Here is a 136,425-nt window from a genome sequence, read left to right on the forward strand (position 1 = left end):
TACAGTGAGCTGGTTAGATGATGAGCTGCAGGCGAAAGGCGCTGACATATGATTGAGGCAGATAACATCTTTTATTGTGAAGTCCTGTTATAAAAGTACTTGTATGATGTCTAATCTCAGTTCTCATGCCATGGCTCAACATCCGATCTCAGTCTGAGAGTCACAGGTTGCTGTCTGTGACCTATATTGCTGCACTTGCTACATATTTAATCAAAATAAAAAAAAGATGTCATTCTCCATTGTAATCCAGCTTTCCCTCCAGCAGAAGGATACCATAGTCCAGACGGTTTCACAGACACTGTTTGGGTGTCTGTAGGTGACACAGGGAAGACACAGAAGACAGGGGGCATAACAGACTGCATGTTCATGCAGTGTCATTTATCTCCAGTACCCTACAACATAGACGCACAGACAGTTCACGCGCAGGTCTCTGGACAGCCTTGACTGTCTGAGTGTCCCTATAATATAATGGCTTTATTGACCCCAGGCACAAGGACGCTGCAGCACTCCCCACCTGACCAAATGGTTGGTTAGTGGACAATTCTCCCCCTACTGCTCGTTTCAGCCACAGTCACGCACGCACATGATCTCCTCCCGTCTCAGCAACTCCTCCTCTTCCTGATCCGTCCTCCTCATCTTAATCTCCTGGGTCTCTCTCTAATCTCCAACTTTTCTCCAAGTCCTCCAAAAGTGAACAGGAAAGAGGAGATGAATGAAAGTCACATAGCTGTAACATGACTCCCCAGAGCACACTCTCTCTGATACACACTTGCACTTTTGCCTTTGTGTAGTCATTGTCCAGCGACATGTTGCTTCACCTATGACATCTGCAGCAATGCCACTGTCTGTGTGATGCCGTATTTAGGTCAGACTTAATAGGACTATGAAGAAAAACGACAGCCTCAAGTTTTCTCAGCAAGTGTCACAATGACATATGTCTCTGTTCAAGTGACAAAGCTCTCTAGAGCCTGTGGTAATTATGATGACAGTAAAAGAAGTCAAGAAATGGTAGCCCGTTTACTTAAACTTAATAACATTGTCAACTCATGAGATGAATTTATTTGCCAACAATAACTTGTCATGGTTTCACAGTTTTTAATGAAATGTTGACTCGATGGTGAGTCTAAATAAAAAGTCAATTTCCAGTTCATCATGTGGTTAAATTTCATGGAAATCCAATGGTAATTATTAGACTGAGAATAATCACTGTGAACTGTCAATATCTGAGATTAAAAAATACCTACAAAATTTTCTAAACTATATAAATTTATATCTGGAGTGTGTATATTGCATATATGTATGCGCACCTATATGCGCCTGTATACTCTTTAATCACCTAAAGTCTGTGTGATCTCACTTCACAAAGTCCTCAGTCCACCATCAGCATCTAGGTACTGCACCACCAGGGGAAAATACTCATCTGCTTCTCCACAGGTTGTTAATTAATTTCAGGATGGAGCCTAATCACCAAAGTCTCATGTGTCAATTCTTTACTCTTTTGTAATTTTAGTTGCACAGTAAAACTTTAAAATCTGACACCTTGTAGGTGTAAAAGAAATCTCAGGTGAGCTATTTTTGTGTGTGTGTGTGTGTGTGTGTGGTGTGTGCATTTCTGCAGCTTTAGTGTCAAAAACACTGCAGGTCAACAACATTTGTCACATCCAGTGTAACTTCCCATCACACACCAGAACACACAGATCGATGATCTCTGAAATGATAATCGTGTTTGATATTTGAATGATTATGGAGATTTGCCAGATGAGAGTGTGAAGCAATAACTGTACAGTGGTACCAAGTGTCTTTGTTCTGATAAATAAAAACAACTTACAATAAAGTTAAAAAATGATTTGTTCAAAAATCCATCACAACCAGAAGCAGACATGACGTGGAGCAAGAGGAATTTAAAAGCGGGCCGTTCTTTAACACTGATCAGTATCCATAGATTCACCAAGAATAGTCAAACCCACCACAGAGCAGCATGTCATCATCTGTTCTACTTAATTAACAGTGATGAGACTTAAATAAACATGGCTGCACTCGCTGCACAGCAGCTATGACAGGTATGGAAATAAAGATGTGCCTGTGGCAAAGAGTGTTGGTAATAAACTCAACAGGAAAAACTGTTTTAAATCAGTGAGCTGCTGTTTTAGTCAGCAGAGGTTTGGCCCAACTTGTCTTTACCCCTTGAGGTTTAGGCAGAAGTCTGGTGTGTTGATTGAAATAGTTTGGAGGAAGATTGAAAACAACATTCATGCTGCATTCCCTGCCCTGCAGTGGTAACAACAGCCCTCCCTTTTTCTCTTCTTTGAAAAAAGCATATTGTATGAATTCCTTGCCTTTTTTTTTGCACTGTATGCTGCGGACAGGTTCGTGGTGAATGAGCTGACCACATGAGTATGACCACAGATCAACCTCTGGTCTGGCCTTCTGTCATTACCCTTGTTTTGTTCTTTGCTTACCTGTAGGATCCGTTTTCCAGGCTTATTTACCTGCATGTGCTGACTGCTTACCTGTCTCTCATCCTGTTCTGAATCAAAAGCTGAGAACATTTTTGCATTGCTTAACTCATAAACATTCATATTGGTCATACTGCTCGAGCTCTTAGGGCACATCTTCAAATCAGTGATATGATCAATACCAGTGTGCAAGTCCTGAAAGAGCATATGATCAATAATGGCTTTCTTTGGCCAGCTCCTCCCACTTGCTTATTGCTAAGTCTAAACGTGCCTTGACCCTATTGATACTTAACTGATATTGATCTGTTCATTCAACTGTGGGATTGACGTCAAAACAAGCGTGAATGTCTTGTTACTGTGACAACACCTGTCAGATGAAAATGACTTATGTCCATTACCCTGCCAATAACGGTTTACAGACTGGACTTGTCGGCTCTTAGCGGACTCTTTAAAACTTATTCACATAGTTGTTAACAGTAACAAGCCCATCACTTAACAGTTTTTTTTTTTTTTTTATTTCTTCGACACTGCAGCTGATCACTGTAAATTACGCCACGTGAACCTGGATTTGTCTTCAATTCGTGCTTCACGCTGAGCATTGATTTGACTGTAATAGTTTATCGACCATGATGATGTGTTACTGGCTTGGCGTACAAGCTCCAGGACCTCATGCTGCATTAGAGAAGATGGATTGCCAGGTGTGAAATCGCCCGACGCAGTGAACACATTGCACTGTGAGTTTCAAGGACGTTGTGGGCTGAGGAAACCAAAGTGTTTTCCTCTCAGAAAATTAGGAAATGGGGGGAATGGGGGATATACCAGCCACCTGATAGAGGAGAGGAGATTGTCATTCAGCAGGCGTCCGATGGCTGTCAGGCAGTTCTCCTCCACTGCAGATGTGACGCAAACATACGGTGCTCTTTCTCTTCTCTCTGTTGTCATCCTGCTCCCCCTCGTCCTCTCATGTCTACTTTCCTTTCCCCCCATCTTCCTCTTTTCCTTTCCCTTCCTATCCTTTCCTGCTGTTCTCTCTCTGCATCGCTCGGCTCACTGTGGACATCCCCACGTTCTCCTCTGCCCTCCTACCTCTGTGTTTTTCTCCTTTTTTTTCTTCTTCTCTCTATCATCTCAGCAGAGATGAGTGGGTGGAGTAAAGCATTGTGCCCTGGAGATTGTTGAGCCATCCGCTTTTCAGATGGCCCAGACCTTGTGTGTGTGTACGTGCATGTGTGTATACGTCCAGATCCCTAACACAACAAGAGAAGTGGACGTTTCCTTTTACTTTGGCTTAAATAAATGATCTGAGTTTTTGGTTCATTGTTTTTGTCTTATAAATATATAAATCTTACTTAGAACATGACAGCTTATTTTCTGTTTCTCCAGCTTTTATTCCAATTTTGTGTTCAGCCATTTTTTTTTCTGATTTACTTTCTTTTCCTTTCCTCATTTCTCTTTCCCTCATGACTTGTTCTCCTCTCCTCTTATTCCTTTTCATCTCAGCTCAGAAAGAAATATCCCCCCTCCCCTCTCTCTCTCTCTCCAGTTCCATGTATCTTCTCACTCACCCTCCCCTCGTCTTCCTCTGCCTGCTCCCTCTTTGGCCATTTTTAGACAGTAAATCCCATCCTCTCCTACAGTACATCTCTGTGAGTGCCTGAATGTGTGTGTTTTAGGGACAGACACACACACACACAAAAACTGAACAATATGCCACCACCCACCTTCTCAAGCCTGAACACGCTGATTGTTAGCAAATATGATGCGTTTATCTATGCAGCGTTGTAGACCACTAAATAATATGCACGTTATTAGCTCATCGGCAGGAAAAATAAGGATAAGGATTCAATAAAGTAAATAATCATAAGACAAATTTCTCACAAGGGACAGCAATCATACTGAATTTGAGTTGTTTCATACTGCTGGGCAGCTTGTGAATTTCCTACTGAGGACCAATAAAATCTTGTTTTATCTAGTAACTAAAGTTGTCCTCAGATCTCTCTGTCTTTATTACTGATTGTGAAGAACTTCTGCCCTTAAAAGGTGCAATGTGAATCAACTTAAAAGTAATCCAAGCCATCTAAAAAAAATAATCTGAAAATGTCAATGGTAAATGTTAATATCAGCTTTAACATGTTGATGATTCCTCTTTCTTTACCACAATGGGTAGTTAATGGATTCTGAGCCAGACACAGCTGTGTTAGATATATTTTAATTTACTTGCATAAAAAAGTAAGTCAAGGAGATTTCCTGGTGAGTGGTGGATTGTAAGTATTTCTTAATTATTTGTTCCATAGAAGAAAAAAAAAGATTTTTAGATGTTTCATGTAATAATAGCAAAAGCTGAGCTGTGTCTGCAGTAATCGCAGTGTTTTCAGAAGTGCTAATTTTTTCCATACACAGCCTATTGGCCAGGTGGACTTTGTGTGCATGTGTGTGTGTGTCCTTTCATCCACCCCTCCATCAGGAGTCTTGACAAGGTCCATGTATCACTTAGCCCTGGGCTGTCAGGCCCTTTCTATAAGCCACTGCAGCCTGGAAGATTAATGGCAATCTTTAACTCGCATTTAAAGACTGCTAATAGCTGGACCTACAGACCTTCTTTCTGGCAACACACTGAACCATCATCTGTTTTGGAGGCAGTGGGTGGTGCCAACAGAAGAAGCTCAGAAAGATATTATTACTGTATCTTTAAAAAAAGATTGTTTTCATTTCAGAAATACAATTTACCAACAAAAACCAAGCTTTTACTCTGGTTATCATTTCTTCTGAGTATCAGGCTAATTTTCATCCATCCGTCCATCATCTAAACCCGCTTATTCATATTTAGGGTCACGAGGGATGTGCTGGAACCTAATTTTCAAATATCTCTGGACTAAAAACAACAAACACTCTGTTCTAGTGGTGATGAATACGTGATGCTTCAAATTTAAATTTGTCCAAAACTCTAATGACCTTCCTATCACCCTTTGCTATTCTGTTTCGAATTATAAAAAAGCAGAATTCATGTGAGTGGAAGTATACCTTCAGATTTATTATTATTGTTTTTGTATTCATCTATAGAAGAGGACCAGTTTTTGAGATATAAATATGACGTGATGATTTTGGTAATCGGTTACTGCCCCTTCGGAGTAAGTCGGTAGTAGTCGTAACACAAGTGATGAAATAACAAGGCTATAGAGATTTGAACAGGAGTGAATGGTTCAGGACTGTTAATGCAGGTAAAAAAAAAATTAGTGACTGTGTACAACCAGGTCCCTGCTAGATGATGCCATGAAGAATAATGTCTTCCCAATGATCATATTAGCCACTTCTTACTTTAGGAGTGTTCATGCAGTGAGTTTGTTAAATTGCCCATAAGGAATTCACAGAATAAGAGCTGCCAATTAATGGTTAAATAAGGACTTATTAAGGGTGTTTATAATGCTTTGTGGATTATGCTCATTGTTGTAAAGTATAATCTGTCCAACAAATATGAGCATCAATTACCATACCACACACAAATGAGGATGATCATTTTGTCATTTCAGGTTGCACTAGCTCTCTGTTTTCTGCTTGAGTGAGCTTCGATGACAGTCAATTAAAGTGCAGACACGCTGTATTGTGTGTGCCCTCGTGTTACAAAGAGGCAGCACCTCATTCTCCTCATTGTGTCGGATACTTATTCTAACAAGAAGGCATATACGTGATGTTTCTCCCTCCGCCTGCCATTCAAAAGCAGCTTGATGAGTCTTACTTTTTTTTTTTTTTTGTTTTGTTTTGTTTTGATCTTTGGCTGTGATTCTCGTGGCTTTGTCATGTTGGCGCAGCTGCCTAATCAATTGTCTCAATAACGTTTTTCTGTAAGACATGTCGCGTGAAAAAAGAGCTTCTCTGTTTCATTTGACATGTTCCCAGCTTCAGTTTATGAATATTTTTAGTGGGATGCAGAGGAGAGGAATTCATTTATAATTCTCAGGATAGTGTATTTTCTTTTTCAAAATATGACCAGTTCTCTGAATCTACAGTATGGTGTCCCTTGCTGTCTACAGCTCACTATGAATGCAAGCCAAGAGCAACCAAAAAGAAAACACATCCTTCAGGTTTAGTAGGATGCAGTATATTCTACACAATTATGGCTCAGTAAAATATAAGCATAAACATATCATAAAAGTCAAAATGAAAAAGAGTATTTTTTTCCTTCTAATGGGTTTATGTTAATGGTGCACATACGTTTGCAGAAATCTGCTTTTGTTTATAATATTTATCAAGAGTTTTGTTTTTGTTGCTGTTTAAGCTGTAATATCTGCAGTATTTTTTGAAAATTATCTATACGCATGTTTGTATGTAGGTTTAAAATGAAATTTTTTTTAAAAAACATCAACTGCCAGCATCACTTAAAACTCTTTGGTTAGTCATTACAGCCTTTTCATTTGTAACGGTTAAACCTTAGTATAGTTTTATACATGAGAGCTGTACGTTATTCTGCTGTAGTAGATGGGAATTAGTAAGAGAAACCCCAGGAACACACTTTATTCCTTCAGAAAGACTGGAACAAATTCTAAATGAGCGTGTTTGCTTTGGTTAAGTTAACATAATGTAATTTTAATATAATACTATCGGAGCATTCTGGGTGTCAGGGGTGAGATACTTCATAGTAACTGGACGAAAAGTGTTATTCAATGACAGGAGAAATGCTAGTGCCCAAGTAAATATGTGTTTGTGCATGTGTCTGTGAGTTTCAGTGATGGAAAGTTCAAACTGTGCTCGAGGCTCGCTGTCTCATGCAGTGTCATCAGACTGACAGTTTCTCACTCACACACAGTGTAAAGGCCGGAGAGCAAGAGTGGCACAATGATATGTTTATTGAGAGGCTTTGGATAATAGAAAAGGTGGTGGCTGCTGGAATGTCACAACCATCGACAAAAAACATAGACATGAGCTCCCTTATCTAGGCACACACACACACACACACACGCTCACACTCACACACACACACACGCTCACACTCACACACTCACACATGCACACTCCAATCCCATTGCTCCAAAGAGAAGAAAAAACTTACAGCAATGCACAGGACAAGACGGTATCACAGTTTGTACAAGCTCATTTCTACATGGAAAATTCACAGTTACACGTATACGGGGGAGATTTTCTTTGTAGGCACAGCAAAAGCAATAAGATGTGTATCTCAACAACAACAAAATAATGATAAAAATAAAACATTCTGCAGATTTCATAAACCCTCGGGGCCCAGATGGACTGAATGTTTACATTGGCTTTGACGTGGGAACATCTTTTTGCAAACTGTGGGGACACAAGTGAGAGGCTGCACTCACACTAAAGGATGAAATGACATACAGGTATAGGCATTAAAGGTGAAAAGACAGAAATGTCATAGCATTTGTTTTCTCTTAACTGGTCCTCCCACCAGTGTAAGGATTCGGTTCATCTGGTTACCCCCCTCCCCCTTATACATCTTTATATTATCTCTTGCTATACATACAGTATACACATTTAGGATTTGCAGAACATGGGACCAGAACATTTAATATAAATGCAATCCCAGGTCAGTCAGAAGAATGGCTATTAGAGCATTTTCAGTCTACATAGTCCATGTCCAGCAGTGACAGTGCTTTGAAAATATTATATATGAATAATCACATACAGTACAGACAATATCACAGACGGTTACTTCAGCTGTTGTAGCTCTTTTTCTGTATTTGCAATTCAAGTTCACTGCATTGTCCTGTCTATGTAGAATGCTTTAGGAGTACGTTCAATATATAACAAGGTAATCATCGATAATTTAGCAGCCCTCTCTGCACACTGACACATGAAGAAGGCCAAGACAGACCCTCACACTACTCCTGACATCATCTTTGGAAAACCTTGTGCTCAGATAAGAAAGACAGTGATGTTCTCCCTCTCTATACATTGACTGTACAGCTGGATGAAAAAGACACTAGCTTTTTGATAGGATGTACAACAGCACACACCGTAGCCTTGCACTTTTTAATTTAGCCCAGCAGAGTACTAAGCTGGTGTTTTCATTTGTGTGCGGGGAAATGAGCGCATTGGGACCAGGTTTGGACTTGGCTGCTTGTTATTCTGTTATTTAGTCAATACCTTTCAGTAGCCTTGGGGAACCACACAGCCAAACAAGCAATCACTGAAGCAATAAACAGTTTGTTTCAAAGCAGTTTGACAGCACAGAAAAAAGTGAAGCAGAGAATACTGTATTACTTACTGTATTACTGGCACTGGAAAAAAAAATCCATCAAACTCATAATTTGTCTCAATTTATTCAGTTGGATGTCCTTTTCAAATACACTACAACTCTGGATTGTGATATTTTGCACAATAATTCAGTAAATCAGTAGATTTTTTATGTTGATATATTTACATTGGTGCTATATTGTCAATTATTATTTCTACAAATAGGACAAGCTGTCTGGAGATGTCAGATAATGTGAATGTGAAGTTGTAAACATGGGATTTTTTTTCCCTCGTCCCAATCTGTCTCATTTGACAAGACCGCAGAATTAGATTAAAAACTGAACCACAGGCTGCATTTTATCATGACAAAGTCCAGGATAAAGCCTCCTTGTTTTGCTCAAAATTTAAAGGACTAGCTGTTTAATGGAGCATTTATGCAGTCTTTGTCACTTCATAAATTGAGACGATCATGTCATATTTGCCAGGTGCATGTGCTACAATGAGCTATTATCATATCACATGGATCAAACCAACAACAGGTTGTAAATAAAACAAGCCAGATATGAACTCCACTCTTTGCAGCCAGAACACAAACAAATCCAAACAATATGGATATACCATTGATCTGTTTAATTATTGGCCTGCTACTAACTGTAGCATAACTGTGCGTGTTGTTAAAAGCCACATCTCGTACTGCACACTTTAACAATTGCAACATTCTGTCACAGACTTGCACATATTTGACTTTATAAGTTGACAAGAAGTGCCCAAACACATCCCTAGCTGTTTATCGCTGTGAGTCTAGATGGAGGTCTCGTTTAGGGGAGAGCAGCAGGTTCAACCTGACCTTCAGATCCTCTGAGAAACTGAATTTTCTGAATGGCATCTTTGAGAAGATCCAGCCCCTGAACTGGGACACACTATCAAACTGCTTGAAAATACAACTTTAAATGCAAGCATTTCAATCGATGCACATAAACAACAACTTAATGTACTGTATGTAGACACACTTGATATATTAGTCACGTCAACCTGGTACTGTACATTTTATATTTTTATACACTTTCACACTCTTGGCCTCTTCTCATTCTGAATGTCTGGCGCTGTGTTAGCAGTTAAATAAGCTGCTACAGTGATACTATTGCTCCACATACGACTGATAATAAAAGCTGGATGCTCAATGCAGGCTTTCAAAGCAATGACACATGTACAGCAGTGTGATGGCATGTGGGGAAGCATTTTTAGCCAAAACTTGTTAATTTGAGATAAAACTTTTTATCTTCACAGCTAAGATGGTTACTCACAGTGGAGATGGCATTATAGAGCAGTGTGTGTGTGTGTGTGTGTGTGTGTGTGTGTGTGTACATGTGAGTATTTTCTTGCACGACAGACAGATGTGTTTGTTTTCTATGTGCTTGTTTAGATAAGCCTGTGCCTGGATGTACTGCTTCCAATGTTTCTGAGTTAGTGTCTGTGTGTGTGTGTGTGTGTCAACTCAGCAGATGGAGTTTGATTTTCACTACTGGGAAATCTCAATCCCACAATGCACTGGGAGCTGTGCCAAATGAGGAAGCAGCAGCAATGAGCAACCAATCACAGCTTGAATACTGAAAAAAAGCAAATTCTCTCTCTCTCTCTCTCTCTTTTCCATCACTGTTCCTACAGGACTGGCCATTCTTGTGCTATCTATCAACATGAATTGACTCTATAGCAGAAGTTAATTCTCAGCTCATGTGCATCAAACACACACACACACACATATCACAGACAGTAAAAACGATTAACACAGATCACAAAGGAAAGCTGTAACAGATTGAAGAGGACGTTCGTTCTGCATCCTTCTTTTTGTTTCTGAGCAAATAAAAGAAAACAAACATCTGGAAATCCTGGCTTTGGAAAATGACAACAGCAAGAAAATTCCCCAGAACAAAATTAAATGTCTCTCACTCAAGTCTATAGGGAGAATTATTTCAAATTTAGGCCTACTTTTGCATCAGATTGGTTCCTTTTTTCAGTGTTTTTCCAAATCCTGCCTTCAGTCCATAGGAATGTTTTTTTTGCTGGAGTGGTAGACAGAGAGACGAAAGAGGAGTTGATGTTTTCTCATTGTCTTCAGGAGAATAGCAGAATTTGCTTTTTTTTTTTTTTTTTTCTTAAACACAGATTAACATACAGTACAACTAGTGCCAGCAGTTAACTTGAATATTCGGTAGTAACCAGTTGAAGCACATGAATGCACCAAAGAACAAAGTGCTCCCAGTTAGACAGGTGGGATGGCACGACGATCTGAGAAATCACTGTCAGTAAACGGATGACATCATATTGCCCCTGCACCAGCAAGCAGGTTCAGATTTGAAAAATCAGATTGTAGTGCATGAATGTGCGTGTGTGCTAGGGTTTGACCGACGATTTTACAGCCTATTCAGCTTCTGAATGGCCAAAAAGCATTATAATCTTTGACTGGAATTTGATTTTTGCATGAAAAAGCCTCTGAAGCAGCATTTAGTTTATTTTGGACATTGCCACTCATTACTGAAAGCCAGACTAATGACATTAAGGCAGAGTGGAGCAGGTATCATAGTAGGTCTTTGAATATGAAACCGTGCAACAATTTCTCTGGCCAGACATGTGATGTGATGTTAGCTACGATCAGGAGCTCAACATCATCATGTCGGAGACGTGATGTCGACACCTAAATCATATGTCAGTATAACCCTAGGGTGTGTTTGTACTTGTGCGTATGTTTGCTTGCTCATTCACAGTGGAAAAAAAAATGTCTTCCATCCCCTGTAGCCCTTCTTTGGCGGGTCTGGAACAAAAAGTCCTTAAATCACTAAGCAATCACAGTCCAGCAGTGAACTGTGTGATTGTCAAAATAAATTGCTACAAACACCTCAATGTGCGGTATGCACAGAGAAAAAAAGACAGAAAAAAGGGGCAAGGAGAAGTCAGCCGCTTGTCCCAAGATAAGGGTCTATATCTGATGTTTTCTACAAGGTTTTAGTCTTGCTGGTTGTCCTCTAGTGCCATACTACTGCAGTTCCAGTAACTGCAGGCTGGTCTCCCATAGGCTCAGCTGCAGTTTGGGGTCAAAGGTCGGCGGTGTTGTCATTTCCCTGCACCCATTAGCCCAGTAGCCTCCTTCAAGGTCCCCCTCCAAGGCCGGTGACAGAGCAGCGTACAGCACTGTGGCAGCGCCCTCTGCTGGAGCCTGGGAAAGACGCACAAACACGAACACACACACACAAACACACACACACACACACACACAGCATTTCTAAATGAAAAAAATCATTGCATACTAAAAATAAACATCAAAAGGAACCAGAGTGACAGCAGGATGACAAGTTCAACAACAAGTTATCGCTGCAAAAACAAAGAAAGTGTCTGAGTTTGTGTGTGTGTGTGTGTGTGTGTGTTTGTTTACGTGTGTGAATGCCAGAGGAGGGCTGATGTCACAGTATGTTAGCGTCAGTGAAAAGAAGGCTAAGGGTACGTGTCTGTGTGTGTGTGTGTGTCCGCATGCATAAGTGTGCGTGAGGGTGTTAGTGTTAATGCATTTTAACAATGATCTCAGTGTCAGCTGTGAGACCAGGAGCAGGTTTCAGAGCAGAGAGGGGAATCACATCCTGCAAACAATGCACTTGCATAGTTTCCGTGCGGAAGAGTGTATGTGTTTGTCAGCGTGTACTCCACAATATTTCCAAACATGAATTTTAATTGTTCTGAATGAATTATTGTTCCACTTGCATGGCTAAATTTTTCAGCATGGACGACGATACAGGCAAACACAAGTTGTATTTCATTATTCATTTTGCTGTCTTCAGTTTAAAGGTCTGTATATAAATGGAGGCTTTATAGCTCAGAAAAACACTTCCTAGAATGCTTTTTGTGGGTGTGGTGGGGGGGACTTGTTTCCATGACAACAGGCTGTTCATTGTAGCTTACCTGTTGCTCTGTTGTGTTTTCCTTTACCACTGTGCTCTCCAAGGACACAATTTATCTATTTTTTTTTGAGCACCAATAACAGTGACTACTTTCTCTGAATACTGAGTGCATCAGGCTTCTATAGTGTTCTGCTGGTTGCATTGACTTGGATCTATTTATTTTCAGATTTATTTTTTGGTCAAAATCCACTAGTGTCTCTTCAGATACAAATCCTTTATTTGAACACACCACATTCAGGTAAATTCAACAAAATAGAACACAAAACCTCACTTTCACTCATTAATTATTGTTAGAATTACTCTCCACGGTTATTTAGTGTTTCATTCATGTTAATATTACACCTTGAGATGTAAAGGTGTTGTACAAGGTGATAGTCACAGTTGTGAGTTTGAGGTAGAATCATCGCCAAAGGATGTTCTTGGAAGCAAATGCCTGTGACAATTTGCAATTTCAAACACACAAATCTCATACAATTAAATCCCAAGGACATTAACAGCAGCCTGCAGCCAGCACATTAAGCTTTGCAAAAAATGTTTTAAATTATAACTCCGAGAGAAGAGCCTGTCTTGAATTTTAGTAGCAATTCCATTTTTAGCAGTGCGGCGATATTGTGTGTTTGCATGAATGAGGGTCTGTGTTTCACTTTTCTATAATAAAATCTCTGCTCCTCGAGGGTCACTGCCATGCTTGTTTTCCAAATACCCCTGCCCTACCCAATGCTGATTACCTGGATTAGGTGTGCTCAATCCATCAGAAACCAGAAGAGGGATAGCTATTACAGGAATAGTTTGATAACAAGCAGCAACATCGGTTGTCCGCCCCTGGTATAGGCTGCAATGTTACTGATAGTTATTGACAATAAAGCCAAGGAAAGTCAGAATAGTCTCTTACCTTGAAAAGCAGGCGAGCAATGGCGCTCTGTGCCAGACGGAAGGGTGTCCAGAGGTGGCGGTAGAGTTCAGTGTCCACCATGCCAGGATCCACAGCACATGAGCTCACTGGAAAACCTCCACGCTGTAGCTCCTGGTGGAGGTGGGAGCTAAATAGCAGCAGTGCCAATTTACTTTGACAATAAGCAGCATGGGCAGAATAACAATAGCTGAAAATAGAGAAAGCAGGAATGAATGTGAAATTTTAACATTTAACCATGAAATATGCCTCTGTTAAAATAAACAGTTTTTGTTCAAGTCACTTTAATCAACTGTTGCTATATCAGATACAATTTTCCCATGTAAGTGGAACTACTTTACACCGAACATTTAAGACTTTTCTGAATCCTGAAGCGCAAAGAGAAAACTGGAAAATAAGGAAGCCAATGGTGTGAAACATCTAAAAACAGGCTGATACGATATCATTCAATAACAGATCTGCAGTGCCAGCTAATTACTCCTACCGAATAGAACGTGCAGTTCAAATGCAACTCCTACCACTTTCTTGCCAAAAAAGAATGAGCAGACGCATTTTAGATCTAAAGATTTGCAGTGCACATCACAATGTGTGCCGTCTACAGGAAAGGAAAGTATTTGCACTTTTCAACACCTTCTAAGTGAAAGATATATTGTATTTTCTCTCTTTAATAGCTGCTCTGTAAGGTTGTGAATGCCAAGCAGAGGATTTATAGCTTATATTTTAATTTTAATATCACTTGGGTGTTATTCTTTAAATTTTGAAAAATGACATCTTCTTCTTGTCTGATGGTCACGTGATAAGAAATGGGAAAATGGCAGTACTGTGGCACTGTGTGTGTGTGTGTGTCCCAGTCTTAACTGAAAGCATGCTGCTCTACACTGAAGCACGTCTCACTGGTACATACGTGTGAAACTCGACTGTATTTACTATTAACTTAAATTTAATGAGGCGTCATTTTATTTATTTTACCTAAATGATGGCAGACACCCCACATCTACATGTCTAAGCTGCTGCTGCTGTTGATCTTTGATGTGAATCCCCCTGATCATCAATGATCCAGAGAAACAAACGCAAGTGTGACAACAGGATGGCAGTAAAATTATTCAGTAAAAAAACTGAATTGTTTCTTCAGTCCTCTTCCAGAAATCCCTGAGGGAATCCCTACAGCCATGCCAGCATTTCAATCTGAAAGAATTCTCTTACTGAATCAGAATAATTAAGGCTACTTAAAGATTTTATAACATGTTCTGATAAATGTGTTGTTCTAAGCATCCTGCTATAGTTCACAGCCCACTGCCATGGAAATTAAACACCACAATGAAGAGGTTTAGGCTGCTAATACTTCTGGACAGCAGTGGTGCTAGTAGGAACGATACTGAGCCAACTGGAACCAACACTTCACACCAATGCCAGCAGAAACAGAGACACTTGTGCTGATGGTGCCAGCATAGAGACATTGTAATTGAGTATGACAACTCTGGCCTTAAAATGTTCTTCCAAATGAAGCAACACAGTAAAAGACTGAATATATGTGCTTCTTTGACACAGTTTGTAATGGACATGGCCAGAAATATAACACATCATTAGATGTTGTTGTGACTGTCAAAAAAGCTAATAGCCAGTAAGCATTAGAGTGATGTGTGAGTTTACTGTAATGTTAATTTCTATGACCGTTTGCACATCTAGCAAGAAGTTTGGTACATTAGTGTAAATATTTATTTGCATGTAACAATTCTCTCAATATCTGGGTGTAATGTGTGCTTATGTCTGAATGTGTGTGAACCTACCAATTATTTAAATCATTGAGTCTGATCTTGCCAATGCAGTGGGCAGAGGAGGAGACATTGATCACGCGGGAGAAGTGACCACATTTCCCAGAATCTTTTAGTGTGTCCAGGAGTAGCCAGGTCAACAGAAAGTGACCCAGGTAGTTCACCCCAAAGTGCTGCTCAAATCCATCCTCAGTACAGCCCTCAGGGACCAGCATGACACCAGCTTGACACGCAAACACACATGTATGCATTTCATGTACACGAAAATACATTTCAGCTTTTGGTGTTTGTGAATTTATGGCTAAATTACACTGCTGTGTGCAGGATTTCTTATGGAATACTTTGCATATAGTGTGTCACTCACCATTATTGACCAAAATGTTGAGCGGCAGGTCGCGCTCCTTGAAGCTTTGGACAAATTGACGGACAGACTGCAAAGAGGCTAGGTCCAGTTTCTTGAACTCCACTGCAATAGGCACACAACATCAGAGCCATTGTAAAAGAATTATGTCTGCTAGTCATTTTGGTGGTAAGACATCAAAGAGTGTATTAATCTCATCTCTTACATCAGGCTCGTTGGGTTACTATGATACTGGCAGTGATACACTTCTGTTACGTCAGCACATTATTTCAAACCTATTACATCTTCCTGTTCTCCATCAAAGCTTAAAGCCCCATTATATCAGGTCTAATGTATGATAAGACACAGTTAGGAAAGCAAGGCCCAGGAGCTGGTATTATCAGAGTGTGAAAGTGACTCTCTGTGGCTGCGTTTAAGTCTGTATATATGCTTGGAAAAAAACTTTGGGGACACTAACTGTACTAAAAACCTTGGCAGTCACAGAGTTCTTGTGAGGACATTTACAATAAGCGTCTAAATATCATCATGAAACATAATGAAATGTAGGCATCATTTAGAACTTGTTTATAGGATTCTTTTGTTTAATCTGCTCCAAAACCTTATAATCAGACATAAATTCAGCCAAGTCATGATGCTAACATTACCTTAATAAGTTAAATACAGTTAATAAAATATGCTCATAACATCCTGACAAAATTGCTGTCACATTGTTGACTCTGCCTCAGTCATTGTAAACTGCATATGTGCCGTGCAAGATTGGAAACCTTGACAAGTGGAGCATAGTAATGAAAGGATCTCCATAATAACACAGCTTAATGCAGATCAATTTCACTTACTCCTCTTTGATAGTATGAGTTTCAATCTTGATGGATTTTTCTCTGGCATAGACATTTAGGCCTTTTGGTTAAATAAGTGGTGGATGTTCAGAATATAAAGCACAAATTCTGCTTCTATATATATATGGGATATAGTATTCAGATGTATTACAGATGTGTTGGAGTGTCAACTTTTTATATTAAAATCTAAAATGCTGCTGATTTTTTTCAGATGGCTCTAACGCTCTGTATTTGGGCCCAGTTTTATTCTCTCCCTGCTTTGTTGTGTCCTCTCTTTAATTTATGGTTGCAATAAATAAGAGCAAGACTGTTCATTTCTCTTTTAGTTAGAGGCTCTCTGTTGGTGCAGTGACCTTCCCAATCCACACAGGACTGCAGAGTCAATTCTAATTTTAAGCTGTAAATTGAAATCCCATCTCTTCAAGAATTGTTTTAAATTGTACTTCCACCCTCTTCTGTGCACACTAGATGCTTTAATTTCATTTTCTCGTACTTCTAGCCCAGAAATGTCCCATAAAAGCAAAAATATTGCAAGACTAAGTTTGTAATTTTTGGTTTCTCATAATGTTCAAATTGAATAACACGCATTAGTTTGTACCCAAACATATAAATCAATGCAACTGAGGAAAAAAAAAATCCATGGACAGTACAATATACAAATCTGAATAATACACTTAATGACTGATGCTGACTTTTGTTTTATTCTTTTTCTATTTTATTTTTTTCAAAGTTTTTCTGAAAATGGCAGCAGCTAGAGACATACTAAAACAAAACCTGGTCTGCATAAGCAGGTAATCTATATATCTTGAGCAGTAAGCCTAAGATCAGCAAGCTCGTGAGGGAGAATATAAATGATGAGCATGTAAAATGAGGAAAACCAGGAGATTTTTAGTGGACAGATGTGCGTTGATCTGTATCAATTCTGTTTGAGACTGATATCTCAGTCGTTAATTTCTGTTTGAAATGTTTGCTTTACTTCTATTATGTACTGTACTGAGTATATTCTACCACAACCAACCTCATCCAGAAAATATGTTTAGCTGTTTAAAGCCAGTTCCTCCCTACCTATTTTAGTACTTACATTCAAGATAGAAAGTCAGATTCTGTTATTTTAAAGTTTCCCCTGACACACAAATGTACACTTTAATCACTATCATTTTAATATTGACAATAATGCTTAAAAGTATAATTTAATGTTTAACAATATAATTTTTTAGGACCAATTCCAACCCCAACCCTCAGAATAAATGACACATGGTCACAGTGTAAATATTTTTGATTCCTAGAAGACACTGCCTTTCAAACATGAAGAAAATAACATATTGTTGTTCTCTAGTGAGCCTGTAAGGGGTCAAATACAATGGAGAAAGAAGGGAAGAGGACTGAGTGCAAGCAGGGGAAAGGAGAGTTGATGGAGCTGATAGAGAAAAGGGCCACTGTGACGGATGAGAGTGCAGCTGTCTGATGATGGTCTGATAGCAGCTTTATCTCCAAGCCATGCCACTCTCCTCCTGCTGTGTATGTGTGTCTGTTTGTATCTAACCACAGGTCTGAGTACACGTATGTGCATTCAAACTGTACATGTGCAAGCATATGTGTGTATGTCTGCACATGTGCCTCAGTCTGAAAATACCTCCATGTGTATGGTATGTTATTACTCTGCTGTTGAGGCCAAGCCCTTTCAGCCAGGCCAGTCATATCTACAAAGACCAGTGGGAGTGAAATAGTGCCATTCTATCTGGCTTGCAACTTCTCTGTCCTCTGCATGTTGGTGTCTGTTCAGACTCCTTTTGGTTCCACGTGTCAGGTCATCCTTGTCTATGATTGCATAACATGTCTTAGGATTCAGGATTCTTTGGACCATTTGCCAGACCTTGCTCCAGTTTGGTTTCCACCTCAAGTCTGTCGTTCAGCAAGAGAGGAGGGTTATTAGTGAAACTGAAGGCTTATTTGGCCATGGTTCATCCCATGGTTCCTATCCTTGATTCTCTCATCCCATTTTGGGTAGCAGATTTTATCTATCAATTCTTCCTCTGAATCATGTCTGTCGGTAGCTTTTCAACACCACTTCCATGTTCGCACTCTCTGAGGAGTGTCAGGCGCTGCAAGGTATCTGCAAATCTCCAGCCCTTGGATTGGACATCCAGAATGTTTTCTACTCATGATCTAGATTTTCTATTAATAACTGAAACCTGACTGCAAGTACGTGATAATGGTGTCTTCTCTGAGCTTCTTCCTACAGCTTGTTGAATTTTTTTTTAACTCCCCCTGGAAATATAGAAGACACTGTGATTTGGCATTTATTTTTAAAGACGATTTAGGTTGACTCTTATCCCCAGTTACATGTTAGGAGTTGCGTGTAGAGCTGGAGCTGGTGCACTCTGTGCACTGATTCCCTGTTCATTTTAGGATTGATTTTTAAACTCTTACTGTTTGTTTTTAAGGCCTCATGTGGCATTGCCCCTGCTTATTTAGCTGATCTTTTATCCTACTGGAGATCCAGCGGGGCCCTAAGATCCTCTGCTTAGGATTGTGTGGAGATCCACATGACACGTTGCAGGATGTACTTTCTTTAGTTGTTTTATGTAAACACAGTACTCTTTCATGTATATACACTGTACACTCAGCCCGAGCTACAACCTACAATGACTCTAGTGTCAGTTTAATGACAATGGTACACTTATCTAAAGTGACAAACAGACACAGAAATGGTCATACAGTTGGTCACTGGGTCCAACAAGAAGTCCATTTGCCATTACTCAGCTTGTAGATAACTTCACTGAGACTAAAAATCTTCACAGACTCACTGGGTCCAAGTTTGCAAAATGTAAATCTGACAAACTGAAAGTATTGACAATAGCCTGTGTTGCGACACATTTCTTTTAAAGCAACAGTTGGGGGCCAGGTTGACTGCTCAAAAGCTGCGAAATGCAAAAGTTATGGTACCATGATTTTAAAATTTCTTTGTACCTCTATTCCCAAACAACCCATAACAAAACCTGTGACGGAAAAGTCTGAAACGGATCCAGTCTTAAGTAGTTTTATACTGAATTTAAATTTGATAAAACAATAGCAAGTTAAATGGTCTGCAGGTGAAAGGTTAAGATGCCATATTTGTTGTTGTTTGCCCAAACGACTTTACTATTGAATGCAGAACAGAATTTTGTTACAGTGTGCCTGTTTGTTTTACTTCCAAAGACACTTGAATGCATCATGTCACATTTATGACTTGTGAAGTCTTGAAGGGAGCAAAAGTCAAAGGATGGTTTCATGGTTGATTAGTGATTGCTAACTCTGCTTCAGAGCTTGTGTCTTTCCTTTTCCCCTTTTCTAATTCCTTTGCTACAGAAACAGCTTTGTCTTTACATCTTAACCAGCTTCCCTTTGTGTCCTGTGTGGATAAAAAAAACAGACACAAGAGCATTACACAATTGGGTCTGCAATTTGGACCACAAAATGTGATTATAAATGGTTCCTGCTACATTAGTGTGCAATCAGTCTCACTACAGTACCAAAGGCCCACTGAAAAACATAAAAGCCTGTTCTGACTGAAAATCTTTTTATACTGGGCTTCTAGACTTTGTCCAGATTTCGGCTAAAAGATTTACTAAGTTCATATGGGTTACTTACTAACTAAAAATAAGATGCAGACATAGGAATAATAAATAATACAAATAAAACTTATCAGTCTAGTTTTGAAAATAGGCTCAAAAACTTCATTATGAATTTTTCCCTGTGAGTGACAATGTCACTGAACAGTTTTTCAAGATGAGATAAGATGAACTGTTTGTCCCACAACAAGGAAATTCAGAATGTTACAGCAGCAAATAAATAAGTATATATGTCAACTAGATAAGTGGCATTTTTTTCACATACATAATATCACAGCGACTGAAATTATCTTTGTCATTTCAGATGTGTTAGTCCTAGTATAATTAGAATTTGTAAAGAAATACGAATCTAATGTGGAGCTCTCTTTTTCCCGGCATGCAACAGAAACATCCAATAAAATCTCACTTTTTCATGCTCAGCTGCACTAGCAGGCTTTCAACACAACCTATCTGGAATAAGCAAACCCAAACTAGCACAGTCTACATCCTGAACAGCAGGTGATTAATATGTAACTTGGCCACAGCCCATCCCTTATTAATCACAACTCATGTTGGAAGATTTCAGTTTCTGGCCTTCAAACTGTACCATCTTCTGCTCTATTTGGTGTTATTTAAAAAAAAAAAAAATGAAACTTTGAAAGAGCAATACAATGAAACATTATGAGGGCGGACTGCCTGCTTCTCTTACCATAAATCCCCTCTTTCCACCTGGCTTTAATGTGTGCATCTTGTGACTGCAGTGGATATGATTAAGCTGGATTACGCCTAAATGTGATATTAAAATGCAACGCTGGTAAATACTGGGTTTCTCTTCTGCTTGCCAACAGGTCAGAGATACTGCATTACTTAGATGTTTTAAAACTGACAGTAAACACCTTGAAATGCAATTCATTTTTGGAAAATGTTTTACTGTCAGATCTCCCTGACTGTCCCCAAGTAGAAATAAAAGGTTTTAAAATGTTTAAACTATCTTTAGAAGTGTCTGGATGATCACTTTCATTAACTTGTTATTGTGAAGGTATACATTTTCTTGAATCCCTCCCTTCTCTCTCTCCCATTAGACAATACTGTTTAAATATAGAGTGAAAATATAAAAGGATAAATGGTCTGTTGTCTCTGAAACCACCTCTTATGAGACTCAGGCAAGAAAGGGTATATAGGTTCACACTGAGTTGTCTGCTAAACAACACAGTGATATCCAAGAATATGAGTTCTGGGCATTGTGCCAGTGTGAGCTCCTCCACAGACTTTTTTATTTAGCTGATGTGGGCGAGAAGAGACTGGTTGGTGACCTGCTCAACTCCAGCTTGAAGTGTTAATGGGATGATACTCTTCCAAGTCAAGACAGCTGTAAATCTAAAGCCATCTTACAGGCACAAATAATATAGCACTAATGCAAATAAACATTCACATAAATGCTTTATACACAAGTTGCTTACACAAAGCATTTACAACACAGCAGGTTTTCAGACATGCACACAATGATATGCCTGTAATTACATATTTATGGAGAGATAAAAAATCTAACAAGGCCAGTTTTGTATCTGTTTTCAACCTTGAAGTGGCTGGTTTGATTTGTGACTGAACTAAATAAAAATAAAGGGGACAAGAAGTTATGTTAATTGGAGTGAAAGAGCTTTGGTAAAATAATAGCAGTTTTTGTGAAAAGGGAGCAGCTGGCTTACCTAAGCTGAGAGAAAAATTAATGTGTGTTAAGCAGACAACACAATAACACACACAGGTTTCCTTGCTTCACACTGTTAATCTAGGACTATGGTTTGAGGCAGAAAGTGTTACTTTCAAGTGCACCGTGACTAAAGTTAGTGGACAGACAGCCTGCCTGTGGCAAAAATACTGAAACACCCTATATCTGCGTGCATGTGTGTGTGTGTTTAGAAATGAAAGTAAAATGCTTTAAGCCTCATTGACTAAAGCCCACTTGCAGTCTAAAGTCATTAGCATATTTCCACAGGATGTGTCTGGGGTTTTCTAGGGACAATATTTCTGTTATACACTTATAATACACTTATGAGACCAAACACACAAATATACAACAAATACATGTATATGGCTGTGCACTGAACCTCACGTCTTGCATCAAACGGACTTTATCTAGAAAACTGCCAGCATAGCCAGACTCAGAATGGTCAGAATCAGTTGTTCTTCAAAGACTAGTCATAATAAAGAGTTTCACTGAAAAACATGCTCCTAAAATCAATAGCAGAATTGTTCAAAGCAAGGTATTGAACAGTGTTCTATTGGTATCAGTACCAAAAACTCGGGAATTATACCATTCACAAGTCCCCAGTTTGACAACCTCCTCTACAGCCTACAGTGGATGTACATTATGAGCTTTCTCCCATTTCTCATAAGAGACAAATGTGCAAACACTAGGAGGGATGCCAAAGGGCGTTTGGACAGAGATGTTTAAAGCTTCTGTCTCACATACTAATGAGAATCCATTACCGTCTCATTCAAACGCAGGCATAAATAAACACATTCACATTCAGTGCATAAGCATCTGGCTACAGGCAGCCCCCTTGTCCCTTATGCCTCAGTGCCCGTCAATTACAAAAGAAGTAATCAATTCCACCACGGCCCCGTCCGGGGAAATCGACTTCAATGACACCGGCTACATGGCCGATGTCTCTGTGTACCTGAAAGCCACTTACACACAAGCAGCAACCCAGCCAACTGGCTTTCAGCTGCTTTGCAATGCAACACTAAGCAAGACGAACCACAGCTTGCTTCCCACCTGGCAGCGCACTGCATTTAATATCACTGACAGTCTGTGTTCAGCTCCACCCCTGAGAACTTACGATGTGCTACCAAACAGGATTGTTACGGGTTTGTTCTTGTTATAAACTCTAGTGTCACTGGAGGTGTGTATTCAAACAATGTATTAAATAAACAGTAGGACCTCATCAGTTAGTAAGCAAAGTCCAGTTTTTTGTTCACACAAGGCAGTGAAATTAGCTGGAATGACCTGTTTGAAGATTAGGATTTCACTTTCATTTAAGGAAGGTCAAATTTAAAGGGTCAACTAATGAAATTAACCCATTTCCTGAGTGATAAAACAGCTAACTCACTTTCAGTTACAAAAATAGGAAATTTTATATTTAGGAGAAAAGGAATAGATTGTAAACACAATATGGGACTAAAATAAATATGCTTCAACAAGCTCTCTCTCTCTCTCTCTCTCTCTCTCTCTCTCTCTCTCTCTCAGATAACAGCATATTTGTACATAAATTAACTTTCATTTTAAAATTTTATTAAAACATTATTGTAATTAACCAAACCAATTTTTGCTCTACGTATACTTAATTATTGTAATTAAGTATACGTAGAGCAAAAATTGGTTTAATAAAAAATCTCTTTGGTGTCACCATCACAATCGACCCATGAAAAAAGACATTAGCTTAAAATACGTAAATACAAAGTTACCGTATTTTCGGGACTATGAGCCACACTTTGATTTACTCCTCTGGCATGTGCTGCGACTTATGTGTATATTTACAGTAATTTTGTCGAGTGAGTCGCTAGTGTTAGATGGCACTCTTGATTCAGTTAAAGATAATATTGTACCACTGAAATGTAAAAACATTTATGTTCACACTAAACTACAGCTCCTAGTGTAACACAAGTGAAAATGCCACCCAAAAGAAATCGTTATACAGCAGACCTCAAATTGCAGGTAATAAAGTCTGCAGCTGAAACAAAGTTTGGAGTGAGTGTCAGCATTCAGGAAACCTGAGAGAGGAGGAAGAGATGCTCTTTCATCTCTCCCCACTCTGATGTTGGCGCAGTTGTTTAATGTTACTTGACACGGATGAATGAATTTCATTATGCACTTCTGCTTGTTGTTATGCCTAGCCTGTTATTCACAGTAATTAGAAATGTGATTTATACACTGAAGCGACTTATATGTGGTTTTTTTCTGTTCAACAAGGCTGTTTTTGCTAAAAACGACTTATACTCCGGTGCAACTTATAGCCCGGAAAACACTATAAGTATTTTGCTTATGAGGACTACTCCCAAGGCTGGCATGCTAGCTTCTACCGTACCAGTGGAATACAAAAGCAGCAACACAATAGTGAGTTGTTTTTGGCCTAATATTGTAATGGGACAGAACCATTGTCACTTAATTGAAAAAATGGAAAGCTACCAAGATTATGTTTGGACTCCACTGACTGAAACTCTACAAAAAAGAACTTTAAAGCCTCCTATGTGCATAATCCACTGTTGCAACAGTCCCATTTTTATTTTATAGGTGTACAATGTCCTGACAGCCTGCAATCTGATTTAAAAAAAAAATATATATATCATCAGAGAAAATATTATTTTTGTTAATTCAAGACTAAAAATATACTGAATTTGGAGCTTAATTGTTATTTTTAAAGGCATGCAGATATGCATAATTTATATTTCCTTACATAACAATGAAGCCAACACAAATTTAAGTTTGACTTTAGAATCTGATTCATGACTTGCTGAACTGCCACTGATTTTTGCCTTAAGACAAATCTCTAAACAGCCCCTGAGGTAACCAGCTAACACATCCTACAGGGTAGTTAAGACACAAGGTAGAGAGGGATAATGTATAATGCTTTTTGGTCATGAGACTATGGTGGAATTTATGGTGCTGTGAAGGTCAGCTGAAACAATTTCTCAACATGGGAACACTGTAAGTTTTCGTCAGTGAAGTCATAAATCTTTTTGTTGCTATCATTCGTCTCGTCCTATCTCCATCACCTTCTCTATATCTCCATTTTTCCTCCACCTCCTCTTTTGTTTTTTCCATGTTTCATTTTCCTATATTTGCCCATTTGTCATGTTCTCTGCCCCCCCACCTCCTTCAATGTCTGTGTCTCACCCCCTTCCCTCTCACATTTCAGTTGACTCATCTCCCCATCTCCTAGTCTTCTTCTCATAGCCTTTTCCTTTTCTCGCTCTTACCCACAGTGCATCAACACTCCTGACATTGTACATACGGCATGAAAGCTTTGTGCGTGTGTGTGTGTGTACCTGCAAGTGTGTAGTTATATGTGTGTGCCTTTTAAAGACTGTAAAGTCAAGCCTGAGGGACTTGCTGCTGCAGCCCTGCCCTTTATCTTCAAATATTGGCACACTAAAACACGTGCATTTGTATGCTTGTGTGTGGTTGTGCATGTCTTCATAGACATGTTCACAATGTTACCTTTGGCCTCTTTGTACTCTTCACGGATCTTTCTAACAGCTGCCAGACACTCCTGCTCATCCCTTCCACCTGAAGGAGAAGGGGACACACACAAAAATTCACAGATTAACACAATCTCTGTCAAGCTTGTACACAGTAATACGTTTCCTTTTTTGTGAGTTACATGTTTCTTCGTCTTATTTTCAAGAAGTTTTTTTTTTTTTCAAATGAAGAGAGATGAGTGCTTGTATCCAACCCTGGTTTCAAAGAATGCACACTACTTTAAAGTACAATGCATTGTGAAAGTTAATAAGGTTTTAATATGTTAAATAGTTAGCAGGTTATGATGCCAGTAATCCAAGAGTGAGAGCAGCATCTTCACACTATTGTGTCTTGTACTGACCTGGCATCCAAAGATAAACTGGTGGAAAAAGTGTAAAATTATCTTTACACTGAGATACAGTACGTTAGACATTTTAATATTTTAACACACAGGTGCCCTGATGAAAGACACTCACTGACTCTGATTCAGGATGGATTTTCTGTTTCCAGAGGTGTGTGCATACAAATGAACTCTGCTCGTACAAGGGTGAGACAAGATAATTGGCAACAGAACGTGACAACTTAAAGACACACGGAGGAGAAAGACACAAAGAGCTGACATCTAATTTACAGCCCCTCATATTCAAAAGGACAATTCCAAAGCACAGCTGCATCCATACAAACACACATGGAGATAGAGATAAACTCACATTCTCACTGCCTATGAATTAGCACCGACAGTCAATTAAGAGATTCGTCAATCAACTGAAAACTGATCAGCAAAACAATAGTCTTACATTGCCTGCTTCCCACTTCTGAACGCAAGGAATTGCGGCATACACACTAAAAATACACGCAAACCCTCTTTGGAAACTCATACACAGCAAAAACCCGCATGCACACTTTCATTTTTACTGAGCACACACACATACAGACACACTAATCTTGGATTATCACACAGACCCTTTCAAGGGCACAACATCATTTACCCTGGGGCACGACGATTCAGGCTGGGCTGAAGGATGCGGCTCTTCAGATCACACAAACACACACTCATGAGGCACACACCTATTTCACACATATACAGTTTTTTTTAATGCAAATAGTTGTTGTTCAACAGGCCTTTCTACATAACACCTGTCACTAAGAACACTGTGTATCATTAAATACACATTTCTGCACAACCACTTTCGGTCAAAGCTCTCCATTAAAATAGCTACTGATTAAAAATATGCCCCGAGGAAATAATTTGCCTACTAAATATTTTGGGTTGGATGTTGAAAATGTAACCTAATTAATTCATCTGAATAATCGTGCTGCAGTAGTACAAGCGAATAAACTTAGGGTGACACGGAGTTAGAAAGGTCTGAGATTTTAGACTTTAGTTCTAAGACTTCGGTATTTTTGGAAATATAATTTCATGCTTTATTTGGAAGAATGGGACAATGTTTAAGATGTATAGGCATGATGATACGAAACCTGGCATCTTCAAGATGTTCAGATGGTGTACACAGTTGGTGCACCTAGACGTTTTAGCTAAAAGACAAAGGTATCTAATAACAACCACAGTAAATGACTTATAGCTGTGCTTTGGTTTGCTGTCCTCTCTAAGTCGAATCCAAAATGCTATGGCTTGTTTTGCCTGGAGGAAGATGAAGATAGACTAGCTATGGGGAAACAGGTCTTGTGTACATTGTGCCTGGTGTCATTTTTCAGGCCATATTATCAATCCTTTGCTTATAATTAAGTGTATGATTTGGCCTTGTAGATCAGAGTGCAACTTGAAATTGTCAACTATTCATAACTTGGGTTTTGCCAAGCAGATATGTGGCAGAGTTATTCTAAAGTGTGCCGTAAAGTTTAAGTGAATTAAAACAAATTAAATCCATCCACACACAAAAGGGTTTATCCAATACATGTTGCAGATAGCTAATAATATGAGATTTTGTACCCAACATTCAGTACTGTAAATGTATTTTCTGATGTAGATTTCATACAGACTAACATAATAGTAAGAGCTGTGTGTGCTCTGCTGCAAGTTCTTGGTGTGGGACAGTATCCTCAGCAGGTAATTTCTCACCACTTATAAGACTTGGCTTATTAGTGTAAATGGATAAACACATTTCCCTAGGTAAATCTGGTGAACCTGCACACCTCCTGGTTAAAGGGAATAGAAAACAATCAGAACAGCAGCATGACTGACTGTTCACTGATAAATTTCATCACGTCTTATGTAAGCAGTTTGGCCTCCAGAGACATTTTCTTCCTCTGTTGTAAATGTAATAATATAGATTTTTCAGAGGACAAAGATGATTTCCTTTATGTGACCAATGTATCAGTCCCACATATCTCATTGTGTTATTTAATGGCTAACCTAATTTAATGGCTCTTTTCAGAACAAAGTAATAGAGCAGTGTATTCAGCTTTTATTCTGCAGATTTGCAAGACTAATAAACTGTTCCTGCCATTGGCATTGGTCTTCATTTATACTTTTCAAAATGTAGGAGCTTAGCACTGATTAGGAAACTGAAGGGCAAAGGAAATCTGTAAATACTGAATTCTTTAAGATATCAGAATTACAAATTATCTTCCCTGAAAATTCAGCACAACCACATTTGTTTTATTTATTTTTTCCTGTCTAAAACATAGTTTCTGATTGTATATGTAGAGACTATGTTTTCTAACATGGATTAATTTGGGCTTCATTATCCTTTCTTAAAAATACTCAAAAAATTATTATAAAATAAAACCTGATTAAAAAAAATCTCAAAAACAAACATAGCACACTACTTAATATCCAACTCAGACACTGCAAAAGCTCCAACCATAAACTCTCCTCACGCAGGCACTATGCTACCACTCCACCTGAAATATGCATCCACTTCAATACCAGGATCCACTTCACCATAAATATTCTCACTTCATGAATTATCTCAAGAGGTGTGGAGATGTGCAATCGAGAGACATCTGAAGTCCTGTAGAATTAACCTGAACATACAGTCTACAGCAGATACTTAAAAGTTCTCCATATATTGATTTTGTTTGTGTAGTGTATGTAGTGCTCAAATCTCACAACTATCTCCATGGCTACCCTAACACTGACCTGGTGGTATACACACACAATGAATAAAACAGTGTTCAATGTTTTGAAGCTTGTGAAATGAATTGAAAATGCAGCCTTGCCCTGGAAGGCAAGATTCTGAAAACAGGTTGCTGTTCTGTGTATAGCATCTTAGAGGTATAAGGTTCTGCACATGAAAAGTGGTTTTATGATATAATCTGAATAAATGATGGCCCACTACATAGAAATAATCAGATCTGACACTGCACACTGTCATTCGATACAGCAATGAAGTGTCGCTGAGCATTTATTACTTTAAGAAAAAACAAAAATATCACAATAATCTGCTCTACTCCTTTGCAGGAAAATGCCATGGAATTAAATCCATGTTATTTTGACCTGCACATTTTCCACACCTGGTCTGGAGGAAAGTTTCTATTTCATACTAAAATAAGATTTTGGTTTAGGGAAAAACTGAATCCAGACGTTACAGACAATAGTCTTGGCTTTAGAGGTAATAAGGGAAATATCTCGACCAGTTTTATTATCACCATATTGATATTTTGGGATTAAACTGCAGACTCTCTCTCCATGCCTGCTCAGTAGTTACTATAATTAACAAAGTACAAAAATTGTCAGCAAAGAACATGCTCTCTCCAACCAAGGTGCTGACTCTAGAAATCAAACAAGTGTCACTAGTCACTGTCTGACCCACTTTTGCAGGGTTTTACAGGTTTTTAATACATACAATTCAAAGTAATTTATAAATGAGAGGTTTGCCTACCACTGTGTCTGTGCATTATGCATTAAGGCACAGTGAAAGTACTGCATGATTGTGATTTAGATCATATTTATTTACTCTTACATTAGAATAAAAGCTTTAATAAAAATATATAATGCAGTCATAGCAAACATAGATTATGATGTCATACATGGGCATCTTAACCTACAGTTCTGTGTTTCATGTAAACACATGGCAATTATCTTTTGCCTTAACGGCAAATACGATCTTTCTGTAATTTCTGTAACTAAGGTAATCCAGTTCCAGTAACTATGTACTGCAGTCAACAAGTGAAACGCTCCTCATGACAGTCCGCGGTGGTGTTTATTCCCATGACCTGACGATTAAGTGAAGTTGAAACCAAACCCAGTAACTATAGGCTACAAGCAGGGAACACAGTAAAACTTGCTCATTTTAGTTCAATGGGCACAGGAGGAATGACATCAACCCACATGGGAGCATACAATTGAGGAGATGCTAATGGCAGTTAGCTCAGCTGCCAATTCTGTAGTGCTGCTGGGAGAAATGTTAGATGAAACGGAAAATGTACATCTTCAAAATATAAATCCCAAGCAGACCCCTCCAGACAAAACAACAAAGAGCAACAATACAAACAATTAAACAGAATGCTATCTCACCACCCTTGTGTCTTCACCACAGAGAAAACTACAGATGTGATGGAGCAGGCTATAAACATCTCGTCTGATACTGTCAGGCAGTTTCTAATTAGCAATTTCACTGTAACAGATCAGTTAAATTGTTGTTTACTTGTTTTTCCCAAGCTTTGGTTAAAGATCGGGTGTGACTATAATTATTTTTTCATATTTACATTTATGCAAAAACATACACTTGGACTCTTTGGCATTATAGAGCCTCCAGATACTGTGAGCTCTGTGTCCAGTTTGTGTCCATTAGCTTATTTTATGTCATTACCCTTCTCTAACCCTTTACTGTCATCTCTCTATTAGAGACATAAAATGCCCTTGAATTTTAGTTACGGGAGTCTCCGGAAAAGCAAAATAACCTTGGTCAAATTATACTTTCTCTCCAAATGCAGAGCCAATACATTAGTAAACTGTTCATGTCTGCGACAGTCATTGCGAACCTCTCTATAAACATATAAACCAGGCCTAATAATTATGACTATATGGATTTCAAGCTGGTGTTTTTTAAAATGAGGAGAGAAAAAAAATCCTAAGTGTTATACATGTTGAATGTGTATGTACAAAAGAAACCACCATACAAAGGTCTCTAAACACATTTCAGTCTTTAGTATTTAGGGGATGTAATTGAAATTGCTGCTCCAGAGAAACTTCCTTCCCTTGGTTCACTAACAACGTGGCTACATTACATCAATAATACACAACTTTCACAAAGCAAGTGCCTCTTCCTGTAACAGTTTAGAAATTATCCAAACTGTAGGAGGTGGTAGGTGGTTTAAGGGCAAAGGGGAGTGCTGCAGCAGTGACAACCAGTTTTTTCTACAACAACGAATTGAGAGAAAACCATAGCTCGTTTTCCTTAGTCAAAAAGGGAACTATTTACAGATTCATCAAAGAGCACGTATGATTCACGTCAGAGCTTAGAGTCATAGGGCTCAACAAAATGCTGAAGTGTTTGAAGGAGCTGAACCATTAATCACAGATGAAGCCTTGAACTGTGCAACATTAAAGAGGAAGACAAGCAAGACATCAGATGTGGTGTGAGCAACATATTTAACCAAGTGGCTGCAGAGATACAGGATGAGTTGGTGATTGATGTAGTACATTCCTTTCAGAGAGGGAGGAAGGAAGATAGCTAGAAAAAAATATATATGGACAATGAGACGTAAATTAGCTGATTATGTATAAGCAGTTCACACACGTACATGCATTATCGTGTAACAAGAATCTCACTGTCTGTTTTTTATATTCAGCATTTGATGGGGGCAGCTGCAAACTCTAGTGTTTTTTCTTATATGCACAGATCCTTTGAAATGGGTATTCATGTCTATGGTTACTGGTGACCTGTCCAGGGTGTACCCTTTGCTTTCACCCAAAAGAGAGCTGGGATGGGCTCCAGCAGATCCCTGTGCCCCTGGTTAAGGAATAAGCGGGTATAGAAAATGGATGGATGGAAGGATGTCTATGGTTATCAACTACTGTCTGTTTTTAATTTACAGCACATTTTTATGCTATTTATACTTACATACTGTATAATCTGTTTTTGTTTTTGTGCACAGTGAAATAAATCAGTTTAACACAGATGCTACAAAAATCATGGTATAGAACCTACTACCCATTTCCTTTAAGAGATTTAGTTATTTAACATGTAATGTTCTTTCAACAGTCAATACTGCCACATAATTAATGGAACAATAGACTGTTTTATGCAAAAAGCCGCTCATAATCCTAAATTTGCATTTAATACCCAGTTTGATAACAGCCCTTTCATCCATGCAGAGTTCAAAAACTCTTTACATCATCTTACAGTAATGCATCACGCATACTTTGTTATGATGAAAAACAAGTGTTTTGATGTTTTTCCAATCCTTCTCATGGATCAACAGCATGTCAGGAAGCATCTGATCACGCTGTTGACCGTCTGACACTAATTTAGGATCTCTGACAGCAACAGGCTTTTAAGTAGGAACACACATAGGATGCCTTCAGTAAGACTGGCACTGAAAGCCATATTTATGTTCACTGTACAATACAGATGACATTGTTTTAAGAACACATATCTGTAGCCTATTGTCTTCTCTTTAATGCAACCAACACAGAACAACCTCCATTCAACTATACTTATCACTTGATCTAGGACAATAGTAAAGGCCAATGCATGTAGAAGGGGTGGACATAGCAACCCCACTTCTGGGTTTGAAGCCATAGGAAGTAGCTGCTGGCTCCAACAAGCCCCAGCTCCCATTAACTTCCATTCAAAAATCAGCAGCAATTATTAAGTCACTATTGTTGTCACAGTAATCATTGTGGCCTTGTCGTCCTTCCTAATTTTTATTATGTTGGTATTTGCTCCGTAACACAAGATATTAAGGTAAATAACTGACCAATGAGGTGCCTCCTTTATGTTCAGCAATTTATGCTGTTATTGTTGCACAGCTGCACATAGTGTTATTCATAATAATGTTTAATGCATGTAAAAAGAGAACACTCTTGCTAGTGATTCTTTTAATATTGCACATATGGCTTTAGTTCCTGGAGAAATTTCATATCATTTTGATAAATGAAAAAAAGAAAAACATCTTGATTAATATATTTGGGGTTATACTGTCCAGCCCATAAGAATATAATACTTTGTACTCCTCAACCCCAACCCTTAACCCTAACAATTTTTATATGCAACTATTTAGACCAAATTGTTTAAAATGATGCCAGATTATTTCTTATATGTTACTTCCGAAACCTATGTTATTTACTAAAAGCCACACTAATCCTTACCTGTCATTTAGCTTTCAGATACAAGTAAAAATGCTTTTTCTTTCATTTTCTTCTCTACACAGCTTGACCCAAGTCTTTTCAGTGATACCTATTTTACTGCTGAACAACCAGTTGAAACCTATTTTAAGCCCATTTAACAGAGATTGTGGCTTTCTCACCATCATCTCTACAAGACACGGCTATTGTGCCACCAAATTGGCATCTGTGTATTTTGTGAAGTGCTTTGACAAATTGCAGTGTCAGGTTTGCTGCTGTGGGCAGGTTATTCTAACCTGTGCACAACTTGCTTTTTAATGGTGATAATCTTAAAAATAATCTCAGCATCTTCACTTATCAAAGCATCTAGCATCAAAAATCACTTTCTGCCACACCCAAACGTGACACAGGTTATCTTGCAGCAGAGCATAAATCTCTTTCAATTTTAGTCGTAATGCTGTAACACGATTTTCCATCAGTCTGATAAATGTCATGTATTAGAAGTTCTCAAATATCCATTTTACCAAAAAGATGCCATTCTTGCACAGTGATCTCTAGTTTTAAACTAGATACACATTTTTTCCTTGATGCTCAAGGATTCATACCACGCAAAGGAGAAAAAAGGAGAAAGCATTTTAAGAGGATTTCATAATTGGCTTTTATAGTTGCTCTACAGCAGCCCCTTCATTCTTCTCTTGTTTATTTTCTACAATCTCTTGCCTTATAGTGTTGTTGTTCCTCATTGCATTTTATGTTTTTACATTGTAAAGCACAAAAGGTCATCTTATTGTTGCTGTTCTTGTACATATGATAGTAATCAGATCAAGGCAACCCTTTTTTGGGAATCTCTTTGGAAATGCATATTCAAGCTGTGTGCATGCGTGTGTCAGTGATGTGGTGGTTGATACTGTACCTATGACAACATGCGCCCCCAGTCTGGCCATGTGGCGGACCACCTCATAACCGATTCCCCTGCCTCCTCCTGTCACTATGGCAACCTTGCCATCTTGTCTGGGCATCACTGGCAGAGGCAGAGAGGGCACACAGATATCAGGGAGACTGTCATTTGATAAGGAAGCTGCTTCAGTGGGCTGCTATTTCAAGACATGATATGTCCTTGGAGTTAGACCTGTAGATGGTCCAAGAAACTTAGATGGACTTTATCTAGTTTCTTTTTTTTTTTTTTTTAAATCTCTATGGCATCTACTATTTTCATTTGCTTTTTTAAATAATGCTGAAAAGGAAGTAGTCGAATTTACACCTCATGTGAACCTGATTAAAACACAGTAACAAACACATGTGACACTAATGTAGTTAAAACCATCCTTAGATACTCAGTTTTTAGTAGCTGCAATAAACATTTCTTTTGTTATTTTCATTAACTAGTTGATATTCGCTTTTATTGACTCTTTAATGGACCTGTTACCGAACTGCTGACTTGATAATAGCGCTCCAGTGCAAACTGCATTATAAAAAGTGTTCATTTAAACTCACGTCGCTCGACGAAAAAACTCAAGAGTCCGTGTAGTTACATATTTCAGGTTAAAACAAACATTTTAGCTCTTCTGGTGAAGTCGGCGCATATAAGACACCGGGTAGCGCTTTGTGTCACTCCTGTTTCCACTTTTATTCTCGTCTCAAACTAGCTAGCTTTAACACAGTTAGCTTAGCGTTAATGCTAACGTTAGCTGCTGTGCCACTGACACGACCCATACCGAGATAAATAATGTACTAAATGTAGCTAAAGTTACATTTACAATGCACCGGCGTTTATTACGCACAAGACCAGCAAGAGAGACTGGGACACAGCAGTGAGCGACATGCAACTTGTCATCCTGGGTGAACCCACCGACCTGGCAACCTGAAAGATCTGCTGAGCAGCTGAACCAGCAAAACCTTCAGACCCAGCAGGTAAAGCTGGAGAAGTGGCAGAAGGTGATACCGAATAGTAGATAACATCTGTGTCAGGATGCGTAACGGGACGGTTAACAGAGGGGACAGTCGGTGCTGAGGGAGCGCAAGAAGCTCTGGGTAAAAGGTGCCGCTTCCGTCCACGGGACACGTTTCAATAGGAACTGGTCTTTCCTTCTCGTAGCCCACACAAATGTAATTTAACATTTGTTTATAGAGCCGATGTCTCACTAACTGTTCACACACAATAGCAACAACAATAGCTTTAAAGGCATATTTCTGCAGCACTGCAACTCCTGTCTGCAGAGACGGTGGTGTTTTATTGAGGAAGTGAGCTCTGGATCAGTTCCCTCTCCTGGGATCACTTCAGTCCAGTATACCAGTCTCCTCTTATTAGAGGTTAGTCATGCTGCTGTGATAATTCAGCTGTGACAGCCTCGTCCTGTTTATCATGGCAATGCCAATTCTGTGGTCTAATCAGGACAAAAGGCTCCCTCAAAAAATGTTGAAAAACATGAGGAAATGTGAAATTTCATTACTGCTATGTGATGTAAGATTGTTTCACACGTGAAAAATAATTGCATCATGTATAGTAGATGTTGAACATTGGGCTCGAACAATGAAATTATATTTTAATAGTTTCATAATTGCAGCATTTATCCCATTTTCTGCAGCCAAGATCAAGTCACTTCCACAGACTTCAGTTCGTTGGAGAACAGTGGTGCATGTCACATGCAGCAAATAGCAGTATATAATAAATAGAAATAAGCTGCTGCTACAGACCCACCAAATAAAGTTAAATTATAAATTGATTATAAAAGCACCTTAGTAAATTAATAAATAATTTAAATCTTGATTTTTTTTTTCTGAGCAAGGCACATCTTCTTACAAAAGCTCTGCTCTGAATACTCTTATATTTAAATTATAAACAGGGGTTTATTAAATGTGCAACATAGTTATTTAATGTTTTAATGATGGATGAATATTTGTTTCTTCTTGCAAGGACATCTGCTGTATGTTTGTTTTTTTTGTTTTGTTTTTTTTAGTCAACTTCTCAATAATGATTAAAGGTAATCAGCTAATTTAGGATACCATATATTTGTAGCTTTGTCTTTTTAGTAATGACAGAGACCTTTGAGTTTGAATTATATACATGAAACACCTACGATGCTACTTCATCACTGGTGGTTAGCAACTAAGTGCATTTACTCACTAATGTAATTAAGTCCAAGTTTGAGGTAGTTGTAAAATAAATTAAACTGTAAAAAGAAATAATACGTAATAATGTTATAGAATAAATAATACTAATATACTGGATTGATCATGGGTCATATTTTCCTGCAGAATGTGTTCTGTTATTTTGGTACTTTTTGATGCTCTGTAGTTTAGCTTGGAGTGTTTTTTCATTGTTCTGCTGGTACTTTAGTAGAAGATCTGACTACTTGTAATTTTATTGAATTTAAATTCACTGAATAACTAATCCAATAATAGACAGACAGAACATCATTAGTTTCCAAAAAGGTTCGAAGCAAAATGTACAGGCTACATTCTAGTCTTTACCCCACTGACATGAAGTGATGGATTGTGTTTGGCTAACAGGGCAGGAGCCAGCTGTATTATCACTGGCACTCAAAGTAGGCTAACCAACCTCTCCAAGTCCTTAATTTCAACAAAATTACAATCATTACTGTTAAAGACAGGTCTGAGACATTCACAATAACTTCCCTTTTTTTTACTCTTGGCAGGTAAATCATTAGTATTAGTTTGGATCTTTCCCATGATTCAACAGTTAAGTTTGAGTTAGAACGGCATCACTGACAAGCAGTTGACCCCAGTTATTAAAGTCTGCTTAGGAGGCGGTTAAATGAGCAGCAACATAAAGAGGCTGTACCATCACCACTGCCCTGATGGAGGTTGAGCTGCAGAGTGTGTGTGTGTTTAAACGTGCACATGTTGCTGTTAATGCAAGCTGAAAGGACATGTGTGTTGTGTGCACGTGTGAGTGTTTGTTCTGTTTTGTTGTGAGGTTCAGGGTCAGCAAGGCGAGCTGGCCCGCTATTGTTTAAAGGAAATCGCATCTCACGAATGAGTGGGATGATTATTTGGGATGATGGAACATCAGGGAGACAGTCCACTAACCACAGAGCCATACATACAAAAAATGAAAACATATGTACAACAGACCTGCAATGAACGGGACACAACAGGAGGGTGTGCAATGTAAATAACATCTGAACAGCATGAATATAGCTCCAACCACCAGTCACTTAGTCTTATATGACAACCACTGGATAGCTGCCCAGCCCAATTTGTCTTATTTTGTAAATCCAGGCTGACAGCTCTACGGGATCTGTATGCGTTAAAATGTGATCATTTTTTTCATGTTTCACAAATTTATTCCTCATGAGATGGGGAGGAGGATGATACTGGATATTTTTAGCAGAGGATGGCGCTACGAGTTTTCAAATAGGACACTATGTTTCTTAACATTTTACCCATGTTTTTTTTGTTACTGATCACCTATCACCCCTCGGAGATGGCAGGTGAAGTGTAATATTATGAAGAAAGGGGATTTTCCGCATGTGTGTCATGGACAATTTGGGCTCCACAGTGCAAGAGATGTTGTCTTATTCTTTCAGTTTAAACTGTCAGAGCTTTTCCTGAGAAGCCTCCTCCATCAAAGTTTAGAAACTCAATCAGAGCTGCATGCTACATTACAAAAAAGTCAAACCCCTTATTTAGACATGTAGACAATGTGTAGGAAAGAAAGCCTGAATCCATGTAGAAAGTCTTGTAATGCAAAGAGCACAGTTATGGAATTAGAAGTACAATTTTAAGACATTTTATTTCAGCAATGCTTTTACTAGGGTTGATATCAGAGTTTACAGGCAGTTAGTAGGTGGAAATATTTCCCTCAACTATCATTCTAGCAACTAGCTGATTATTAAGTATTATTAAGTTTTGAAGATGTTAAAATCATGATATTGCTACTTTTAACACATATACAGTGTCTCAAAGGGATTTATTTGCCCATAATAGCACAGGTTTCCAACACAGCCCCAGCTCTATGAAGAGAGGAAAAAATGACAACAAAAGCAAGCAAGCAAACAAACAAACAAAAAAACACTAATGCCTAGAGTATGAATAAAAACAAAACAAATAAAAACAGAAGAAACTTAAGGAAAGGCAAATCAGAGAGAAAGCTGCTCTCCAGGGATGGCCAGATGTGCACCAGGAGCTGTGGGTGGGAAAAGGCAGTGGACTGTATGCAGGCAGATTTAGTAATTGTTGTGTCGCCTCAGCTGCAGCCTCCACAGGCTTTCCGTGGGGAAAGAAGCCAAAGGGCAGCTTGTAAACATGAAAGTAAAACCTGAGAGTTTTGCACGTGTTTGCAGTGGGCGACTGCACTAACCATTCAACAACATCCTCTCTGGGACTGCTTCTTTTTGAATAACAGGCATTTGCAACAAAAAGAGCCCCAGGTAATAGTTTATTAATTTGGGGACTGGGTAAGAAAGTAACCCTGTGAGCAGTGCTGTTGTAACTTCTCACTGCTTGTTGATCAATAAGAAATTCATTTCCAAGTGTTATATATGTTGTGATGGGCTTCAATAAGAACTGTACATTTTTCAAATCCAGTGAGGATTTTCTTTATACCTAATGTAATGTTACTGTGAGCTTCACACAGCTTTACACAAGCCATCAATCCATATGCCCATTTGACCACACCATTCCTCAAACTGTAATTGGTCTGTGCTTTCAGGTTCTGTAGCAGAAAAACATGACATCAGCTCTGTGCCAAATATCTCTCAAGTTTTCCAAGAAAACCAGATAAAGTTAGATAAACTTTATTCATCCCCAAAGGGAAAGTTCTATGTATATAAATATTGCTGTGTATGTTTGCTGCATTTCAGAGCTGCAGGGAGGATTTATTTTATGCATAGCTATTGTTGAGATGTTATCACGCATGCAAGTTGTGTGTCTACCATGGAATCATCACATTATGGGGATAAAAATCAGTGCATGTGTGTTTGTGTGGGCACGCTCATGTTCACAGAATACATTGCAGCACTGCTTCTCCAAGCTGTCTTCAGGGAGGGGATGCCTTTCCATTAGTAGATGTAGAATGAGGAGCAGTGGGAGGGATATTTGCTTGCACCAATTAAGACTGTCATTAACTCTGTGTAATGTGCACACACACACACTAAGAGTCAAATATACACACATGGCAGTTAACACATTTAATTTAACACTCTGTGAGTCAGAGTGTGTGTGTGTGTGTGTGTGTGTGTGTGTGTGTGTGTGTGTGTGTGTGTGTGTGTGTGTGTGTGTGTGTGTGTGTGTGTGTGTGTGTGTGCGCCCACCTGTCTGTCTGTCTTAAACCTTGGACAGACAGGACAATGAGGAGACTATTCACCTCTTGCTCTCTCACTGTCTGCCTCTCACTTCAGGCGAACGTGAATGTAGAGCCTTTAGTGGTTACCACTACTGCCTCACAGCAAGAAGGTTCCTGGTTTACTACCCATCAGGGGCCTTTCTATGTGGAGTTTGCATGTTCTCCCTGTGCTTGTGTGGGTTTTCTCCAGGTACTCTGGTTTCCTCCCACAGTCCAAAAACATGTATGTCAGGTTGATTGGTGACTCTAAATTGGAAAACATGGTCGTGTGATTAAAACGTTTCTTTAAGGTTTTCCTATAGGAAACCACTGCAGATAATAAATATATAATCAAACATCCTGCATCACATCTGTTTAATGAGAAGTGAATGATACAGACAGATAGGTTTGAATGTTTTCATTCTGAACATAACGAAAGGGTCGTGTTTTCGAACAGTGCACAAGGATTAATAAAGACAACAGCAAACTGTGTCAGTCTTGCTCCAGATTAAAGGGCTGGGTTGTTCATGTTTGCTAATATTGGTTGAACTGTCCACTGGCCATAAGATTGGCGGATCTGATTCATGTCTAACGTGGTGTTTCTGCCCCAGTCAGTGCTGAAATGCTATAATGTACGTTGTTTGGGCTGGAGGGAGTCTATTACGCTGACTGTATCACATCTGTGTCCATCGGGGGACACACACTGGGGAATGTAGACTTAGAAAAGATGGAAGAATGAGAGGGAGCGTGGCTCGCGCCTATATTTTGGGAAAAATGTGCGTCCGTGAATGTATTGGAGCTCGGACACAGCAGACACGTGTCACCTCAGCTCCAGTGCCATCAAGCTAAACTGACATAAACAGCCCCAGGCGGCCCTATCAGAGATGGACTTTACATAACGGCTGAGTCACTCACAATCTATTTTTATGGCTTTGAGGTGTGTGTGTGTGTGTGTGTGTGTGTGTGTGTGTGTGTGTGTGTGTGTGTGTGTGTGTGTGTGTGTGTGTGTGTGTGCGCGCGCGCATGAGTGTGTTCCAGTGTGCTTCTGTCTTTTTTGAAAGCCAATTTGAGTTTTAGACTTTCAACATGAGGACATATTTGTGATGTCAGGTCATCCTGCTTTAAGGGGATGTTTGAGGGGACCAGGACTTGGTTTTTAGGTTAAGGCTGAAGTAGGTCCATTTAAGGGTTGTAGTGTTTACTTTTTTAAAACTTTTTTGGGGGATTTGGTCATCTTTATGATAGATAAGTATAGCAAACTGATGGGAAAGGAGAGCAGATGACATGCAAAAGGGTGCTGCAGGGATGTAGTGCTAATGTTATTCAAAAGGTGAGGCTGAGTAGATTCAAATAATACAAGTGTGTGTTCTAGAGAAAGAACGCTTGTTCCCCAAACTTAAAAATATAAAGTTTGTTAAAGTGGCACACCATGGAAACAGGTTATGTCTTTTCAGAATAAGAGTATGTCCTCTTTCTATTGATGGATATTTGAGGCTAATACCAGGAAAATGTTACATTGATATATTAATATATTATTTGGGATCTATTACATTTATCCTAAACTGCTAATATTACTTTTAAAAAATAAACTTGTTTGGCCTCTGGGGTTGACAAACTGTAATGATCACACATTTTAAATTTTAATCTGCTTTTTAGTTTTTTAGCCCATTACCTTATTCTCCAAAACATTTAATAACATTCTGATCACATTTTTGAAATATTCTGTTTAATGAACAAACAAGCCCAAAAAATATAACCCCAAGGTATTAATTTTACTTAACAGAGACAAAAATGGAAACATTTGCCATTAAATTTAATTAAATTCAGTTCACCTCAGTGACCACACAGCTATGAGGTTAGGATAGGGGTTGAGGAAAATGAATGCTGTCACTGCATGCCACTGTGAAATATAAAAACAAACAAAAACTCAAAAACTACATTACTAGTGTAGCAATGTAACTGTCATATGCTTTCCTTACTTTTCCTGATTTACCTACTTGATTTTGAACAATATTTAAATATGTTTTAAATGTATCAATTTCAAATGTATATTCCTGCAGAAATGAAGATCTTAACTTTGCATGTAACTGTCTTGAATAGGTCATTGTGGCACTAAAATCCAAATTTGCCCATTACATTTGCCAAATCTTGCAAAAACTAGTGTCATTAAATATCATGCTGACGTAAAACAGGAGGCATGATTTCAATGGGTTCAGTGTTACACGTACACATATAAAGTAAGAAGCCCTCGAAATACAGTCATGGTATAACCTTGAAAAAAAGCAGAGACCCTTAAATGGAGCTTCTGGTCTAATAAATATTTCAGCATTGTTCAAATGTTGTTTAGTGTTTTTTAATGACATATCAGCCCTATAATGTTTAAGTCCCTGTATGAGATCCACTTCCACTGAATTATCCTTGAGCAAGATATTGATCATCCAGTGCCACTGTAGTTGACCCTGACTTCCAGTTGAGTTGGATAGATTACATATAGAGAGCCAGAAAATATCATCTTAATGTAGCCAAAACACAATATGGATATTTGTGTTTAATAAATCAATGAACAAAGAAAAAGTTAATGTAAAAGATATTTTATATAATGTAATACATTTTAGATTATAACCAGTGTCACTAACTGACTTGGTAGATGTTAGAAGATGTACATTTGTTCTTTCCCTGGAGTGAGTAATGATGAAAGTTATTACATTATGCATATTGTAGCTATAATATTTAACAGTATACTAAGGAATATTTGAGGGTGTTCAGCACTGTAAGAGCAGACACTGAAAGTGCTTGACAAACAATAGCACTGATAGATGTGCGTCTTTTACCATCAGTTCTTGATGCAGCATCTGTACTCTGCTCTGTGACCTTAAACACAGCATGTCAGCAGCCCAGACCAAAATTCCTGACCTTTACAGTCACATTTATATTTTGACAATGGGGAACCTCTCTGATAATTTCTGTATTTATGAAGCAAGTATTATACGGAACTTTGGAATTCATCAGCCTGCTGGTCGAGTTTCTTTGTTCACTAAAAATTATGTGAACAGCTGTAACACACACTCTCATTCACACACACTTTGCCATATACAGTATTTTAACCTTGTGATGCTAGAAGAGGTTAACAAATCCCCTCTCCACTGCCTCCAGCTTCAATAATTTACTTTTTACCCTAAATATTTTATGACTTCATTCTCAATTGAACTTGGATTTATCAAGGTCTATTAACATTCACCCACTCTGAAAAAAGCCTTTGCGTTAGTGAATGCCAATCTCGCATCTGTTAATCACACATATAAATTATACTCATAAAGATAACATAAAAAAATCAGAAAAAGATACTTCCTATAGCAGCAAATGTTGGAGAAATAAAGATAAAATCAATTTTCAGCGTGTCTGATTAGAACTGTTTTTTTTTGTTTTGTTTTAACTTTGTAGGTCACAGGCACTGCACAACCATTACTTTTGCCATTACGCAGTTAGTACACTGCAGTATTACAGTTTAGCTACACATGTCGTTAAAAAAGGAAAACATTTTTAGTAAACTTGTTAATTTCAGTCATACTGGTGCATGCACACACACACACACACACACACACACACCTGTCTCCCATCCTGAGTCCCGCTGAGCCTTCCCTGCTCCACTTTTTTTTCATCTGTCATTCTGGAGCATGTCAGTGTTTAACCCCCTCCCACGCTGGCACTAACAACACACACACACTGCCTTTCTTTTTTGACAAACTGCACAAACATACACAGTTGCTCAAACACAGCTTTTTTATATATATATTCCACCATAACACACCCTTGCACAGAGACAGCCCAGGGCATAGATTTAAACAGAAAGCTACCAACAATTAAAGCAGCTGTCATTTACATTATTTCTCTTCTTATTATTATGATATAGGTGAAACTGTCATTCACTGCCTGGTGTGTGTGTGTGTGTGTGTGTGTGTGTGTGTGTGTGTGTGTGTGTGTGTGTGTGTGTGTGTGTGTGTTGAGGGGTGACATAGGGTGGTTGCATATCTACTCTTGGCTGACAGAAATCATTTTGTAGTCTGGTCAAAGCATCTGCCATCCCACCAGCCTCTCTCCTCCTCTCTGCAGGAGAGTGCACACCACAGTTTTGAAGGTTGTAGGGTTTCTTCTTCATGACTTCATGACTGGATCTAGGATTTAGGCTGCTTATGGATTTTGAAACTACTTGAGTATAGAGGCCAAAGCTCAAAATAAGAAGGTTTAAATTTTTTAAGCTTGAACTTGCACTTTCCTGGTGAGCTGCTTGGTTTTTAAATGAAATAGTGTTACACCTGAAGGTGGTCATTCCACAGTGTGAGCTGCAGTCAGCGATTATCATTTAGTGGTTTAAAGTCGGGTAGCCTATATTGTCTAGGAGATTTAGTCATCACTTTTCTCTGTAAGACAGCCATTCTCATGATACATTAAGTGTAACATACAATTTTGTTGTAGAAGATAAACTCTACAAACAGGAGTGACCTCAGTTCTGAGGATGAAGTGATAAACTGGGTTTTTGGAAGCAGCCCTCTCACCACGTTCAGGCTTTAAGCGTCCTATAAACCCCTAAAAAGCAACATGTCCTTGGTGTGTCCTTCAGGTTCTCCACTTTAGAGCGTGTGCACTTTGTTAATTATCCTGGTTCAGGGTTGATGGAGATTAAAGTAAAATGCTTTGGACCCAGATGAAAAATAGCAATCATATCTCGCGTGTTTAATAGCTTTATGGCGCATGTGACAGCATGTAGGCATTGGGGGCCAACGTGCCTGCAATACTGAGAAGTCCATCATTAAGGGTGACCAATATTCTCTCTTATAGAGTGTGCGCGTGCGTGTCCGCGCACGCAAAAGTAAATTTAACAACACCTTCCTCAACTAGAATTGTGGATAGCTTGTTGAAACAGGAGCACAAATGTCAAGGGGGAGTAGAAATGCGCTATGCGTTAAAGCATTAGTGGAGTCTTCACGATAACCGGTCGAAAACATGGAACAACACAGATTTGGAACAAGACGAAGAGGAGCCGGTGGAGATAATCCTGTTATCTCTTGTCTGAATGTAAAATTCCAATGTGGAAACATCCTCGGAGACCCAGATGAACTGAACATGAACTAACGCTGCAGATGTACGCAAAGAGGAGGAAGAGGAGGGGGGATGGGGGAGGACCAAACAATATTGCCAACCTCGGGTAAACACTGTTGTTCTTGACCTTAAGGGACACCGAAGCCGTTTACCGCAATGTCACCGGCGGTCCTGGTACAGTTAATTAAGAGCCCATGCACGCGCGTCCGCACCATCTCCCTTTTCAAATCAGTTCGATATCCTCGTGATGACATTGTATAAATCAACTATGAGACTCCCCTGTCAGTGGTGACACGTCTCTGTAATCCAGGAGCCTGCATTGACAGATGATCGCTGCCAAGTTTAACAGAAAAGAATTCAAGGCTGTGCTCGTTCTGAGGTTTGGGATGCCGGTGGAGACGCATGCCGGTCATCACCTTCCAGCCAGAGCGCATTTAACATTACGCACGAGTGGAATCCGCGCTTGTAGACATTCCGTACATAGAGACACACACCAAGAAACACGCACACAACAAACATGACCAGACAAATGGAAGACGAGCAGACTTACGGAATGACCCAAGGCTCTATGGGCCCCTCTGTGAGCCCCATTGTGAAATTCCCGTTATTCCCGATTTAAAAGAATCCTCATATGCCGTGGTCGCAGTCCACGTCTCTGCAAATGTACCAAAGGATCACATAGAGGATGAGGAGTATGGCGAAGATGAAAAGCGCTACTAGGATGGCCTTGGTCACCGGAGAGATGAGCGACTGCATGTCAGGAGCAGAGCCGGGCAGAGCGGCGTGGGGCTCCGCGTCCGTCCGTCCTCAGTCTGCTATCTCTCTTGCTCTCCTCCTCTCCTCTCCTCCGCTCCGGTGGCAACTGTTGAAGACGGAGCCCGGGGCTTTGTCGTGCGCGCACGCACACATTTAGAGGCTGACGCACATGCACACGCGCTCCGCAACGCTACCGGCGATCCAGGCGCGCAAAGCGTGGGGGGCTTCCCTTGCTAGAAGAGGCGCAGGAGTGGGCCGCCTGTGCCCAGATTCACTTTCTCCGTCTGCCTGTCGCACATCAGAAGAGACAGACACAGGAGTGATAGCAGCCGCTGTTCGTTCAAAGAAGGCTGCTCCAAAATCCTATGAAATCCAGCAGGTGGAGGTTTAGAGTAAATCCAGCAGAGACGTCTCTAGGCAGAGAACGGAGAAGTCCCAAGTTGCGTGCTGAGCTGCTGCACTTGTCGGAAAACAGGTTGATTAGTATTCCTCACGGCGGAGCGTGTGTGCGTTCGTGTGCGCGACAGGCTTCCACCTTATCGCGACCCTCGACGTCCCTTTTTGCGCAGTCGAAAGATCATTACATAGTCCAGATGCCTGTTACATCAAATCCATGTCCACCTGCTGCGCTCTTTAGTTGCATTTCACGTTATTCTTAGCCTGTAAGGTTGGCAATTGTTTCTTGTCGCCTTATGCCCATGCACAAATAAGCAATCCCATAATAAAGGTCAGATGTCCTGGAATGCCATGGAAAACTTTTGCATAGTCAGTGTTGCAGCTGGATGCAACACCAAAACCGTAATAAACATGACAAGGTCATACTGGAAAAGGCTGTCAGAGGATTGTGTTGGTTTGAGTGGAGTTTGTGTTACAATGACTCCTTTGCAACTGACATGGTCGTTATCACGCAGCATAATTACAAAATCTCGTTTTGTTAGGCATGAAAATATACCACATCAGTAGCTGCAGCCTGTACTTCATCCTGAATTTCAAACACCCCATCACACATGACTGGATAAAACTGATTTTTCACGCCTCTATCCCACTTATAGGGTCGTCACTGTACAGGCTAATAATGGACATCAGGCAACCGAATGCATTAATCCCGAGTTGAATATATTGGTTATTTCAAAAATAGCAAAAAAAAAAAAATCATGAGAAGAAATATTACTAATAACAGGGAAATATTAAGACATCATTAGTAAAGAGTGTTTCCAGAAGTAGGTCGCCAAACTGACGCTTGAGGGAAATCTGTCAGTAGGGATAAGGAGCGCACTGTCCCCTGCACTTACCGATGTTAACCGCTAGATGGAGACAAATCGATACCTGCATACCTTCGAGAAATGTGATGGTGTATTGGATTATTCGGCACACCATCGTTACACTGTCTCACATAAAAGTCATGACAGCTCAGCGGGCTTAAGACGCACAGCAGGTAAGAAGAAACAACGCGGCTTTCACGTAGACATTATCACCTGTGCGCCACCGGGATGTACGATGTTGTTGTCTTAGTAGCGAGTTAGCAAACGCTAGCTTCACAGGCAGGCACTTAACACTGTGGCCTATTGAGCTGACAAGTTTGGTGAAAGCGGCAAGCGAAAGTTGTGTTTTGTGCCACGTATGTCGTTTAATGCGAGCTGGATTTTATTTTGGAGTAATGCATGTGAGGAGAAACGTATGTTGCTATGAAGATGGGGTGTCGCCTAAATATTACAGCCACAGAGAATGATCGCTGTTTGAAGCGACGTGCTAGTCGGTTGCTAACTAGCTAGCTCCAAAAAGGCCGTGGACGTTTATCAAGTAGGTGCACGTGCACGTTTAGCAGAACTTCCTGTCGCATCCTGTCAAAGTAAAGCACGCAGGGACGAGTTTGTAAATGACTGGATAGATATGACTGAATTGACAAAACTGGCTTATAGTTTAGAAAAAAAATCTATATCTATCTGAGGCTGTCTTAAACGTCAACGAAAGATAGCCAATGACAATAGATAGTTATTTGAAACGTGAGCTACAGTGTTTTATACTAGTATAGTGTCACCTTTTACATGTTTAAATGAGAAATTTTAGTTCAGATTTTAAAATGTGTTTATCAGACCGTCTCCCATTTGACTTAAGTTAGTGAATGAGCTTTAATTTTGAAGGCACACTGGCTTCTCTTCCTGCGTTTCCTGAGCCGTTGTAAATATGAAGCGGCTTTGACAGGCGCGGCTAACTAGCTAGCTGGCTAGCAAGAGCCTTAACACTTCTTCCAAGTGACACAGTGAGTGTGTTTACATATGGGACTATGCTGTTGTTGGTGTGTGTTAAATCCGTTTACCTGCAGTCCTGCTTTTCGGTCAGTCTACATTAGCTACAGTACAAACCTTTGACCAAACGGCCCACATATGCTAGGTTAGCTAGTGTTAACGTTTTAAGATGTAGCGTTTGCTAACTAGTTAACTATTTAACTAATTAGGTCATATTGAAATAGAGTGGCAAGGAAGGGAAACAACGTTGTAGTATAATAGTATAATTATATAGCTGGTTCTTTGACTGTTATTTCATTATTGCAAATGTAATGTTATGGTCGTAGACTGACATTTACCCGTCTTTGAAAGAAATATTGTAAGAAAAAAATCCAACGTGCTCATAAGTAAAGTTAACGTTTATTTTATCGATGTGACTTCAAAAGTTTATGACTTAGGGACGTAAAAGCACATTATCATTATATTCTCGGCATTACGAGTTGCTTCACAGTGCTTACTTCATTTTGTAAGGCGCATTGTTTGAGCGAGAAATGTAGGACTGTATGATAGCAAGTTATATTCGTGGAACTGGTCCCGTATGTGCCAGGAGTGAATAGGTTAGTCACAACTTGCAGTAGAATATGTATATTATTTCTAGAAGCAGATTGTGTCACTCAGGTATAGTTATGCCAGGTGTTAGAATAACTCACATTTGTATGTATAAGGAGAAGGTAGAACTGTGCTCTGTTGGGAAATAAAAGGTGTAACCTTTCAATCCTAGTTGTAATTTATACAAAGATGGTACAAACTGAGCTGAAGACATTTATGATTAATTTGCCAGTAGCAGTATCATGCTGCTCGTAGTCATCTTGAGTCCTTCGTCTTTACTATCTTTATATCAAGGACTACAGTGTAAATGCCATCTTTAGTATTTTTGTAGTTTCCTGTGCTATAATCTCTTCATTCCTACTATCAGGTCATGAGTAACGTTAAGCATAAAGACAAACCTTCTAGATTATGTTTTACAGTTACCAGTCATCTCTCTCTCTCTCTCTCTCTCTCTTTCTCTTTCACAGACTTGAGACATACTCTATGTAAGATGAACACTGAGGACAAGTTGGAGGGTATGCTGCTGAAGTGCAGCAGTGGAGGAATCGATGGAGGAGGGAGAGTCAGGCTGGGTAGCGCAGGAGGGCTGGTGGTGATGACCATAGGGGAACGAGCGCTGGCAAACCACCCTCTTTTGGCTGAGGACGATGATGACGAAGATGACGATGAAGACCTGACTGGGAGCTCTCTGGTTACTCATGACCTGGTCCCTCCAGAGCAACTTATGATGCAGGAAGAAATGACAAAGAATGGTGAAGGAGGAGAAGAAGAGGGAGGAGGCGAGGTGGGAGTGAATTTCCCCCTAAAACTCACCAATAAGTTGCCCTGCTTGCTTCATATGCCAGTGAGTTCATGTTGGTTAAGAAGTAGTCCGTGTGTTTATAAGGTTATTTGTGTGGATACTGTTTTAACAGTATCCCTGTGCAGTTATTTTCTTTTCATGTCGTTCCAATTATTAAACTAAACTGAAAATCCACCCAGCTATTGACACAATAAAACCCACCCTTGGCCCAGTTAACGGTTGTTTGCAGTGTTGGACTGTTGAGGCCCAGTTTTCAAAACAATGCCAAAATAGTTTTAGTAACAGACTGAATATTATTAAAGCATAGTTCTAACCATCAAAGATAACACACCAAGGGGACACTGCTCACCCTGGAGTTTGTGCCAGTAATGGTCAGTGGTTAACAATTAGCCAAAAAGAAAATAGTCATACAGGATTATGCAAACTGAGGGAAGATTTAGCTGAAATGTTTGTTAAATGTTTTAACTAATATGCATCATAAAAATAAAGGTAGAGCAAAAGTGAATTTCAAATACTATTTTTACACTTAAAAGGAAGTTTGTGTTTATAGGATCAGGTGTAATGTCTCAGCAAGTCCTCGGTTTTCAAGGACGTGAGGCTTCCCGCCAGTCAACAGTGTCAGCTTTAGAGGATGTTTGAACCATATCAGCTGGTTTCTTAAACTGTGGAAGAGCAACTGCTAAATGGTTTGGTCCTCTTACATTGATTGATAATCCTCTGCTTGCCCTGCTGCAATTGCCTGACCTGGATATGTTAGACGGTGGGTGGACTCTAAACTAGGTCTGTGCCATATTGAATGCCTTGCTTATCTATGGTCCCACTTGTACAGTTGAGCATCAAGCAGGAACTGAAGCTGTCTGAACCAGCAGTCCCGATAAAGAAGGACAAAAAAGCAGTTAAGGACCTGATGATGTGTCCCAAGAAGAAGAAAAGAAAGCAACGTTCACCAGCAAAGGTACAAGGCACAAAAATTCAGCATGGAATAACTCAGTTTTATCAGTGCAAAGACATTTTTATGGAATAGATTTTTGAGAATAGATTGAATTGTTTAATAAGACTGATATATTTCCACTAAGGCAGTTGTAAGTGTGAAACAAATGCTGTATCTTCCTTGGTTCCCTTTTGCAGATTCTCAGCATCAATGATGATGGATCACTGGGCATCCAAAACCCCAAGTGTCATGTCTGTGTTCATTGTAATGCTGCGTTTAGAACCAACTATCATCTGCAGAGGCATGTCTTCATTCACACTGGTATGAATGACTAATTCATGCTATGAAATGTAATTTTTGTAATTTCTATATTTCCATCCATCCATTCTTTATAAATGCTCCTTCTGTTATATCCTGGACAGGTTTTATTAATGTCCTGTATTAGATATTTAGATAATATCAGATTAGATATTTTATAGTAAATGGATTCAGTCATCAAAGATGACTTGTCCAAGCAAAGCAACAATGCTAAAATGAACTAACCCTTGGCAGTGTTTGTTGTGTATACATTAAGCTTTCTATATGTGTCTGTATATTATACAAACTCCAGGTGAGAAGCCTTTTCAGTGTAGCCAGTGTGACATGCGCTTCATTCAGAAATATCTTCTCCAGAGACATGAGAAGATCCACACTGGTGAGTGAAGGAGGAATGTATTCAGTATTCACAATGACATTGTCTTGTTGGTCTCCGATTGGACGTTATGCGTTTTTCGTTTTCTATTTTTTATCTTTTCGTGTTTAGGTGAAAAGCCTTTTCGCTGTGATGAGTGTGGGATGAGGTTCATCCAGAAGTATCACATGGAGAGACACAAGAGGACTCACAGTGGAGAGAAGCCTTACCAGTGTGACTACTGTCACCAGGTATGCTGCTTTTATTTGCTTGTGAATTAGTCTATCTGGGAGCATCGAGACAGTTAGGTCTGGCAGTAAGGAAATCAGCAGAAAATTTTGAATCATTGCTGATATTATGCTCCTTTTGTAGAAGACAAGTTCAACGAAGTATATAATGAATAAAATAGATATCCATTGTGTATTCATTTGAATGCAGTGAAAAAATTGAGAACCAGTGATAAAATAACACATAGTCACCGAGGTTCGGTTTACTGCAGCACCAGAATTAACATCTCAAATTTAAATAAGACATTGGTGAACATATTTTCCAATACCCTAAAAAGATATTTTGGCTTGAATTGTTTCTATTTATTAAGTTCACTACGCTACAATAAAAGCGGTAATGTTGTCTTCCATACACAGTACTTCTCCAGGACAGACCGGGTTCTAAAGCACAGACGAATGTGTCATGAGAACAGAGAGAAAAAGACCAACAAGGTTGCTGGTAAAGGTGGACCTTTGCGTGAAGCAGATTCTTTAGGCCTCCCATTTCTTGCCAAAGAGTGCTCATTGCCCAAGAAAAAGCGCCAAAAATGTGCAGACAAGAGTTCAGGCATGTCCACTGCTGCCCAAACCGAAGGACCCACTGTTCCTGTAGTAGAAACAGAGGAGAAGGAGGAGCAGAGACATAATAAAATTGAAGGTCTACCTCTCTATGCTGTGTCCTCCAAAGTCAAACATGAGTATGTAATAGATGACTACTCTGTGGAACTTCCTGAAGAGACGGCTAGCCAACACCACGAAGGAGAGGTGTCATCAGAGGAGACCACTCCTCCTAAGCTAGTCCTGAAGAAAGTCCCAAAGAGGAGCCTTAAACAGTCCAGTGAACAAACTCCTCCCTGTCTGTCCACTTTGTCTTCCTTTGAGGAAAACAGTAAGGTCCCACAGTACACCTTTGAAATTGTGGACAAGCAGGGTCTGTTAGACGTAGAAAGCAACACTGAACTTGAGTCAGTGGAAACTCTTCAAGGAGGACCAACAAAGCCAGCAGCCAGCAGCACAAACTACGACGATGCCATGCAGTTTCTCAAGAAGAAACGCTACCTTCATGCTGCATTGACCAACAACAGCCGGGATTATGGTCTGAACACGAGCAGCATCTCCTCTCAGCCACCTGTTACACCAACTGTGGTGTCAGCTGTCATTGACGAAACTGTCCCTGCCACCATTCTAGAGCCACAGCCAATCAACACAGAGATTAAGGCAACTCATGACAAGAACGTGCTGCCAGATGAGGTTCTTCAGACGCTGTTGGACCATTACTCCAACAAAGCCAATGGGCAATCAGACATTTCTTTTAGCGTGGCTGACACAGAGGTGACATCAAGCATATCCATTAATTCCTCTGATGTTTCAGAAAGTAGCCCTGTAGAGAGTCTTGGAGCCTCCAGTGCCCAGGCTCAGCCAGCTACTGAGAAGGTCAGCCTCTTGCAAGAGTACTCTAAGTTTCTCCAGCAAGCACTGGAGAGAACCAGCCAGAACGACAGCTACCTGACCAGCCAGAGCCTCAGCTTGGTCTCTGAAAACCCAACATTAGCTGGACAGCCCCTGTTCTCTACAGAGAAACAGTTTCCTTCCCCCAGCAGGTTCAAATCAGGGATGAGCTCCCCACTAAGGTCCACTTTAGAGAAACCTCACTTTGGATTATTGGTTGGGGACTCCCAGCATTCATTTTCATTTTCAGGTGATGAGACCACCCCTCCTTCTGCAGTCTCCCCAGCTGAGGAGGATTTTCTGGAACAGGTCTCACCCTCTAAAAAGACAGACTCTTCACAGGGAATACTGCAGACTTTTCAGATAGGTTCCTTCGATCAGAACTTCAAATCTCATTTCCAGACAACAAGATCTGGATCCTCCTCACAATTTACTGTTGCCAACGGACAAGTAAGTCTCCGAGGACACAGCACAGACTTTTCCGAATTCCCCTTAGTCAGAGTAACCGAGACTAGGTCTCAACTGAACTCCTCCCCTGATGTTTCATCCGGTGAAACCTTTGGCTGAAGGGAAGGAGGGGAAAATTCATTTCTGTTCATAATTTAAGCTGCACTTTATCATATCTGTCTCCTGTTTTGCCAAAACATGTCACTGCAAATGTGTACTCAAAGCATTTTGTTAGAAAACGTGTTTTTTTTTTTTTTTTTGTTTGTTTTTTTTCTAACTTCAGCCTCACAGAATGGAAACATGAAAGATGGTAAAAATCGTGAGCATTTTGTCTTTAAAAAAACTAATTGCATTTGTGCGTTGGTGTAGGTCTTGCTCCAGAATGTACATCATGAGATTAAGTGACCAAAGTGTTAAAAAACAAAAAAACGAAGAGTGTAAAATTCCTCCCGCACCATTGCCACAGAGTTTATTTTGAATGCTTTTGTCAGTCAGTTTGCCTTGGACAAAGGCTTGATCAAGTCCCTTGTAAGTCTGGACTCTTGCTGCTTGATGCAACGTGTAGGCCCTAACTATGTATGCATTTTTTGGCTTTTACTGTAGCTACCTCCCCTTGCTGTTTCTCTGGATAAATTTAAGTTCACTCTTAGAAACTTTTTATTCCAGCGGTGGAACTCCAGTGCAAATGCTTAATCAAATGAAAGAATATGAAAGAGATAGATCATAGCTGATTCTTCACTTTATGTTGTAGTCTCTTTAATCTCACCTGAAATGGATGCTTCTTAAAGTTACTAATAACGAATGCCACAGGAATGATTTAACTGAATCTAATACGATTACCAGGCACTGATTTTACAAATGTGACTTTATTGCAGGATAGGCTATGTAATGAAAAGGCCGGACTATATTATATGTAAATGATTTTTCTCTCCCCAGAAAGATTTAGGTAACAAATAGCTGCACACATATAATGACTGCAGGATAATTCTTATTTTCTGTGAGTATTTTAAGTAAGTCATAGTTAAATTACTTAACATGATTGTGCTTAATGGTTGCACAATTTGCACATACTTCTCTACAGCAAATGTAGGACTTTCACAGTGGAGGAACTGCATAATACCTTCACTTAAAACGCAACTTTTTTTTGTTGAATGAGATTTCTAACACTCATCACTTAGTCAAAACCCTCGTGTCTGACATGGGCCATAAGAAATTCCAGAGGATGCTCTTTGCTTTTGTCACGTATGCCGATGTAGCTCACGTAGCTGCAGTTTTGTAGTACTTTGTTGATGTTTGAGGATAGGTTTTAGGGGACAACAGTGTGACGAGAACCTTTTGCATTCATTGAACGTCAAAGTTTTATTAAAGCTATATTGTAAAATATACAAGTCAAAATGTTTATTTAGTTTCATTGGTTTTGCATCTGTGCCTTCTTTTTTTTTTTTTTTTTTAATCCAGCCTTTTATGTACTCATTCCTGCATATGTATTTCTTTCTACTCAATCAATGCTCTAAGGCTTCTGAATCAACTTGCACAATAACAACATAAGCTATCGACCTATTCTGTCTGTAATACGTTGAGATTTGGGAGCTTCATTTCATTTTGCCCGTAATATTTTTTTATTAGTTAGCAATAAATAGCACTTAAGTTTATCCACAAACTATTATCTGTGTCTGCAAGGAAATAGCAGTTTGTGTACTGTGCTGCAGTATGGCTATTAGAGAACAGAATCATGTTTGTGATATCTGTAATTTTGATACCTGTTATGGCGTGCTTGCTAGAAAACAGTAGTTAACCACATCTGTCAAGGCCTTGTTTTAAATGGTTGAATAAGGACATTGTACTTTATCACACTGTCGATTGTGTTCCATGTGTACACATATGTGTGTCTTCTTCGGTGCTGTTGTGTTAAACACTGTCTTTGTCTGCGCCATCAGGTTTGGTTTGCCGCTCTGAAGCTCCCTCTTGTTACAATTCTACTGACAATCAGGGACAGACAGTACCCACATTAATCATCAAATACTTTTCCTCATTGAGCATTCCCTCCAGAATGTATAGACAATATCCTGCTGTAAATACCTTGTACATTTTTTTATGTTCTGTCTTTGGTGTCAATAGAGAGACAAGGCTTGTGCAAGAGACACTTTTGTCCGTGGACGGCACATTAATTGGTTTTTCAGCATTTATTAGATTTGACAATGAATGCTGTTCACTTGCCGCCAAGATGTGAGGTTTGTATATATCTCACTACAGTTATCAGAAGAAATTGGACACACTTTTTTAACGGTTTTATTATTGATTGGTTAAAGCAAACTTTTGTAAGTTAATGCAGCTGATTGTGTTGGGTTTTATTGTATGCAGCAGTTTGTAATGAACAACCCCCACAGAATGTTTATTTTTGGTTTAAAGTAATACTCTGCCTAAAATCAGTATTTTTATTCTATCAAATATCTGACCTCCAGAAGTGTGAGCAAGTCAAATTAGATTTTGGGTGGAATATTACACAATAGGTCTGTGGTATTAATAGCCCACTAGCTGCCTGTTTTGTTTTAAGCATATTTTTAAAAACACAGTGCAGATGTAAATTGTGTCCTATGAATTTGTTCATGAAGAGTTTTGAACAATTTAAAATGCAAAACTATTGATGGACTTAAAGGAAATATATGAGCAGTACTATGGTATTTTTTCCTTTTTAATTAAATGATCATCAGTAACCTGGCCATAAGTGTCCTTGTATAAGCTATAGAAAAAAAAAATATTTGTTTTGTGTAAAAAGATCTGAATTATGAATCTTTTGATAAAAACTATTTTTGAAACATGTCATTTAAAGCACTGATATGTACAGTATATCATATGCAGTTGCTGTTGCTACCCTCATTTATCTCTGTACAAGTTGGTTGTGTCAGGATCTTTCAAATACAGATAGGAGTCTCCTCCTTGAGTGTGAACTTTTCATACTTTTAATGAACTTGACGAGTAAACCTCACCGCTTCACTGTAAGTTTGATCTTAAGTTAGACTGTAAGGTTTATTTGCATGGTCTCTAACTTGTCGGGTCGAGTGAATTTGTTTTATGAATAATGTGCAGCTTTAATTGTAGCAGGTTAATTTCAGTCAAGTAACCCATACAATTAGATTTTTGCAGTATATTCTGATTTGTAAACAGTTGGATTAAATTGTTTTGATTGTTGTGTGTCACGTCCTTAAAATTAAAATAATTCACAATATGTGTGAAGTAGTGAATGGTTTTTTGATGCATAAAAGTCAGTGTCACTTCATCATTCATACACACTAGTAGATTAAAAATCCAATATTTCTAGTTTTACAGAATGTAAAACAGAAATGCAGAAAATCTTAACATTTGAGAAGCTTTTTTTTTTTTAAATTAAAAAATAACATTAGATTCATTGACTAATGAACTAACAATAATAGAAAGTACCTGCAAAACCTTTAGTTGGCTACAAAAATCTGCAGCTTTCTGTGACTTCCAAAGGCTTATTCCTAAAGTAAATGTTTTGATGTGATAATCCACAAACCCACTCCCAGGATTTGCCATGAAGTCGGTTTATCTATCACTTTACATAATCCTGGGTAAAATATAAAAGCACGAACGCTCAAACTATTTTAGGAAAGAATTCCACAAATATAAAGATAAAGGATAAGAGGTATGTGCACTTTTCAGCCGTAATCATTAGTCAACCTTTCCTACTGCAGGCCTTGCCAAAACTAACACAGGATCTTTGCGCAAAGCAGCAACACACCCTGGAAGGTAACCAACACATCTATCCACAACTGGCTGCTGCTGACGTTTTCACAAAACACGCAACAACTGCAGGAGGAACTGGGAGCTCTGGTCATACTGGCTGCGTTCATCATAAAATTCCACTGGAATATTAACCTGATGTCGTTTTGATATCTGACTTTTCCTCCTTTATCTTTTTTTAATCAGCATGGCATGTGGCACTCTGTGAAAGGTAAGTCTGAAGTTTTTGCTGAGGGGCTTAATGTCACGTCGGAAGATAGAAAAAAAAAACCCCGATTCTGCTTTTGTACAAATGTAATCAATATAAATGTCTTTAATTTAATTTTTTTTACTTTACTAAGTTGCCTTTTTGCAGAGCAGCATACTAGTAAGGATATTTTAAACATTAAAAAAACTATATTTTTCTATTAAAATAAGTGAGGTAAAACCTACTGGAAAAAAAAAAGTCTGTTCACCCCTGCTCAGTTACCGCTCCCTGTGTGGACAGCTTTATTATTTAATTTGTTAGTAAAAAGTCAGCCATTCATTATTACAGTATGTTTAGTTGCAACGTCAGAAGCGCACCTTGCTGCATCCGGGTGTCCACACGCTGCACCTGTTGCTGTTTTACCGGGATGGGCGGGACCAGTATCAGTTTCAAGACAAACACAGGGTCGCTTATGAATGGATTTAAACACAGCTCAGTTGTTTCTCTGTGTTGCCATTTAACTTTATGATTAACTTCAGGGGGAGACACCTGTCTACACCTGTAGGTTGCAATGGACACCCTGCCAGTCGGATGGGCTGTGCAAACAGGTGACCAGGAGGGAGATGGGACCGAACTGTTGAAGGGGTCGACCCCTGACACCAACACAGGCACATGTGTCCATGATCTGTTTCATGAAGATGCACAGGTAAGATCTGATAGTTTAAATATACATGGTGATGGAGGTTAGAAGGGGGGCTGGATATATTTGGACATCTATTTCAGGTGGAATGGTTGTGTTGTTTGTCTTTACATTATTATTTCCAAATTAATATGATCACTTCTCCATGTTCAAAGAAAGCATCTTTAAATCAAGGAGAGATGTGACAGGGTTGTGTCTGTGTTTAGGGTTTTCAGCAGTCTAGTCAGCCTTGGTGGAGGATCAAACTGTTCGTGTGGGAGCCGGTTCTCTTCGGCACCTGGGATGGAGTTTTCACCACCTGCATGATCAACATTTTTGGTGTGGTTTTATTCCTGCGCACCGGCTACCTGGTGGTGAGTCGTTACTGTGTTTTACTGTGTTTTAGGTATCACAGCAAACTGTACAGTTAGGTCCTGCCAGAGGACGTGTAGACTCTTACTTTAAGAGAGAGAGAAACCAAAGATGTAAACAGTTGCACTGAAGAGACCAAATAACAAACAAGAAAGATTTGAATTAAACTTGACATGAACTTGGATTTGTTTAAAGAAATAATGAAAACTAATGAAGCGTGTCCTTGGTTGGATTTTTTTTTTTTTGTTTTCTTCATGACTTGGGCTGGGCATTCTCACTCTCTTAGGTAAGTGCTGTGAAATCTGATGCTTGAAGTTAATCATATGCATCAATGACAAAGAAGACAGCAAAACATAAATAACTGCATAAATAAATGAATCAGGACAATAAATAATTCAATACACATAGAAAATCAATTTGAATACCACAGCACCCACCATGTTTAAAATTTCCTGTTATATTTTATTACATGTGGTTCACTCAAGCATAGTTAAAGAGTTTCTCTGTGCTGATTTTGTAGCTGACAGTCAAACATACATTACATAATAAACCTTCCCATCAGTGAATTACACATCCTCCCTCCTGGAAACAATGCAGATTGTGTAACAGTCAGTGTAGATGTTTTTTGAATATTGGCACTGTGACTTTTTATGGAAGTGGACAAATGGGTGAAATTGAGCGGAGCACATACTGTATTTTGTATATATTCACTTTGCACTTTATAATATTCAGCCCCGTGTTTGGTAATAGTGTGTGCTTTTCATGTTGCCATTCAGCTCTGTAGACACTTTGTGTTTTTTGTGTTTTTTGATTTTATTTTTAGGAGCAACCATCATTAAGTATGTGTCACCCTGTCAGTTGATCCCAAGCACCATAATGTGCATGTGTCATCACACAGGACACAGCTACAAAGACTCTTAATTGTCACATCCGTTTGGGTTCAGCTTTTAGGATTAAATATAGTTTGCTATGTTTGGAGATGGAGGTTCTTAGACAGTGTGAAATGTATCTTATCATAAATGACTTGCTCATCCATGTAGGAGAGTGAAAACATGTTTTGCCTTTAACAGAAACTCTGTTACTCATGTACAGTGGGTACGGAAAGTATTCAGACCCCTTTAAATTTTTCACTCTTTGTGTCATTGCAGCCATTTGCCAAAATCAAAAAAGTTCATTTTATTTCTCATTAATGTACACTCAGCACCCCATCTTGACAGAAAAAAACAGAAATGTAGAAATTTTTGCAAATTTATTGAAAAAGAAAAGCTGAAATATCACATGGTCATAAGTATTCAGACCCTGTGCTCAGTATTGAGTAGAAGCACCCTTTTGAGCTAGTACAGCCATGAGTCGTCTTGGGGATGATGCAACAAGTTTTTCACACCTAGATTTGGGGATCCTCTGCCATTGTTCCTTGCAGATCCTCTCCAGTTCTGTCAGGTTGGATGGTGAACGTTGGTGGACAGCCATTTTCAGGTCTCTCCAGAAATGCTCAACTGGGTTTAGGTCAGGGCTCTGGCTGGGCCAGTCAAGAACGGTCACAGAGTTGTTCCGAAGCCACTCCTTTGTTATTTTAGCTGTGTGCTTAGGGTCATTGTCCTGTTGAAAGGTGAACCTTCGGCCCAGTCTGAGGTCCTGAGCACTCTGGAAGAGGTTTTCTTCCAGGATATCTCTGTACTTGGCCGCATTCATCTTTCCTTCAATTGCAACCAGTCGTCCTGTCCCTGCAGCTGAAAAACACCCCCACAACATGATGCTCCCACCACCATGTTTCACTGTAGGGATTGTATTGGGCAGGTGATGAGCAGTGCCTGGTTTTCTCCACACATAGCGCTTAGAATTAATGCCAAAAAGTTCAATCTTGGTCTCATCAGACCAGAGAATCTTATTTCTCATAGTCTGGGAGTCCTTCATGTGGTTTCTGGCAAACTCTATGCGGGCTTTCATGTGTCTTGCACTGAGGAAAGGCTTCCGTCAGGCCACTCTGCCATAAAGCCCCGACTGGTGGAGGCTGCAGTGATAGTTGACTTTGTGGAACTTTCTCCCATCTCCCTATTGCATCTCTGGAGCTCAGCCACAGTGATCTTTGGGTTCTTCTTTACCTCTCTCACCAAGGCTCTTCTCCCACGATTGCTCAGTTTGGCTGGACGGCCAGGTCTAGGAAGAGTTCTGGTCGTCCCAAACTTTTTCCATTTGAGGATTATGGAGGCCACTGTGCTCTTAGGAACCTTGAGTGCTGCAGAAATTCTTTTGTAACCTTGGCCAGATCTGTGCCTTGCCACAATTCTGTCTCTGAGCTCCTTGGGCAGTTCCTTCGACCTCATGATTCTCATTTGCTCTGACATGCACTGTGAGCTGTAAGGTCTTATATAGACAGGTGTGTGCCTTTCCTAATCAAGTCCAATCAGTTTAATTAAACACAGCTGGACTCCAATGAAGGAGCAGAACCATCTCAAGGAGGATCAGAAGAAATGGACAGCATGTGAGTTAAATATGAGTGTCACTGCAAAGGGTCTGAATACTTATGACCATGTGATATTTCAGTTTTTCTTTTTTAATAAATTTGCAAATATTTCTACATTTCTGTTTTTTTCTGTCAAGATGGGGTGCTGAGTGTACATTAATGAGAAATAAAATGAACTTTTTTGATTTTGGCAAATGGCTGCAATGACACAAAGAGTGAAAAATTTAAAGGGGTCTGAATACTTTCCGTACCCACTGTACACCATGTTCTGTCCTCAACATTTATTTGGGGCAATTTATGGCTTTTGTTTAATATTTCACTGTAGATGTTTAACAGCAAATGAAGGGTGGGTGAAAGCATGAGGTAGAGAAAAATAAAGTTTTGGCAGTATAATTTGTGTGAGGTTAAAAAAAACACGAATAGTCATATAAGGTACATCTATTTTTAGAGGAAATAAATTCAAATATTGATTTTCAGTGTGCAGACTAACACATTGTAGATTTAAACATAATATTTACATGATATTTTACTTTTTCTTTTTTGTTATGTTGTCCCCTGGCATTTTCCAGGGGAACACAGGAGTGCTGCTTGGGATGCTCCTGGTCTCCATGGTAGTGCTGGTTGCTTTAGTGACGGTGATGTCGGGGATCGGTCTGTGTGAGCACTGCGGTGCTGGGAGTGGAGGAATCTACTCCATGATCTCCACCGTCTTGGGTGGCAGGGTAGGGGGCACCGTGGGCCTCCTCTATGTGTTTGGACAGGTAAGTAACAGGTTTGGATTTGATTACTGCGTTTAAAGGCTGATATTAATATTTAAATTGAATCTTTGTGTGTGTGAATGTGATGTAAGTAATAGATTTAATACAGGGCCACATATCTCATCAGCACCTCCATGTGTTTTCTCCATTGTCATGCTGCCTCCTCCTGTAGTGTGTAGCTGGAGCCATGTACATCACAGGCTTCTCTGAGTCGGTGGCAGAGCTGCTGGGTCTACAGTCTCAGTGGGCGGTGCGCGGCTTGTCAGCGGTGGTGCTGCTGGCCCTGCTCGGTATCAACTTGGCTGGTGTCAAGTGGATTGTCCGACTTCAGCTGCTGCTGCTGGCTGTGCTGGCTGTCTCCACACTAGACTTTGTCATTGGGACTTTCACACACCTTGACCCAGGTAGGATTGGAATCATGGGCAGACAGTATAGGGAGAAGATAACTAGGACTGTGCTCAGGGCTAAATCGGTGCTGATGTATGATGCCCAGTATTTAGTGTGTTTTTAAAATAAAATAATACTCATTTCTGTTTTCCTTAAAAATAAATGAATCTTTAAGCCTCCTAAGGATGATTACCTGGATCAGGTATGTTCAGTCGATTAGATACCATCTAGGATGAGGGTGGAGTAGTGGAAGACAAAGTGAATAGACTTTCCATAAGATGAATGTGGCTGCAATAGCTTCTACGGTATTGTTACTAATTGATAAAACTGCAATAATTGTACGCCCCTGGGAGTGGGTGTGGAGGGTCTGCAGCTTCCAAATGGCTGCGTGACAGACAAAGTCATACAGCAGACTTTCCATTTGAATTGTGATTTGTCTTGACCTGTTGTGGCCAGTAGGTGTAGCTGTTGTATCACTTATCAGTCAGTCTCTTTTTCTATTCTGAATCAATCTAATCACTTCTACTGCAGCTACATGAAACTAGCATCTATGTGACAAGCTGTTTGCTACATATTTAATACATTGTGTGTGTTAGCACTTTAATCCTTTTTTGTTTAATGACAATCCCCCCCCCCCCTCAGTTTTTTAGAAAACTGTGTAAAGTGGTGGGTTAGGATATTTTTCTGCTGTTGAGACTGGGGGTAACTTAGGAAATGTTGTCTTTTTTTTTTTATTAGCTTGTATTCTTTTGCTGGCCTTCAGGAAGTCCTTCCCCACATTTCCTGTTTTCACTGATTATCAACGTCCTGTCCAGTGGGAAGTCAAGCCAAAAGTCAAGCCAGTCATTTCAAATACAAGCATCCTCCCCAGATTTTACACAAAACCGATACCAGAAAATTACATAACATTCAGTGCACATGCAATAAAACATACATGAAGAGATATATGTATATTTTGCTCCTCTTTTCAACCTCCAGCCTTTTTCATAGCTCAGTTGGTGGAGGCAGGTTTGCAGTTGCTGAAGAGCTGTGGGAAAACCAGACATATTGGCTACTCGGGTTTTTTCCAGTTAAGAGCTGCTATGTGTTTTATGGTGATCTCATGGTTGGCAGAGGACCAGCAGGTCCCCCAGTTAGCTGAACCAGCCCAGATTAGCCTGCATTTGCAGAACGCCGAGACATATCCTGACGGAAAAAGAGACATTGCTAAAATCATTTGTTCATAGCTTGGTAACATGTGAACCGGTGACCCAAATCAATCACCATGGTTTCAAACTTGTCAAATACTGGACACAAGCAGGTCAATATTTAGCACCTCCCTTGTGATCTAAAAGACTCAAATTTACAGCTGATTTATTAGTCAATTTTGTTTTGTTTTTTTAATCAAAAGTTCATTTGAGTATTTGCAATCATTCAACCAAATTTTGTGTAAACCGAGAACCTTTGGGTGTAGTGCTTGCTTTTTTGTGTGCGTCTTTTTGACATTTTTATAAACAGTTGATCAAATAATCAGATTAATCAATCAGTAATAAAAACTGTCAGTTGCAAATCTAAGCACTTATTTACTGCAATGCTGCATATATAAGATTTGGTTTATATTGCTGCTTTAGTTGCGTTATCATATTAGGTTGAAGTGATCTGTGATTTTAAAGTAGGTGGATCTCAAGAACAGAATTTTTGAAGGGAGGCTACATTACTGGATTATTTGGTAAAAATCTAAATATTGGTATTTGTGTTGGCCTTTGTTGTCCCCGGTCATTTATTTATTTATTTATTTTTTTCTCAGTATCACAGCTGATGCATGTCCATGTGGCAACCTCCTAGCTTAATCCATAAAAATACTTTCTTGACCACTATCAAACTGTCTGCCACTCATGATGCTGCTAATTAAAAGAGGACAATTGACAGTTCAGTGGCAATCTATTAAGTACAAAGATTTAGAGCTATTTTTCTTTTTTGTTGTTGTTCATATATGAACTCTTACTTGTTGACTGACCTTGCTTCCTCATTTCCCCAGCCGCAAGGATCTGTTAAGTGACTTATTACGACAAGGCCTTCCTGCAGGGACTGTGACAGATGGAGCTAAAATTGAAAACCGCATGGCTGCCCCACGTAAGACAGCTCAGAAAAGTGCTGTATCATTCCTTGTGGTAGAAGATTTAATTTCCCACTTGCTTCTTTTGAGTAAAGTAAATTATTTAGTTTGGACAATGACGCCGCCACTGTTTAATCTCACAATTCAGCTGAAAACCCTTCTGATAGTGGGGTTTACAAGAAATATAATCTGGCATGTTACCATGTTGAAGTCTGTTCCCCACATAACAAGAAGCTGTAATTTAGTCCTTGGGTCTGGGGTTTAGGGTGTTAACCAGACTCACCCACATTTTTGGAAAATGACAAAGAGAGAAGGTCGGAACTGAGATCTGAGGCCTGCTGCTACTCCAGACACTGTCACATAATTTCTCCCTGTGATCCTATTATAATATGTACAGTATATAGTTCTTAGGTCCCACTGGGACCTGCTCCACCTCTTTAACATTACAGCCTACCCTGTTCTCCAAGCACAGCCTGGCTGGAGTGGGAGAATAGATGTCAGTCAGACCAGAGGGAGAAATCTGACTACACATTCCAGTCTGTATTAGATATGCTGCGCTCAGAAAGGAGCCTATTCTACCCATGCACTTGCTCTTCAGCCAGTATACATTTTGAAATGTGGCCGATCACAACTTTGTCCTAAAACCTGTCTGGTGCTTTAAAGCAAAGTGAGTAGATTAAGTTCCTGTCATACCAAAATGTTGAAATGTCTGAAAGACCTGGACAGTATGTTTGATAGATGTTTTTCACTCACCAAGCCCAAGAATTTAAAGATGGATTAGGTTTAGGCTATGCATTACAACTCAGGTGCTTTGAGCTAAATGTTAATGTCATGCAACCTTACATGGTTACAGTGACAATGAGCAGTTGTAACATTGACCATGTTCCCATCTTTGTGAGCCGCAGTATCAGACAAACTGAGATTTTGATGTGATGCTAGATGAAGAAAGGACTGAGGAGTTTGCCAAAATTATTACAATTTATCCTAAAGTTCATTACGTTCATCCTCGTTTTTTTTTTTGTTTTTTTTAACAGCTTTGTACAAATTATAATAAAGCCGACATCTAAAGCCTGTTGTGTTGGAGGCAACAGAAACCTTTTGGAGTCCTCAAAAGGTTCAGCAGGCCAGGCCTCATATCGGCCTTTTTGTTCAAATACAGAAACTCTGACAGTGTATATAAACATTTGATTTGTGTTTCTGGAAATACTTTGCTTATAAATATGTGAACGCCCTCAACTGAATACTCAAGAGTTAGGCAGGGGTGGATGTTGGATTATGATGTTGTAATATGGGTGGGGAGCCCATGGTGCAGACATGGACACTGACTGCCCTGGATTTGTTAGATTCCGATTGTTTGGACAGAGGGTGGCCTCATCAGGTCACAGAGTGAACAAATGTTTGGCCTCCTACTTCCTTTTGATGCTGGTTTCTAAAGCCGCCTTACATTCCTGGAGAATATGTGTACCTTGAATAAATAGGACATCCAGCCCTTTTGGCTATGACTTTTGTCTACAACAAATGAAAATGAGCATGCTCCATCTCATTCTTTTCTCCGTTTGTCTCCCTCTCTCGCTCACTCTCATTCTTTCTCTCAGACTTGGAAGTTGCTGAGCTTCTGAAAAGGGTGGTGACTTCCTTTTGGATAAACATGTCATTAATCTGGGAGAACACATTCTTTCCCATCGCAAGATAACCAAGAGGGAAATGTCCGGTGCTGTAACATAGGCGGGCCCTTCAGATTGTGTGGTTTAAATGGCCCCCACCAATGCAGAACAATCTCCCCTCATACATTCATCAAACTGACCTAGACCCAACTGACCTGTCCTGTTTGTAGACTGCATATTTTTAAAATGCATGGACACCTACTGTCATGTATCTGACTCCTTTTGCTGGAAACACTAGTCTTCATTTTATAACTTGTCTCTGTGGTGTTTGTAATAAAACTGCTTACATTACACTGTAGCTGTGGATGCAGATTGTGTGGTATCATCAAAACCTTCAGAGCAGCTACTAGACAGACCTTTTAGTGAAATTACTTTCTTAAATACAGAAAGATGTTTCAGTATATTAGCATCTGTATGCTGCTGCTAGACTAGTCCCTATGTCAGTCAACATGTTGTAATACACAACTAAAAGAGCTTTATAAGAAATGTCTTCAGTGGCCGTTGACAGGTTGATACTGTTGATGCTGGTAGTTCTGGCCCACAGTGCAGCGCTGACACACTGTGTTGCCTCCTCTTTCAGAGCATGGTTTCGTAGGTTATTCAGCTGAGCTGCTCAGCAGCAACGCAATACCAGATTACAGCCCAGGAGAAAAATTCTTCACAGTGTTTGGGGTCTTCTTCCCTGCTGCTACAGGTGAGTAGACCCCCCCCCCCCCACCGTCCACCCCCATCTTTGTTTTTTGTTATATTGCATGAAAAGCTACTCACAGTTATATATATATAAGTGTAAAGATACCTTTTGTGTTGTGTAATTTGTTGTGTACGTTTTTGTGGTTTGTGTATGTAGGGGTAATGGCAGGCTTCAACATGAGCTCCGATCTGCAGCGGCCTGAACATAACATCCCTGTGGGAACTCTGGCAGCTGTCTTCACCTCGTATGACAACATCCCAATCACATGCAAAACTATACTGTAAATAACATAAACACTGCTGGGTGTCCAGTGAAGACTACAGTAAATGTAGAAGAAGAAGAAATGAAGAGTGGAGAGGCTGGCATCTGATTTTACAGATTTCTTTAATTATTTAGCGACATATCATTGTATAAAGATGGGTTTCAAATATAACGCCCTGGAGTTTACTCCACAAGGTATGATTCAACCAAAAGGGTGCTTTCCAGACATCTAGATTTGACTGTTGTGGTGCTCCCAGATTACTTTGTGGTATCTTTTCAAAAGGGTAACCTTTTCCACTTTGAGTGGAGAGAACAAAAAAAACACCTTCCCAGCATGGGACTATTAGGCAGTCTCTTATGGAGTTGTCATGACACATTTTTTCCTATTAATAGGAAAAAAGCAGTTGTTAATAATTCTATGTGCTGGTGACCCACAGGTGGTTCCTGTATCTGGTCTTTGTCTTCCTTCTTGGGGCCATCTGCACCAGAGAAGCTCTGCGCTATGACTTCTTGATAGCAGAAAAGGTAACACCTCTCTGTGTTTCCACTCTACCCTGTGACACAGTCCCTGCAACAGATGGGTAGAAGTGAGGGGGTTTCCCCCTGATGGCGCACTTTGTGGATGTGGTGTGGTTAGTCCAGGTTCACAGTCTAGGTACTTTTTACATGCTTGAGATGGAAGCCCCTGAGCAGGCTTTTTAACTCATGCTAATACTCGTAATTCACACTGTCCTCATGTTCAATGGATGGTCATACTCTGCACAGCAGAGGAGAATAGCATAAAATACAGTGTTTGTACAAAGAGCATTGTTAAACCAGTATTTGGTGTGTTCATTTTGTAGATATGTGAAGGTGTTTGTTTTTACCCAGGTAGTGAAGTGTAGCCTAGACCTACAAAAAATGATGACTACTAATTATTGGTAAAATGATGTAAAAGGCCAAACACTTTAGACAACACAAAACAAATTAGAGCACCAAGCTGCAGTGATGAGGATGTTTTAATAATGATGGATACAGTAGATGGTCCCAGCCATCAGTCCAGCATTTGTGAAACAGGCCTGAGCACAAAAATCTCAATCATCTGGTCTCTGTTTTCTCATTTTGTTTCTCTTTACTTGAAGATGTTTAGCAGCCAAAGTGTCTTGGTCTATACCTATATTGCACTATATACAATACAATGCAAACTCATTATACTCAAATTAAAACATCATATTTTGCTTTAATGAATCACTGAATCACTTCAATGCTCAATCAGTGGTCAGTTCTCATTGTTTTCATAGTGAACTGGCTGCAGCGGAACTGAAATGGGTGTAGCTGTTGTGAGCTCCCAACCTCACCCCATCCTCTTCCACCCTCTGTTTGTTTTCCTTCTTCCACCAGGTCTCCTTGGTGGGTTTCCTCTTTCTGCTGGGCCTCTACATCTCCTCGCTGGCTTCCTGCATGGGCGGCCTGTACGGAGCACCCAGGATCCTCCAGTGCATCGCCCAGGAGAGGGTCATTCCAGCTCTGGCCTTTTTAGGAAGAGGGGTGGGTGGATAGGGCCAAGAGAGCCATGAGAGGGGTGTCTGGATTTACAGCATTCAGAAAAATATGAGCTAGAGTCACCATGATGTAAATAGAAATTGTTCAGTGAGGGTGTATGTTTATGCAACAGTGAGTTCACACAGTAATTACTGGGCCAAAGCCCAGTTTAAATTGTCACATTAACAGAAAGTGGTGAACACATTGAGAGAACCACTAAATTCCTCATTTTTGGACATTACACTCTCTCTTTTACCAGCACTGGTAGCTGCTTGAATCAGTCCATGGTTCTGCTTGAGAGTGTAAAAAGTTGTGCTTAATTTAATGGAACTATGAGAATTTCACATGTACTAAGAATAACACAAGATATAGATTAATAGATCATACCAGTCAAATTGTGCAATTATTACTTCACAATTTTCCTCCTTGGTAATTGGTAAGACACACATTCATGAATTGATTAATCTCATTATTCACTATATGCTCAAACTATAGTACGCAAACACATAAAAGGGACATCTACCATATATGTATTTATCTGATGCAGAAAAGGAAGAACCTCATCTTTAACTTGGAACTGATTGAATGGTTTAGATAAATTTGACCAAATCAAGTTTGTAACGGTAATATTGTCTCTGATTACCAGCACCAGGTGACATAATGTATCTAAATGTATAAGGTGGTGTGGTTGGTGAACTCAACAGGAAAATAATGACAACAGTGCCTAATAATAGAGTGTGTACTTCACTTCATAGAAGGGAGTGGAGTGAATGCCATTACCGAAAAGAGTTACAACTCACTACTGTTAAACACACATACATTGTCACGTTGACGTCCTGACCTGGTTCACCCCAGTTTTCCTCAGACTTCCACGGATGGCAGCTGTGACTGACCTCTCTCAGTGGGCTGGAATGAGGCCCTAGACATCTTGGCCCAAATCAAAGCTTCAGAACAAAAGCAGGAAGGGCGACAGGCAGGGCCCAAGCACCACTGTGTGTTCTGGAGGCTTGCCAGACACACAGCAGTACTCCTTATAAACTGTGTGACATGGGACCTGGGAAGTGAAAGCAAGCTTACCAAACCACAACAATGCTTCCATTTTGAGAAAGGGATTATTGTTGAGGCATTGTTTTTGTCTTCCTGTTAGAGCTGGGGTTTCACCAGTATTTAATGATTTTTAGATCCAGCTCCAGTTTATTCCATTCAAAAATCAGCTTTATTGGCCAAGTATGTTGGACACAAGGACTTTGATTGTGTTACAGCAGCTCTCAGTGTGCTTTGTGGTTATCATTTTATTCTTTAATGTGACACAGAACATAACTGTCAAAATTAATGAAATGTAATGAGCCCAGGCAACATTTAATGGACAAAACTGCTACTGTGCTGAAAATAGGATTTAGTTTCTCATGGGCCTTGTAGATGTCCAGTGTTGGTTTAGCACAATGCTGAAGGCACATACACATAGAAGATCTCTAGATGGAGTGCTCACTTTTCGCTGTTTTTTATGGTACTTAGTTTCACTTTCATCAGTCTGTGTAGGTGCATGTTACCCACCAGTGTCCATGACTGATAATTGTATTTGGAGAAAAGGTTGAAGATGTGAATGTACAGAATATCAGTCAGGAGCAGCGGGACATTATTCTTTTTTGAAACTATATTCAATTGACTTGGGCTCAAATGGCAGGTGTGTTTTGAAATATATTTTCTTGTGTAGTGTAACTGTCACTAATCACACTGTGCTCTTCTCTCCCTTTCTAACAGAAAGGCCCAAACAGAACCCCAGTGGCTGCTATCTGTCTGACCAGCCTCCTGACCATGGCCTTCATTTTCATCGGCCAGGTCAACATACTAGCTCCCATTGTCACCATCAACTTCATGCTCACCTACAGCTTTATTGACTACTCCTACTTCAGTGTGGCCATGACCTTCCAGCTGCAGAGTAAAGAGAAGAGAGACACCCTCATCTTGGCCAGAAGAAACCAGCGCAGGTCCACCAGGCAGAGCTCCATGCCGCTTATTGATGCTACACTCCCAAATTATGGAAGTGGAGGCCAGAGTACACAGAGTAAAGGCACTTTATTGGAGTTTACCAAGGACATGGATCAGATCTTTCCACCTGTCTCAAACATCAGTGCAGGGCCTGTGAAGACCTCTTCCATGCAAGACCTGAGCAGCAGATGCAACAGTAGAAAAACTACTGCAAAGCGGAAGCTGATGGACAGCTTTGGTTTGGACCTGAACAGCAATATGTCCTCGGAGGAGAAAGGAGAGGAGAGGAGTTCAGCTCCACCATGTGAAGAAGCCGGAATGCAGGGTGGAAACAAGGAGCTCAGGGATGGAGGAGAGCATCCAGTGAAATGCGATACAGAAATATGTAAGGATGAACAGGGTTCATCTACCGACCTTCGCGATCACAGCACAGGCGAGGACCTTTACGCATGAAGCATTAGACAAAGTTAGTTGCACCTGTTTTTAGTAACCTGACTCTTTATTAAATCTTCCAGGGGCTGAAGGTAAGACAGAACACCAGAGCTTGGAGATCCAACCCATGCAGGATTCATTCTACACAAAGTTCTGCAACCACTGGGTTGCTCTTATCGGGGTAGGTTACACTATACATGTTGTATATTATTTCATTTAGTCTTTGTGGCTTATTTTCAGATCATATTTACAAAGTTTGGCAAATAATGTGACTGTATAATTTCTTTTTTTTTTTTTTCAGGCATTAAGCTCAATACTGATCATGTTTGTTATTCAGTGGATTTATGCCTTAGCAAACATAGTTGTTGCCCTGCTGCTCTTCATCTACATTGGGAAAGCTAGCCCTGGACTGCCTATAGGTGATTCTCTCACTTCATTTTCACAGATCTGTTACCAGAGACAACAGTCCATTCATTATTTTTAGTGCTGCTGAAAATAAAAACAACAAAACCTATAAAAAAGATTGTTGTATAGGCTGGCGTTTCTATTCTAATGAAAAATAAAGCATGACCTCATTATAGTGTTATTCAGATAAGAATAGGAAGTTTGATTTTCCTATTAGCTACTTTTTGCCAGTTTTTGTCCGTTTTGCAGATTTTGTAAAATTACCAGACTAATCCTTGCTATGGAATATGAATTACAAAGCTTTAAATAACCAAAAAAATTGCTGATCATCATTTAGCTCAGTGTTTGGTTGCACAATACATCAGGTCAGATATTCTGCTCAGTTGTCTTTGTCATTACTATATTTAATAGATATATTTTCATAGACATACTCTTTTTGATATTGACTTTATTGCTCAACTGTCTGAGTTATGTGTTGTTATTTTTGCAGTAGGTTTACAAACTGACTCCATAAACTTGTGTATTTCTAGCTTTTTTAGAGGTGCAGGAGTTGTCTATTACTAATTCATTACGAAAGCTGACACACAATTCCTGTTTCTAATTTTATTTTATATTGTTATATAATTTAGATTATTTCATTGTGTCTAACAAAACACATCCTCGTGTGCAATTTTACATTTGAAGCTTGTACATTAAGTTAGTAGGATGTGCCGATAACAGACCCAGGCACAGTGCTGGGAGTTTCACTTGCGGTCTGCAGGTCGGCAGCTGTTGTGGATTAGGATTTCTGGAATAGCTCGATGGGACATTCAGCATCTGTGCATTAAACTCACCACAGTACAATGAGCTTTAGATATCTGACTCACAACACTACTGAACTCCGCAAGTGTTAAACACTTGTCCCACAGGTGGTCGATGAGCTGGTGTGTGTGTGTGTGTGTCTCACTGCATGACTCACCATCTATTACAACTTCAGAACCAAAAACCACACACAAAAACCAGATTCCATAATAAATCTATTAATTTATATTATTTTAACCTGCCTTTTACAGCTAGTATGTAAATTAACTAACCCAGTGGAATTATTTGTTCAAGACAAAAATAACTGTTTGGATTTTGATTTAATTGCAGGTATTGCAGCTCGATTCAGCTTTTTCACATGGCTCAAATCAACGGTGAACAGCATTTTCAGGTAATGTTTGGGTTTTTACAAAACACCCAGTCAGGAATCAGTGTTTAAGAGTAGATAAAGTAAATAATGTATTTAAATCTCATCCACTGATGGAATTCCTTATCTCTCCAGATCATTGATAATGTACAGGCGGAAATTAATTTCATTCTTGTCATAATATTTTTTTTTCCATGTATTGTTACAGTAAGTCACAGAACATAAGATAAGAAGCCTGTAAATATTTTACAGGCATGTGTTATTTTCTGTGTCGCACTGTCACCTGTTTCTCCATACTGTGTTTCAGAAGGAAAGGATCTCAGCGGGATGAGATAGTAGTGACACCTTCTCTGTCCGCGGTCGGGCTGAAAACCAAGCAGCTGACACAGGAAAATGCTGACTTTGCCTCTCGGCATCGCTATCACCAATCCTCCATCATCAAAGCGGATAAGATGGTGCAACCACCTCTCCAGTGACTGACCTGAACACTGCCTCGGTTAAACTTCACAGACGACACCCTGAAACCACATGTTGTGCCTCAAACCCTGACACGTGTAGCCCTACGTGCCACAATTTTCACACATATTCACTTTAACAGAGACCACAGCTCATGCTAGTTTTTTAGTGTTGGTTGAAGGAGGTCTGAACTTTATTCTACAGTTGCACAAAGTGTGTGTATGTTTGTGTGAGAGAATGAGAGAAATAAGTGGTGACTGAATGCAGCTGGAGTTGGTAGTTTTTTTTTTCTTCCATAAATAAATAAACAACCTTTTTTTTTTTTCTTAATATACTTTATAGCTTAAACTTTAAAGTACTACAATCTGTGAAACTCTCTACTAGTCTTAAGTTGTTGTTGGCTGGTTTCTGTATTGCTGGGGTGACTTCCAAAAGGTCCAGCCACTGTGCAACATGGTTTGAAGAGAGCAATGATTTTCAGTAATAGTTCAGTAATGCACCGTGTACGCTCATATAAATATGGGTGAAATGTCTTTAACGCTGTTCTAGCAGCTTAACAGAAAAGTTGTGAAAACCACTTCCTCTCAGCAATTTGTTATCATAGCAGCAACCTGTCAGCAGGACTATCTGTATAGATGCTGGTACCCTGTCTGGGCATCTGAGCTGTTGGGGTGGGTGATCATGTAGCCTCACCTTTTATCAGGGAGATAAGCCTCAGTGTTTAGAAATGTGAGTATTACTTTAAAAAAAACTACTAAAACTACCTTTGTTTTGGGACAGGACTGAACAACATACAGTAAATTTATTGACCCACAGATGTTGGTGCTTTATTGCAACAGCAAATTTTCCACTGCAATTACATCATGTGCAAAAGTAAGTTGAAATCTAACGCACTTTAACCAGCTAATCTCTGGGCGCCACTGTGTTATCACTGTTACTGACAACACTGACAGGCTGAGATGAGACTTATGGCTGGTTGGATTTCTGCTGGTCACTGATAGATGTTTATACTTTTATGCACAGTTTACTACAATATGCTACATAGTGTTTCAGTTGTCAGCACCGGTCATCCTTGACTGCCGTGGCTTTATTTCTCCAGTCTCTGGCTTCTGATGGCCGGTAAAGGAACATTTCCACTTTTTAAACGGTAGGACTTCCGACAACACCTGAAGGCAACAAAGGCAGCTACTGGGTTGAATAACGGGATCTACGCGCGCGCGCGTGTGTGCGTGAGGAGGAGGAGCCCGGGGCTCCTCCGCTGTGATAACAGGCTGGTGCCCGCACTGTTATCTTCCGTTCCCCGCCGTCCGAGCAGCGGATCTCCTCTGGACCTGTACCAGGATTTATTTCTTTTTTCTAAAACTTCCTCTAAAGCTGAAGCGATCTTCCCATGGTGTCCTCGGGAGACTCCCCCGGCATTCACTCGACTTTACGGAAACTATCGGCGTCCGTTTTGGGGTCTTGAAAATCATGGAAACGTGGTTTTTGAATCACGTCCTCGGATTGTCTCTGTCGGTCCTCCTTCTGGCTCTGCCGGGGCCCCTCGGGGCAGGGACCCCCATGGTCAACAGCACTGATCCCGTAACGGCAGGATTTTTTCATTCAGCAGCCACAGATCAACACGATGCAACTTCTGCAGCGTACTCCAGCGAGAGTTTATCCCCATCACAGAGAAACCTGCTCACACACTCCGCCGAAACACACACCGCTGAAACACGCACCGCTGAAACACACACCGCTGAAACACGCTCTGCTACTGCTGGAAACTTCGGTAGGTTCACTGGCTGTGAGGCCAAGACCCACACCACTGCTTTCCAAACCAAAAACTACTTCAGTATTTAGTTTAGTGCTGCCTTACCCCCATGATCTATCGGTCACCAGGTAAAGCGTTTCATTGTCACCCCTATAATAAAATGAGCTGTAGGCCAAATAGGAGCAAAGCATTTTTGTGTATGAGAGCAATCACCTCTTAATAAAATGGGTTTTTATCTTCAACACATATTTTCCTCTTGCTTCTCGTTGAGCTGCTGAGTTTAAATCTTAATGCAACCAAAAAGTGCATCCTAAAGACGGAAAGATGACCATGTGACTTAGTTTTTGTTAACCTTGCCTCAGTGCAGTCCTGCAACTAACATTTATTTTTGTTATAGGTTTCTATGTGTATCTGTGTCATAGCTGTTTTCTCAGTAATGATTAAAAATGCCCATCACATTTTCCTACAACACATATTGACATATTTAGTTTATTCCCTTTGTTAAACCCAAATGTACTGAATTTACTGTCTGATTTGATATTTAAATGTGAGAAGCTGGAACCTTTATAAAGACACTAATCTATTATCTAAATAACTGCAGATAGACCAAGCTTTCTGCTTCGAGTGTGTTTTTAGGGCTCATGTACCATGGTCAAACCCATCTTAAGTTTAGTTTCCTTTGGTCTGTGGAATAGAAATGTTCCCACCTCTTCAAACTGATGGAAAACTGGACATTAGTGCTGATGTGTTAACTTGATCCATAGTTTATCAGCTGAGAACATTCACTTAGTTGGTGAAACCGGTAAACACCCATGAACTTAACACTTCTGTTACTGATGTAAATATCAAATCCGATCAGCTTCCTCACTTGCCCTGACACCTTTGCTAGTTTCCTGTTTAAGCAGAGATGTTGCCAGGAAGTCTTTACAATTGGGTCAGCATTTCAAAACAGATGCTCATATGTTTTGTGGGAACCAGCATCCCATGGCAGAGAGAGCAGCGATTATAAGTTAAAAAAATAAATGTCTGGCTTGATTACCTGTGCACAATAACCTTTAAGCTGTCTGAAGAAACCCTGACATCTAAGGTAGAAGTCACAAACGTGTCCCGTGTGTGTATGTCTCGAAATATTCAAACACCACAGTGATAAAGGATTGACAGTAAAACCTCTGTGAAATCAAGGGCTTTAATTAATGTCTGTTTCAGGACAGCCACTGGTAGTTTGTTCCTCAAGTAGTCCTGGTTGCAGGCTGTTGTGATGGAAGCAACATACTCAGGCTCAGTTTTGAAAGTATGCATGGAGAACTTTGAAAATTTATTTTCAATATCAGGATGTGTTATGCAACTATTGGCAAGCATGATACCAGAAAAATGCATCATAAAACATCTAACAATAGCTGGGACCTTCACTTCATGAACACAGAGCACGAGACTGTTATTTCATTTTACACGTCTACATGTAAACATGGTTCTTTTTGCTGCAGAATTAACATACAAAAATACAAACATACAAAAATAAAAATACTGTCAGATTCTCTAATTCGCTATTATTAATATACCATTGTCATTATTATGACTCTTACTTTTTGCTTGTTGGGTCACCATAAAAAGGTCAGTATCATCAACTACCATAAACCTTGTCAAACGGTGGAAAAAGAGGGTAGAATGTAACTAAATCTTCAAATCTCACCGTCAGTGATGCCTTTTGTCTCGTCTCTACTTTACATATGCTGCTCTAGTTCTTTTTCTAACTTTGGATTGATGCGTGCATTATAGCCACAGTGACATCACTGATTGCGTGTTTATTTTGTGTCAGGCTGTTGGTCATTATGAAATTTTTACTTGCCAACTGACGTTTTAGCTAAATTTGAGTAATTTCCGTCAACACCATGCTTGATTCATACACGTAACGCAGAGTCACAGCAGGATCTGCCCAGAACAATACCACTGAAACAATCTGAGGGCTTTGGTTAATGGCATAGATGCTGCTGAGGAATGATATGTGGAAATGATTCACTTTCCTCCACCAGATTCATGTTTCCTGTCCTGATCCAAGTATTTAGGTCGCAGTCATCTGGTGACAAAGCCCAGAAACAGTGCTCAACAATTGGTACCTGACCTTAGTAAAAGTCCTCAAACCAGCAGCTAACAGCTACTATGGCCTGTTGGCAATAGCAGCAATATTAGCCATTCAATTCATAGCAATATATATTTTTAATTAACATGCAAGCCACTGAGTTTCTAAAGTGTAACAGATGTGAAAAGACCACAGTGACAACTGTGTTAACTGTTGAGAGCTGAGAGATAAACAGCAGAGAATCTGGGAGTGGCCTTCACTTGCTGCCAGCACCACGTTCCTGTCTGAGTTTTGGTGCTCGGGCTCGATCCAGAGAGAGAAAATGAAAAAAATGAAAGAGACACATGCAAAGGAAGCGAGAGAGAAATGAGAGTCCAGTGGCCCCGTTCTCTCCGCAGACTCCCAGTGGATGTTGGACTGCTCTGCAGTTGAACTCTCCCCTCCATTGGTGTTGGTTGGTGTCTGCTGGTCACTGTGTTTTGGCTGTCAGGATGCTGTCCAGCACCGACGCTCATCCTCTGTTGATGTTGGTCCAGTACTGTGTTGCTGGAGAACAGCCAGATAGCAGCCTCTTAAACAGCACAGCATCAGGGACAGACAGAGAAAAACCTTGAGGTCAGAGAACGACACTTGCTGCCCAGCCCGGCTTGTGTGTCAGTGTTTTTTGTCTCATCTACACATCATTCATTGGATGTTCATCATTTACCTCATTTAAAGCTGCATGTTGTCATATTTTTATGTAAACAATGGATGAAATGGGTTGATTTTAGTAAAGAATCCAAATGTGTATCCACAGTATCACCCAACTCTGCAGTTTCTCTCGGTTCCAGAGACTTTTAGCATCTTTCATCATGTTGTTTTGGCTTTATGGTCACAACTCCTCTGATTCACTCTCATCGACAGTCTCCAAAGTGAAAGCTAATGGTGTCCTATGTCTGCTGGACACAGTGAGCAACTGCATGCTAAGGTATTTGTCCTAATTAATTTAAAAGGCGATAATATGCCAGCTTTCTTGCTGGAGACCTGCGTTACATTTCATTGTCCTCCCCAAAATTCCTGCTGTCAAAATGCCAATATCAAAAAAATATTATTATACGTAAAACAACAATCCCTATACTACAACATTCCAGTCGTCACATTTCTTCTGGTTGTGTAGTTTATATAACTTGATCATTTTGAGCCAGACTAAGAAAAAACTCTTCTTTTAACATGAATACACACCCAGATCCATGGTAGCAGGTTTCTGGGAGTGACTTGTGCTCACTCAGCTTTAGGAAGGAAGTGACTGATTCCCAACAGAGACAGAAAATGCCATATTTAGGACACAAAGCCTTTGTTAGAGCAGACAAGTCTGACTGCCAGTTGTTCTCCACCTAAAATCATTGCCCCTGCAGCAAGCTGGGGTACTCCAGACATCATCTTCCTAGTTTCTACAGGCTGAACAGGCCTGGTGAGCACCCCCTGGTGGCAAGCAGGGAAAAACATGAAATTTGTTAGAAATGCTTTTTTTTGGTTTGTTTTGTTTTGTTTAAGATGATGTTGGTATTAAGAATTGTGTGCCAAATGTACTCAAAGTGACATCTATATTTTGTTTTGTTCATACAACAGCGAAAAAAGCAAATAGGGCTTATTATAGTTTCAGTCATATAAAATAAAGAAAAGCAAAAAGCACTAACATTTCAGAACCTGGAACCAACAGATATCAAGTTGGTTCAAATGAATTGATTATTAAAACAGACAATAATTAATTACTGAACATTAACTATATATAATTTGATACACTTTTCCAATTTAGCTAAATGTTAAAATTAATTGATTAAAAGCCTGGTCAATAAAATGTCAGAAAATATTGAAAACTGTTTCCAGAGTGCAATCAGATCTAGAGCCAGCAAATATTTGAATATTGTTTGATATATAGCATCAGAAATTGCATATCAAAATTGTTGATCTATTCTGAGTGAGTTAATCACCTGACTATTGAAGCACTGTTGTGAAACTAAAATAACAATGGCTAAAGTAAGTAATTAACATACTCTATATATTTTTTTTTTTTTTCCGCAGATGCTGCGCAGACAGAAACTTCCACAGAAACAAGCAACAGATCACTAGACACCACAGGTCTGTCTACTGAGCCACTCACCTCCACCATTGTTGTAGCTACCACTGAGGCCAGCAGCAGCATCAGCAGCAGCAGCATCAGCGGCAGCGGCAGCAGCAGCAGCATCAGCAGCAGCAGCAGCGGCATCAGCAGCAGCAGCGGCGGCAGTAGTGGCAGCAGGGACTGGAAGGACTTTGTTAGCACAGATCAGGTGCCAGGCGTCTCCCACGCCATGTCCAGCAAGGTCTGGCTCTCGGTGACCCAGGACAACCAAGACCCCACCCTCCGATCGCGGGACACAGCAGCTTTGGCTTCACAGACAGCTGTCCTCACCGACAGCACCTACACGTCCTCCACCATCAGTCGAGTTGGGGAGAGGAACCTGCTGTCAGTCACGTCCTCATCAAGTAACAGCACGTCCTCTGCATTTACAGAAGGCTCCAACTCCCATCAGCCCTCCTCTACCTGGGGTGTTCATGCTAGAGCAACAGAGACTGAGGACTACACCCACAGTGTACCATCCGCTGGTACTGACAACAGGAACACAACAGACACCTTCAAAGGGGTGACTTCACAGACTGGAAGGCCAGGGGAGTCCAGAGGAACAGACAGGTTAACTGGAATGCCAAATGCCACCCAGTATCAACACACCTTAACATCTGGGGATACCGTGGACTCGACACCACCTTTCAGGGTGACAGAGCCCAGCACAGACCAATCAGATGTGTCAGTTTCCTCCACACCTTATGTCACCTCACCTGCAGGAAGTCCTACCAACATCTCAGGGACAGAGCAGGAGTCAGGCCCTGATGCTTCAAACTCTAGTGAGTCTTCAACTGCAGGGCACAGCTCCAGCACTCAGAACCTGGAGGGCACAGAAGGGTTTTCATCTCAGACTGGAGAGGAACATGTGGGCTTGGGTCTGACCACAGCCTCCCCTACGGTCAGTAGCAGCACATCTGAAATGGATGACTCTCTGACAATCACGCAAGTGCTGGTTACTAAGGTTGTCCTCACCACCTCACCCATTACTGTTACAGAAAGGTACACGGTATTGTCTATTAAACTTTATGCTTAGTTACTTAAGTGTACTCAAGATTCATTAACATAATTAGATTTATTTTCTCTTTAATAGGTCTCATATAACAGAGCAAGACACTTTTAAACCCACTGATTCCACCACCACCACCACACCTCCTCCTCCTGCAACCTCTTCCACTGAGTATAGCAGTGCCACGAGCAGCTCTACTCCAGAGTCTCCCACCGAGGCCACCATCTCATATACTACGCCCTCCACCACAGTCTCCACCCTGGGCCTGCAAACGTCTGCAGCTCACTCAACTCACCGCGTGTCACCCAGCCAAACCCAGGAGCCCTCAGCTGGTACTGATAGCCCCATAAACATCACCACCCTGCAGACAGAAACAACCACAAGCACCATGGGAGTTACCACAGCTCACAGGCACTACACTACAACCACAACCACAACCACCACCTACACCCACAGAACCCCAACCAGGAGTACAGTGGCTCTGCTCCCAACCAGAAAACAGACAGACAGGGGAACCACAGAGCTGGTGGCGACAACATCACCCACTGACATCCAAACCACCAAGGCCCCACCGCTACCCAGTGAGTTAAAAAAACAGGAAACTGGGCTCAGTATAAATGCAAAACTTAGATGCACATCTGTAAACGTGTCTAATTATCGAAATAAAGTATTTTCTTTGATTAGACTAATAGAAGGTATGCAGTGGGCACTGAATATACAGAAAACCTAATTGATAGTAAAAATTGCATTGTACTTTCAGTACATATGCATTTAACACAAACCCTTACCTTTGATGTAACTGCGTTGCCATAGCTTGTCTAACTGTGATGTGGTGTTTTAATGTATTTATAAAGCTTAAAGATGATTAAAATTAGCTGAGATCTGTGCTGTCTGGTCTGAAGAAGGTGCTGCATTGTAGCGGATGAATTTTCAAATGATCCACTTGTGCGAAAATGTTCAACTTCAAACTGATATCGATGAGGCACGATTCTCAGTGTGATTACAGTGTTTTATCAATTTTATGATAAAATGCCTCACATCCTTTCTCAAATCCAGAAAACCCCTGCGTGTCAAATCCTTGTATGAACGGCGGGATGTGTGTGAGCTCTAAAGGGCATCAATTCACCTGTCACTGTCAGCCGGGCTGGACAGGCCCGACCTGCAACCGCGGTGAGCGTCTTTTCTCTCCTTTCTGGAAACATGAAAACAACATTGTGGACATGCATGCTACCTCAGGTTTTAAGTTTCAGTCCACCCAAACATGAAATCTGCAGAAAAATATGAACATATGTCATTCTGAAAATGTTTTGTGTTCAGATGTAGACGAATGTGAGAGGGACCGCTGCCCCGTTGGTTCCAGATGTGTGAACACACGAGGTTCCTTCAGCTGTGAATGTCCACTTGGCTTTGACCTCAAGAATGGAAGCACCTGCATCAGAGGTAAAAATTATTTCTGTGTTCCAGGTTATTTTCTCTGAGGGCTTATTCCTATACACTGACAGGAATTTTCTTCCTCCATAGCAAAGACGTTTCTGGGAACGTTCAGTGTTAACAGACCACATGACCCTATTTTATTCAAGAGTGACACCATGCATGAGATTCAGAGAGAGATTATTCAGCTGGTGAGAGGCAATCACTGCATCCTACATATTCTATGCTCATTTTTTGGTTTATGTGTACAATATCTGATATGCACTTTTCCTGTTTTCACCACAGCTCAATGCCTCACTGTCAGTCCTTCGGGGTTATAGCCGCTCCACTCTGAGTAAGAAGTAAGTTCTTATGATCACTAAACCCTGTAATTTCTGTAATTTTTCAATAATCAACTTGGACACTTGGTCAGTGTAGATCTCTGTAGTGATCTCTGATCTCGTCCTGGCAGAGAAGAGGATGGAATTCGTATCTCAGCTGTCAACGTATTTTCCATTTCCACTAATGTGACAAGTGCCGAGGTCTACAACAGCATCCAGATGTCTCTCAGCAACTGCAGCTCCTCATTGGCCCACTGCCGCATGGTTCTACACCACCAGCTCTCTTATCATGGTAAACATAACAGCTATATTCATATTTTAATTATGATTAATTTTAGCAAAGTTAATAATGTTTTCAAAAAACGTGAAAATGTTTGAGTGTCTCTTATGCAAAGTAATTAAATGTTTACAGCCACCAGAGGGCAGAATTGACCTGTAAACACTCCACTGTGAAATGTACCTGATGGCTCTGTGAAAGTATTACATAAAGCTAATCAACAAACTTTACACTATATCCTATAATTACATCAAATGGCGACAGTGTAATGCCATAAAGTACTATGATATGCAATTAGATTACCATAAGCTGAATGGTCTGTTGTTGTAGCTGCTTGACTTTGCTGCCATCTTGACAAGACCCATATTGAAAAAGAGATTTTAATTTCAGTAGGCCTTTTACCTGGTAAAGAATAAATCAATAAAATACAGTGCACATTTTATGCAGGACAGTGAATTGTGAGAAAATAGATTTGGTGTTTGGTGACTTTCTTCTCATGGTCATATTCCTGTTTCCTGATTCTTTCATGTCCACACTCTCCAGTGGAAAGTCTGTGTGTGGCCCAGAAGACTCAGTGTGATACAGAGCGGTCCACCTGCACAGACAGCAGCGGCACAGCCTACTGCCAGTGTCTTCAAGGTTACTACAAACACAACCCTGACGACTTGTCCTGCCTAGGTAAGCTCTTTCTTTCGCTTTGTTTTTGCTTGGACACACGGGGTTCTGGTTATAAAAACTTCTCACTGACTCACTCACTTCTCTACTTACTGTGACTGCATATGTTTTTTAAATAACTAAACACATCAATGATCAAAACTTAAAGAATGAGGTTTTTGGGTTTTGGATGTCTTATACCCAACTGTGTAGTTGGTCTTTTTTTTTTTTTAAACCCAATATCTTGTTTCAGAATGCGGAGATGGGTACAAGCTGGAAAACGGCAGCTGTGTCCCGTAAGTTCAACTTAAACTTTTCTTTCCTAATAGCACCAGTCCAGTTGTACAGAGTATTTCTGGACTATATTCACATTCTCACTGCAGATTCTGTCTCTTCTTTTCAGATGCATGTTTGGATTTGGAGGATTCAACTGTGGAAACTGTAAGTGGCTGTACAAAAAAAAAAAAAAACACTATTTAATAAGCTTCAGTAGAAGGGCCAGTGATATTTTGTATGACCTTTACTTGTGTTTTTAAGTATAATAATTGATATGTTATTTGACATTACAGTTTACAAGCTGATTGCAGTTGTGGTGTCACCTGCAGGGGGCGCCCTGCTCCTCATCCTCATCATTGCTCTCATTGTCACCTGCTGCAAGTAAGGCGGTTGATATAGCTTGCATTAAATGCCTACCTCATTAAGCTATTTAATTTAGTTGATGTTTCTTTAATACAATTGCATTAATTTAGATTTCTGAACCCTATTTCAAGCCTATGATTAAACAAATATGAAACTAAGTAAACATGTATTTGCTGAATATTCACTGGGTATTTTAAATGATCAGTTCACCCAATTTACAAAAACAAATCTCTTAGGAAAGATAAGAACGACCTCAACAAGATAATCTTCAAGAGCGGAGACCTGCAGATGTCCCCATACACTGACTTCCCCAAAAATAACCGCATATCCATGGAGTGGGGCAGGGAGACCATAGAGATGCAAGAGAACGGCAGCACCAAGAACCTCCTGCAGATGACTGACATTTACTACTCTGTAAGATTGATTGTGCTGATAAATCACTACATTAGATGAGAGAAAGTGATCAATTAAAAACATCATATACTTATTTTTTTTTTTCTCTCTCTCTATGCCTGCTCCGTCAGCCTGCATTGCGTAACTCAGACCTGGAGAGGAATGGCCTATACCCGTTTACAGGTCTGCCGGGCTCTCGCCACTCATGCATCTACCCCGCTCAGTGGAACCCCTCCTTCATTAGTGACGATTCACGAAGAAGAGACTACTTTTAATTGCCCCATATTGATCACACACACACACACACACACACACGTAACCTCTGAAACTTACACCCTCTTATACCAGCAGTTGACGTGTGTAATGATGGTTTTCTGTCACAGTGAGAAAGCTAATTTGTGAGCTGCACTGTTTCTGAAAACCAATTTGACTATTTGCATTCAGGTCTACGCCTAATTATATAAATGTGTGTATGCATATTATGGAAGTGCACAATTTTGCAAGTAAAATGGGTTCTTATGTGATCATTTCAGTGCTTTTGCATGTTTTAGCTCATTTACCTCAACTCATGTGTATTACATTGCTGCTGTTGTGTTAAAGGTTGTTTAATGTGTTTTTCCTGCCTTTGGGTCACACAGCTTCTCATTTCCTTCCCAATATGCTGAAAAACCAATCTGCAGACACTTGAGGCGTGCTTATGGTAGCTAATTCATTAGAGTAAACATCATATCTGCTTTTCCTGCTGTCAGAGATATAGAGTTGCTTCCTCACCTGTTGCTGTATTAATGCACAATGACACACATAAAGGCAGACATGATGTTTACCGCATCCAACCACTGTGTTCACAGAAATGAATTTGACTTTTTGGCTGCTTGGAGAAACACATTTAAATTACAAAAGGAAGCAGCGGTAATGTAAGCTCTATTTGATGTGTAGCAAAGACTAGAACAGGCAAAAACATTGACACTGTATGGTCCTTTAATAGCTGAGACATGAATCCGTGAGCTCCACTGCTGTGATTTGAAAATAATCATCTTTTTTTTTTTTTTTTTTTTATTTTATAGGTAATAGTCTTGGTGAAAAAGTGTTGGTGGGAAGTGACAAAAGTAAAGCACTGAAGGATGCACAGTTCAGTTTTACACTAACAGAAACTGAGGAACCACTTTGTATTCAGACGCCGACTATAATTTATTCTCCGTCTGACCACATCCTTAACATGTAGCATAACGAGCATCTCATACATGCACAATTATAAACTTCTGAGGGATAAACCTGTGGCTTTAAGTGTGTGTGTGTGTTTGCATGTGTGTGAGAGACAGAGTGTATGTGTAAGTATTGGTGTTTGCGAGGTGTGTGTGAGGAATAATTATGTATACTAGAAAGATCATAGCTGTCAAAACGTGTTTGAATGTAAAGATGTATCATAGTTTGCCATTTCTGACATGGAGTGTTATTTTTATGTGACTGTTTTCATTCTTTGTGTTTATATGGTCTGTTCTGGCGTTTTAGTCAGATGTGCTTATTTAAATAAAAAATATTGCACAGCATTTTGTCTCCAACTTCATTCTTACGAAAGTTATTCTGACATGATTTGTGTCATTGAAGTGTTTGTGATTGAATTTATGTAAAAATTCATCCATTATCTAGTTCTGTATTATTTCTTCTATCCAGGGTCACAAGGGGACTGGAGCCAATCCCAGTTGACATTGAACACGAGGTGGGCTACACCCTGGAAACAGCTATGTGAAAACAGGTTCAAACAAAATCAGTGTGTTGCATAAATGGTATTGAACATGGTATCATTTTTAGTACAACAAAATCCATTTGAAAATTTAAAATATTTATTACTATGTTGAATATACATAGCTAAAAAGAAGATGCCTAAATAATAAAAGTACTAATAAATAAAAGTGCTTTTCTTGATGTTATGTGAACAGTGACCTGTTTGTGTACTACATGTTAATTCATGAGGTTTAGAGAGCCTGGTTACGTGTTCCCAATCCTAAAACAACTCCATGGTCCTTTTAAAGTATTATAATATGATTTACATCAAATCTAAATGTTAGTGCAATGTTTTTGTACTTAGTTTACTAATGAATAATGTATTCTGCATGTAGGCTAAAGCCTACTGACAGGTGAGGTGCTATGCTACATTTATAATCTGTCCTTTGTGGGGACACTTTACATCATGTGTGTATTTATGACTGTTCTGGTCCATTTACATCAGTTTCCTGGCTTCCTGAAAGGTCTCTTATAAGGCTCATTTGTAGAGACCTTAACACACACGCAGGCACTATATTTTAATATTTTGACTTTTCTAAACTACCAATGGATTTTCAGTATATTGATCCAGATGAACAGGGTTTCATATTAAGCAATGCGCTGCTTGTCTTTCTCAACCTTGCTGTAAACATTTTCTATGCATGGTGCTTGATCAGGCAAAGACTGAAGCAGCCCTTGAAGATACTCCTGGGATGTATTATATGGTGCACCATCCTTTATTGTGTCTCCTTGACTTTATTGTACTGTGTGCTAAAGGACAGCAAGAGCTTTGAAATGTCTGTCGTGTCATTCATGATTGTGGTGTACTACACACATAACAGCATGACGTGTTACGCTTGGCTGAATTTCTACTACTACGTCCAGATTGTCCCTGCACAGCGAGCTCTTTTGGTCTGGATAAAGAAGAACATCAGGTCTGTCATCTATGTGACTTTGCTTCTTGATGGGATGCTTTTTTTGTTTAATGGTACTGTGAATATTGCAGCGGCAATTTTCAAGATTTCCGGTGGATCCAAGTACATCAACGCTACATGGACTGATCATTACATTTATGACCTCTCCTTCCTATGCCATCTTTTCTTCTTTATCAGCAACACGTATCTCTTTCTGTGTCTGTGTATAATGACATTTTCAAGCTTTTCCATGGCCCACTACTTGCACAGACAAATGAGAAGCTTAGCACAGAGTGGCAACAGCTTCTCCACTTCAAGGATTCAAAGTCAGATTAGAGTCACCACCTCTGGGATCACTCAAGGAGTCCTATATTTCCTCTTTGATATTTTCTACTTCTTTGATTCATTCACTTATGTCTTCACCCCGCGCCTTTCCCTCAGTATTTGGGTCTCCTTCATGGTCATCTCATTCTACATATCAGGTACCACAGTCAGCCTGGGCATCGGTCAGGCTACGTTCAAGCAAAGGGCAGCTGATGTCTGGAAGGCACTTAAAAGCAGTGTTGCCATGGTAACAAAAGGTGTAAAAATACACCCCAGCCAGTTGACATCAGGTGAAAAAGTAAATACTGTATCTGTTGATGTTTAAATGTCAGTGTGATAATTGGCTATATGAAACAGTTTTGGATGAAATAATTTCTAAATGCTGTGAGATTTAGTTTTATCAAATGTTATTGTTTATGGAAAGTTTAACCATACATGTTAGAAGATGCTCATGCTAATAAGACAGACAGGAGATAATGGTGGCACACAACATGTAATGATTGAAATCAAAAGAAATTAAATGAATAAAATGTCAACACAATTATTCATTACAAAAAAGTCTGCATTACAAACCTGAGCTCTGGAACTTGACAAAAGTGGAGATGTAGGTGTCTATGTAATGAAAGTGTCTTTTTAGGTTAAATGTAGAATCATATGTTTTTAGTGTTTGATGGATTCTAAATACAGTAAAGATAACTTGGTCTCTGCTGCTTCGCTGCTTTGATTCTTTTTAAAAATTTGTCTTGTTAGTTTTCCATGTCTAGAAAAGTACTGTAGTAAATTGCTGGAGTACCCCTTTAATCAACTACTGTATGCTGTTTTGTTAACCCAGAACAGTACAACTGAAAATAACCATGATGTAAAAAAAAAAAGAATCAAAACATAGAATAAAAACATAAAAAATATCTATTTCTTGATGATTTCACGGTAATATACTTTATTTGCATATTCTACCTTGCATTTGATGCAAATAACTCAGATTTGCATCACATGGATTAGTCAGAGTACCTCACAGGTTTCAGCTACATGAGCTTTATCAGGGACAAAGTGAAATGGAAGCAATAAAGAAAAGGAAGCAAAATGAAATAGGTTTTCTGCACATCTTTGATGTGCAGCTTTACTATTTTCACTATCATAACAAATATAGTTTGCATCTTTAGCATGGTGTTTCCACTTCACAGATGTAGGATAAAGCAATGTCAGAGGTTACTCTGGGGGTCCTTGATTCCCTATGCCCCTTTTCACATGATGTCATCTACGTTGTAACAAATTGAATTTCATACTAGTTTCATATGTGGTGTTTGACTGGAGTTTGTTCACTAGTATTATCACCCATAAGTGCATGCATGACAAAATAGTAAAACTGAGTTGTAATAATATAAAACTTTCTATGCGATCTTGTCCGTAAGTATAAAAGTGTTTATCATTTTCTTTATGAAAAACATTGTTCATTTATTCTGATTGTCATCAGGTTCCATGACTTTGTCCACACAGGACATCTGAACACACAAAATTTTGATCATTAAATATTTAGTGGTTACTATAGTTACAGCTTTACTGAAGTGACTGATGAACAATCAGGTTTGCCCACTTTGTTTAGTATAGAACTACCACTGCTCATTCATCATATCACATGTATTCTGGCAAATCCTCAAAATCCCATTTAAGTCACTTGAATGGCTTAGTCATAATACATAAGTCATTATGTATTTGTATTTATTTACATGTGTGTTCCATATTTATAATCCTCATTCTTTGTAGTTTAGTCATTTTTGTGTTGATACTGCATGCTAATAATAGATGGATAGATAGATACATACATAGATACATAGATAGACAGATTGTAACAGTCCATGAAGGGAAAATTCAAGCTATTTTGTACACATGTATGTTGAACTTTCTAGCTTTATGAAAAATTTTAAAGTGGTAGTGATTGGAACAGCAACTGAGTAAACACAATCACAAAAAATGATGTATCAATACAGCATGTCCTTTTTCCAGGCAATTTCACAGTAAAATCCTTTTTTTTTGCATAATCTAATTTGCATCTAATGTCCTGAAATAAATATCTGTTACATTGCAGAGAGTTGGACTTCTATTTGTAAGAGCACGACAAGGAAGAATGACATCAAAACAGACGCAACAAACAAAATGAAGACGAACTATTTACCATATGTCCTATTTAATGCCCCTCTTGTTATTGTCAACATCACGGCTAATGCATTTTACATCCTTTGCATGGTCTGTCCACTTCATGGAGAAAGGATCAAGCAACCTCTGAAGCTTCTCCTGGGGACCTTGATTTGCTGCACAGTGACTTACCTGATGTCAGTTTGTGTGATGTTCTTTTGTGGACTGCTAAGTGAAAACTACGAGCTCAGTCAAATTACATTTTTGTTGTCAGTCTGCAGTGTGTCAACTAGTATGACTTCCTCTGCTTGGCTAAACTTCTTCTACTACACCCAGATTGTACCTGCACAGAAAGCGATCTTCATCTGGATTAAGAAGAATATCAAATCCATCATTTACACCGTTTGGCTTGCTGAGAGAATTTACAGCTTGGTTGATTTTACAGCCATGGTTTTAGACATCCTTATTGTAAATGTGTTCGAATCCAGCAACAATCTCACAGTGCATTATGATATACTTTTGAGAGAGAGCTCAGAAAGGCTGACAGATTTCACTCTCGTTATGATTTTCATAGTGAAAGCCCACTTTTTTTTCTGTCTGTGTGTCATGGTGATGTCCAGTGGGTCTACTACACTCTACCTGTGCAGACACATGCGGCATATGATAGCAAATGGACAGCCCCTCTTCTGTCCACGGTTCAGCAGTCAGGTTAGGGTCACTATCACTGGCATCCTGCAAGGAGTCCTTTATGGGTTCTGTGCTGTGTGGAGTGTATATGTATTTTTTTCAATTTCATTTGTCAGCCAATATACCAATTTCACTATCATCAACCTGTACATGTTAGGTACCACGTTCAACCTGGGAGCTGGTCAGGCTGTGTTCAGGCAGAGAGCAGCAGACGTCTGGACCAGAGCAGCTCAGTGGTGCAAAGTGTCTAAGGTAAAGCAGTCTGAACAAGGAGGATGATACTGAAGCTCCATCCAGAAGACCAGGAGTTTGGAGTGGTAAAACCTACATGAGTGGAAGCTAAACCTGAGGCTCAGTAAATCTGGAATTCTTTAGGTTTATGAAAAATAGCGGTGAGTCAACCAAGTTGCCAATATTCACCTCTGTATACCATTCCTGCTCTTGATAGCTCTGAGTTACTTCTTCCAGATTACCTTAATCTTGACTGGTTCTCCAGCAGACCACATAAAAGTTATAGATATATGTGATTTGAATTAAACTTATTCAAACGTATTACAAAAGCAAGATCAGTAATTATCTTTTTCCCTTCGGGACATGTAATGGTATTGAAATCACATTCTGCAAGTTATTCAAAACAAAATGTGACCAAAAAACTATCACCTTTTAATAATAACATCATGCCTTATGTGACATAAATTCATGTCTACTGCCAAAGACAACACTCCAGCATCACTAAATAGTCCCTTTCACTTTAAAATTTCTCTCAGACCTTTGTAAGAGGTATATAATATATTGATGAAAACAAAAAGTTGTGAATCCCGTCATTATTGCACCACTGCACACATTTTAATTTAAAAAACTTTACTCTAGGCAAAATTTGCTCAGTAAGAAGACTGTCTCAGTAAGAAGATTCTGTTGCATAAAGGTGGTGACATTTGCGCATTAAACCTAATGCCTGTCCAAAATCACAGAATCACTCAACTCAATGTGACATGTGACAATATAAGGCTAGGCTGATCAAGCTAAAGTGTGTTCTAAACTCTAAAAAGATAAAATATGTGACATGAACAATTAGCAATAAGTAGGACTTTTTTTAGACAGCAGGTCCTGCAAAACATATTTTTAACATTGCTAAAAATTAAAAGTTCATATTGTATTCTTTTACTGAAACAGAGCTTAATTGCCTCTCCTTTGTAAACACTGTCCAATTCACCATACTGCCTACATCAGATTATGGAAATATTCTGTGTGCTTGTGCAGTTGCCTCCACCTGCAGAGGCTTAAAGAAGATCGTCACTAATGTCTATTGAAGATATCTACAATATATTTCTATATCTGTGTTTACATACTACAGCTATGGCAAACTGTTTGTGCAAGTGGTGAATTTTAATGTTTTATATTAATGTTAGTTGTTAGGTATACAAATGTGTATGCTTCCCTTGTAATTTTTAGATTGAGTGGTCAGTCATACTTCATACTTTTGTAAAGTAACTACTTAAGTAAATATAAAACATTCTTTGTGGTTTAAAGGATTTTATGTGTTTGCATACTTCACTAATGAACCTATGACTACTCAGTAAAGGTAACCTTCCAGGAAGCTTCCCAAAGGTTCTCATTTGGTTACACTTTTGCAAACTTTAAAAACATACAAGTAATGTCCTTTAAAGGTATGTTGGTTGTGGCAATGTTCCATGAAGGTTATATTTGTGACAGCTTTATAATTACAGTAGACAACTGTTCTTTAACTATTTGTGACATTTTTAACAAATCCCTGTTGTTGTTCTATTGGAGAGCTTTGCATTTATCAAAAAAAAAAAAGAAACTTTTATGAAGCCTAGTAGGCTTTGAATCCTTTCTATGTGGAGTCTGCATGTTCTCCCCGTGTCTGCGTGGGTTCTTTTTCCCGTTCTCCAATTTCCTTGACTCTAAATTGCAGGTGGGCATGAAATGTTTGGTCCTCTCGCCCAGTGTCAGCTGGGATTGGCTCCTTTAAGTTATGGGAGATGGATGGATAATTGATCAGTAAATAGGGTATTCTAATTACAATATAAGATATTTCACCATCTGTTTGAGCTTAAATCTCCATCTTGTCTAATAAGATACTAAATTAAAGGATTTAATAAAAAGTGCTCCATTTCTTTGATCAATGCATTAACCTACATTTCTGCACTACTCTTCTAACTACATTCCAAACAAATCAGGATAAGTACAGAATCGATTCCGAGTATTTTCTTTCATGTATAATGCAGCCATATATTTCTTAAGGAAATATAACAAAGAAGATATAGTTTAAGGAAACTTTAGGACGTGGGTGTTTCACTCGGAGTTTCCAGAAGTCTGAGCCTCGGAGGAGGTCTTGAAGGCATCACGAGCCTGGTCCAGCCCCTGCTCGTGCGGAGGTGTTTGGTCCTCTCGGCAGTTGATGCGCGACACTGGAGGAGGCGTCATGTTGGGCTAAAGGTGAGAGGATCTGTCGATGTTCTGGGCAAAAATAAGTAGCTGCCACTCAGGTTAGATGTTGGGTTTGTTCAGGACAGTGAAGGGAAAAAAATGAATTAATGTCCAGTCGTAAATCTTACAGGGATAAGCGATGTTAAGTCAAAGGTTTAGCTCCTGGTCAGGTGAGATCCATTTCGCCTGCTTTGGCGTTAACGTCCGTTATTTGGCACTGCTTTTTATTTACACGGTGACTTATAAAATGTACCATAACGTTACGCTTAAGCTGCGGTGAGCGAGTATTTTATACGAATGAGAGTCTTTTACTTAACTTTTGGTTTTGTTTTGGTACAGTTTGGCTATTTGAATCATTTCACGTCACTTTTCGTAGCTAGCTATTTAACGAGCCCAGTTAACGCTGGAGACGTTTATTTGTGTTAAAACAGCGGCGCTGCTAGTTAGTTATCATTTACCTAGCTAGTAATTATTTAGTTAACGTTTGACTCAGCTCCGTTAACATTAACATTAACAGTAACCTGGAAAATAGCTGTAAGGAACCGGGGTTTACGCAAACAAACCGTACTGGGGCAGGGAAGAGAGGACTTGTTTTTGCTCCTAAAATATGCGTGTTACCATCAAAATATGTGTCCGATAAAGGGTGCAGGGGGGGATTAGTTAAATAGTTAACTGACTAGCTGCTTTTCACAGCAGCGCCTGCACATAGGATGGCTGTTAATCCTAATGCAATGTCAGTGCTAACAAATGTTGGGTATATGTACGGTCTGTTTGGCTGCAGGTGCTGTGTCTGCCTTGTGCCTGTTTTTCCTGTCAGTCTTAAGTAACCATAATCTGTCTCCAGTGATTCTCTCTAATGAATGCCACATTTTAGTTTTTGCTCTCAGTGTTCTGTGTTTCTCTTATTGTCAGATCATCTGAGGTGCAGCCTGTGAAGTCTGCTGTTTTGGCCATCTAGAGCATCAGTGGTTCGGAAAGGGGCATGGCCCCAGCTCTGACCAAGATTCTTAGAGATGGCCATGGCATCCACCTGTCCTCACCTCCTGCCTCTGTCAGAATGGACTCAAATGGTATTCCCATGCGCAGTACTGGGCTGGAGCCTCACATGAGATCAGCAGAGGACGGTGACCCCAAGAAGATGTGGCTGAACCTTTCCTTGTTTCCCTCTCTGGATTCCTGCCTCTCAGCGAGCCCCCAGGACGTGTCTGCTAACCATGTACTTTCTCCACGTTTGCAGGCCTCTGCTGGCCAGTGTGAGACACTGCTCCTTCCCAGTCCCACTTCCCTACTCAGCCTCCTATCCTTCAACAAAGGCCTGAGAGATTCTCATCAGGTGGGCTCTGTCCTACCAGGTGTACCAGACATGTTTTTAGGCCTCATCCCTGAGCACAATAGCCAAGAGGCTTATCTGCTGCATGGCTCTACTGCTGCTCCTGAATGTGGGCCAGATGGTAGTGATGTGCATCACTCCCCTCTTACCCTTACCAGTGTTCTTCCTTTATATTCCCTTGGGGAGGTAAAGTCAGATGGCTGTGTGCCTTTCTTTGCACCCCCACCCACCCTGACACAGGAGAAAGTGGCTGGAATGGGCTGTGACCCACCAGCTTCACTGCAGCATTGCAGTGACAGAGTGAACTTTGACCATCTCGCATCTGGAGCTGTGCTGGAGGAGGCTGTGAAGGAGCAACTCTCCAGGCAAGCAGGGCTGCGCAACCGAGCCTCAAGGCTGCAAAAAAGACTGCAAGCCATACTAGGAGAGCACACTTTGCTACACTGTAACCAGCAGCTGGATGGGCTTGAAAAACACTGTCAGGCTAGAGATGTGTCTCTTGACAGTCTGGATACCTTATATGCTGGTGTACTACCTCCACAAGCAGGCAGTAAACCCCATTTTTCTGGGTTAGAGTCATCCACAGCATCATCTTCCTTCACAGAGCTCAGAGAGTTCAGCCGCTGCAGCCAAGTGGTGCTGAGAGGCCTGCAGGAGGCCTTGGACTCTGAGGCCACTGCCAGCAGCAGCTCAGATGAGGAATCAGAGGAGTATAAAAGTCAGGGCAAAACCAAGACTTCACACATGTAAGTATCCAGCACATCTGTGCAAATGTCCACACTAATCAACAAGGCTAAAATTGTCCCTGGATTTTGTTTTAGTAGCAGGGTTTTTATTCTTCACAATAGAAAGCTGTTGAATAATAAGGAAAAGAAATTGTGATGCGGGATATTATTACTGTGTACAATTCAGATAAGACATGAAAAAACATACTGCTTCTTCACCCACATTTCCACACATACAAAAGGATAGGCTTTAGAAATGGTCCTGAACCATACTTTGTGTATGAAGTTGAGGTTAATTATATCATTCCATCCAGCCAGCCATCCATTAACTACAGCTTATTCTTTTTATTCTTGGCCTCAGCCAATCCCAGCTGACATTGGGCAAGGGGAGGGGTTCATTCGGGAAAGGATATAATTCTGCTCAGTGTCAAATATGAAGTTACCTGCTATTTCTGTTGTGATAATAGTGAAACCAGCTCAAAGGCATCTTTGCCATAGTGTCTCTGCCAAAAGATTTGTTGTGCTGTTCCAGGATTGAATTTCCAGACCCAGCTGTGGTTCACACAGGAATCAGTGCCCTTGTTTTCACTCAGTGGAGAGTACACACTCTGACACTATGCAGTCTTTCCGTCCAGTACGATGAAGGCACTACAAACCAGATCCAAAAAGCCCCAAATACGGTGTAATTTTGAAAGGATGGGGATATTTAGTTATGTCTATCTGACATTATAAGAAGGGAGGAATTAAATACTGAATTTCCAAAAAGGTCAAAGACAACACATAGTATATGTTTTGAAAAGTCAGCTGTCCCAGTGTATGTGTTCCACAGTGCCTGTGCAGTAATAGATGCATATTTTTCTTGGCCCTTGGTTGTCATAAGCACAAGTTTTGTGCTCCCAGCTGTGAAGAGTGTTACGACATTTTTTAGCTATGCACACAAACATAGTCTTGTCTTTCCATGCTGTAATCATAAGAGATTAAACAGACTAGCCAGCTCTTTTTACCCACAGGGTAGGAAACAAACACACACATGCCAGCCATTCTGTGCCATTTTGTGTCAACTCCTCCTCTTTTTAGTGAAAAATACTTTTGAAGTGTGTGTCTGCATATGTGTGGTTTTGAGAGGTGGTGCCACTGTACTTGTGTCCTTGCTCGAAGGGAGTTGTATTGCTCCAGACCAGGAAAAAAAGATATAAATCTCGTAGCAGTTAGCAGCTTCATGTTTAAAGGGACATGCTTGTGTTTTGTGATTATCTGGGTCTCATAGTGTTCTACCAATTTTCACAGAGCTTGTCACCTGCAGAACAAACTGTGAAAAAAATCCACACGAGAAAAGTTAGAACCAGAAATTCACAGCTATGGCATTGTTTGGGTACACTTTGTGCTTGAGTTTTGTTGATTGAACAGATTAGCAGACTTGAAAAAATGAGTCTTGTTTAGGTTGAGAATTTCTGGGATGTTTATCAACATGTTATCATTGATTCTGCCCCTGCCCCCTCGCAGTGAAAACAGTGCTCCGTACAACCACAAATACATAGTGTGAACAGTGAAAACGTTTTGATTTAGAAAGGAGAGTCTCTTTAGAGATATATGCCAGAGCTGTTGTTCTAATATTCTTCTGCCTGTGTCGATGGTCAGTTTATTTCTTTTTTGGTGTGTTAATGTTGCCAGGATAGTATACTTCCTAGTTATAAAAACATGGACATATCAGACAGGAGGGGTAAAAGCTTGGTGCTGTTGGGTCACTGTAACAAAGTTGTTTACTCATTATAGTGGTGGTTGTGGCTTTAGTCCAATTTTAGGATTCAAGGGAGGTTTAGTTTAAGTGCAATGCCATGTTCTTCATTCACTAAGATAAAATACTTCCAAACTTCCCTTTGTTTTCTTTGGTTCCTGAATCAGTGCAGTAAAATAACAAAAAAATCTCAAGTTTATTTGATCTGAGACCTGGATGGGGGAGGGTGTTTTGTGAATCTTTTTCTTTGTACAGTCATTTTTTTACATGACAGCCTACATTTTGTCTGAGTGTGTTCTCCTGTATGGACTGGTGCTCTCTGCTTTGTCAGTACATCTCCCCTGGGGACTTTTTATGGCAGGTTCCTCCTTGAAGAGGATGTCTCCTTGCTGGAAAGGGGGGCAGGTCTTTGACACTCTTTTAGAAACAGTGGAACTGTTCTGCCTTTATTATTCTAAGTATGAGGTTGTAAAACAGTGGTTTGACTTTAGTATGAAACCAGATGTCCACATTGCTCATTTTCTGCATTAGCTGCAGTCCTTCACACCTCCAGCTGCTGCTCATTTTTGGCTTCAGTATGTTGGAATATACTGCATGGGAGTCTTTTGAAAGGCTAAATGTTGGAGGATTTAACTGCAGGACACACCCAAAAAACCCAATGCCTTTGCAAGAGCCAAGAAACACCATTCAAATAGTGGAATTCATAAACCCAGACCTACTTGTTGGGGCTGTCCTTTGATTCAGCCAGGATTTGGCTAAGAAAACTCCTACTTCTTTTACTGTGCCAATATCTTTAGGATAAATTGCATGTAAATAAATATGTAGTTTTCAAATTTGGCCACCTCTCACTGGCCTTATTGTTGGCAAATATTTCTGGAATTTTCTCATTTTAGAGTTGGAAGAGCTGCAAGGTAACTAGGTCTGGTCATTGTCTCTGAAGGACAGCCCAGTCCTTAACAAACAGATGTAAGCTTGGAGTTGACTGTGAACTCAGCTGAGAGGCATTCATTAACCAATCATAGGCCTCGCTTTCATTTGAAAAGTTGTCATTCCTATCAACCACAAACTGGGTGTAATTGTAATCAGGCAGACAAACAACATGTGGGGTTTTTCACATAACAGGCTAATACTAAAATAGCTACTGTGCCTTGTAATATGAAAGGGTGTTGTAAAGTACTCTTTGTGTAGCTGCTTGCTGGCTGGTGTAACCTTTTCTTTGTCCTACATCAGAGTGTTTGAAGTGAGACAGACCCTCCCTGTCCGAGCCAAGGTCCAAGAGCACTGCCATAGCAACTATTGCCCCACTGATGTCAGCCAGCCACACACACAGAAGATAAATGCTAACTCAACAGGGTACTGCCATGGAAACATACTATAGACGCACACCACACAAGTCAACAGTGTTTTATTCAGTGGCCTAGTTAAGCTTTTGTGCCTTAGTAAAATCCCCCCACCCCCTAACCCCACAATGCTGTCAGGATGCTGAACAATTTACACGCTGCACAGCAACATGTCTGTGTAAAATAGGTCATATGTTGACAGTGCTACAGTATAAATGTGTTAATTGACAACTGACTTAATCTTTCCCTACTCTCTGTGCCTCTCCTTTGCTCTGCTCTTCCCTGTTTTGTATTAGCTTACTGTTCCATCTGGTGAGGCACATAATCCTTCCAATGACTCTCATATGCTGACCTCTTCATCCACTTTCTGTGGTTGAATTTTAATGGCCACGTTGGCTTTTGTGAGAGCATTCAGTATCCTGAAGTTTTCTCACATTCTTTGACCAAATTCTTCATAGTAAGGTTGGATCTGGGACTAAAGCCAAAATGAAATAAAATGAAGCTCAAACAACTCAGAATACAATATTTATAATACTATTACATGGGTGTAACTGTCCTCCTCTCTTTCTCATCCATCACCTTGGTCCGCTGCAGCAACAGCTGGGAGAGGCAGTGGCTGGAAGAGAGAGCAGAGTTGGGCAGCAGATGGAGCTGGTTACAGTTGCGTCTGGCCGAGCTGGAGGGGAGGATACAACAACTAGTGGAGCTCCATAAGCACATACACTCTACCAAGGTAAAACGATATATGCCTGTATCCACTACAGTGAAGTGCAATTGACACAGTGTACCAACTGGTAGACATACAAGACATTTAGTTTATTTTTTGTCCAGCCTGGATACACTAAATCAGTTGTGTAAAGATATTGTCAACTAATGGCATCTGGTCTGCCAACATTGGCTGCCTGACTAACATATGTATTATACTTTAGCTCTTAAAGTATCACATAGAAAGGTCAGTTAGTAGTCACATTTTAAAGCTGCATTAGGTACTACTACCACTACTAGTATTGTGAAAAGTGATAAGTGTGTGTGTGTGTGTGTGTCTGTCTGTCTGTCTGTCGGTCTGTCGGTCTGTCTTAGGGTGGTGTGGTGCTTGCAGAGTCACAGCCACTGACAGACAGGCAGATTCAGCAGACCCTGCTGAGGGAAATGGCAGGGCTATCTTGCACAGGCACGGGTTCTGACACTGAACCATGCAGCCCCACACGCCTTCTACACAACATAGAGAGACAGGTAGGAGGAGGAAACTGGTACCTATATCAGGTGTGTCGTGTCTGGATGATGCCTGAAATCAAGAGGATTATTAATCTGTAATTTTATATATAATGTCAGGAGATTGTCCTTTTCTACCTATTTTCCTTTTCCATATACAGTGTAATGTTGCAGTGGTGTGAAAAACTGTTGACCCCCTTCCTGATTTCTTATTTTTTTGCACGTTTGTCACACTTTAATGTTTCAGATCATCAAACAAATTTAAATATTAGTCAAAGATGACACAAGTAAACACATCATGCAGTTTTTAAATGAAGGTTTTTATTATTAAGGGAAAACAAAATCCAAAACTACATGGCCCTGTGTGAAAAAGTGTTTGCCCCCTAAACCTAATAACTGGTTGGGCCACCCTTAGCAGCAACAACTGCAATCAAGCGTTTGTGATAACTTGTAATGAGTCTGTTACATCGCTGTGGAGGAATTTTGGCCACTCATCTTTGCAGAATTGTTGTAATTCAGCCACATTGGAGAGTTTTCGAGCATGAACCGCCTTTTTCAAGGTTATGCCACAGCATCTTAATCGGATTCAGGTCATCTGTTTCAGGCCATTCCAAAATCTTCATTTTGTTTTTCTTCAGCCATTCAGAAGTGGACTTGCTGGTGTGTTTTGAATCATTGTCCTGCTGCAGAACCCAAGTTCGCTTCAGCTTGAGGTCACGAACAGATGGCTGGACATTCTCCTTCAGGATTTTTTGGTAGACAGCAGAATTCATGGTTCCATTTATTACAGCAAGTCTTCCAGGTCCTGAAGCACCAAAACAGCCTCAGACCATCACACTACCACCACCATATTTTACTGTTTTTGGTGTTTTTTTTTTTGTTAATGTGTTGATGGACATTGGATGTCGATGGGCACCATTTAAAATGTGCATTGTGTGCGAATTGGTTAAACAGTGGACATGTGTGAGCCACATCAAACTCTGCAGCGAAGTAGCTGAATACACCTTAAAATTATAAAAAAAACTATCAGTAATCAATCATCATACTACAAACATTGTAGAATAAGTAAGAATAACCAGAATAATCCTCTGGGGCTTCACAAGGTAAATTTCTACCTCGATAGCATGAATGACAGTGGAGGTACCTGAATCAAATTAAAATTTTGTTTGGGAATCCTGTGCTGCATGCTGTTCTCCTTTCAAACATTATACCTCATGTTTATTAGTCTGATCAGTCCAACAGCAAGGCAGTCTAAACACCGTCTGCTGGTGAGTCCGTTTTTCCCTTGTATAGAATGCTGACTCAATCACTGCTCTTTCTGGTTAGGAAGGGGGATTGTTCACAGTTTCATATGTTCAGTTCAGTTTGCCACTTGTGAAATGTGTTATATGGGCGTTGTATGCATTGCAGAGTGCCCAGCTTAGCCAGATTGTCAACAGTCTGATGCCTCCTCTCAGCGTTTCACCGCTCTCAAAACAAGCACAGACCTGGAAAGACAGGACTACCTTCACAAGGTAGACAACACATACAGTAGGAGTGTGTAACTCATATCGAAGGGTGACATATTAAAGACAAAGCTTGAATGCCATGATCCCAGCAGTGAGGGATGAGGCATGCGGTGGCTCCACACCTTACTGAGACACTTCATGTCGGTTTTGTCACCTGTGTGTTTAGTACAATAATCTGTGCCTTTCATGAGTTATGACTGGAGAATATGTTCACACACACTTCATGATTTTCAGAAACATTTCAATTCTATGGCAGTTTGAAAAATTAGGCATGGGGCTTGTAAGCTTATACTGGATTTTATCAGACACCCAATCTCTGCTGGGAGAAATGGATAATAGAACATCTTAGCTGCAACCGTGTTTGCAATAAAATATAGAAATATTCAAATATTTCAAATACTCAAAAAATGAAAGTGATTAAGTTTTGTCCATTGTCTGTTGTCCATTGTCAGCGCTAAGCTCTTAAGCATGTTCCCTATTTGTAATATAACCCAGTGAAACAGTTGGGCCGCTCCATCTGGCGTGACTTGAATCGCCCCTTCATGTCTTTCCTTCCTCCTGCCTGTTTAACTCTCTGGCTCTATGTGGCTGGCTTCAAAGATAAAAGCCAAATAATAAATAAAAGAAATTCTGCTTATGCATGTACAATAACAAGGTGTTACAGGTCAGTATTATTTATTTGTGAACAAGATCTAAGAGATCAACACTTTGAAAATCCTTTTTTGTTCAATCTTTTATGCTTCTTAGCATGAAATCATACCTCATACCTGACATTTATATGACCTCATCTGATCTCATCCCTGCAGTGATCAGAAAGGAGACAACGTTTTTGGGCCAGGGAGCTCTAAGAGGAGGAGACTGGGGAGTAGGAGGCTCTTCAAGGCTGATGTGTGTGCCCGAACCCGACCCTTGGTCACATACCACAAGCCCAGACTGTTCATTTTTAACACCTACCACTCAGGCAGTCTACAGGTACAACCATTTAAATCTTTGTCTCAGTTTATTTAATTAAAATGACTTATTAATCACTTATTCAGTGGTTCCCCAAATTAAATAGGAATTAATAGGGAGATTTATTTACACCTGCTTAAACAATAGAATGCTTGGATTTGCTTCAAATAAACAAATGCATGGGATTATTCTAAATCTCTAGCCTTTATTTAGCAAGGAGATGTCACACACTGCTGTGTTCTTCATGCCAGTCAAACCAGGGTTAGTGATAATGGTGTGTGTCAAGTGGTTGACAATGCTCTGCTTAGTTTAACAGTTCTAGTTGTACAATTGCACAGAGCTACATACAATACATATATACCACATATAAGTTTCAATGTATTTTTGGGATATCTTTATATAAAGATAAATGGTTAATGCTGAACACTGGATCAAATGAATATGTATTATGTAAAAAAGGCTGGTCATTGTGAGTAACTCATTGTTTTGGTTTTCCAGTCAGCACACACTCTTCATTTTCAGCACGCAGCTATTTAAAGTGAAAAACTATTATAAGGCCAATAATGGCCAGCACCAAATGACAGGTGGACAGAAATGAGCAACTGCCTTAGTGGAGCATTTAGAAGCAATTAACTAATGGAGACCAAAGCAGATCCAGAAGGTGACTGAATGTTGGAGCTCCACTTTGATCAGTGGTATACAACAAAACACAAACCAACAGTACTTATGACAGAACATAAAATGTGAGACTTAATTTCATAATATTTAAAATGGTCTCCATAGCTGATTTAAAAACATAATTAAATCATTATGCCACTGGATGCCTCAACAGAAGATTAGTTATTGAGTATTATATAGTGTTACTTATAGAACACTGCTCTCCTGGATGAAGATAACCCAGAGTAGCTCCAGCTACTATAATAAACATCACCGAGCCACCACTGTTGTGATATTGCAATATGACCTTTATTAGGATTTCTTCAATCAGTGTGCTCAAGCAAGAGTAGCTTCCATAAAACCTTATAACTCATATCACTGCATCATGGTGTAAATAATTCTCATGTTCTATTTCTTATACTTCAGAACTCTGGGCAGTCCACCCTCTCCTCTTCTCTCTCATCATCTTCCTGCTCATGTTGCTCCTCCTGTGATCCTGTTGTCCTGTGTTCTGATCCTGACTGCAGCTCCGGTTGTACCCTGTCCTCCAAGAGCCCCACCTCCAGACCCCACCCTGTGTTGTCTCTTTCATCTGGTAGGAGTAACATTAACATTAACATAGTAGTATTGGAGGCTGATATGTCACATTCTAGTTAGTGAAATTGATACAGTTGCTGCACATATTGATGTGATGATGTGTGGCCTTATATAGAAATTGCAGTGCTTTGACTTGCATCTTCTACGTTGCCCTTGATTTCAGGCTTGCATTTAAAAATGTGCTGAGTAATTGACCATAATAATATTTATTTGCTGGAACTGTTACTATTAACTATTTCTCCCCTCCACCTAGACACTCCTCTGTCCCACCACTTACAGAGAGCCCTGGCCAGAGAGAAATGGTCCCAAAGGCCATTAGTTGTCAATGCCCAGTCGCCTACTCCAGCACCCTACACCAGACACAGCTCCACACCCCTGCACAACAGTAAGATCCTGCCCTTTACCAGCATTGATTACATACCCTCTTTTGCTCTGTGACTTCCTTTCATTATACCTGTTCTGCTTTGGTCTACTGTATTTTGCTTCACTTCATGCATTTTCATTGACACAGTAGCACACATTAGCTGTGCTGTGTAACGCCTCATTGAGCCAATATATTTTGTTGCTGCTTGTGAGCATTGCCAAAGCCCACTGTGTTGATGTCATAATCAGCCTATAAGTAATAAGACAGAGAGACAGAGGTGATATTAAAAAGATTGAACCTGCATTCAATGTTATGTTTTTGATCTCTTTATTAAGTGGAAAAACACAGTATCACTCCGACAAAAATGGCCGCATCAAAGCATGATGCTATGTCTGCTTGTTATCTCCCTGTGGACCATGGTAATTGGGTGCTAGCATGTCAGATATCCCACTGGGTCTGTATGAGGATTCCAACTGAGCATTAGATGAAAGCGAAATCATTTGGCATTTGAACAATGTCAATATATCTGTCGTTGTATATTAGTTTGAAGGTAATGAATGGTCATTTATCTCTTTATATTCATACTAATGGCAGCTATGGTTTGAGACCTTTAGGTGGCCTTTGCTCTAATGGTTGTCGACAATGTATTTTGATGGTCCAAAACAATCAATAATTGGTTGATTTGAGAAAATGTCCTGTTTATCCAGGGCAGTTTGACTGTATAATTTTTACTTATTTATATATTTGTATTTTTGTGTAAAACACAAAGTTGACATGAAAATAAGAGAATAGATGTAGCAGAAATGAGTATTAAAGGAGATACAAAGGAGGAAGATTCGAAATTGATGAAGATGTCAATCACCCACCATTTTGTTTATTTTCTATATGGTTGAATGGTTTTATTTCTAGCAAAAGAAGATAGCAAAAGAAGAAGCAGTCTGTCAAGTAAATGTTATAAAAATAACAGCCTTACACATGGCAACATGACTGATCATTGCTAAAATAGAATGAGATTATGTAAACAGTCAAAGCAAGCAGGAGATGGAAATCTAGGACCTGGACATGGTGAATAACGGCTTCATTTCATTAATAGTTAACTGTGGTAGCTACTTATACAGTTTTTTTTTCTATCTTTTTGTTTTTCTCATTTTGGGCCAGATGACACCATTAGAATCTGATGAAAAGTGGCCCAAAATTTCAACATTACACTCCAATCAGGAAAAGAGCATAATAGTATGAGAATAAGCATGCATGAGCTAGTAAGAATAAATTCTTACAACATACTAATCAAATATGAATTAGCACATTTCTTAAAATTTTCCATGTTGGGAGTTAGAGGAAATACGTTTACAGGGAGTGAGTTCCACAGCCAATGTGTCCTTGGTACGTAATAAGACTGATGAAGATTTGTGTTGGACTTGAGTATGGTAACAGTGTATGGGTGGGCTGCTGAAGAAAATCGTGTTTGAACATTAGATACTAATGGGGGTAGTATTCCTGACAACTTGAGGGATGGTTTCAAGAAGAAGTGTCAATAGAAAGGGCAGAGAGATGTGACATTCCTTCTGTGCTCCAGTGGAAAGATTCCAGCCTTGATAACGTCGTCAATTCTCAGAAGGGGCTTTCCTCTGTAGCCTGTTTAATATCCCAAGTGTTCTAGTACCAGCTCCACCCCATAACAGACATGGATACTCCATTAAGAGTCGTATGTAGGCCTTGTAGATAGTGATGCTTGCCTTGAACGGTAGGAGGTCTCTTGAGTGACATAAGCTGTGTAGTCTCTTTGCAACATTTTTGATGAGACACATAATGTAAGGAGCCCACGTCAAAGTGTTAGAGTTGATTATGCCAAGGAGGGTGATGCTTTAGTTTGTTTAAGGGCACAGTTCATGAAGTAGAGAAGAAAGTGGATACCTGGAATTACTCTTATTAATTCTTGCCTCTCGTTTATTCATTCACTACATTCACTTGTTTTCTCTTAATGAATCTGTTGTTCAAGGTGTGTGTGTGTGTTCTCTGCATCTAGTGTTTTTGTAGTCCTGGCAAACAGTGTTTTGGTAAATAAAAACTGGAAGGTAAAAAAAAAAAAAAAAAAAAGGTCTCCAGTCCAGTTGATTCAAGCATTATTGATCTACTTACTCCAAAAAGAACAGATCAAAAATGTTTATAACTGGATAGCAATTTCTCTGCACTATGAAAGACTGTAAATACAGCTGCAGGTAATCAGAAAGCTGAGAGAGGCTGATGCCTGCCAAAATAACAAGACTAATAATTTAGGATTAGCTTTTGTACACTGCACCCATAGTGTAAAATCATTGAAGAAATAAAATTGAAGGTTGGAGGAAATTCCTGTGGTGTATTAACTCTGTGTGTGTCTGTGTGTATTACTACAGGTCACAGATACAAGCAGCATGCAAAGCATCATAAAAGAAAAGTTATGGGTCTCTCACCTATCACAATAGCACAGAGTCAGCACAAGAGGGCTAATCGGAAGAAAAGGAAGAGAAGACACGTCAACCGGCTGATAGAAGGTGTGTTCAGAGTGAATGCTCACGTTGATTTTCAGATAAACAATAAATCAGTGGGATCAAATACAGTAAAATCAGAAAGGGTCCAGATCCTAATTTGTCCCTAGCTTTGTATCCATCAATAAATGGTAATGAAACCATAAAACATAAAGTGAAAGATGAACATCAGTTAGTCGCTGTACACCAAATGAGTAATTGATTGGTCGCCTGAAAATGATGTATAATGAACACTAATAACATTTTGTTAGTGTGCAACATGCTGCTTGAGAGTGAGATGGAGCAATTGAGAACATTTACTAGATATATGGATAGTTTTGTTTTTAGTATGCTATTTACTTCATTGCCTGGATTAGAGTTAGATTTGGAGCTCAGGATTGAAGTGGGATCAGGTCTAAGTTGAATTCTGGTTCAAAAGGTTTGAAGTAGATATTGGGTATCATTACTTCAAAGTAGGACATTATTAGCTTTTTCAGCATCTACTTAAAGCCGTTAGATTTTGAGTAGAGTATCAATTTTGTGGTTATCATCTAATGTCTAGCCACTGATTTTAAAAGGGCTCTAGCCTTCTCTTTGACACAGCAAAATGTAGAAAAAGTGGTCTGGGTCTGAAGTCACTGTATGCATGTGTATACTTAGATGATGAGGATGTCCTGTACCAGTTCTGCGACATAGAGGAAAGTTCAGATGAAGTGCAAGAGGAGAGCTACAGGCAGGTTCCACAAAAGCAGGCCTCTCAGGTAACAAACATAAACATATACATTATGCACATTTTTAAAGTACATAGTTGGAATAAATATATTGTATAATTTGTTTGTGCATGATCTGTTAGGAAATTGCAATAAGGGGTTAGTATATATTTAGCATAATGTTTTTTAAATGAGCTATAGAATGAAAAGTCACAAACCCAGACTATAAACACCGGTTTTTGATTGTAAATGTAAAAATGGTTGTTTAGGACCCCTATTATGGTGGTTAATTTACATAATTTATTCAAACATCCCTGATAATTGTATTAAAGGTTTTAAGTACCAGTAGTAACTGTATCATTGTATGTGGGAATGTGAAAAACTTCAGTTTTAGAAAGTTCTTCAGTTAGCTAATCTGCACTCTGAAAAAAAGTGTTATCCCTATGGAAGCTAAATTATGCATTCTGCCCATAAACCCTTACTTTCTGTTTGTTACAAGCCAAAAAAGTTATTGCTTTAAAATGGAATGATATTCATATGCAACTTAGATTAAGATGCATCACGTGAAATGTGTGTTTAATATATGTTATGTAAAAAAAAAAAAAACCTGCTCATTCTACAAAAACCCTTTTATCGTGGCCTGATGATGGAGAATGATTTTGAATGTATGAACACTTGTGAATCATTGGTGTGAACTGTCTTAGTCTCAGAGTCTGCTCTTACTTTATCTTGGCCATGTTTCCTCTTAGGGCTTTGTTCGCAAACGCCAGGGAGAGAGCGTGTACAACATCAATAACATTGTCATCCCATTGTCTCTGGCTAAAGTGGAAAAGCTGCAGTACAAGGACATCCTAACTCCCAGGTACTGAACACAACTGCCTCTAAAGCTGTTACAGAGAAATTTTAAGGTCCCTTTTATGTATCAAGGCCCATGACATTTTTTTAAAAAACTGATGCACATGAAAGTTTCTCTCAATAGGTCACAATTTAAATAAATGTATTTATGCATGCAGCTGTTTAATATACACATCAACATACCATGATCATTCAAAGTAAATGCTAGATTTGTTTTACTAATTTTAGGTTGTTTATGTCAGGTTGGTAATATTTGCTATAAGCAAATAGAAATTCAAACAAAAAAACACATTTTGTGCATTATTATTTATTTGATGAAGTCTGTCTTTCTTGTAGTTGGCGAGTGGTTGACACCCAGTGTCTGATAGAGAATGAGGCTGACATGCAGGACGATCATGGGGAGGAGCAGGTAATGTCTCATTCATTTTGACATGAGCACTTTAATTTCACTGATGATGAAAGTATCACCATCCCTTTGTATATGTTGTGAGCAGGTGGAAGATCTCAGTCATCAAGTCTTTGCACAGAGACACATGGCTTTGGAAAAGAGAGAGAAATTGCGCTGGTCATCATGGGGGAAGAGAAAATATTGCAGGCATCCTACAAGGTGGACACACAAACACACTGACACGGGCTAAAAGCTGTTTCATTTTATCACTGTTGTATCATGACACTGAAATGGAAAGTAACTACATGTGTCGTGGATTGGGCAGAAGGGATCGATTTCAGCAAGGGATTGATGACAGCAAAGACATGCAATTGACAACTGAATTCAATTCTGAACTCACATACACTATGCTGACTGTGCAGTGCAGCTGTTTCAGCCTCAGTTTGTTCATCTTTGTGTATGTAAATATAACGTGTGCGAAAGTGGAATGTTGTGAAATTTCTTTGGTGCAGTTTCATGGGGTATGCTTGTTTTTTCACTCCAGGTCCGGCAGCAGGTTGTCAGGCAGTGGGGCTGGGATGTACACGTCAGGAGAGGAGAGCTCAATGGAATGGAGTGGTGCTCAGCTGGATACTGACGAACAGCCAAGCTCAGAGGAGTGGCTGGTAAGATCTAAAGCAACACAGCTGAAATCCCAAATTCCCCAAACAAACCTTGAATAGCAGACTGTGCTGATCCAGATACAATGGTAGGGATTGAATCATACACAACCATTTTTTTGATTGTCATGTTTTGATGCCATCAAAATCAGGGTTGTTGTTGTATGTTGGCGACATGTAACCTTATAATCTCAAGGATTTAAAAATTTAATGCACATAAAGGAATAATTAATGCGATATAATACTATATTACATTTGGTAATGTGTGATTTACAATTGACTTCTTGTCTATTTTACATATGACTGTTTTATCATTAAGAAAATAAACATTAAAAAAACTAACCGTTTGTTTTAACCCTAATTTTAAAGTCAGATCAGTGGATTTTATAGTGGAGAGACCCACTTGGTTTGTTACTCAACCACCTTTTTGTTATTCAAGAGTAGTACATCAAATTATTTGAATATATCAGTTTTAGAGGAAAATAAATTATGATTTTAAGGTTGGTGTCAAAAATGTAAGTATATAAATACAAACAGAATATGTCTGAACTCTCTCCTCATGGATGATGATAGGATAAAAGAAACCAAGAAAGGAAAATAAGCTGACTAAAGACATAAGAATTTCTTTGAATAGAATCACTATAAAAAGAATATTGAGATGCATACATCCTATAAAGTAGATAATTTTTCACTTCAAACCTAAAACATTGCTTAAAGGATATCTTCTACAACCTTCCAGTCAAAGATACAGCTGTTATTTGTGCTTCATCAGAGAGAGGATAAGTATAGAGGGGCAGAATGAGTTGCAGATTAGTCAGTAGTCCTTCCCATTTCTGCAGTGTATGTTATAAAACCTAGATGGATCCTTGAGAGTCTAGAAAGACATTCATCCCCACTCTGTCTACGGTTGATGATGCTTTGATTGCAGTGCTTTGTGCCACTTCACTTTGATTTGAGAAGGAATGACTCAGTACTAAAGCATGATGTCCTAATCAACCTTGTCCACACCACAAATAATCCCCTACTTCACTGCTTTGTGCTTCTTATGTACTGCAACCATACAAACCCTGATTAAAGCACAACCTTTGACTGATTTGATTTTTGATTTTTTTTAATCATGCACAGATATGCTATAGCCATCAAGGTCTAAATTTATTAATTCAGACATTATTTCACAATGTACATGTGCAAAGTTTTAGTCAAATACAGTACATGCTAAACTGTCTTGTGAAAAACAAGCCACCTTGTAAAATGTATTTGCTGTGGATTTGCTTGGTTGTTATACAGTATGTCATCTCTGTCCTCCGGCAGCCTGAGACACCCTGGGAGCCACGGGCGTTTCCTTTGGATGAGGATGAGGAAGAAGCCCTGCTCTCTGACCAGTTAGAAAAAATCTCATCACGGAGGTCAGAGTGCAAGTTTGACTCTTCCACACCAAAGAACTCAATCTCCCATTTGTCCCCAGCTTGGGCCTCTGGTGCTGCACTGCCCTCTGGTGGAAAAAGCATGAGCATTACACCCAATGGCAGCTGAAGGAGCAGTGCCTTACTTTTTATGTAAGTTGGGAAATGTTGTTTTAATCATATGCACATAAGTAGTGTCTAGAAATACTGTAGAAAAAAACTGTGTGCAAGAGCATTTTGGAGATTTTTAAAAATTCATATTTGACTTATACACCATATTTTTTCTAAATAGTTTTTTGTCTAAATTAGTCACTAATTCAGAATAATTTTTAATTTGGGAAGTTTAGTCAGTGGCTCTCAGTAAAACAATGCAAACAGACTAAAACATTTTGCTTACATTACTTATATGGTCTTGAAATGTTACATCTGTCAATAAAGTTGACTACATGTATTGTTTCTTCTGCAGATCTCTTCAAGTCTGGGACCATGAAGAGGAAGTGTGCCCTCAGACACTTAATACTTTACATGACTATACTGATCTAGTGTTACTGGCTTAATTCTTTAAATCAAAAGTGTTTATCTTGAGATTATTGCATCATATATTTTTACTGACTACTGTAGCCCCTGCTACACTTTCAGGTTTTAATGTACAAGAGGTACTGTATATAACAATACAGATATACCAGCACAACTCCACTGTAGTCTCAGGTTTGTGTACTGTTTGTAATTGTCACATGCTATTTATTTTCAGATAATTGTACATTTTGAGTTTATGTTGTGATTAGAATACATATATATGTATTTTTATGAAAAAAGAAAGCATACTAGTTAATATACTCTACATATTATCATATAGTGCCATACTTTTCCAACCAGTATGTTTGTGGGGGATTATGTCCTTCTTTCTGCACTAGCTCCTTATGGTGGATTTGAACCCATGTGTGCAAGAATTGCACATTGCATGTATAAGCAGGTTTTTAAACATCTCAAAAATACAACACACCATATTGTTACTTGTCAAATTGCTAAATGCCATTTTACACTTTAAGTGTAAAAATGAACACATGAAGTAAAGCATCTAGTCTGTCAGAAGTCCAGTAGTTTTTATTTCAATCACATGAAATATGTCTGCAACGTCAGCCCACTGTGCTTAGGCCTAAATAAGATGGCATGGATACAAGCTAATGAAGGGCAAACGGATGGAAGGTCATTTAACTGTTTCGGATTATTAGCATTTATGGAGGTCATAGCTTTATAAGTATAGTATAAGTATAGTCCCATTGAAGCACCTCAAGCTTTGATGACATATGCATAACCTCATCTGATAATGACCTTCACAACTACCAGAAAGCCTAATGGGCAGATATGGTAAAGGTTATCCTCTTCTTTTACATGTATGGCAATGCCTTTATACCACAGATGACTTAACTGGATGCACAGAATTAAAAGATTTAATAAGATTAAATTTATATATTGTAATCATCCGTTTCCAGGTTGGTGCTGAATGGGATTTGGCTGTTCTTTGTGTTTTCCATTTTCATTGCCTCAGATTAGGCAAATTGTTATTTTGATTCCTTCTTAAACATGCCTCTTCCCTGTTGATATTATAATATATGTATTTCCTGGGTTCTTTGTATAAACCCTGGGAAATGAAATAAAATGAACAGGTGGATTCTTCTGATACAAAAGGCTGTCATCCATCAGGATCAGGTCTGCTTTGTCAATAGCTTCTCTCTGTGACCAAGACCGTCTCCCCATGAATGTGGAAGATCCACAAGCTTTATCTCTTCAGTAAGAAATCTACCTTAACTCTGCTCTACCACATCTATGTGATCCTCCAGATTTCCACTACTTGATCCTGTTAGCTGGGAGGGGAAGTAACCTGTGTTGCCCACATGGGGGCCATATTGCTCCTTTTAGGAACCAGCTTCAGAGGTTAGTCAACCATTCCTGCAATGTAAAGAATATTGTAAGGAGAGGAATCAGTTAATATGGGCATTAAGAAGAAAAAGACATTAAGTTGATACCATGTATGTATATATAATGTGCCATGTATGATGTCTCTTTATTTATTTGGTCTGAAATCTGCTTCACACCCCAGTCCACTGGGTGGCGGTAATGCACCGGTAGATTGGTCTGTAAACCGCCAATAAAAACCAAAGAATAAGAACAAGCAGCATTTGATTTAATGAAAGAACGAACAAATGACGAATCTGTTATTTTGTCCACCCCATTTCCATCAGATGTATTAGGAGAATAGCATGATTTTTGTGAGGTTTGTGGTGTAGAGTTATATTATACTACGCCACTAATATGTATGCGCTTAGCTAGCTCTAGCTAACTACACACACCTGGGTTTTTAAGACACAGCCCGTGCAGCACATTTAGGATTAGCGTTGTAACTACATTAGTTTAATGTAACCATAAGCTTTTCTTCTCGAAAAGTTTTCTTTAAACTTATATCGTTTTGTTAATAAGTTTTAATCCTGTGTACTTTGGTCCAGTAGCCGCTAAATGTATTTTTACAAAGGGGCGGACATCCTGGAGGCGCTAGCTAGCTTGATTGCTAACATTCGTAAGCTCACAGTTTGATGGTCAAAAATAAAAGGACCGTGAAACGTGCAGTAACTTTATGTAATAAAGCAGCACGATTGGCCTTTAAATACCAACAAACGAGGTCATCCGGACTAGCCCATACATTTGACCACTTCACTGATTTATGGAAAGCTTGATCAGGCAACAGGTAGCAAATGAACCTGGTTACAGTCACGTTAACATTGGCTTTAGTTATCTCAGGTCTGAAAATCCTGGGTACGCCGTTGGTATTTCTGCCTCCATGGTCATTTCTAGCAAATGGGTGGACCCCAACACCGTAATGACCAGATGAAGCACAGCTACAGTCTAGCGGTGTGACTATAATAGTCATTACGGTAAATGTAGGCTGCGGAGCCTCTGTGACCGACAGACCGGGAGTTGCGCTGGAAGACACTGCACCGGACAGGTAAGGAGATATTACACTTAAAAAAAAATCCTTTACGAGTCTTATGATACAGCCGAACATGTACAACGACTCAAAAGCAGCATGTAATATTGGCGCTGAGACAGCGTCTGTATGCCCGGCTGAGAATGGACATTTCAGCAAGCATTGAAGCTGAAATGATGAGGTGCCCCTCTCTGTGTGTCTGAGAAAGAGCTTATTGTTCGTCTACAGGAGATCCGGGTCTGGGCTCTTATGAGTCTGTGTGTGCTGTCTCGTCTGTGTTGTCATCCAGGTTAAATGAGCAGTGTTGCGGAATTAGTCTGAAATGAAATCACAGCTGAGCAACAGATCCAGAAATCAGATCTCTGAAATGGGTAAGACCTATTGATTCACCTAATTGCCTTGTCTATCAATGGTCCAGTTACGCACGCAAATGCTTGTTTTGTGGACTGACAGGATAATGTCTGCATTGTGCTACATAAAGGCTTCACCTATTGCAGTCACTGCGGGAACTTGCCTTGCTGCCATGGCAGTGCACAGCTATCAGGCTGTATAACACTGTAGAAAAGCTTTATCAAAAGGTTAGTGTGGGAAAAAACCATTGAGACGCATCCCTTCTAGAAATATGAGACAGGTTTCTAATCTGCCTAATGGGGGGCGGGGGGAAAGAGAGGGGTACATGTACAGGTGCTGAGTCATATTGGCTAGTCCTTCACTGATCACAAAAATTACAGCATATTATTGCATGCCTGTTATTGTCATAATTTACCAAAGCATATTCTATGTATGGTAATAATAATTTTCACTGCTGTATTTATGTTGTTGAACAGGCTTAATTTCATTTTAAGTCAAATGTGTAACACTGAGCCCTGATCTGTGTATTGAACCCCTGCTCTGTCATAAGCCCAGCACAGCAAATGCAGCCAAAGGATTCTGGGCTGTTGCACCTCACAGAGCCTTTACCTCATACTGATGTCTTTAACAGTACATGCAGGCTTCAGCTGAATCTCATTTACATACAGGGGCTGGCTATTGATTTCCTTCTGTCAAGGCCACTTGCTAAAATGTGTGCAGATACATTTAAATGCCTGATGAGGTTGGGATGCGTTGAGTCCTGAATGATCAGGCAGGCTCCTTGGAGTTCTTCCTTGCCAGGGGAGGGGCTTCATATATCTGACAAAGCTTGTTGTTTATTGGTTTCTATTCCACTTAAATCTGCATTTTGCCTGCCGTAAATGTTAAGCACAGGAACACATTTAGCTGTATACTGACACATCCTGTGGCCATTACATGTTTTCTGGCCCTTATTGAAAGGACTGACCAGCAAAATAGTTTGTTGGTTGTTGAAACGTGGAAACGTGACATAGTTTTGTGACATCATTTCTCTGTAATCCACATATTTTCATAGCGTTTGTTTATTACAGCCCACTTTTGTTTAAAAATATTCAATTGCATATTATTGGCAGACTGAAGTGCATGAACTCAGGCATTTTGTTGTTTGCAGCTCTGGTCAGATGTGTTTTATGTGCATGTGGATAGTCTGCCAGTCAGAGTAGTCAGGTTTCTGATAAGAGAGCAGCTTCTCTAGTTATTCATTGGCCTTTGTGTTTTTAGCAATCCCAGATGAACTTGTACAATAATGTTGTGAATGACTACAGATGTACATGAGTTGGGTTTTTTTACAAGTTAAACATGAGATGTTGGTCTAGCATAGTTTGGGATTTTAGTTTATATTGGAGTGCTCTGTTCCTTATATATATATATGTATATATATATATATATATACATATATATACTTGATATAATGTGCCAAATGATGGGCGGGTTTCCTACGGAAGCTACATATCTAGATTCTTGTCTTATCATGTGGCTCCAAAAAAGTGGTGTAAGGCAATAGGCTACCATCATAAATCTTCAAGCCTTCACGACAAGACTGCTCTCCAACCCTAATCTGTCATAGTGCGTATCTAATGGTTTCATGTGTACCACTAGAGAATGGGCAAAATGCCCACTGTCCTGTAGGCTAAGACCCTGCGGTACCGTTAATTATACTCAATGACAACAGGACAGGCCAAGCGCTGTTTATAAGAAAAAACAAATAGCAAAGTAACTCAGTTTATTCCCACCAAGGCACACAAAGACAGGATTTCATCAGGATTTTCAAACAGAACAATCTAGTACATCTTAATCTAGTACAAGGATTCATGGACTCTAGTCTTGTTGACAGTAGCCTGGTATCAGCATTTTAGACCACCAGTAGGGCTAAATTTCACAGAAATAGTTTTCTCTACACAAAAACACAAATGACAGAGATTGTGGTAGTTTCTAGATTGTAGGTCACCTCAGATAAAACATCACCAAACCAAAAGTTGGAAACATCTGCAGTTTAAAGCAAGTTTAATTTGTTCTTATGAATCTATTGGAAAATTCTGGGACTTTTTTTAAAACACTTGGCTCTCACTTTTGTGGCTTTGGCCCTAGTTCTGTTACTGTTTTTGCTTACAAACCGCATTACTGCAGTATAGGATACACCAAGATCGCATGGTCAAAGCCAGTGGGCAGTTTGGATTATCAATGCAGCATTCACCTTTGTTTTTAGCTCACAGTAAGATAATTTAGATAATTGGGTTAACCTGGCTCTTTGCTGCCTCACATGTGTTGCTTGTCCAGATGGACTCAGACTGTTGTGGAGTAATGCTGTGTCACTGCATTTCTGTCTCAGTCATTATGTTTACGTACCATCCTGTGAGAGGGTATTTAAAACCAAAGATGAATGCTGCCGTTTCTTGGATGGGAATGTGCAGGAAACATTGACTGAAGTGATTATTTTCATTGTGTTTAGTGCAGTCAGTTGTTAGAGTGAGCAGTCCAGGCACAGGTGCCAGATCCATCAGGTAGCGCCGCAGTAGGCAAGTTCTCACTTGTGTGGTGCCCTGTACTATGGTGTGGGTCAGCTTTATGTAAGCTTTGTGTGTCAGTAAGACTCCCTAATCCTGATTCCTACAAAGATACTTAGTCAGCCGGCCATCCACACAAACACACGTAAACAGGCAGTCTTTTCTTGTAACATTCAAACCTTGACATAAAGCTGTGTGTGTGTATGTACACGTCTTTATATGGTTGTGTGGACACGTTTTACTCTGATACCATTCTTGTGAGGACATTTTGGCCAGTCCTCAGAAGTTCAAATAGTTTTTTGAGGGTTAAGTCTTGGTTTTAGGGTTGGAATTAATTCTAGGTTAATTTAAGACTAAGGATTAGGTTTAGGCATGTAGCTGTGATGGTTACGGTCTAGGGAATGCATTATGTCTTTAAGTGTCCTCACAACTATAGTGAAACATGACTGTGTGTGTGTGTGTGTGTGTGTGTGTGTGTGTCAGTCAGACAGTGAAAGTGGGAAATGCTCTTTGTATGAAAGAAGAGACACTCAGTGGTAGCTTTGGCAGCAGCATCAACATACTCAATGCCATTTCTGCCAGCTAGCTGCCAATCTCTCTCCCCCTCTGTCTGCCTCTCTGTCTCAGTGATGCACTCCAGGTTTGTGAAAGATTAGCCCGTTGGGGAACATGCTTATGAAGCAGTGAGAAGATGCTCCTCAGCTTCTTGATAACACTTAAGTTTCACCCAGGGCTACAACAGCCTTATTTTGGTTGTTTTTATTGTATGAGTCAATCAAGTGTTTGGTCTTTTATAATATGAAAAGAAGTTATGATGCCAAAAACACAGACACTGTTGAACAGTTTTGGGTAAGTTGGATAGTTTCAGACAAGCCATAGTCTGAGTCAGAACTAAACTAAAGTAAGCTGGGGGAAAAAAACCCATCTCCATTCAGTAGTGTTTATTTTGAGATTAGTGTAACTGAGGTGGAAATAGCAGATGTTCAGTACAGAAATAACTCCCTAAATGTGACTTTTTAACATTTATTCGAGGAGTCATATTTATAAGCACAAATATAAGGAATGTAACAGGAGAAACAATAATTTATTGATTGTTTAGAGTCATGTAGTGAGTCCAGATTGCCTAAAGTCAGGTATTGAGATTCTAGATTACCTCTTATATTTATATATCTGAAGCTAAAGTCCATCTCTTTTTTTTTTATTTTTTTTTTCCAAGTGTAGGTAAAAAATGGATTACAGGGTCTATAAACAACTAGCATGTCATTGATAAATGACTTGGGGTTGTACTTTAGCTGGCTGCCTACAGTATATTCAGTTTAACAGTGGAAGGCACAGGACCAAGGATACAAACATGGCACCAATTTAATGTCTCTGCCAGAGATCAAGTCAGGCTTTATGATTACTTACATTGATTAGTATATAATAGATTTTTTGAATGTGTCTGGTTGTGTTACCATAAATTGGTATTGACACCTATAGGGAAACTGTTTTTCAGACAAACTCTGCCAGTTGTTCACATGGTTTTTAAAATTTCCCCAATCCAGTAGCTCCATCATCTCGGGTCTGTGGGTGAAAAACAAATACAAAGTAAATGCTGATGGACTGCAGAACAATGACTTCAGTTGTTAATCTCAGCCCTGTCAGAGAATCGCATGGACAACTGAGCTAAGTCATTTTCATTTTTTGCTATGGTTCAGGGGTGACTGGCCTCATTTGACCTGCACTGAATATCCAATATGTCCGCAGACAGACTTCTACCTGCTTCACAGCACAGTGATACATCCATTTTTTTTCTTGTTGGGCTTCTGATTTTTAACCTTCTGCCCAGAATGACACCTGGGTTCAAGCTAGCTGACCTTTTGTTTGTGGGAGGCTGAGATCAGTCAAGCCAGACTCACAAGAGGCCATCCCAAACACCCAGTCTCTATCTGTCATCTTGTCTTCTAGCTCATAATAGACTGCTGCTTTTAGCAACACAGTAAATCTTTGTAAGTCTACCTCAACGGTGGGCGTGACATGTTTGAGTGAAGATGAAGTAACTGTTTAGTAAAATAGTTTCTTAGTAATTAATATATTGAAGCCTTAGCTGTATGTTTCTGTTTATGTCCCCAAGTGTAAGATGAGTGAGGGAACCTGAAAGCAGAGTTGGATCAGCTGGTTTTATAAAAAACAGCTGTTTATTTGATAATTACCCAGAGTGAAGGCTAGTACTGAGAAATTCATGGACTCTTGGTGCCAGTCAGGACCCTGGTGCAGCATTTTGAATTTCTGAATATGCAGTTTCCATTTTTTTTTTTTTTTCCAGGTACACCCACCTATACCTCACGCAGGCTAATACAATAGTCCTGCAGTAAATCCTGCACCAGTCAATCATCAAGGTAGGCCCCTAAAAGCAGTAGAGTTAAAACCAGACTGAAACTTAATTGGGACATATCTCATGGTGGTTGCGTCATTCGGGGGAAAAAAAAAAAAAAAATCAGAAAAACAGTCACTGGCAGTGAGACAGCAGGCTGATAGAGATGACAACAGCCCAGCTGTCCTAGCTGTAGGTGCCGGTGTACTTTCTCTTCCAAAGCACAAGAGCTTTGTGAATTTTGAGGCATGGCTTGTTTGAGAAGCATATGTATTCCTCCTGTTTTCACATATAGAAAAACATCACATAAACAGAAGATGCCACTAGATCTTTGAATGGGAGATTTATTTTTGGGATGAGCCATAATCTCTTCACCCAACAGTATATTACAGAGCAGATAAGGAGTAGAAATATATGTGTGGGCCGGAAAAGGAAAAACATAAGTTTGACTCAAAGCATACCCTCACTGTTTAGCGCTCTCTCCTCTCTTGTAGGAAAGTGTATTTGTCTTGTGTATGTGTATCAGCTATGATTGTTCACTGTGTGTTGGTGTGTGCGCATCGGGGTTCATCATTCGGTCTGTGTGTGGGAGTGTGTGTTTGTTAAGGAGGTAATAAACAACCTCAGTGCGATGTTTAGCGCATCGCAGGCTTTATTTTGTGACATAATGCTGTAATTTAAGTTCTTTCAGGCTTTTTCATCCAGTTCTGTTATTCTAAGTGTTTTCCTGCATTTTGCTGAATGCCTTGTAACAAGCAATGGTTAGAGAAACAGTGTCATGGGAGCAAAACCTTTGCGGTTGTTTTGCTGCAATAAAACTCTTGTAGAAATATCTTAATATAATCACCATTGCACTGTTGGTATTACGTTAATAAGTAAATAATAAGTAATTAGTAAATAGACAATAATTGTAATTGTGGAATAAAAAGTAAATTTATAACATAAATTGTGCTTCTAGGTCAGATCATGAACATTTAAGCTGATCAAAATGTTAGATCTGTTAAGATTATTGGTGTCTTCCTGACAGCTGTACAACATTTTTTATATTTGTGACAGCACCCACTTACAGGCCAGTTACAATACACTGCTGAAATCCTCCATGGTATCTTTGAGTGTGTCAGCAGTGCAGAGACCGAGACTCACATGGCTCATTATCAGAGAACTAAAACTCTTGAGATGATCCAAAGATGCCATCTTCCCCCTCATGCCCATCAAATTAGTCACATATCTCAAACGCACCCAAGCCTTTGCTACATTTAACCCCTTCATCTCGTATTTAGGAAGTCTTTATGCACCGGTGACAGGCCTTATAGTTGGACGTATGGTACAGTAGCAGATCATGAATGGTCATCTCAGGGAATTTCTCAAGCAAAATGCAGTAATCTGTGAAAGAGCTAAATATACCATAGTTTGCAAAATGTGGTTTTAGGTGATCCCCAGCAGAATTAAAATGGGATCTGGCTCTCAATCTGAAGGCCAAATTTAACTTACATAAATTGCTGGTATTATAGTGTCTGTCTAGATAATTACATCTTATGTATCTTTATTGAGATACTTTAATATTACGGCTCTGTCGTTTATCTTGCGCCTTTTAATGGCTTTTCTTGATGGAGCACAGAGGTTGATGGTGACACCCCCTAAGGTCCCTCTAAGGTCTTTGAGACAGACCAGGCACAAGAGTCTGCTGAAGGCCAGCACTGCAGAGCAATAAAATCTTCATTTTTCTTGCTCAACCTAATGAGATACGAGGCAGAGTGCACTCAAGTGAATAGCATGTTATGATGGCTTTCTAAATGCATTAACATGCATCTTGGATAATGGCATTGTATACAGAAAAATGTAAAGGCCCACAAATTTATGTATATGACATAAATGCTCCCAGGATATGTCAGAAGTCCATTTCTTTACATCAGGGATAGAGAGAAATGTATTTAACAGCTCGTGGATGTCATTATGTTCCAGATGTTTTATAACTGTGAAACAATAAATAACAGTTATATTATTGCTTATACATGTTAATGTTATGCATGTAGTTGTCTTCATTTTGAAGAAGGAAAAGAAAAGAGTCTTAGGACACAGTAAAAAGTATGTAAAATGGGCTAAATGCTGATTCACCATTTGGAGACAGTTGACGTCAGATTTTTTTTTTTTTTTTTTTTTTTTTTTTATTTGCCTTTCATCACCAGGCATGCTGTCTTTCCCTGGTTCCCACCATATTGCAGCAAGTGTCACCAGACGGTTTGTAGAGCGTGTGATCTGCGGTTTTGAACTTGTTGAAGAACTGTGGGAATTCATAGCGTAACAAGTTAGACATGAGAAAAGAACATGAATTATTCCTTCATTGTTTTGAAGTGTTACGTTTCATGTTTCAGCAGGCGTCTTTGGGGAAGCAAATCATCCCTCTTTCAGTTATGTAATAAATACTAATGCCTACACGCGTGCAGACCCACACACAGAACAAAAGCAGACACACACATGAACACATTCACACAGGATGTACAAATACACAAATATACCATGGTCCTTTTATTGATTTGATGACTAGATGTGGTGTCTCTCTAATCTGACAGTTTCTCTGACTTTTCTCTTATTGACAATAAGATTCTATCAAGTAGCTTCAATATGTCAGCAATTCCTATGTAGAGCAGGATTCATAGGCAGACTGACTCTGGAGAGACTGCTCCTCTCTTCAGGCTTTAATCATGGACCATTTGCACTCACCAGACCCTGTTTTGTCCAAACACGGCATACTTCACCTCCTTCTTATGATGAAGTACCTGTTCAGTCAAAGCATTTAATGTAGAAGAAGATTACATAAACCATGTGCAGAAACTGTGGAATTACAAGAACACATAAGGTATAATAATAAAATAGATAAAATGGAGGGGAGCAGGAGGTTATTCTTTCCAGGCATATTACTTTCTATTGTGTTCATTATTTTTGTGGGAATGCGAATTGTTTTTATTTCATATTGAGAAATTCACTGTAACAATTTCAAATTAAACTTTAGGAGAAGGCTGCTCTAAATCAGGTTTCAAATTTATTTGGATGTAGTCAGTTTTGTTTTAGTACTACTACAGTATTTCTATCATTCATCTGCTTCTACTGACTTTGTGTGACTCCATCATCCAGATTAATATAATAATCCACTGTAAAAACCATAGAGTAAGAGCATGCAAATCAACCTTCACACAGGGCAGTGCAACCTATACAATTGTTATTAGATTACCAGGATTAAGAGCTAGTTTATATATGATTAAGTGTGAGTGGGAACCTTTCTATTGGAGGAAATTTTAGGATTAAACCAAGGGGAAAAAACGATGGGATTACATTACTGCAAGATCTCGCTCACACACACACACACGCACACGCACACGCACACACCTCAGAGACAGACAACCTTATATAGCAGGCAGCATACTCTATGTTTCATAGAGAATTTGGTGAAATGGTGAGTCTGCAAAGTCTTTCTTTTTGTTTGGTGATGTTATTCAGACTAAAGGAACTGGAACTGCACACGCAATCCTCCCTTCTGTTTCTCAGTTAGGGCAGCATGCATTACAAGACCAATGGGAAACAAAGTGCGTGTGGTCCTTAAACTCCCTGCCAGCTTGTGATCAGTGATAATTAGCAGAACTTGTTTCTTTCAATCAAAAAGGCTATTGTGAAATATTATAGAAACTCAGTCCTCTCCTGCTATGCCAGTATTCAACTGACCCATACCTACTCTACCTCCACTGGCTCTATAAAGCCCTCCTTGTCCAAACTAAACCGAGCGATTCTCAGCCTGACAAGTACAGACTTACTCTGTCAAACCCCAATTCTCTTTGACTGATCCAGGTTAATACTAGCAGTCAAACCAGCACCTTACTTTACCAGCTTACAATAGCTGTTAAACTTGCATATTGAGCCTTGTTGCTTTCTTTAAACACCCACTATCCTTACACACGCATACATGTTTACTTTACTACTTGTGAGTACTTTCACTGACAAAATTAGATTCCTTAGTCCCTTATCCTAACCTTAACCATTACAGCCTTAACCTTCAGAACCATAACCTTCAGACAGCCTTTTGAAGTTGTGAAGACTAGCCAAAATGTCCTTGCAAGGGTGGTTTAGAACTAAAATTTGTTCATGCAAATATACAGATATATACAGAGTAAATCTTTCACCCCTTCTAATCTATGCATATTATGTCAGCAGGCATGCCTTCTCTTTGATTTGTTTAAGATAAGTTAAGAAAACCTTTATTTGTCCCACAATGGGGAAATTGCACTGTTGCAACAGCACAGTACACAGCAGACTGCCAAAGTAGCCGAGATGTGAGATAAATAAGAAATTAAAAATATTAAAAAACACTAAGTGGAATAAAACTATAAGGCTACAAAAACTATAAGTGACTATAAGTGTGTACAATATGTGCCTATGGGTATGTGGACATTTATTGCAGTGTTCTGTCATATACTTTTAGCAGCAGAGCCTGGAGGAATGAATCAATACTATATGTGTGTGTATGTATGTATATATATATATATATATATATATATATATATACATACATACACACACATACACACACATATATACTGCAGTTACAGCTTGCAGGGGACAGCCTTGAGAATGCAAGACTCGATCAGCATGGTTACTCTTATCACTCAACTCTTCCCTCTCTCTGTACCAACATTGCTCAGCCCCTTTGCTTCCATGGCAACCTGGCACTAGTAATGTAATGGTGATGTGGCGATATCACGAATAATTATTGCAAACTATTCTATCCTTTTCATATTCACAGAGAGAATTAAAGTAGAAAACACATGATGCCAACAAGTTTACAAACATTTATTGGATTAATCCTACAGGCAACCAAAGTTAAGTTGTTTGCGATGGCTCTTCTGGAAAAACATGGTGCGAAATTCGTCAACAGTTGTAATCAACTGTGCAATCCCACACTCATTTTATAGGATAGGAGTGCAGGTTATATATTGGCTTTTTGTTATTTAAAATTTGGAAGGTGAGTATTTGGTAGTTTGTCTTTTGACTCAAGCGCAGTATCTAACCAATTTTGTTTATTGTACTATTACGTGACTGGTACTTCAGTGTCCAAGCAGCAAGAGAAAAGCAGCTACAGGTACTCATGTATGACTCCTTAATATAACTGAAGGTTGTTGATTACTGAATAGTTGGAAAAAACAATTGAACATTGAGACAGATGTCTGAGCACTGCAGCTGAAACATACCACATAGACTGTAATACTAGCTGCTACCTCCACTACTTTTTCCTCAATTGCTGATATGATAAATGTGTTGTAGGTAAAGGAAAATGAAAGCAATATCATGACTATTGTAATGTTTTGATGCATGTTGTACTTGTGCTAATTGGGTTTATTCTATGGTGCTTGGTAAAGGCGCTGCACCACTGGTTTAAGTTATGCTTCATTGTCTTTGATCACAGAACATCGATTTCTCAAAGTTTCATTAAAATTGGTGTATGGGCCCCGATGTCTTCCCGTATTATTTTACCTTCACCGGTCTCTCCTTGTTCAGTTTCAATGGGAAGTGAAGTTGGTGATCGTCTATATATGTCGAAGGTAAAGGCTCACAGCGCTGGGCAGTGTATAAACACCTTAAGATTACAGTTTAAAACAGTTTGCCACATTAACTAATGTACCTTACATGAAGAATCACTGTCACACTTTATCCTCACAAATTTGGTGGCTTTTTAAAATTTTTATATTTTTTATTGCTCATGTATACCACAATTCTCCACTCCCACATCCCTGCTTCCACTTATCATCAGAAGCCATTTTTTTCAACAAAAAAAAAATCCATTTCCCTCCCATATGTTATGAACCTCCACTTAGGCTGAATCAGCTAATGCTGTTATCAGTTGCCATGGAGACTGACTGAGTTAGGTTGTTGCTGTGGAAACTGAGCGGCTGCTCATTACCACCCACAGCAACCTTCTTCACTCCCTCGAGCCAACCAGCACCACGCAAACACTCACGTATGATTGCACGGACACACTCCTCTAATTATGTTTGTATGATATATCAGTTATGGTGTGTGTTTTTACTTAAACCTCGCAGAGAGACCATATGTTTTCTTATACAAACATGCAAGGAGATGCTTTGGCATTGTTCATGTAACGGTGAGGTCTAAATTGAATTGAGACAGGGAGGAGGATGATTCATTGTTCAACAAAATGAGATATTGTTCCTTTCATCCCAAATGTCAAAAAGCAGCCTGGAAGCTGTGTGTTTGGTCATAGTTTGCCCAATTAAGAGTGTTATATTCAAATGATTATATACAGTAATATAAAGTGTATATATATATATATATATATATATATATATATATATGTACTTTATATTACTGTGTATAATCATTTGAATTCAGAGTAGTGTTTTTTTAAATTTTAGGTTGAGTTAACTCACTATTCAAATGATCTATTCAGTTAATTATCAGTCCTCGGCCCCACACCAGAAGCCACTAATCAGTGAATGAAAATGGCTCAAGGGAAAGGTAATGAGATGTGTTTTGTTTGAAATGGATCCTGTTTTGCAGTCTGAGATCAGTCTCACTTAAGATTGCACACAAAAGTTGACATTCGTGACCTCTCATTTAGGAAGTACTAATTGCTTATATGCTTCGTTTAGGGCTGGGAAATATATTGAACGTATTCAATTAATCTGGTTATTTGAACGATGGCTAATTTGCAAAACCAGGAAACCAGTCTCTCAAATGGCAGCAGTTCTCCTGAGTTACGATAGTAACGTAAGCTGTTAAGCTGCACGTGACCTTTGCCAGTGAACAAGCTTGAGTAAAAGCAGCCGCAGGAGCCAACGACGATGAAGTAAACCAAATTAGTGATGTTTCTCCAGTGAAATAGTTTGATTTCGCTGATGTGACACAGACCTCTGGGTTTGTAGAAATTTAATTTGAAACCAGTGGTGCATTTGTTTATTTCTTATTTTTAACGAACAATAATAATAACTGCATAACAATATGATGACACCACAGTCTCTCCCAGCTGAAATTTCATTTTGTTATTAGAAATGTAATAGCACTTATACTACACATTGTGACATAAAATTAATTTGGCTCATTACTGTCCATAGTATTGGTACAAATGAAACATTGGAGTTTAAACACATGGTGTTTATTGGTAATTTTTGGTTCCAGGTTAACATTAGACGTTACCTGACCGGCACACACAAGCAGGGCTTCCTCCCTCCAGTTGTTTATTAATTCAGCAGTAGTTGCCTGCTGGGGCTCAGTGTTTCACTGTTCCCCTGATAGTCGTCTCTGTGAGATACACGCACATACAGCCAGAGAGATCTATAGCTGCCTGTGCTGTGATTCCCATATGGCATTTTATGTAGGATAAAATAAACACAGTATTGGGTTACATTCATGTGTGCTAGTCCAGTTTTCTCGAAAACGTTTCGATGCTAAAATTATCTATGCTGGTATATATAGGACTGAGAATTGTGTAAGGCTGTGATCACTGTGATTTAGTGTACTACATATGCACGCCTGTGTTTCCATTCATTTGCCTTACATTTAATGTTTAACTTGATGTTGTTTTGTAGCCATGCAGGCTGCATGCTTTGCTACCTAGATGACTACAAACTCTTACTCTTACATGTTATTTTCCCACTGCGTGTACAATCGATTCCTATAAGAGCTCTTCTAACAGCATAAAAGAAAGACATCCCATTATCATTTATTGTTTTAACCATATATTCAGATTGGCTCCCTCAGTGGCTGTGATATTTTTTTTCTTCCTAAGCCACCTACATTCAGCACTTAACAACAGTGAGGGATCACAGGCATAAGATGTCCATATGCTGAGTGCATGCGTATAGGTGCATGCACTGTAGGTGTGTATGCACTGGTGTGTGTTAGGGAGTGTTCATTAGCTTGCTGGTAATATAATTGAGTGATGCTGTTTATATTGCAGCCCACGCAAACCAATAAAGAAGCTGTGAAAACGCTTGCTCTGTTGTAAAGAGCACCACCATCTGAAGCTGTGTAACATCTTGACACCAAAAGGGCAGGCATTTTATTTGGTGATACATAGAGCGGCTTCCTTTCCGCTCCAAGGAGGCAAGATGAGGTAGAAAAACAGGGGTGAAAAAAAAAAAAAAACAAATAGAGGAAAATGAGGAAAAATACCAGATGTTAGCTAGGTCATTTATTCCTTAATGTGTGTGAAACATTGGTTTTTACCTTCCATCCTCTTATTTTAAATACAGTAAATAAATTAGATGTATTGAACAGGAAAATAACAGCTAGAGGAAATTGACTTCCCTTTTTCAGAGTAAAAAAGTTTTTTGTTTTTTTTTTTCTTTCTCCCTTTCCCCCTCAGTCAAATCCTTTTTTTCTTTTTATTTGCACAGAGAAATTAGGAGTTATTTTGATCGACTGCGGAGGAGACACCTGTCTGAAAGAGTTGCAGTGCTTCAGCTTTATCCCTCTGAAAGAAACATTTTCACAAACTATGCATTGTGTTAGCTACTAACTGTAATATGTGATCCATGTGTTTTTCACTACTTTGCAGAGAATAGCAAGTGTTTTTTTTGAATGAGGGATTGCATTTTCTTCTTATAAAGCTAATTTCAATCGCTGATGGCCCTTTTTTTTACCATTATATACATAATTCTCATCACTTTTTTGGAATGTAAACATTTGCAAAAGCTCTTGTCAGAAATGATGATTTTAAGTAGAAACTGAGCTGAAATAGAAAATACACGCTGAACTAGTTTTTAATTACTTTTACTTCTGTGCTCACTTCTCTTTCCTGTTTCTCCTTTACATTCTCAGGAAAGGTGGGGAAGATTTGCGATATTTTAGAAATGTTTGATTTTCACCTGTAAATATTGAAGCGCTTTCGGTGTAACTCAAGTGGAGGCCATTAATTCTGACTTTGTTTTCTTAGTTAACAATTGAGAGGTTAGTAACCCAACGATTTTCCCATTTCTCTGCTTTATTATCATAAAACATTGTGAGGCATATGTCTGCTTGGAACATCTAACCCCCCTTCGTTTTTCTGTAATAACTTTTTAAATTGAATTCTCTGTCTTCTGTTATACCCAGTACAAATTTAAATCATTTCATTCTATATGTTAAAATTTGTAGTTGATAATGGTAGTGCTTCAGATAGAAATTTTTAATATCTACTTGGCTAAGAACTTGTATGAATCTCCATCTGTTCAAATCCTGTTGCGTGACATGACAGTAATTGATAGAAAATGTATTATCTTTTACCTTTTTACATAATTTCATTGTCTCAGCTATTGTCACTTTCTCCCCCTGGGCTTCACATAAATCAAATCACAAATCAAAACTTTGCCCTAATTGTAACTTTTTTTCAAGTACCAGCTTTGTGGCCATTTAAACAATAACACTAATATTACTTAAAACTCATTTTAGTTCATACTATAGGCTACAGTCTGACAAATGAGCTTCGAAGTAGTATGAAACAGGTACTAGTATGGATGTTATGCAAGATCAAAAGCTGCATGTGTCGAAACAGCTGATACTGGACAAATCAGTGTAATAATTCACTCAATAGATATTGGTGGTGCAATAATGCAGTGTTTAATACATTTATAATGGGACATTCTGTACTTAATGAGTGAATTGCTGTATAATCAAGTAGTTTTTCTCTGTGACAGTTTGAAGGCCAGTACTGGTGTCTGATTTTTTTTTTTTTTTTTGAATTGACAGCCAATCATTAATATTAATTAAAATGGAAATAGAGGAATGAAAACAACAAACTTAATATTTTCCATTAAGAGAAATGTTACTATTCATATATGAGTGCCACAATAATTGGAAACTCATACGTGGACCACACTGATGGTTTCAGATTAGATTTTCCGAGCAATTAAATTAGAATTGCGTTCTAATTAAGGCACTATCTAACCAAAACAAATAAAGAAATGGTGTTCTTGTTTAAACACCGTCATCACAGTGATGGCTAGCAATCATTTATAATGTGGGCCATGTGTGCACTCTAACTGAAGAAAGCAGGCAGCACTTTTCAGACCCCACCCACCAGGAGAGCGACTGATGTGGGTTCAGAACTGACCACAAAGGCCTGGGAGGACCCAACCAACCAAGTGGCTGTCTGTGCTTCACTTTTTCCAACATCACAAGGCCCCGTAGAAACACACATGCACACTGCAGATTAGAGCCAAAAGTACAAACAACAAGCCCTGGCTGTGCTAGAAATAGTCAGGCATTGAAATGTGCATGAATTAAACACAAACATTTAAATTTTTTAATGTTTATGATAATGATTCCTTAAGGTAAAGGAATAGGACTATAACAGAGAAACAGTTAATCAAATTTGGAAGCAGTTTTTTTTAACCAAAATTATAATTTTAAAGCAAATCAGAATCGGTTTTATTGCCAGGTACAGCAAAGAACACTTTACAGTACTACGAATTTGTGTAGTGCACTTTAAGAGTTTAAGGGTGTTAAAGTGAAAGACTGTAGTTTGGGGCGGGGGGGTTCACGTAGGGGTGACTGGGGTACTGTAGTACTGTAGTACTGCAGTGGGAAAGAAACTGTTCTTGTTCCTTATGGACCAGAGTCTCTTGCCAGAGAGGAGGGACTGGAAGAGTTCTAGTCCGGGATGAGAGGGGTCGACTGCCATCTTGGCTGTGCGTCTGCGTGTGTCTGAAAGTGTGACAGTGCGTCACACCTGATGAGGTGCATTTTCACTAATTGTTATGGATGACATGGAGACACAAACTACTTTTTAGAGGGTTTTCTGAAACACTTTTTCTCCCTTTATTCCATCCATCATCTGTACCTGCTTATTCCTTAACCAGGGTCACAGGGATCAGCTGGAGCCTATCCCAGCTCTCTTTGGGTGAAAGGCAGAGGTCCACCCTGGACAGGTCACCAGTCCATCACAGGGCCACATAGAGACAAACAACCTCACACACTCACACTCACTCCTATGGGCAATTTAGAGTCACCAATCAATCTGACGTACATGTTTTTGGACTGTGGGAGGAAACCAGAGTACCTGGAGAAAACCCACACAAGCACAGTGAGAACATGCAAACTCCACACAGAAAGGACCCTGCTGGGTTTCGAACCAGGAACCTTCTTGCTGTGAGGCAACAGCACAAACCACTCAACCACCATGCTGTCCCTTCTCCCTTTTATGTATGTCCTGATATGAACGCAGTCCTGTGGAGACATATTTCACACTTGCATGAAGTGGGACATAGGGAGAACAGGAGAGCTTACCCTGACACCTCATTTACCTTACTTTGCCACTGGCTGCGTGTGTGTTTGAGTGTGAATGACACTGGCTGCCATACACCAGTCTGAATACACAAACTTCAGAAAGAGTTTGCTTTATAAAGTAAAATAGATTTACCAAGGCTTCCTCTAGCACAATTTTTTAAGATTTATAGACAAATATTAAAATATTGAACAGAGAGAACTGGCTATTTTAAATTTGGCTCTTTCTTATAAAATCATTTGAAAAGACCTGTCAGTAGCAGTATTTCACCCAGGAGTTTCTCCACATCAAAGTGCTCCATTGTGATTCATACTGAGATATTTTTGATATATTTGTATTATTTGTTCTCATTTTCAGCTTCTCCGTTTCTCTCCTGACCTGTTCTTTGCCCCAATTACTTGCCTGCTTTCTTTGTCCTGCTGCCTCCTGGTGTGTGAGTCGTGCTGGCCTAAAGAGCTTTTGTTGTTTTTCTGGGAGGGCAGTCTGTTCTGTCTGTTGTATCAAAACGCAGGTAGTGGCAGAACCACTCTTTTTATGAGATGTCCCATGAAGACACATTACTAGGATGATTGAGGCAAAGGTTGCTAATACTTAACATATAAATTAACGCCTCCTAATTTCCATTGACGGCACACAACAGTACCATGAAACAATACTTTTGTAGTTAGTGTGATGAATTTAACCATGTATTTAAATAAATATAAGTGTCAAACTTATAATTGTATAAATCAGCTTTACATGAACTTTGCCTCAATTTAAACAATCTATTATAAGCATTTTTCTGATAGTTCATAGACAATAAGAAAAAATTAAACCAGAACAAGCTTTCCAGTCTTAAATGAGACTAAAGACACAATGCAACATTTAGCTGGGTATAGAAATCTATAGGCATAATTTTAGGTACACAGCTCCTTTTTGCAGTTTCATTCATTCATTAAAAAAATGAAACCGTTATAGTGACCTTGGGAATAAATTTATTATTTCTCTGTTGATGTTCTTTGATGACAGAGGGTAATTTGATTTTCAAATCTAATTTCAGGGGTTTTGCAGATACTAACATAACATCATGTCTGTCTGTCTGCTTTCTCTTCATTTTTTTTTTCTTATATTGCTCAAAACTAATCTCGTCACATCAAAGTTTAATTCCATATTTCGTTTTCGATGACTAAAGCTGCACTTACATAACTTTGATTCATAACAGCCTGTTGTTTCTTCCATTCTGAAGAATTTCTGTCATTAACTCACTAACAACACAAGATTGGACATGACGTTTGGCGGGTACCATTTCACTCACTGATTTTAGTCACCAACACAACTCCTAATTTGTGACAGCTAAGTAATCTGATACTGCAGCCTTATTAAATTTAGAATTGGGTCAGTTTAAAGCAATCTAAAAAAATACACCACAGCATCTCGTTAAATTTGCTAGCAAAAAATGCATCAAACACCATGTACAGCAATTAGCCTACTGTAGTGGCTCAGATTGTGTCACAGCATAGCAAACAAACTCTGGAGTTTAGCATTTATGGTGGATAACACAATTTTAAAACAGCAGATATTTTACATTCATTTTTCAATTTTAAGATGATCACACTCAAGCTTGCTTGAATGTCATGCATGCAACATCAAGATGATGACAGAAATGCAGAAAAGGGAATGATGGTCGATAACGGACTAGTGCCCCTTTGCGGCTGCTCTGCCTGATATCAGTACATTCAGAAGTACTAAATGAGTGATAGCAGCACCACTGTAGACAACATGAAGACAAAAGAAAAACCAAACTTGTTTTAACTCAATTATTATCAATCACTTTGAATGTGTAAGTATGCGGCTGATTATAATCACACAAATAATTGTCAGTCTCCGTTCTCAGTTTCTCTAACCAAACAGAGTTTTGCGTATCTCTGACCTGGGGTTATCACAGCATGATATATCTCTTTCTATGGCTGTAGCTGCATATGCTGTCTGCAGACAACATTTTCATTTATAAATGGGATAAATGGGTTCATGAAGACACTGAATTCAATTGACATGTTTTTATAGTAATGAATTATCAGATGTAGCCTTTGGAAATTAGGCCACATTTGGAAATAAGTGGCTTGTTGGACCCATTTCCCTCTGAGGGTAAAAAGTTAAGTTGTTAAGTTTCTACTAGTGACTGATTGTAAGATTTTCTAAACGATGGTGGAAATTCATATATGCACAGTGCCTTAATGAAGCAAAGCTTTAGGAGCTGTCTTTTTCCTGAACAGCTGTCTGTTATGTCTCAGTTTTGGTCAGAAGTGATATTGGTCTGTTGAAACTGAAATAAGCAACAAATGACTGGATGACTGGCAGACTAACCTACTTACATACAGTATGTGTTCCATTTGTTCCCCCTCTGTTACAGATGTTTACACCAGCTGTGCAATGGCTTTATGTGTAAAACTGTGACACAAATTCACCCTATATGGCATTTCATCCAATGATATTGTCCTTCCTCCATAATGTTACCTGCTTCAGCCTAAGTGAGCAAGTAAATAACAGTGGGGGGGGGGGATACAAACAATTTTTGCATGTCCCTACAGATAACAGTGAGAAGACAAAGCAGTAAGTGTAGCTTGAACACTTACCAGATGTAAAAACACTGCATAATAGTTAACGGCCCTTTAGACAGGGTTTTATGACTGTAGGAAATGATCATGGCAGCAAGAATTTTTGATGGGTGATGGTTGAGCAATAGGATTTTCCTTTACATGATGCAAAGCCCACTCTTACTCAATCATTCACTTTGAATTAGGTAAGGTTATTTTATTTGAAGTCAAATTAATGTCTGTCTGTTTTTGTTTTGTTTGTTTTGATTTTCATATATTAAGTGTGTATGAGGTGTGTGTTCCTATGTGTTGTCCAAGTCATGATAAGGCTTGTGTTTTGTTGCTCAAAATGCAAAATGTATTAAATCAGCTGAAGAAAGCACCAATTTTGCTTTCCTAGACATCTAAGAGTGACTTTTATTGCTGTGTTAGAGTTTTTATTTTTATTTTTTGATGGAGCAATGACATTAAAAATAAGCTTTGCAATTTTACCTGTACAGAGCAGCAGCCAGTCAGGGATTCATGAGCTGTCTAGGAAATCTAATGCGATAAATTGTTGGGAGGGAGAGACTGCAGCAGATTGTTGAACCTTTAGGAGGAGGAATGTAGATTCTGCTTTCTGTTCTGAAAGAGTAGACCAGCTTTAGACCCGTTCAGAGAGCAGAATTTTCCACTTGGCGGTGCAGGAGTAGGGTCCCAGGCTTTATAATGAAAACTATTCAGCCGTTCAATCCTTTGCACTCAAATGGCAGGAAAATGAACACTGCTCTTGTTATATGTCTAATACATTCAAAGGCTTTGGACATGAACTGTCTTTACTGTTTTGTTAAATAAACATATTTCCAGATGTAACATGGCACGAATCTATTCATCTGCACATCAGCCACTCTGCAGTAAACACCTTTAGGGTAAAATCCTACATGTCAAGTCTCATGCTTATCCACAAGACTGTAGCATTTTAGAGAGTCTGGTCATTGCATCATGAGTGTGATCATTGGTTTGTCATTTGTTTGGGTGGCATCTGGCACGGATGGTTTTGAAGGTGTGTTAAAAGACTCCAGGAGAGCTTCTGGATATGTTAGAGGGACTCATGTCTCATCCACTAGGGTAGGGATCGATCCAGAGCCCTCAGGATTAGATAAGGACATTGCTAAAGGACTTCTGAGCTCTGTGTTCTGTTCACCAGGGAATTGATTAATGGATAGATAAATGACACCTGACTGTTTATCTTGGTTTAGTAATGAGGAAAAATTCAATACTGGTTATTGGGAATGCTGCTAAATATTTTGACACTGGTGATTTATGTTGTTGCAAGCTCAGCGGCGTTCACATTCACATGAACTCATTGCCCTCTTGCTGAGACACCCACAGTGGCCCACAGTGTCAACATGTATCAGTATGTTCAGACTGTGGCTGCTGGACTTAAGCCAATTAGCGTCTGTCAGCTCTTGTGTGTGACTGTGTATCTGATAAATGGAGCTGCATGGCTGTGTTTACCCTTTCATGAGATTTTCCATTGTGTGCGTGTGTGTGTGTGCGTGTGTGTGTGTGTATGAGCTGCAGAGATACATGAGAGTATTTGTAGCTGCTGTCGAATGGATGCACATGTGGCAATAAGAAGCTCAAGCATACACACAATAATAAGCTCTCCTTTTCTTGCTGCCACCTTATCATTTTCTCTCTTTTCCTCTGTGTGCTCTGCTATTCCCAGCTGTGTGATGGCACAGGGCTTCCTTCAGATCCACAATTGATTGGTAACTACTATCAGTCATACTCTCCCATCTCAGCTGCTTTTTACTACTTTCTCACCTCTTCCTCTGCCCCTTCCTTTCCATCTGTTAAGATATACTGATGTGTGTGTGTGTGTGTGTGTGTGTGTGTGTGTGTGTGTGTGTGTGTGTGTGTGTGTGTGTGTGTGTGTGTGTGTGTGTGTGTGTTAACTGAGTTGCCACCTGCCACTGCACTCCCAAAGTACTGGCAGCCAAACCTAATCTCTCTCTCTCTCTCTCTCTCTCTCTCTCTCTGTACTGTTCTTTCCCCTTATCCTGTCTCACCCTCCCAGGTCTCGGATGTTATCCTTTCTTCTGAGCCTTAGACAACATCCCATCAAACCAGGTGAGTCTCAGTCTCTTCCCTGCTCTCTCTCTTTGTTTTGTCAGTCTCTCTCTCTCTCTTGGCTGCATATGCCTTTTGGTGCTGCTGCAAATATGCTGCGTCATTGTGGCTGTTTCACATAGAAACAGTTGTGATTTCAGTGTAGGACAGATGTTTCAGAAAAAAAAAGCCACTAGTATGCAAAAATGGATGCAGTTTTCTTTTTATTGCACCTGTTTTTCCATCTATCTCTGTCACCTTGTCATGCTGGGGAATGTGTAATTGTTTCTGTTACTGAATTCACCACTGAGGATTTGAATATATTTAAATGCAGAATCCACAAGCCCAAGTCTGTAGAAATTTCTATTTCATTCATATTTTACATTGGTTCAGCAGTGTGTTTGAACAACAGACTATATTAGTGGTTTGTGTGTGTGGAGGACATGTCTAGACACTCCCAGACAGACACTCTGTTGGTCACTTTCACTTCCATGTGATTAAAATGCTCAGTGGAAAAGCACGTTCTTCCTACTAATTGAGACCCCGCAGATTCATTGTTTGTCCAGAATAATATCTGGTGTCAGGTCTGGTCACCTCTCTGCCAACAACAGGGTGAAGAGTGAAGATCAAATTGTTTAGTGTTCTGCCATCACATTAGTTAAAGCAGCACAAAGCACAAGCTGGCTTACAATGTTCAAAGGGACTTGAGCTGAAGCCATTTAACCCTTTGAACCTGATGCAAAAATGCAGTTTTTTTTAAAGTCAGTACCGGCACATCATCATCATCATCAAAGTTCAATTCAATTCAATTCAATTTTATTTGTATAGCGCCAAATCACAATACAAATCATCTCAAGGCACTTTACAAAAACTAAAACTAAAAACCCAACAATTCCCTTATGAGCAAGCACTTGGCGACAGTGGAGAGGAAAAAACTCCCTTTAACGGAAGAAAAAAACCTCCAGCAGAACCGGGCTCAGTTTGGGCGGCCATCTGCCTCGACCGGTTGGGGTGAGTGGATAGAGCAGAGAGAAAAGAACAGCAACAATAAACAACAAATAGACACTGCAAGTTGGTGGGGCCAGTAACTGCACATCAGCGATAAACAGCTCCAGGACCAGGGACACCTGCAGAAGGTACAGAGAGAGAGAGAGAGAGAGGGAGGGAGAGAGCACAAACTAGTGGAGAGAGAGAGCACAAGGTTAGTAACATTCAATGGTGGAATATACATGAGGTGGGAGAGAAGGGGGGGGGGGGGTAGGGTAGGGGAGCTCAGTGCACCGATGGTCCTCGGGAAGTCTAGGCCTATAGCAGCATAACTAACTAAGGGATGGTTCAGGGTTGCCTGAAGCCAGCCCTAACTATATGCTTTGTCAAAGAGGAAGGTTTTAAGTCTAGCCTTAAAAGTACAGAGAGTGTCTGCCTCCTGAACCCAGGCTGAGAGCTGGTTCCACAGGAGAGGAGCTTGATAGCTAAAGGCTCTGCCTCCCATTCTGCTTTTGAGAACTCTGGGAACCACAAGTAGGCCTGCACTCTGAGAGCGAAGTGGTCTATTGGGATAATATGGTACTATGAGGTCTTTAAGGTATGAAGGAGCTTGATTATGAAGGGATTTGTATGTGAGAAGAAGGATTTTAAATTCTATTCTATATTTTACAGGGAGCCAATGAAGAGAAGCCAATATAGGAGAAATATGATCTCTCTTGCTAGTTCCTGTCAGGACTCTGGCTGCGGCATTCTGGATTAATTGGAGGCTTTTTATTAAGATATTAGGACATCCAGATAGTAATGAGTTACAGTAATCTAGCCTTGAGGAAACAAATGCATGGACTAGTTTTTCTGCATCATTTTGAGACAGGATGTTCCTAATTTTGGAAATGTTGCGCAGGTGAAAGAATGCAGTTCTAGAAATTTGTTTTATGTGTGAGTTAAAGGACATGTCCTGGTCAAAAATAACTCCAAGGTTTTTTACAGTAGTGCTGGAGGCCAGGGCTATGCCATCTAGAGTAGCTATAATTTTAGAAAAGTTATTTCTGAGATTTTTAGGCCCAAATATAATGACTTCTGTTTTCTCCGAGTTTAAAAGTAAAAAGTTACTGGTCATCCAAGCCTTTATGTCAGTTAGACAGGCTTGAAGTCTGGTTAACTGGTTTGTGTTAACAGGTTTAATAGATAGATATAACTGAGTGTCATCCGCATAGCAGTGGTAATTAATAGAGTGCTTCCTAATGATATATCCTAAAGGAAGCATGTACAGGGTGAACAGAATCGGTCCTAGCACAGAACCTTGTGGAACTCCATAACTAACTTTTGTTCGTGTGGAAGGTTCATCATGGACATGAACAAACTGGAATCTGTCCGATAAATAGGATTGGAACCACTTTAACGCTGTTCCTCTGATACCAATCAGATGCTCCAGTCTCTGTAATAAGATGTTGTGGTCAATGGTGTCGAATGCTGCGCTAAGGTCTAGGAGGACAAGTATAGAAACAAGTCCATTATCTGAGGCTAAGAGAAGATCGTTGGTAACTTTCAACAGTGCTGTTTCTGTACTATGATGTGCTCTAAATCCTGATTGGAAATCTTCAAATAGTTCATTCCTGTGTAAGTGGTCTGATAGCTGCTTAGCAACAGCTTTTTCTAGGATTTTAGAAATAAATGGCAGGTTGGATATTGGTCTATAATTAGCCAAGACTCCTGGATCAAGACTAGGCTTTTTGAGTAAAGGTTTGATTACTGCAGTCTTAAAGGCCTGTGGTACGTAGCCTGATACTAGAGATAAATTTACCAAGTCCAATAAAGATGAGTTCATTAATGGCAGGGTGCCTTTAAGCAGTCTAGTCGGGATGGGGTCCAAGAGACACGTTGATGATTTCGATGAAGCAACTACTGATGTAAATTCAGAGAGATCTATAGGAGAGAAGCAGTCTAAACATAACTGAGGTCCTACAGATGATTCAAGAGCTACTGTAGTAGAAGATTCATTTGTTGCAGGTATAGGAAGCACCTGCTGAATTTTATCTCTAATAGTTGTGATTTTATTTGTAAAGAAACTCATAAATTCATCACTGCTGAGAGCTAAGGGAACACTGGGCTCAACGGAGCTGTGACTTTTTGTCAGCCTGGCTACAGTGCTGAAAAGAAACCTGGGATTGTTCTTATTTTCCTCTATTAGTGATGAATAGTATGCAGTTCTGGCTTTACGGAGAGCTTTTTTATATGTTAGTAGACTGTTTTTCCAGGCTAGAAAAATTTCCTCTAAGTTTGTGGAACGCCACTTCCTTTCCAGCCTTTGTGATGCCTGCTTTAAGGTACGAACATGTAAATTATACCATGGGGCTAGTCTTCTCTGAATCACTAACTTCTTTTTCAGAGGGGCTACAGAATCAAGCGTTTCACGCAGTGAGGTTACAGCGCTGTCAACAACATGATCAATTTGGTAGGGAGTAGGATTAAGGCAACTGCCCTCCACTATGTTTATACTTGGCATGGATGCAAATAAAGATGGAATCATTTTCTTAAATTTATTAACAGCGTTGTCGGATAAACATCTGCTGTAGTGGAATTTTCTTCCAGACGCTGCATGATCCATCATTTTAAATTCGAAAGTTATTAAAGAATGATCTGACAAAACAGGATTTGGGGGAAAAATTATTAGATGTTCAATTTCGATGCCATAGGTCAGAACAAGATCAAGGGTGTGATTAAAACAGTGGGTGGGTTTATTAACGTTTTGAATGAAACCAATTGAATCTAATATAGAATTAAATGCAATGCTGAGGCTGTTATTTTCAACATCTACATGAATGTTAAAATCTCCCACTATAATGACTTTATCTGATCTAAGCACTAAATCAGACAGGAAGTCAGGGAATTCAGTTAAAAACTCTGAGTAAGGAACAGGTGGACGGTACAAAATGACAAGTAGAACTGGTTTTTGTGTTTTCCAGTTTGTATGTGAGAGACTAAGAGTGAGGCTCTCAAATGAGTTATAACTGTTCTGAGGATGAAAGTTTAATAATAAGTTTGAGTGGAAGATTGCAGCTACTCCTCCACCTCGACCTGTGCTTCGAGGAACATGATAATTTTTATGACTGAGGGGGGTTGATTCATTCAGACTGACATATTCATCCTGCTGTAACCAGGTTTCAGTAAGATAAAGTAGGTCAATTTGGTGATCAGTTATCAAATCATTTACTAACAGAGATTTAGAAGAAAGGGACCTAATATTTAATAATCCACATTTGACAGTTCTGTTTTTCTGTTTAATAAGAGGAGTGGTCTTAATTTTTATTAAGTTTTTATGAATAACTCCTCTTCTGTTAACTTCTGATTTATTTGATTTATATGTTCGAGGGGCAGACACAGTCTCTATGTGGTTTGAAGGGGGCGGCGGCTCTAAGGAAACTGCAGAGAGGCATTTTAGACTGAGTCTCTGCATCCCGGTCCCCACCCTGGATTGTCAGGCTTTAGGTCGGCTAGGAAACTCGGCCAAATTCCTAGAGATGAGAGCTGCTCCATTCAAAGTGGGATGGATGCCATCTCTCGCTATCAGACCGGGTTTTCCCCAGAAAGTGGCCCAATTGTCTATGAAGCCCACATCGTTTGCTGGACACCACCTAGACAGCCAGCGACGGAACGACGACATGCGGCTAAACATGTCATCGCTGGTCAGATTGGGGAGGGGTCCAGAGAAAACTACGGAGTCCGACATTAATTTAGCAAAGTTACACACCGACTCAACATTAATTTTAGTGACCTCCGATTGGCGTAATCGGGTGTCATTGCTGCCGACGTGAATAACAATTTTCCCATATTTCCGATTAGCCTTAGCCAGCAGCTTCAGATTTGACTCGATGTCGCCCGCTCTGGCCCCAGGAAACATTTGACTATGGTCGCTGGTGTCTCTAGCTTCACGTTCCTGACTATGGAATCGCCAATTATCAGAGTCGGTTTCTCAGCCGGTGT

The 136,425-nt window shown here is 39.5% G+C and overlaps 5 protein-coding genes across 11 annotated transcripts; 4 read left to right on the plus strand and 1 right to left on the minus strand.

The window, feature by feature from the left end:
- Positions 1-10,788: 10,788 nt before the first annotated feature.
- Positions 10,789-44,568, minus strand: LOC113124021 (dehydrogenase/reductase SDR family member on chromosome X). Of its 4 annotated transcripts, none has more exons than XM_026296481.1 (7): positions 44,498-44,568; positions 33,478-33,585; positions 25,289-25,357; positions 15,648-15,749; positions 15,299-15,506; positions 13,494-13,701; positions 10,789-11,865 (listed from the first exon to the last, which is right to left on the minus strand). In XM_026296481.1, exons 2-7 carry the CDS (start codon positions 33,581-33,583, stop codon positions 11,686-11,688), a joined length of 873 nt encoding a protein of 290 aa, XP_026152266.1. In that variant the 5' UTR covers positions 33,584-33,585; positions 44,498-44,568; the 3' UTR covers positions 10,789-11,685. The 4 variants fall into 4 exon arrangements, with proteins under 4 accessions (XP_026152266.1, XP_026152264.1, XP_026152265.1 ...); XM_026296479.1 differs by lacking the exon at positions 44,498-44,568 and adding an exon at positions 34,418-34,594; XM_026296480.1 differs by lacking the exon at positions 44,498-44,568 and adding an exon at positions 34,414-34,528.
- A 1,467-nt stretch (positions 44,569-46,035) lies between these two features.
- On the plus strand, positions 46,036-55,328 carry znf148 (zinc finger protein 148). Of its 3 annotated transcripts, none has more exons than XM_026295572.1 (7): positions 46,036-46,138; positions 48,005-48,381; positions 49,169-49,294; positions 49,468-49,591; positions 49,881-49,964; positions 50,073-50,191; positions 50,585-55,328. In XM_026295572.1, the coding sequence occupies exons 2-7, from the start codon at positions 48,028-48,030 to the stop codon at positions 52,220-52,222; spliced, it is 2,445 nt and encodes an 814-aa protein (XP_026151357.1). In that variant the 5' UTR covers positions 46,036-46,138; positions 48,005-48,027; the 3' UTR covers positions 52,223-55,328. The 3 variants fall into 3 exon arrangements, with proteins under 3 accessions (XP_026151357.1, XP_026151359.1, XP_026151358.1); XM_026295574.1 differs by having other exon boundaries at positions 48,005-48,321; XM_026295573.1 differs by lacking the exon at positions 46,036-46,138 and adding an exon at positions 46,855-46,963.
- Positions 55,329-55,911: 583 nt separating this feature from the next.
- On the plus strand, positions 55,912-72,171 carry slc12a8 (solute carrier family 12 member 8). 2 transcript variants are annotated; one of them, XM_026295756.1, is made up of 14 exons: positions 55,912-56,075; positions 56,591-56,757; positions 56,958-57,104; positions 60,136-60,327; positions 60,497-60,728; positions 65,051-65,164; positions 65,318-65,405; positions 65,860-65,947; positions 66,803-66,949; positions 68,705-69,365; positions 69,448-69,545; positions 69,666-69,783; positions 70,901-70,961; positions 71,245-72,171. In XM_026295756.1, exons 2-14 carry the CDS (start codon positions 56,623-56,625, stop codon positions 71,411-71,413), a joined length of 2,250 nt encoding a protein of 749 aa, XP_026151541.1. In that variant the 5' UTR covers positions 55,912-56,075; positions 56,591-56,622; the 3' UTR covers positions 71,414-72,171. The 2 variants fall into 2 exon arrangements, with proteins under 2 accessions (XP_026151541.1, XP_026151542.1); XM_026295757.1 differs by having other exon boundaries at positions 68,705-69,317.
- Positions 72,172-72,674: 503 nt separating this feature from the next.
- heg1 (heart development protein with EGF-like domains 1) lies at positions 72,675-83,029 on the plus strand. Its single transcript, XM_026296109.2, has 14 exons — positions 72,675-73,164; positions 77,285-78,365; positions 78,457-78,953; positions 79,429-79,542; positions 79,690-79,812; positions 79,894-79,994; positions 80,089-80,144; positions 80,255-80,415; positions 80,944-81,078; positions 81,308-81,350; positions 81,458-81,495; positions 81,624-81,711; positions 81,930-82,107; positions 82,218-83,029. The coding sequence occupies exons 1-14, from the start codon at positions 72,864-72,866 to the stop codon at positions 82,359-82,361; spliced, it is 3,060 nt and encodes a 1,019-aa protein (XP_026151894.1). The 5' UTR covers positions 72,675-72,863; the 3' UTR covers positions 82,362-83,029.
- A 7,266-nt stretch (positions 83,030-90,295) lies between these two features.
- kansl1l (KAT8 regulatory NSL complex subunit 1-like) lies at positions 90,296-109,260 on the plus strand. The gene is made up of 16 exons (XM_026296372.1): positions 90,296-90,362; positions 91,266-92,429; positions 96,078-96,216; positions 96,564-96,716; positions 98,106-98,209; positions 99,010-99,175; positions 100,238-100,406; positions 100,662-100,793; positions 103,166-103,303; positions 103,937-104,037; positions 104,736-104,848; positions 105,178-105,250; positions 105,336-105,448; positions 105,774-105,894; positions 107,200-107,444; positions 107,758-109,260. Exons 2-15 carry the CDS (start codon positions 91,336-91,338, stop codon positions 107,419-107,421), a joined length of 2,838 nt encoding a protein of 945 aa, XP_026152157.1. The 5' UTR covers positions 90,296-90,362; positions 91,266-91,335; the 3' UTR covers positions 107,422-107,444; positions 107,758-109,260.
- The last annotated feature ends 27,165 nt before the right edge of the window (positions 109,261-136,425 follow it).

Source organism: Mastacembelus armatus, chromosome 21, assembly GCF_900324485.2.
Source record: "Mastacembelus armatus chromosome 21, fMasArm1.2, whole genome shotgun sequence".
Lineage (NCBI taxonomy): Eukaryota > Metazoa > Chordata > Actinopteri > Synbranchiformes > Mastacembelidae > Mastacembelus > Mastacembelus armatus.

Coding starts and splice junctions, on each gene's coding strand:
- LOC113124021 (XM_026296479.1), bottom strand. CDS start 34,523: ATGTTATCTACTATTCGGTATCACCTTCTGCCACTTCTCCAGCTTTAC. Junction 15,507..15,647: donor CAACATTTTGGTCAATAATG/GTGAGTGACACA, acceptor TTGCGTGTCAAG/CTGGTGTCATGCTGGTCCCT. Junction 11,866..13,493: donor TTGCTCGCCTGCTTTTCAAG/GTAAGAGACTAT, acceptor CGTCTTTCCCAG/GCTCCAGCAGAGGGCGCTGC.
- znf148 (XM_026295572.1), top strand. CDS start 48,028: ATGAACACTGAGGACAAGTTGGAGGGTATGCTGCTGAAGTGCAGCAGT. Junction 49,592..49,880: donor GCATGTCTTCATTCACACTG/GTATGAATGACT, acceptor TACAAACTCCAG/GTGAGAAGCCTTTTCAGTGT. Junction 50,192..50,584: donor AGTGTGACTACTGTCACCAG/GTATGCTGCTTT, acceptor TTCCATACACAG/TACTTCTCCAGGACAGACCG.
- slc12a8 (XM_026295756.1), top strand. CDS start 56,623: ATGGACACCCTGCCAGTCGGATGGGCTGTGCAAACAGGTGACCAGGAG. Junction 56,758..56,957: donor TGTTTCATGAAGATGCACAG/GTAAGATCTGAT, acceptor GTCTGTGTTTAG/GGTTTTCAGCAGTCTAGTCA. Junction 65,948..66,802: donor ACTTCTTGATAGCAGAAAAG/GTAACACCTCTC, acceptor TTCTTCCACCAG/GTCTCCTTGGTGGGTTTCCT.
- heg1 (XM_026296109.2), top strand. CDS start 72,864: ATGGAAACGTGGTTTTTGAATCACGTCCTCGGATTGTCTCTGTCGGTC. Junction 78,366..78,456: donor CCCATTACTGTTACAGAAAG/GTACACGGTATT, acceptor TCTCTTTAATAG/GTCTCATATAACAGAGCAAG. Junction 79,995..80,088: donor AGAGAGAGATTATTCAGCTG/GTGAGAGGCAAT, acceptor TTTTCACCACAG/CTCAATGCCTCACTGTCAGT.
- kansl1l (XM_026296372.1), top strand. CDS start 91,336: ATGGCCCCAGCTCTGACCAAGATTCTTAGAGATGGCCATGGCATCCAC. Junction 100,794..103,165: donor CTCCACACCCCTGCACAACA/GTAAGATCCTGC, acceptor GTATTACTACAG/GTCACAGATACAAGCAGCAT. Junction 105,449..105,773: donor TATTGCAGGCATCCTACAAG/GTGGACACACAA, acceptor TTTTCACTCCAG/GTCCGGCAGCAGGTTGTCAG.